We start from the raw sequence: 142,760 nt of genomic DNA on the forward strand, positions 1-142,760 counted from the left end.
TCTATGTGTGTGTTAGCTTCTGATCTAGGGACCCCTGCCCTCCTTTATATAGTTCAGGAGAGGCGGGAGTCCTAGTCGGTTACAAAGTAGAGATCCTAGTAGGATTACGTGTAACTAGTCCTAATAGGATTACATGTAGGAAATCCTAGTAGGACTAGGTCTTCTTTTCTCTTCTCCGTGGGGAACCTTATGGGTCCCGCATCGACAAACTGGTAGGACTGCGAGACACCCACGCCCCAGCGGCTGCAACCTCTTTGCTCACCAGTTCAATCAGAATTAGTTCCCAGGATGTTCCTAGCTTCCTATGACTCAGACCATGAGAAGAGTTGGAAAGCGCTAAAATGACTTGCCATAAGCAAAGGATGTAATTTTGTTCACCTTTTGCACGAATTCACCACTTACAAGGCGATGTCATTACAAAAAAGGAACAATATACTCTGAAGACTGTTTACTCGGGGGCTTCCCCACAACGTTATTTCATTACAGTCTCGGCTCAGCTCTACCACAGGTGCTACTACGGTCGCCGCGCCACGCTCTCCATCGGCGACATCGGGGGCGTGTACACGGGCCAGTTCGTCCACTGTGGCCGCCGTGCCGCGCTCTCCATCGGTGACGACCGGGGCGTGTACACGGGCCAGCTCGTCTACTGTGGACGCCGTGCCACGCTCTCCATCGGTGACATCTTCGCTGGATCCTCGAAGGCGCCACCATCTGCGACGCCTCCGCCGGAGCGTCCGGCGACTACGCCATCGTCGTCAGCCACAACCCCGGCAGCAACGTCACCGCCATGGCGTCTGGGGACTACGCCATCATCTCCAGCCATAACCCTAACAACGGCATATGGGTAGGAAACGCCTCCCGCCAAGGGAGGAGCGCGGCAAACGACGACGCAGTCAACGACGTACGACGCCCACCAACGCCTTTTTTCCTTCAGCAGCAGCGACTCCTCAGCAAGGGCCGCGCGCACCATCTCATCTACATTGGATAACCTCCGGCTCGACATCACGCACCAGACTCACGAGCAAGTTTGTAAGTTCTCTATCTCCCTCTGGCATTACTCTTCCTCACTCAGGAACCACCGCGATGCACAGACGTGTTTGGAGGAAAGGAAGAAGAAGGAGAGATAGCGGCTTGGAGGCAGAAGGGGAGGTGGGATGAGAACTCCTCTCCCCCTCCCTATTTAAAGAGGAAGTGCTGTAACTAAGGCAAGGCGAAAGGACCACGAATGACCCGGCGACGGGACCTTTCAGATCTCCTGGGTCGACCGTTCGGCCCAGAAGACACGACGAACGGACGACCAAAGAAAGATAAGCCTCTCAGCTTTCTCACTTTATGCGTTAAAATTTGTTCGCAAGATTCCGACCCCATCAAATAGCAGGGACGCGAGCATCACTCGGGGGCTGTCGAGGATGACTACCAATCTAGACATCCTCTCCACCCGACCCCTCCGTACGCTTGAAACTAAGGGCGCGACATACAGGCACAAAGCTTTGAGTAAAACTGGACGAACTAGCAAACCCCACGCCCCGATAGCTACAATGTTTCTATTCACCAGAAAAATCATGCTCAAACGCCTCTCGCGTCTCTAGTTTCGACGTCCGCCTTTCTCAAGGAAGGGATCGGAGGGGTCCGCCTACAGCTGTCAGGTCGCCCAAGTTAATTGAACAGCTCGGATCGTCACCGAGACACGAAACAAAGAATGGCAATTCTTACGTAGGTTTTTCCAACCTCGTCACAAACATCACCTGGTAGGAGCTTTTCCGCCACTCATACCACCAAGGTAACGTCACCACCTTTATTTTCAATTAAATCTTGCATTTAAAACATTTCATATGCAAAAAATTGCATCCCAATGATTCGTGTCGCACCACGAAACGACTGTCGCCTTATCCGATATAGGCAACCACAGGCTGAGGTTCGAAGGTCGGCCCGCGAAGGGCTCAAGGCCGCCTCACGCCGAACAGAGCCAGGGAGAGATAACCGAGACGAGCCCCAGCGGCCCTGCCCGACCCCGCTCAGAAGCGGACCGGGACGTCTCGACCTTCTTTCGTTCGATTCTAACCTCGAGCCAAACCCACAGAATCTCCATCGAGGAGAGGCCATCGGGCCCCCTGAGCTTATCGAACGACTCAGGCATCTGCCGGGAGGCGGGTTAAGAAGTTGTGGAGTGCCACCAGAGGGCTCTGCCGACCCCATCAGCAAATGATGGACCCGGATTCCGCACGAACGTACCCGTTAGCGAGCTCGTTGAGCGCGGTACTCAAGCCGTCGAGGCAAGTGTCGTTTACTCAGCCCCTCCGATTGCGAAAACCGAGGACGGGGTAACACGCAAATAACGGCCGACCCCTATCAGACCCTGACAAGGCTCGGGGGCTCGGGCCAAATAATGCAGGGACAAAAACCTCACCTTGCCAAGCCCATAGAGTTCCCAGTTGGGATCTCAATTGGAAGACAGGGCGGGGATTATTGCGATGGCATCCATTATCTCCAGTAACACCCGACCCCAGCAGGTGCGGGGATCGGACCTTACTCGGGGGCTGTTAAGGTACGGCCACCTCTTTTCCTTCTTTCGGAACAATCTCCTCGCATTATAATCAGCGGCATAATTCAGGGGAACATATTGGTAAGACCGTAAAAAATGAAATCGCAAAAATCAAACAAAACGAAATTAAGACGCAAAAGCACGAAAGGCGTCCAGACTCGAAAAGTACCGACACTTGTTCACATATTACATATAAGCTGTTCTCAAAATTGTTCGATTAATTACTCCCGCGAAGGGAGAACCATTTCTTTCAGACTGTCTGCCAGGTTCTTCGCAAGGGGAGCGACCATCAGCTCCATTTCCTCCAGCTCTTCATCCTCGTAGGTGGACGGAAAGCCTTCGCTCATCACTTTCAGGTTTATTTCCTTCTCATAGTGGGCGTGGGCGACGGTGAAGGCCTGGGTAATCCCGGCGTGAAAGGCACTCTCCTCAAGCTGGCCCACCCGAGCCGTGATACCCCCGACGCGAGCCGCGAGCGGGCTGGTCTCCACCGGCTCCGTCACATTCAGGGCGTTAAGGACCACCCCAACCGCAGCTTGTAGAAGATCGTGCTCATCGCTCTCAGCTTGAAGGGCTCTGCGCGTATAGGCAGCCTCTTTCTCCAGCTTGGTGGCGGCGTTCTCAGCACTCGACTTTCCTTTCACCGCGTCATCAAGCTCCGCCCGGAGAGAGCGGACCACCTCAACGTCCTCGTCCACCTTCTGCTGGAGGGCTGTGGCCCTACTCTCGGCCTTCCGCCAGAGATCCCGCTCCATCTCCAGCTCCTTCAGGACTTCGTCGGCCTTCTCATTGGCCGCGGCATTCCTCTGCAGCAGCTCGTCTCGCTCCTTTTGGAGCCTGACAATCTCCTCCCCGTCCAGCTTGGACCTCGCCGACAAATCCTCGAACATCCTGTGGGCCTCCTCCGCGTCCTGACGCGCCTGGGCCTCCCGCTCCTGGGCGGAAGCAAGCTAGGCGGCCATGTCTGCTCGCAGCCAGACCTCCTCGGAGAGGCGATCCCACTCCGCCTTCTGCTCGCGGAGGAATTGGGATTTATTCCGGCTACGAGCAACAAGAACCTGAAGAGAAAGAAGACTGGTATTAGAAATGCGAAAACACAAAAACATACGAAGAAAGAAGAAAGCCCAGAAAATACCTGAGTGGTAGGGATAACTATCTCACGGAGGGCTCCTCTGGCCTGATCCAGGGCATTCAGCATGGTCGAGATCCCGATGTCAAGACCCTCCCGCTCCATGCTCTCGGAATGATCATCGAGCGAGAAAAGAGCCGACGTCGGGTCCTGAGCGGCCATCCACTGGAGCGGCGGCTCCCCCCGCGCAGGGGAGCGGCTTCCTCCCGACAAAGGGGCCGGTGGCGGCTCCCTCCTGACCCTGTGCGGCACCACCGCCGCACTCGAGGACCCTCCGGCTGGACCCTCCTCCGTCTGGGCCGCTTCGAGCGTCACGGGTGGATCCACTTGGGCCCCTGGTGGCGCGGATTGCACTACGCCCTCGGGCGCCACCACGACCGCGCCCGGCTGATCCTGGCTTAGCGCGGTCACGACCACCTCCACCGGCGGTATGCGGCCCTCGGCCGGCTGTTCCACGTCCGCCACGGAGGAGGCCGCTCGCTCAGTAACCTCCGCGGGCGTGGGAGCCACCATGGGCGCCGTCGGGTCGGCCAACGCGGCCCCGACGTCGGCACCACTCCCACCCGAAACAGGGGTGACTCCAGGCGACGCCGTCTGTCCCACTTGAAGGGCGAGACTCTTCTTGGGCACCAGCCCCAGGGGGTGACCCGTCCGCAAGAACCTGTGCAAAGGTAATAACCATTAAGTCAAAATAAAAATGGAAAAAGGATGAAAACAGAGGAATCAACAGCTTACGTTGACGTCCTCGGCTGGTGGAAGCGTTTCGGGGATGGATCCCCAGACCCCTGCCCTGACTCATCTGGGCGGGACCGTTTCATGCCTGCCCCCTGCTCCGGGGCAGGGGGGTTCATCTCGTCGGGCGCGGCACCGGAGTCGCTCCTCTCCATCGTCTCGTCGGGCGCGGCACCGGAGCCGTCCCCCTCCATCGTCTCACGGGGTGCAGCACCGGAGCTGCTCCCCTCCATCGTCGCCTCGGGGATGGCGGCGACAGGCCCGCCCTCTCCCATCCACCGGTCCTCGGCCGGCACACCATGCGAAGCAGCGGACTCGCCGGCCTCCACTGACCTCATCGATCCACTTCCCTCCGCGTGGAAAGGGAAGGGCCCCTGCACGGATGGGTGGCCACTCGTCAGCGTGTCCTCGTCCTCCAGGACACCCCAATCCACGTCGACGGCTACCTCGTCGTCGTCATCACCATCATCGTCATCCTCACTACTCACGTCCTCTCCCCGATCCCGTGCCTCCTGCTTCAGTCGTTTCGCCTTCTTCATCTCCTCCTTTGCCTTCTTGTCCCGCTCGGCCGCGAGCCGATTCGCCGCCGCCACAACCTTGTCCTTCGGCAGCGGGGCTGGGCTATCCTTGAAGACTAGCCCCCTCGGCTAGCCCCAACATTACAGAAGCAAGTGTTAAAAGAGGGAGATTCAGGAGAAAGAAAAGAATGCGGGAGAAGAGGGCTTACGAATTCAAAGAACCCAGGCTCCGGCCGCATTGGAGGATGCCCGGGCACCGGATACACGATGTCGAGGGTCCTGCCGGTGGAATCCTTCGTCGGCTCCATCGCCTCCTTGATACGCTGCGCCACTTCCGAATAAGGGAGCGCCTCGTCAACGAGCACCGTCCCCTCGAACGATATCCCGGGCATCATCCGATGCAGGGGAAGCACACGCGCCATCAGTGGTGCCACCCTCCTCGCGTGGTAGGCGCCGATAATTCCTGACCCCTTTACACCCCGACCCTTCAGGGCATGGAGGGCGGAGAGAAGGTCGGAGATATGTTTCTTGTCTTTAGTCGGGACGCCCCAGCCCCACGACTCCGGAACATCCACAATAAGACGTCCGGTGTACTTCGGTAGGATGGCACTCGCATCATCCTTAACATAAAACCACTGCGAATGCCATCCCTTGTTGGATGTAGCCAGACGCATGTACGGGTAACCCTGCGACCGGGTATGGCGCAGGTGAATGCTGGCACACCCCATCGGCGCATTCACTTCTTTCCCCCCAATCTTCCTCTTCGACAGACTAATGCTAAAGAAATACCGCCACAGATCAAAATGGGGATCGATCCCCAGGAAACCCTCGCACAGGGCAACAAACGCCGCCATATGCTGAACCCCATTGGGAGTGAGATGCTGCAGCTCTACCTCATAGTAATCTAATAGCCCCCGAAGGAATCTATGCGCGGGTACCCCGAATCCCCGCTCATGGAAGAGGGCAAAAGAGACGACATACCCTTCAGGCGGTACCGGCTCACCCTCGTCGCCAGGAAGCAACCACTCCTGGACGGCGGACAGCGGGCGGAGAAGGCCACGGCGGACGAGGCCCTCCAGACGCCGGGAGGTGATGCTTGATCTGCCCCACAACTCCATTGAAGCAGTAGGGGGGAAGGGCAGGCGCGAGCTTAACGGCGGCTGGAGCATGAACGCAGGCCGGTCGACGGAAGCGATGCGGGCGCAAGAGGCTGGAAAGATTGGCGGCGGATGTTTCAGAACGTAAAGGAAGGGGAGCGAAATACGGGATCCTGGGGGCGAACCCCGTGGTTTTATAGGGGGCGACGGATGCGAGAAGGGCAACCGTCTGCCTCGATCTCTGGGCCTGCCACGCGCGCCACTGCGTCATGTCGCGGGACACGCGCCCGCAGTCCCTATCCTCTCACCCCGAAAATATCAGCGGACGGTTCGCCTTCCCCAAGTGAATTCGGACTCTCTACCCACCGGGGAAGCGCCAGCCACAAAGGCCTTTTTCTTTTCTCTTTGGACCACCTAGGGCCCAGACACTCACCGACCGGCCCAGCTAAAAAGGAAACCACGAACGATCCGCCATCAAGGGCAGAAGCACCAGTTATGACAGCTCCGATTCAATCCCCAGCGAACGGGACGACACGACCCACTCGGAAAAACACCCAGTCGATGAAAAACTAAGTCCTTCGGCCTTACCCGCGAAGGGGCCGGTACAACCCCCCGGGCGACTCTACTCGAGTCACCCGGGGGCTCGGGGGCTACACCCATCGGGTGCGCTCGCGCGCACCCTCCAGCAAATTAGCTTCAACGAAATCAAAAACACCCTCCAGGCGGTTCTACCCGAATCACCTGGAGTCTCGGGGGCTACTGTCGGGGACCTAATACTAGGGTACCCCAGAAGGTGGAACCGATGACCACCGAACGTGAAAAACTTCTAGATGCATAAGGGCTCCATGTCATCCCTCGCTCGAGTGACAGGAGTTTGGTTCCGCCTCGCCCGACACCTTCGAGACGGGCTCAGTCTCGCCCGAGGGCCGAGGGATAAAACTCCGCCTCGCCCGACGCCTTGAGGGCAGGCTCGGTCTCGCCCGAGGGCTGAGGGATGAATTCCGCCTCGCCCGACCCCGGAGGGGTGGGGTCAGCCTCACCCGACGCCTTTGTAGGATAACCCTGCCTCGCCCCAAAAGCTCAAAGCTAATCTCCGTCTCGCCCGACGCCTATAGGGCGGGCTCGGTCTCGCCCGAGGGCCGAGGGATAAACTCCGCCTCGCCCGACGCCTTGAGGGCGGGCTCGATCTCGCCCAAGGGCTGAGGGATGAATTCCGCCTCACCCGACCCCGGAGGGGCGGGGTCAGCCTCACCCGACGGCCCAGAACGAGTTTCGCCCTGATCGATATCTATCCCTCATAATGATGGGTACAGGACGAGACAAGACGTTCGGGTCAACCATGGCTCGAACGACCATACCCTGTGCCCTGGCAGAAAAAGGACTGCCAGGGAACGACAGGACTGATGCTTTAGACCCTTCCGGGCGCCGCAGAGCCCAAAAGGTATTACAGGTGCGTGCACCTCACCCTGTAGAGTTGTAGGCGCCGCCTTCAGCTCTGGGACACGGAACCCAACGAAGATATACGATAACCACTACGCTCCAAGGACGGATTTGCTATCTCCACGGACGACGGGTATTCCGTCACCACGCTGTGGACCCGAGGGAGCGGCGCCCGCTTCCCGACCCCTCAGGTCCCCCCAGTCGGAAGGCCTTGGCCACGGTGCCACACCGGACCCCGACCCCGAACTCTCCCAACAAGGAATCATGGGAACCAGAAGGCGCACGGAGCGAGGCTGGGAGAGGCTCATAAGTCAAAACCACCGTACTACTGCCCATACCCTACGCAGGGCAGCGTTCTGTGACTAACCTGACATCCTACAGAGACATCAACAATATTGTAAGCATTTATCTTCCTTCGCACTCATCAGAATGGAGGACCTGATCGGATAGACGTAAGTCACAAGACTAAGTAGAATGCGCATCCTGAAGTCCTCACCTTTGTAAAGCCATCCCCTTCATCTATAAAAGGGGATGCGCACCCTCCATCAAACGGACGGGGAAAAAATAGGACCGAACAATATAACGCACTCATACACACGAGCAGCCACAAAGCTCTCGACCACCTTTCAATCATTCGATCAGAGACTTGGGACCAGTCCCTCTCTCGGCAGTTTGTATCCCTTACTACAGACCGTTCACGGTGCTAATAACACAAGCAGCAACAAACTGGACGTAGGGACGTTCCGCCCGAACCAGTATAAATCTTGTGTCCTTTAGCGCACCATCCGAGCCTAACGCGCATTACTATAAATTTACTTGCCGGTGCTTGTACGAAACACCGACAGTTCTCGTCGGCCTCGTCGACTAACTCGCTATGGCTCTCATCGGTCCTCGTCGACAACTCTCATCATTGTCGGCGTGGTTCGTGTGTCTTGTAGTCGCACGTTCCACGCATGCAAGATCCAATCTACATGCAAGGCTAACTGGCGTCGGGCATGCACGTACCATCAAGACACACAAGAAAGCAACACGTGCCTGTTAACATCCACATGACGTGCACGTATAAAGCTCATGTCCGCAACAACTCAAGCTCTCCAAACAACTCGAGTGCCACATCCAGAGTTCCAAGTGTCGGCTCCAACTCCTTCACGCCGAATCAGATTACGCCCCTACAACAAGTAAATCAACTCGCCGAGTCCAACACTACCGGTGCCGACTTGATCGACTTCAACTCACCAAGTCTGACTAATCTCCAATTTGTTTTTGTCGAGTCCGATTCTATTTCTACCCGGCAATTAGTCGGGTCAATCAAGGATATATACCAGAGGACAGTTCAAGACATTCAAGCTACGTATTTATACTGTGCACATATACTCGTAGGACTTGGTGCGTGTACTGGAGCTAGTGTGCGTGTGTACTCGTGCGCCTACAGCCAACAAGCTTATAGCAAGCAAGCTAACAAGAAAGCAAGCTCATGTGGTGCCCAAACTGAAGAAGCAAGCAAGACCAAGATATATTGAGCTTCAATTTACAATCAGCCAACTGCTAGAGTCCAGGTGCCAACTCCGACTGACTCCATGCACAATCAAACAAGGACATGTCAACAGCAGACAGCAAATCAATTTCCAAACAGAGAACAAATCTCCCCATATACAGTAGCCACACATGACTTGCTAGCGGCTTCGAGGCAACTCATCCCTCTACCATTTCAAGTCCAACCCAGAAACAAGTCCTACTCCTACTCGAACAAGCAACAGAAGTTCGTACAAGTCCAGAGCCAATTCTATCCAAGACAAGTACCGAATCAGTGCAGAATAGAGGAATATTAGGTTACGACGTCGTACCAAAAGAACTCGACTACATCAAGCACGGAAGTAGTCCAAGCCTGAAGCGAGCGATCCGTCCGATGACTCTGATCCAGAAACAAATTGTACTACTACAACTTCGTATACGAATATATCACGGACATGCAAGAAGCTAACAAAGGAAGCAAGCAAGCAAAGCCAAAGGTGTTTGTGCATTGATTTATACATACGACATGCTCATACGAGAGAAGGTCAAGAAATACAAGCTATACGGTCAATAAAGAGAAGACCACCTACAGCAGGCCGACAAGTCACGGGCAAGCAACCAAATTCTGGGAACCCGGCAACACATTCCGAGTTGTTTCGAGTACTCGACATGACAGTCACTCGTCTGGTTAAACTCATCAGCAAACAACCCGGACGAGCTGTCCGACGACTTCATCATGCTATTCGACTACATCAAGCAAGTTGTCGACCCATGAGGGTAGCTAAAAGCTAACACCCGAAACAAAAAGCAAAATGGCTGAAAACATGCCTGAGCATCCCGGCCGAGAGCAAAATAGCTGAAAAGATGCTTGAGCCCGCCGATGAGGGTAGCTAAAAGCTAACACCCGAAATAAAAAGCAAAATGGCTGAAAACATGCCTGAGCATCCCGGCCGAGAGCAAAATAGCTGAAAAGATGCTTGAGCCCGCCGATGAGGGTAGCTAAAAGCTAACACCCAAAATAAAAAGCAAAATGGCTAAAAACATGCCTGAGCATCTCGGCCGAGAGCAAAATAGCTGAAAAGACGCTTGAGCCCGCCGATGAGGGTAGCTAAAAGCTAACACCCGAAACAAAAAGCGAAATGGCTGAAAACATGCCTGAGCATCCCGGCCGAGAGCAAAATAGCTGAAAAGACGCTTGAGCCCGCCGATGAGGGTAGCTAAAAGCTAACACCCGAAACAAAAAGCAAAATGGCTGAAAACATGCCTGAGCATCCCGCCCGAGAGCAAAATAGCTGAAAAGATGCTTAAGCCCACCGATGAGGGTAGCTAAAAGCTAACACCTAAAACTAGTCGACTGAAATTAAGCTTAAAAAGACCCTCCAGCTCTTCGTTCCGAAAAGTAAGAGGCTCGAGGGCTACATCCAGATAGGAATACTTTTTCCTCAGAAAAGCACAAGCGCCACTCAAGAAAGCACTCGGATGCCGAAGTTTGTCAAGGCAACATTCTATGCCGAGTCGTTTTACATAGCGCAGACAAAAGGTTATCAACACAAAGATCTACATCTAACAAGTCATAGCGCAGACAAAGCACTTGACGGATCACAAAAGATGAAGAAAAGAAAAGTACTCGATAAATCGAGGGATTTCGTCAGGATAATGCACAGAGTTGTTTACAGGGCAGAGTACAACCACGACATGCACATATGACGTCCGGGAAGCAATAGCGAGCAAAAGATTAAGATATATGCATATATACACTGAATACACATGCACATACGGATCTGCATGCATGCAAATGAGGAAGCCATCAATTTACTGGACACATAAATCATGATGGGATACGAACGATCCAACAAGGTGCAAGCACACATCAAGTCATATACAGACTGTCATCACATCTACAACTCTGAAATATCAAAGCCAAATCAGAACCAAGCCACGAGCAGCAAGCCGTCCGAGACCAAAGATAGCAACCTGTCCGTTCGAGTGTCCGACTACTTCGAACACATGAGATGTCCAACCGTACATCAAGCCAGATAACAAGCGAGCCAAGACTGACTACTCGGCCGAGGAGTCCGAATACTCGGATACGATTTAAGCAAGAAGAACACGCGATCTACATAACAACTCGGATACGGAAGCCAAGCCAAAAAGAGGAAGGCACACAAGAAAACCCAAAGCTGTAGGCTAGACAAAAGTACACCGAGTCTGCACGAACGCAAAAAGTTAAGAAGAACTCGGATACGAAGACCTCAGCATGAATGGTACAAAATCAAGATCAACTCGGATACGGAGGACTGACCATGAAGCAAGACGAACGACCAAAGAAGCAGGTAAGGCCAAGGCATTTGTGCACTATTTATGTATGTGCATGCACGTACATATCAAGGCTCATACATGATGCGTACATTCCTGTCGACAAGCTATTCTAGCTGGCCAACAAGCAAGCCATCCGACTGGAAGCAAGCAGGCCACTACAACAACCCGCTGACTCTGCCGCGATGCTCAATGACTACCTCGACTACTACTCAGAACCAACAAACTAGTCGGTGATGAGTTCCGGATGCTCGACGTGTCTACAACCAACTGCTCGGACGTGGTATCCAACTACTCGTCCGAAATACCCAGCAACTCGGCTGCGGCGATCAACAACGTGGCCACGAACCAAGGGAGCTACATCTATACCATGAGATCGGGAAAAACACGCTCTTGAGAGCTATTTTACTCAGACAAGTCCAGAAACAACCTGGTTTGATCAAAAAAGAACGCCGATGAGGTACGGCAAGAACCAAGACAAGCTCAGAAAGAACCCAGATTGATCAAAAAAGAACCCCAACAAGGTACGGCAAGTACCAAGACAAATCCAGAAAGAACCCGGATCGATCATAAAACAACCCCGAAGAGGTGCTGCAAGTACCAAGACAAATTCAGGAAGAACCCGGATTGATCAGAAAACAACCCGGATAAGGTACATACAAGTTCGGAAAGAACCTAGACGAAGTGCAAACAACCTGGAAGAGGTACATCAAGAACCAGAGAAGTCTAGAAAATGACCTGGATGAATAAAAACAACTCGGAAGAGCATCATGACTTAGTCAAATCAGAAAACAACCCGGGTAAGGTACATACAAGTTTAGAAAGAACCTGGACAAAGTGCAAAACAACCTGGAAGAGGTACATCAAGAACCAGAGAAGTCTAGAAATGACCTGGATGAATAAAAACAACTCGGAAGAGCATCACGGCTTAGTCAAACACTAAGCCCGGGGGCTCAGCATTCGCTTCAACTACGCTCGGGGGCTCGGATTCAAGGATGAAAGTCCAAGAATACAGGTACTCAAGACTACGACAACACATCAAGACCCTTCATCCGATTTCTATTCTAAAGAAAAAGTACTCAGAGAAGGCTCGGGGGCTGTGGGATACATAACCCCCAAAATTTTTTGAAGACAAGAATCTGGACCCTCCAACTTTTGCAAGCAAAAGAAAGAGGCTCGGGGGCTACACTCACTGAGTGCACTTTTATCCAAAAGTGCACATCAGCCGAAGAAAAGACAAAGAAGACCGTCTCAAGGTTTCACTTCAAGAAGAACCTGGAGCGGATTTACAACAACTCAACGAAGACCAAGAAGAACAAGAAGGCTTCTGAAGCTCATCCATGAGATGCTCGGGGGCTTATCGATACGGGACCCATGGGGTTTCCCACGGAGAGAAGAAGACCTAGTCCAACTAGGATTCCCTACATGTAATCCTACTAGAACTAGTCGCACATAATCCTACTAGGATCTCTACTTTGTAACCGACTAGGACTCCCGCCTCTCCTGGACTATATAAAGGAGGGCAGGGGTCCCTAGATCGGCAGCTACACACATAACCGCAACATACCTCGCAACACAACAAATAGCGCAAGGCGCAATATACTATCCACACCAAACTGGACGTAGGGCGCCGTGACTTTCCGGCGTGCCGAACCAGTATAAATCGTTGTCTCCCTGCGTTTACCATCAAGTTTCTGGAAACGCCGATACCCCTCCGAACAAATCACCGTCCCGGGTACCCCGTGACGGGTTGCCGGTGGTAAAACATCGACAGCAGCATTGCCCTCCAAATACATGGAAGCAACACTGACCCAGAGAGAGGGATCAACGGCGTTCATATGGAAATATTTCTCGCAATTGGAACGCCAGAGACGAGGATTGTCACTGTTGAATTTGTTGAAGGGGAGTTTGGGAAGACGACCGGCATGATGATGAGGAAGATTGTGTGGGGATGGAGCTTGGAACAGTGGGGATGGAAAAGGCGGACGAGGTGGAATTGTGAGCGAAGGGGGGAACGATAATGAAGGGGAATAGGAGGACGCTGCAGGGCGGAGGAATTAGGCAGAGGAGGAGGATCTGGAGGCTTACCCATGACCGGGACATTCGTCCAGGTCATGACTGACCCAAACCCAACGTCCCGGTGAGACGATGCAGTGTCGTGCCCACTGGGCGATTCGATGGGCGCACCGGCGAGCGCACGGGCGGACGTCGAGGAAGAAGGAAGTGCAACGCTGGGCCAGCGTCGAACACCTTGCGGTCAGGAGCCCGGGAGAGCTTCTTCACCTCGAGCTTCAGATCATCCACGAGGGCCTCGATCTCCGGGCGCCAGGTACCGAGATCCGTGGTGGCGACCTCGAGAGCCGTAACGCGGTCGGAGCTGTCGGGGAGGAGTTTACCACCACGAATAGCTTCCAGATCGGCGACCCTCTTGCCGATGTCGAAGGCGAGGTCGGAGCACGTGGACTCAAGGGCGTCGAAGCGCTTGTCGACGGCGGCGGCGCGGTCCGCGCGGGCGCGGTCGAGATCGGCGAACCGGCCCTTCCACTGCTCGTCGTGGGCGTCGAATCGGCGATTGAATTCCTCTTTGGACTTCTGGATCTCGTCGAGGATGACCTTGAGTTGGGGATCCATGGCGCCTAGGGTACGACGGAATCTGGTGAAGTGGGTGTGGTGGTTTTGGTGAGGTTCCAGCGCGTCTAGGGTGCGGAGCGAACTGGGAGATGGGGCAGGAGCGATGGAGGCGAAATCTGATACCAATTGTTAGCAGTGGAATCTCTGGCTCGAAAGGAAGAACCGAATTCGACTGGAAATGTGATATACTGAATTTAACTGCAGGAATCACAGAAAATGTTTAACAGAGGAGTACTTGAACAGAATATACTTGTTACATTCCAGCCTGATCTCCCTCGGCCTCACCTACTCTAGTCTTATACTATCTTGTCTAAACACTCCATTCTGGGCCAGACAGCCTGACGTTGGGCCGGCGCTCGCTGACGGGCCGGGCCTGCTCATCCGTGGTTGGTTCCTCGTTATGTATCACCGGAACCATAGGATCAGTGCTGACACGAGCCAAAGCTTCCTGCAGGTTCTTAGGGTCCGCGGTGAGCACCCGGGGCATGAAGCTGTTGGGGATATCAGAAACACTTATACCACATTTCTGAAGGAGCGCCAAGTTGGGTTTGCACACCTTCTCAATGCTTTGGCTGAGGAGAGCGGCGTTAATTCTGAGCGCCTGCATGAGCTCGTCGAGGGAGCCAAAGACCGAGATCCAAAACTCAAGATTGAGGCGAAGCGAGCCGTGGCGGAAGTGGTTCATGCCAACGATGAGGAGGCGAATGTTCTCTGGACGTGACAGCCCGAGGTCGGTGAGCTCGGCGACGCGGGAGGTCAGGGTTCTCTCCACGTCGGAGCAGAGGACTTTGGGGTCTCTGGTGACGGCGGCGGTGACCTCGGCGCTGGAGAGGAAGGCGACGACCGCGTCGGGCCTCGAGGCGTCCTTCAGATGGGAGACACTCTTCGACGCCTCCAGGGCCTGGGCTCGGGTGAGGCCGCAGGTGGCGACGAGGTAGTCCTCGACGGCGAACGGGGTTGCAGCGACGCATTTGGTGGCGGAGAGGAGGCGGTGGGGATAGAAGAGAGGGGAGATGTGGGGGCAAGGGCCGCGGGTTCGTGTCCGGGTGAGGAGGGAGATCATGCGCTTCCGGAGGTGGATCATGGCGCTCCGGCGCGGCGTGCCGGCGTGAGGGTTACCGGTGTCCTCTCTTCCACTGTGTCATGTCAAAGGCCGAAGGTGGCTTTCAGTCGAGCCGCATAGAATAGGCCCAAATCTGCATGTGCTCAGAGCCGACAAGATTAGCAAAGCCCAGGCCCAGCACATATACCTTCGGTCTCCTCTCTTCCACTGTGTCCCAAAAGCTTGAAACCCTCCCGGCGGCGGCGGCGTGTACCGCCAGCGGAAGCTCCCGGCGCTCTCATCCGGTGAAAGAAAAGAGGGAAAAGAGACAGGAGCCGGCTCAAATGGACAGCGGAAGCGATTCCGACGGCGCCCCAGAGGAGCTCACCGCCGTCCAGGTACGTCTAGTCCTCTCCCCTCGAGGACCCGAGAGTTACGATTTGCTTGTGTATTCCGCTCAAGCAGACGATGGATATATGCGCAGATATTCCCGTAAGAGGATTATACAGCTCTGTGCCGTCGATTTGGTTGGTCGAGTACTTTTTTTTGGTTGGATTAGGGTTGTTAGCTAGCCTTGCCGGTCATCCTGTTTGTTCTTCACACTTCAAGCTCCATGTTGATATATGTAGAAAATACTGAGTGCTGTGCCTTGTTATTGTCTTTTAGGGTGTTGAGAAGCACGAAGAGATCAGTAAAGTTGAGAAGGACAGTGCTATCAGGTGTGTTTCTTATGCTTACTTTACAGCTGATGACTGGATGGACCTTCTGCTGCCCAATGTGCTACTTTGATCTGTTCTTGTTTCTGTAGACTGTACGCGAGTAGATGCCACTTGATGCTTGCTATGGAGACTAGTTCTGCTTGTCTTCGTGGACTATGCTAGATTCCTTAGTGGTTCTCTTGGTTTCAGTAGATGCAAGTGCCATTACAAATTTTGTTTTGGACGGTAACCTAATGAAGTCGAGATGCTCAATAATCAGGGAAAAGTAACTCCTTGTACATATTTGTTAGTAATGTTTATGCCTAAATGTAGAGCTTTTAACGTTTACAGTTTCTTTGTTTTATATGTTTATATAGTTTTGTGTATTACTCATGGTGTGTTCCTTGGCCATCCAATCCAATGGTATAACTGTTATTGATTTGTGGGTAACCTTTTTGTGTAACTCATATGGATTACCTATCTGAATCTTGTTTTCTTGAGGTCATCAAGGTGCTATGACTTTTTTTATTATCTGTTTTTTGTATCGCGGAGATAATTATGCCATATGGGCATGTGGGATGTGTCCTTGCAGAGCAACATGGGAAGGAAAGGAGCGGAGGAAACGTTGGGCCCAACGAAGAGCATCCTCTAAACCAGATAAGAAGGCGCCCAAGGAAGTAGAAGATGAAGATACTAAACAAAGTGAGGAGAATGAGGAGACAAATACAATGCCTGGAATGCTCCCCACTAGTGTAATTGAAATTCTAGCAGCTCGTGAGAAGTATGTGCACTTCTCTTGCTCAATCAATTTTTATTAAAATCTTTGTTTTTGACTTCAACTTCATTGGTTACTTTGTCTTCATCTCGCACTCTCAGGCAAACTTTCGCATCAGATTCTGAGGAAGAAAATGTAAAGCAGAAGGTTCAGAAAAGGAAGAAGAGAATGAAAACTGATGGGTATGTTTAATGTTCCTGTCGTCAAATATAAAGTTTCTGAAATGATACTTATGCCAGTGGTCGATGTGTTTATCAGGCCTGAAACTATTCTGCTGAAAGATGTCCGGTCAACGCAACACGTGAAGAATGCCCTTGATTTCTTGGAGCAAAGGAGAAATCGGGTTCCAAGATCAAATGCAGTTTTGAAGAATGCCAGTAAGGCTTTGCGTCTCCTGTCTTCAAAAGGCAATTTTCTAAGTTAAGCATGTGGTAGAATAGCACATTTTCTGAATCTGTGTCTAGACCATCATCTCAACAGCAGATATGGTCAAGAGACTTTGGACCGATGTTGTTTGAATGGAATCAATCTGGCATGTGAGATGTGATGATTAATACACATGTGAATTTTAGTTATCTATTTTTATGGATTTGTGCTGCAAATTTCTAAAGAAAATTCTGAAAGATTTTCAAATTTCGATAGCAATGTAACACTTCTTTTATCAGACTATCAGACGGTTGTTGTATTGACTTATTGTATACTTTTGCTATTACCGTTCGTCTGGAAATGTTTTACTGGTGCATTTCTTTTGGCATGCTGATAGCACTTCTTCGGTTTTTATTTTATTTTTTAAAAAGGATAGTACTCCTAATTATTATATTCTTCCGCAACAGTACGTTTGTTGTGTTTGTAGAAGGACGTGTCAAAGAGGATTTCTTTAAAGACCTGTTTGGATGGATTAGGACAAACAACTAGTCTAAGTGGACTAGTGAACTAATAATTAGTCCATGACTAGTAAACTAATAATTAGTCTGCATGTTTGATACTTAGGGACTAAAAATTAGTCAACTAGTTGTTAGTTCTGTGGATCCAAACAGGGCCTAAAGTATTCGACAAAGGTTGTATGTGTTACGAAGGTATTGTGGTTGATCAGAACAATGTAGAGCTCCAACATTAAAAACGAAATATAGTAAAATAAATAAGATTAGTACAATAGATCAGAGGAATGATTCCGTATGAACTCAAGCATGAGGGTGTTCAAAAAATAAGGATGCATATGTAATATGTTGCCAGTCTAAGTTTATCTGATACAAAGGAGGTTACAACATAAGACGTGGCTCAACATTCTGTCACAAAAGGCTCTTTTTTATTTTTGAGATTCTGTCACAAAAAGGCTCTAGATATATAGATTTTGTAGTTTGGAGACCTAGGTAAGAATGATTTATGATAGTTTAGAAATCGTGGCGTAACTTACTCTCTTTTTTCTAGGGTGCGGGACGCGCTTACAGGGTGGTTCTTCCACAAAGATATAGACCACAGTACCACCCATCTTTAGTCTCGCTTTTTTTTTTTGCAAATTACACAAGTACAAACGCATGAATACACGTACACAAACCTTACCCTATGAGCATCTCCGAAAGACTGTGCCGGCACATCTCGAGATTGACAAAGACACCACAGGCGTCTCACTGTCGATGGAAATGCTGACTACCACTGAAAACATAACGTCGTTAAATCCTAGAATAAAGTCAGGAAAATGCGAGCACCCGTGTAAGTCAAGAATTTGAACCTGGGTAGACATGTTCCACCATAAGGAACCTAACCAACTGAGGTAGTCTCAGTTTGCATCTTTAGTCTATCGCTAATGCTATGGTGAGGGCGTCCGTCGGGGCGTGTCCGTCAACAAGGCAACAGGTTGCCCCTCCATCACTGCCTAGCGACCTTTTCTAAAAAAACCGCATTTGATAGCGTGCGGCTTTGCCGCGCCGTCCTCCGCCCTTGCCACCACGAGCCGTGGGGGCGCCCTCATTCCCCGCCGCGGCGCCTTCCTCCCAATAACGCGGTCTTCCTCCCAATCCACGCCACGCCAGCCGCAGGTGCTCGCCCTGCCATCGTGCTCACCAGGGGTGCTCGCGGCCTCGCGCAGGCGGTGCTTGCCCAGGCCACCGAGCAGGTGCTCGCCCTGGTGCGCGTAGTGCTCGCCACTCTCGCTAGCGCATCGACGAGCTCCATGCACCTCCACCGACCTCTGTGCTGGCGTCGAGCTCTACAACGACGAGCTCCATTCGTCCAAGCAACAAGGCGACATTAGCACTGAAAAGCATGTTGCAAGCGTATGTTTCAAGTGTTTCAGAGTATGTTGCAAGTATTTCGTAAGGATGTTGCAAAAGTAGATTGGGATGTTGCATATGTTGCAATGGTTGTACACGTATGGGCAAACATTTGTTCCCAATGTTGTAAGTGTGTTTTCTCTAGATGTTGCATATGTTTCACACATATGTTGCAAGTGTGTTTATCTGGATGTTGCGTATGTGTTGCAATGTTTTTCAAGCGTTTCGTGTGTTTTTGCAAGCGCCAGTTTTAAGCGTTTCATCTGTTTTCAGATATATGTTGCAAGTGTTGTATCTGAATGTTTCAAAAGCAGATCGAGTATTGTATCTTCCTCCACGTCTTCTGTTGCCTCGCCTTGGTGTCTCCTCCTCGCTTTCTGCTACCTTACATCCTTCTCAGACTATGGAAGGGTGCGGCGGGGACGCACCGCGGGATGGTGGCGCAGACGTGAGCGCACGCTCTTCTCTTCTGTTACGCAAAAGGTAGCGCTTCAGTCCCTTCAGTTTCTCTGAGATAAGACAGTTCCCGTCAGTTTTTCGATTACGCGGGATGCTGAGATAAGACAGTTCTATTGATGGGCCGTGATGCCAGCCCACGGTTCAGTGTCTGAGTTGCGTCTGGACGCGCTGCTAGCGCCAGACGTCCGGCGCTAGTGCATACGTCAATCTATAGGATATTTTTTGTGTTTCATGAAGGACAATTTTTTCATATCAAAACGATGGGAGCAGCTAAACTACGGCCGGCCGTAATATAGCTTATCGCACGGCCTTTCCTTTTTTGGTAAAAAGTGCAATTATTTTATTCTTTTTTCGGCAAGGATGCTAATTAGCGTTTGTTTATGGTGGGATGTGACCAGGGCCAGATACCGACCACACATTTGCACATCTATACGTTCACAAAAAGAGGTAAATAAGGCCTAGACGTATGCTCTTTTAGGTACTATATATATATATATATATATATATATATATATATATATATATATATATATATATATATATATATATATATATATATACACACACACACACACACACGTTCACAAAAGGGCAATGTTTTCAGAAAAAAGAACACATCTCAGAAAAGAATATATTTGCATCTGCAGTTTTTTTTAAAAAAAAGCACAACACTATACATTTAGTCCCACACATTTGCACATCTTCTCTATACTGGCCCCGGATCTTGCTTCTCTCTACATGGCCTGCATTCCTGCATGTTAAAAAAACATAACATGTGTCATAATTTTGTTGCTGGAAGGAGCTAAAAAAAAGGATGCTTATGTTCATGGAGCCTCTATTGGTGATGAGCAGGTTCCTGTAGTGGATTCAATTTTCCTAGGCAATGTAAGTGTTATTCATTAGGCAACAATGTCTTCCTATTAGGCAATTTTGGTATTCGAAAAAAGCAAGTATAATGTTTGTGTTCATTTGCAACCCACAGCCCCACCCCAACCTCCAACCTCCAACCCCGGTTTATTTGCAAAAATACATATCAAACAGAGACAGGGTGATGATGTCAATAACTAGTTTTTGTACAAAAGGCAGACTAATTCAATGGTTGAACAGAAAGGATCATCATAATAGTAGAACTACCTCCAGATTAGCAACAAAAGACTAAATTGCCTATTTAGGAGCACATTGTTGTCTAACAAATGACTTAAGTTGCCTGACAAAATGACACTTAAATTGTCTAAGAAAATGATTGTGTTTTTCTTTTGCGTGTGTGTGATCATACCTCGTTGCCGCCATTTGGACGATGGCGCACACACTCCATGAAACCTCTGCCCTCTAGGCATTGTATGAAGAACTATCCATGTAAAATGCATGCACAGAAAAAGCTATTGTCATTGCATTTGTACATAGCAGAAAGCAAAAAACATTACAGTTAAAATGCCTACAATATGACAATTGAACAAGGACAACTAGCTCGATAATGTACGGCATCCAGTATTTCCATGTATGCTTAGAAATCAGAAACTCACACGAAGAAAATATGGTAATCAGCCTGCTCGTCTGCAATTATTTGGCTGTGGCCGCAGCTTATTGCAGCTATACCTACAGTATAGTCTAGTTTACTTTTGCAGCCAAAATAGCGGCAGCCGGTTGCAAGAAGCTGCATTTTCTTAGGCAATTTAAGTGTCATTCATTAGGCAACAATATCTTCTTAAATAGGCAATTTTTGTATTTTGAATAAGCAAGTATAGTGTTCAAACAGCAACAAAGTATTTTAGTCTTGAACAGTAATACCTGAACAGTATTTTCTCCTCTCCCCCAAGCATACACCTAGAGTGACCAAAACAGCAACAAAAAGCATTTTAGTCCCTAAAAAAGTTGGTGCAGGTTAAGAGAATAAAAAACAAAATCTGTGTTCAAAGTAGAAAATGATGAGTACCAAAAAAGAAGATTTTACAATGCATCGAGATTGGATCAGGTCGTTTTGTGCAACTCATGGGACCTGCTCAGCTGTGCTTTTGAAGTAGCTACAGCAGTTGCTACTGCTTATTTTCTACTACAAAGAATAGTAAATGTAGGCAGGCTTGCAGCAGCAGCAGCCACAACGCTTGCTGCAGCAGGCAGTTCCGATAAGTCTGACATATACATAGCAGAGGCACCTAAGTGCATATCTGCTTTCCCCAGTACAGCATATATGTTTCTCACATGATCCATCTTTCTAAAATAAACAACCACAATCCCTCAGTATCCTCTATGTAAGGAAAACCATCAGTATTTGATTAGGAGGCTCCATATTTCCAGATAGACTAACCATGTGTAATCATGTCAGTAAAAGGTCATCCTGAATCCATTCATACTACTTAGTGGAGGTTCATAAATCACATCTGAAACTACTAAGCTTAGTAGTTGTTTTATCCATTTTATAGGTAGCATCAGAAGGTATCTCGAATCACTTAACAGGAATCCTTGATACTAGCCAACCCCTAAGATGACTACCTTCTACCTGATCGAGTTCAGGCAGCAGATTACCAAATGACAGCATGGATATGATGCAATTTGCTAAACCTACAGAGCACAATATGGATCAAGGCAGGATTAGCAGCAGGCATCTAAGCATGAGCATGAAGCACTGAAAAAGCAACTAAAAGTTGATCCACTCGGGCAAGGCGATGGTGGAAAGGACTAGAACACAGCGACATCCGCTCGGGCAGTTAGCTAGTGAATAAAAATTATTGAATCTTAGCTGAGAGCAAGGAATGATCACAAAGCACATCAATTTTGGTCCACTGAACTACTGCTGGTAAACTAAAAACTGTTGAGAGAAACATTACCTAAACTCCTGAACTGTTGTTGGACAGCTAATGTTTCTGCAGAACTGCTGCTGCTGCTACAAAATTACCAAGCACTCAAAAAAAGCTAGTAGGTCAGGCAAAGGATAAATAAATCAATACAAACACCAAGTAGCTACAAAGAAGCTAGGGAGAACATGGCAAGCCGCTGCTCAAATCTGAAGAAAACATAGCTAAGCTATGCAGTGCCAAAATGCTGCTTATGCTGCCCAATGGTGGCCTAGCTAAGGTTGCAGTTGCTATGACCTGCAGATAAGAACTGGAGTAACCAATCAACAGAGAAAGCAGGGATCCAAGAAAAGCACACCAAGCTGCATTTTCTTAGGCAATGCTGTAGTGGATTACATTTTCTTAGGCAATTTAAGTGTCATTCGTCAGGCAATAATGTCTTCCCAAATAGGCAATTTATGTATTCTGAAAAAGCAAGTATAGTGTCTGTATTCATTTGCAACCCACAGCCCCAGCCCCACCCCTCGGTTTATTTGCAAAAAAATAAAAATGCATAGCTCTATTTTCATTTTTATGCATCACACCTATTTTGTGTAACGGGCAAAAATACAGATCAAGGTCAACAGAATATGAGAGTAAACAGAATATGTGAGGACTCTGGAATATGTGATAAACAGAATATGTGAGTAACTAGAATATGTGAGTGACCATGGCTTCACTGGGAAATTCTATTGGCAATCCAGGAATATGTAATATAATGTACAAAATGAATGTAGAAGTCAGATGGCAATTTCTAAATTAGGTGCACATGAAACAGAATTGTGAGGACTCTAGAACAATTCACAAAGATTATCCATTTCAGACTCAAAATAACAGTCAGCAATACCTAGTTCAATTTGCATTATGCAAACACTGGCTGTCAGAATACAGAAGTAGAAACCACAACTCTAATGTAACTGCTAGGTAAAGAAACTAACAAATCTCAAGATAATACTATAACAGACATATTGTTGAAGTAAATATCTAAGGGTACATAAACCATAGGTATGACCTAGATATTCCCTCATAAAAATATCAACAGATTTCCAGATAGATGTACACAAGGGAATTGATGGCCACTATTTTACCTGGGGCGGTCACCCGGTGGGATAGAGTTGAAGGGACGAGACGGGGGCTTGGAGGACTTCTTGAGGGTATTAGGCACAACCTCTGATGGCAGGTTGAGGAAGCTGCGGAGGTGCTCAATGCCATTGTTGGTGAGGTACCAGTAGTAGTACTGCCAGAAGAAGGTCTCATTCCTTTGACTTGAAGCTCTGCATGAGCTTAATCACCTCCAAGTTGGGCACATCAAGCTTCGGGTGCTTGGACAGGTTGTTGTCCTTCTTGGCATACAGGACCCCCTCTGCAACATAAGTACAACAGTTTTTCATATACCCTCAAACTAAACTTGGGGTCGTACATAATCCGAATATCGCTAATGCTTATAATGTCTAAATTGGTAGACGATAATAAAAAACAACTAACATCAGAACTATTTAATCGCATTTGCATCACATGGCATCCGGTTTGAGTCACTCCCTCTACAGGAAACACAAAATATACCAAACAAGCATTTCGGAATTGGGTTGCAATCAAGAGCTCCCATTTTACTCATTTACCTTCTACTGGGTGCAACAACCCTGCTGCTGAGAATTGAGAACTCATCGGTTGGGGGAAAACCCGCAGGCAGCAGGCATCTAATGAACTAATCGCGAATGGGAATGGCAACCAGTATAACATACTGGGCGCGCCTAGGGGACCGAAAAGGGAGAAGGAGCTCACCATGGAAGAGGTACTTGCAGATCTCGCGGCGGTTCTTCTTGGAGATGATCTGCGACAGAGGGGTGCAAAATCGCGTTAGAAGACGCGGGTGGAGCAGACGCATTGGTAAACCAACAGACGTAGATCTGTTGAGAGGCGCTTACCATGGTCAACGAAGGACTCGCGGCGGCACTGGAAACGACGACGACGGCGACGGCTGGGGTGAGCCGAAGCTGAGCACCACGCGCCGGCCGCTGCCAGTGCCCGGAGCCGAAGTTGGCAGGGTGGCTCGATCTGCACAGACGAGCCAGGAGTGGGTGGAGTTACGGCCGTCCCGGGACGCCGGGAGGCGCGGCGGATTGGGGACCGGAGAGAAGACCTAGAAAGAGAATGAGGAGGAGAGAGAGGGGAGGTGGAGAAATGAACAGGCGTGCGTCCCTTTTCTCTTCCCAGTGGGGTTCACCCCGGCGTTCACAAGTGTTGAGACGTGCTAGCTCTATGGTTCGATTCTGCTGTGCGCACGCCCGGCCAACCTAAAGTCTTTACCCAAAACGATTGTTCATGATTCACTTTCATTTCTTTAATCACTTCTGTCGAAAGTTGATGTGTCTGGCATTTCGGAGATGATTGATGCTTACAAAGCGAGCGTGTGTGTGTTCTTTATTCCTGACTCGACACCAGACATCAGAGCTCGAGCTTGGCATGGCCGTCGAGCTCCTGCCATACTTTCTACTGCTTCCCCTGCTAGCCATACCACTCGTCTTCCTCGCGCTGTGCCGCGGAAGGGATGCCCAGCGGCGCTTCCCACCAGGGCCGTGGGCGCTGCCGGTCATCGGCCACCTGCACCACCTCGCTGGCGCGCCACCGCACCGAGCCCTGCGCGACCTGGCGTGACGCAACGGCCCGCTAATGCTGCTGCGCTTCTGCGAGCTCCCCGTCGTGGTCGCCTCGTCCCCGGACGCGGCGCGCGAGATCCTGAAGACGCACGACGTCAACTTAGTGTCACGGCCCGTCGGGCCTATGCTGCAGCTCGTGTTCCGGCTGGGCGCCTAGGGCGTCATCTTCGCGCCCTACGGCGAGGGGTGGTGGCAGCTGCGCAGCCCAGGATCTGCGCCGTCGAGCTCCTCAGCGCTCGCCGCGTGCACTCCTTCCGCCCCATCCGAGAGCACGAGGCCCGCCGGCTCCTCAGCTCCGTCGCGACCGCGGGGAAGCCGGTGAACCTCACCGAGCGGCTTAAGGCGTTCACCGCTGACACCACGGTGCGCGCCATCATCGGTGGCCGGAGCCAGCACCGCGACGCGTTGCTGCGGCTCCTGGAGGAGGCGCTCAAGGTCATCCCGGGGCTGAGCTTGCCGGACTTCTTCCCGTCGTCACGGCTCGCGATACTCGTTAGCCGCGTCCCCGGCAAGATCGAGCGCCGCCGCAGCGCCATGATCGCCATCCTCGGCGATATCATCCAAGAGCACCAGGACAGGAGATCAGCCGGAACCCGGAGGCGTCGACGAAGACGAGGACTTGCTTGACGTGCTGCTGAGGCTCCAGAAGGACATGGATTCTCAGGACCCTCTCACCACTGACAACATCAAAGCCGTCATCTCTGTAAGTACAGCTACCCGAGGACTCTCGCCGGATCGTCACGGATTGCATTCGTCCCTCGTTCAAAGGCATTTGCTTTCGCAGGATCTGTTGAATGCGGGCAGCGAGACGTCGGCAACGACGCTGCTGTGGGCGATGGTCGAGATGATGCGGACCCGTCGGTTTTGCGGAAGGCGCAGGACGAGGTCCGGAGGGCACTGTGAAATTTTTGTATTTTTTTTCCTTTTGAAAACATTTTTTATAAAAAGACCTACGCCAAAACGTTTGCTGAAAATAGACCATTTTTAGGCGTCTTAGAACATGACGCCGATGTATGAGGGTCGGCGTCGACTGACACGACGCCGATGTCTTGCCACGTCACGGACGACCCCGGTCGACGGCGACACGGTGACGCGTGGGGTTCGAGACGTCGGCGTCGTGTCAGCCAACGCCACGGGCCGAACCTCGGCGCGGCGGGACTACGCGCCGAGCTATTGGCACCATCCGGCGCGCGGCCCAACAACGGTTCGTGGCCCAATAGCTCGGCGCGGGGTCACTTAACGCCGACCCACTGTATGTGCGCGGCCCGACTCAACGCCGAGGTCTGGTCCCTTGAAGCCGCGCCGCGGCCCCCTTCTTCCTCCTCTCTCCATTCTGAAACCGCCAGCTCTCCTCTCTGTTCTTCTCCCCCACGCCGCCACGAAACCCTAGCCCCCAAAATCGACCCTAGGAGCCAGGATCTCGTCTCCCGAAGCTTTCTTGAGGTAATGGTCCTTCCCCTCCTCTAATTTATCCGCGTAGATGTGCTTGCATTGTTGTTTATTGCATAGTGCCTCCTCTGCATCATTGCTGTTGTCGGCGTCCGACTTGTCCCTGTTACCACTTCCAGGGCCATACTCTAGGTCAAAGATGCGTCCCTGTAGATATGTGATGTACTGTTGATGGGGATAGATAGGAGGAGGGTCGACCCATCTAGTGAAGCCACAATTATCTGGACAGCTTGAATCCTGAAAACCCATCTACCAATAAGTACTACTACAAACCCAATGTAAATCTAAAAAAGAAGAGTTCAAAGGAAATACAAATCCTCGTGGGCATCTAAAGAAATGACGTCCTCCACCGTCACAGTCGTTGTACATCTGCACAACGCAATTCAAACCGTGGCGGCATTTTGGCCAATCTTCAATGCGCTTGTCGTATGATCTAAGAGGTCTCTCACGGGTGAAGTCACTCTTCCTCTCCAAAGAAAATTCCTCTATTGGTTCTTCAAAAGAATCAGGACCCAGAGAACCCTCCCACACAATCGGAGGTCACTTCCTCACCCCCTTTCCTCTCCCTCCGCCGAAACCCTTTCCACTCGAGGAACCTCCGCTCGACATTTGCTAAAACTAAACCAGAAAACAAGTTATGTGGATGTGGAGCAAGACATGGACCACTATATATAGAGATGAAGACAGGTTCACCATGAATGCTACTTGACAAAAAACTTGTGTGCGTACTCATTTATTGAATCTGCAAAGGCTAGATGCTTCATCTGAAAAGCCTACAACCATGACTGGTCATTTCATCTGAAAAGGCAACACCTGTGTTTTGTCACTTCATCTAAATGCAGTACATCACTCTGATATTAATTCATTGCGTATATGGATACAACAGTAAACGAATCTAGACTTTTCAGTGAGTTTTCAAATAGACTTTTCATTGAGGGCAACAGTACCTTGGCAAAACGCCTTGGTCATAAAAAATTGAAATGTAATGACCAACAAATAACTAAAATACATACTAACCCTAATGACCAACAAATAACTAACCCCAATGACACCTACAATAAACAAAGAACCCTAATGACCAAAATAACTAGAAACCAAACTAACCTAACATATTCATCACATAAAACAGTTAAACAACAATGCACTCAATCATCCTAAGCCATACATTTTGCAAATGCAAACACAAATATACCAAAATACCATACACCCATGATTCCACATGATTAGAGACAATGCAAGCACATCTACGCGGATAGATTGGAGGAGGGGAGGGCCATTACCTCGACGAAGCTTCGGGAGACGAGATCCGTGCACCTAGGGTCGCATTTGGGGGTTAGAGTTTCATGGGGGCCGTGGGGGATTTGGGAGACAGAGAGCCAGCGGTCTTCAGAATGGAGGGAGGAAGAAGAAGGGGGCCGCGGCGCGGCTTCAATGGAACAGACCTCGGCGTTGAGTCGGGCCACGCCGAGCCTGGTGGGTCGGCGTTAAGTGACCCCGCGCCGAGCTATTGGGCCACGAACCGTTGTTGGGTCGCCTGGGCCGCGCGCGGGATGGTGCCAATAGCTCGGCGCGTAGTCCCGCCGCGCCGAGGTTCGGCCCGTGGCGTTGGCTGACACGACGCCGACGTCTCGGACCCCACGCGCCACCGTGTCGCCGTCGACCGGGGTCGTCCATGACGTGGCAAGACCTCGGCGTCGTGTCAGTCGATGCCGACCCTCATACCTCGGCGTCATGTTCTAAGACACCTAAAAATGGTCTATTTTCAGCAAACGTTTTGGCGTAGGTCTTTTTGTAAAAAATGTTTTCAAAAGGGACCAAAATACAAAAATTTCACGAGGGCACTCGCCGGCCATGACGCTATTAGCATAAAACCACGTCATGTACGTGCATGGCTTGTGTGTCAGGTTGAGTCATCCATGGCGCACGTGTTCGAGCTCGCGTTGGAGTCCATTGGCCAGGTTGAGTCCGTCGTGTGTGCGACGTGTCGATGACGAACCGACCCTTCTGTGTTGAGTGCGCAAGTCAAGATTAGGGGAGGCAATGTTGAAAATAATCGTGACTTGATTTAGTTTGTGTCATTCAAGTCACGTTCTATTATTAGAGTACGTGTTAGTCACGTATTTGTGAGGCTACATGTAGTTGAACGAGATGTGTTCTCGTAGAAGAACAATTGGCATCAGATCCATGGTTAGGGAGAGCAGAGCAAGCTGAAGATGTCGACATCGAAGAAGGACGGAGACTCGAGCCCCAGCAGCCTTGACGATGGCGCACCATGTACGGTCGTGGCGGAGCGCATCATCGGCGACACGGTAGAAGTCCCAAAGCCGTCGATGATGGGAGGTGTAGCGTCGCGTCGAGTGCGAGCAAGAGTCGACACAGCTCCGGAGACAAGTGCTTCGGCTGTGGTGAGCTGCCACTTCTCGAGGGAATGCCCAAAGCCAACGAAGGAGGAGGCATTGTTTGGCAATGCCATCGATGAACTGATGCTCCTGTGTGGCGGGATGCACAGTGATGCCATGGTTTAGGGGGAGATTGTTAGCATAAACCACGTCATGTACGTGCATGACGCGTGTGTGTGTCAGGTTGAGTCGTCAATGGCGTGCGTGTTCGAACTCGCGTTGGAGTCCATTGGCCAGGTTAAGTCCGTCATGTGTGTGACGTGTCGATGACGAGGGTCGTGTGTGTGACGTGTCGATGACGAGCCAACCCTTCTGTGATGAAGCATTGAGTGCGCAAGTCAAGATTTTTGTTACTTTTTCTGAGGACGTTGACATCTATTTGGAAATAATCATGACTTGATTTAGTTTGTGTCATGTGAGTCACATTCTATTATTAGAGTACGTGTGAGTCACGTATTTGTAAGGCAATATGCAGTTGAACGAGATGCGTTGTCGTGAAAAAACTAGATAGGCATTAGTTTGTTAGGGGACGTGGCTGTCAACTTGGAGACCGGACCGTGGAGCGTGAGTCGTGTGGTGCATGCATGAGGTGTGGCCTGTGCAGGCGTGTCGATGTGCACGCGCACGAATGAGTTCCGACCAGCAGGTTGTTGCTCGATAGTGCGACGCTGGGCTTTAAAGCCAGCTTGTAAGGGTTGGATAAATTGTTTTAAATAATAGAAGCCAAGATACAGGCGTTTTCCACCGGCATATCTATCTTGTTTACTGTTCATCTTCTACCTCTGTTCGGCGAGAGTTAGAGTGACTCGGCTCCAACAGACACGGTGACCGAGGACAGCTGGGGCACCCTACACTACCTTCGGCTCGTCATCAAGGAGGCACTTCGAGCATTGTTGCTGCCGCGGGAGTGCCGCAGCCCGTGTCAAGTGCTCGGCTACGACGTGCCCCGTGGTGCCATGGTACTAGTGAACGCATGGGCGATAGGCAGGGATCCAACACACTAGGAATCGACCAAGGATTTTGTTCTAGATCGGGGTGTCATCCTCGTCTACGGTGGCCACGGGCGGAACTCCGATAGGCTCGTCTCCTCTCCTCCCTCCTTCTCCTCCGTTTATGGCTCGGGCGTGGGCTGTTTGGGGTGCCACCAGTGGCGGCAAGGCATTGGAAGGGCGCTAGGGCACCAGGCTAGCCCTTCTATAGGTGGGGCGTCCATGGCGCGGCGGTGGATGGCGGGGAGAGGTAGGAGGGGTACATGTAGGGTGGATAGGGGCTCTAGGTTAGGGTCCAGGGCTCGGTGGGTGAACGCGAACGCCCTAGCGCATCCAAATTTGAACACCGGTGGTCAAGGGAAGGATGGGGTGGTGTCATGGTGCAGGCCACAGTGGCGATGTCAATGCAGCGCGGGTGCGAGCTAGGGAAGGGCACGGAAGCCGCGGATCGCAGAAGTGGCGTGCATCCACGCGCGTGTGGCCAATGGCTCGAGCACGGATGGCTGTGGCAAGCGGGCAGCTAGGATTCCTCCACGGCGTAGTTGCTCTGCCTTGGCGCAAAAGAGGGAGGGGGTGGAGAATGACAGGGGTCCATGGGGCCCGCTGTCAGCGACACCATGAGAGAGGGGGAGTGAGGCGTGGGCGCGGTGCTGGGCTGAGTGGGCCGTGGCCTGGCTGTGCGTGGGCGAGGGCACGGGCGAGGGCATGGGTGAGGCGTTGGGCTATGGCGGAGGGGGTAGCTGGGCCGCTCAGCTGGCTGGGCTGCTTCTGATTTTTCTTTTTTCCTAATTCTTCTCTTCTCTTTTCTATTTCTAAACCCAATTTCTATTTTCTAATGTCCACCCTATGTCCTTATACTTGTATACATGTATCCCAAGCATGTATACCACCCTAGGTAGGTCCAATAGGTTCACATGGGTCCAAGCTTGGCTAGGTTAAAGGTGCACACACAAACACAAGTTTTATTTATTTTAATGTTGATCAAATTTTATTAGCAAACATAAAACCCAAAAGAAGCAACTCAAGGTTTATTTAAAATGCATATGCTCACACATGCCACTATTCGGGGTCTACTTGTGCAACTATAGGGGTTTTTCTTGCATGATCACTCACCAATCATGGGTTTGTTAGGAAATTTTTTGAAAGTTGGCATTTTTTGTTCTTTGGATTTTTCAGGGATGTTACATTAATCGACCTCCATAATCAACAAGTTAAGGAACCTTCGTCATCGACTCCCAACAACATCAACGTACCTTCTCCAACATTCTGGAGAAGGTAACTTCATCATCGACCTCCGCAATCAACAAGTTAAGGAACCTTCGTCATCGACATAGACGACATCAACATCACCTTCTGCAATAGTCTAAAGAAGATATGTTCGTCATCGACCTAGGCGACATCAACATAACCTTCTCCAACAATCTGGAGAAGGAACCTTCGTCATCAACCTCAGTGACATCAACATAACTTTCTCCAATAGTCTGGAGAAGGTACCATCATCATCGATGTAGGGTCAAGATGGCAGACTAGAGGGGGTGAATAGTCCTTTCTAAAAATAATTGTGCCGGCTAACCGAAACAAATGTAGAATTAAATCTATCGGTCTAGCTAAGAATACACCCCTCAATCTAAGTTCTCAAGCACCTTAAAAAGATCCTAATAAGGCAACAAAAGTATCGGGCTAGCTAGAGCTGACCTAAACAATTCTAGTAGCAAAGTCACACAAACCTATGCAACTAGTACTTTGGCAACCGAGGGAGCTCCTACACAAACTAGTAAGCAAAAGCATAAAGCTCCTAAGCTCACCAGCAATGCTTAATAACAAGGCTACACAAGCCAAATTAGATAACACAAATTACCTAGCTACACAAACTAAGTAATATGACTAACAAGGCTACTCAAGCCAATTAGTCACGCAAGGGAGCTACTTCTATGCTACACAAGCAAGAAGGTAACTAGCAAGCTACACAAGCAAACTAATTACAAGAGCAACTACACAAGCACAATATATGAAATGTAAAAACATGCTTGTGTAAATGGGAATGCAAACCAATGGAAAGACAAAGATGACACGATGATTTTTATCCTGAGGTTTCACTTGGTTGCCACCAAGCTAGTCCCCGTTGAGACAAGCTCTAAAGTTACCGCCGGTCCTCTTGCTAGTGGTGACCTGTAAGTCACACTCTCCCACATGGAGTGCTTACACAAGCTCTAGCACTTTGACATGGCTAGACCACTTGTCACTCTTCGTGTCTCGCTCAACTAGAGTTGCTCTTCGTGGCTCCCGCGGGGTAAGCACAATTCCCCCTCACAATCACTTCTCCGGAGCACCACATAATCTTCTTTGTGTGCTTCAACGGAGATCACCACCAAGCCATCTTGGAGGTGGCAACCTCCAAGAGTAACAAGCACCATTGGCTTGCACCTTGATCACCTACTGGCACTAGATGCAATGTCACAATGCAACGCACTAGAATCACTCACTCGCAATAGATTTGCACTTCTTGCAAGCACAAGTGAGTTAGAGGCTTCTCAAACCAAGCACACACAAGGGCAACACATTCCCAAGGTGCTCAACCTCAGCCAAGCTCGAGCTCCACCTCTATTTATAGCCCCCAAGCCAAATAGAGCTGTTGGAGCCAAGTAGCGCATTTCTGCGTGGTCACCGGACAGCAACGTGCGGGCGCCGGACAAGGGGTGGCGGTGCCCCAACGGTTGAATTTCAAAGGGTATTTCAAACTAGCTGTTGGACATGTGGGCACCAGACATAGGGGTACGGTGCACCACCCTAGGGGTGGCGATGCACCCACGGCACCCAAAACATGTTTTTGCCCCTCTCTAGAAAAATATGGCGGTGCCAGGCACCAAACAGTCCGGTGACCATGGTGGTGCCCCTTCATATCAAAAACAAAAACCACCACATCAATCTTGTAGAGCATTTCATTAGCTTTCCAAAAAGTCCTAGATCATTGAAATCAAAGTTCGGAGCTAAGAGCTATGCCTAAAATACAAAAGGGTAGTGCTGCTGATTTGGGCACGTTGCATGGGGTGGCGGGACCACCACCCTAGGAGGGGCTGTGCACACCGGAAAAGGGCAGTGCCACCCCTCAGGCTGGGCTGCACATTGGCTACAAGTTCGGGTGTGTTTTTTGACCCTCGAACAACCCAAACTTGCTCTTTTCTTCTCCAGGTTGATCCAAATCAACTCCAACACCTTCTCCTTTGCAAATATGCTAACACCACCAAGTGTCCACCATCTTGTGCATGTGTGTTAGCTTTTCACAAACATTTTATCAAAGGATTAGCACTCCTTTCACCACGCCACTTGATCCAAGCAATGATGCAAAGTTAGATCACTCAAGTGACACTAGATGAATGATAAATAAGTTTGCCCCTCTTGATAGTATGGCCATCTATCCTAAACCCGGTCATAAACTTCTCTACACACCTATGACCGGTGAAATGAATTTTCCCTATAGGTTATACCTTTGCCTTGCGCATTGCATTCCATCTCCTCCAATGCTGATGCAACACATGCACCAGCCTTAATTAACAAATGATATGATCCACTTCATATCATCACGTGACCTTATTGGTTCATCGATCTTGACTTCACTTGCTTTTCACCGTTGCCCTCATTCGTTGGTGCCAAGTCTTGCTCAAGCTTCACCGCCACGTGGTCCATCGCTTCAAAGCCTCCGACTTGTCATTCACTATTGCAACCGGTCCATTAAGCCAAGCCTTGTCTTGATCTTCTCCACCTAGTCACATGAATCCATGTCATGTCTCATATGCAATGAGCTCCTTCATCACATGTGTGAGCATTTCAACATATCCAAGCCATGTTCACCTCCATGGCATGTGTTGCTCATACAAGTATACCCGTGGACTAATCACTTGTGTATCTCACATAAACACATATTAGTCCACCTAGGTTGTCACTCAATTACCAAAATCAAACTAGGGACCTTTCAATCTCCCCCTTTTTGGTAATTATTGACAACTCTACAAAGATATAGAAAATAAGCTCAAATGGATTTAAGTTGCTTGCCCAAGCAATTTTACCATGTGTAAATAATTTTGGACAAGTACTACAAGCCCAAATTGGTAGCATTAGCTCCCCCTAATATGTGCTAGTGTGTTTGGTTTAAAGCTTGCACATATGCATAGATTGGAATTGTGGAAGGATAATTACTACTAAATGATGCTAAGGTGTAAAGATTAAACCTTTATAGTGTGATACCAATCGGAGCGCATATTTAACACCATCCTTAGCACCATGGTTAGCTAGATACATAAAAACACTAGTCAAGCAAGGTTCTAGTGCCACTTGTAAAACATATATATCTAGCTACCATCCTATGCATGCTAGTAATCAAATCATCATTCAAGTTCTATGACTAGCATACACCACACAAGCATGTATATCAAATTTTAAAACTTATGCCAATGCAAGCAAGCACATGACTATGCACATATCAAATGCAAACAACTAAGTTCATGAGCTTGCTCCCCCTACTTGTGTGCTTCTCTTGTCTAATAATTTTGATCCTTCTCCATTCTTCAATCTTGCATGTCCAAATCCAACTTCCCCCAATATTATTTCATATCTTTGTACTACTTCTCCCCCTTTGTCATCAATTTCCATAAAAGGTGTGCATCTCTTGATACAAAGGGTAGTGCTAGGGATAGATGGTTGACACTTGAATCTTGCATTTTTTATGAACACCACCTAATGTTGGAATGACACCAATTGAATAACTCTTGAGATACCACATGTAGTTATAGGGCATCTCCCCCTATGTCAAAGCATGGGTTATACCACTTGATAAGCTTGAGCTCTTGTAGGTGAGGGAGCTTTCTTCACTTGATGATCACTTAAAGTTGAGGATCACTTGAAGTCTTGTAGGATATCACTTGTGATCTTGATCTAGACACCATTTGTGAATACCACTTGAAGAAACATTTGAGTCTAGATACCACTTGAAACAAATAGACTAGATATCCATTTGCATTGTTGTCTTTTTCTTGAACACTTGTCACTATCATGAGCTTATGTTGTTGACTTGAACTAGATTGGTTTGCCTAATCTTTCAAGTCTGGTTTGAACCCTCTCTAAGCTTCTTCACACACACTAAGCGGTTATCTTATCAAGGTTGTACTTGTCACTTGTTGGCAATTCAAAATAAATCAAGTACTTGGGTTCACTAGCTCATGAACAAACTCTTATACTACCACTATATCAATTAACCATTCAAGCAATAGTGGTAGGCTATGAATTTTAAATTTTCATTTGTTATGCATGATCCTAATAGGCATGTACTATATGCACTAACCGCATACTAGTGATTGATGAAAATGATCATGCACATTACAATGATACCTTCGTTATGTTGGAGAAGAGGATAGTCACATAGATTCTAATTCATTTCTCTAATAGCAATGTGAAGTCCAATTATAAGCTTGGTGAAGACCAATCATCAATATGAAATCCATTCTTCACCCATATGAAATGAAAATCACTTATGATCAAGTGCACTTCTTGTTGTGGTTGGCTTGCTTCATCATTTATTATTGCTTGCTTGAGAGCACCAAATGTGAGAATACCACTTGAACTATCATGACTTGCTCTCTTTTGGGTGTTGTTTGCTTTCTAGATCAACCCTTTTGATTGCTTCAACTAAGCATCTCAAATGTTTCTTAGATCACCACTTCCATTTTAGCCTTCCAAGCCCCACATGCTCGGTTTACCTACAAAAGGTGACAAGTCCCTACACTAGGGAGAAATGACCTCTCTCCAAAGAACCATTCTTAATACTCACTTGAAATAACTTAATTGATTAATCCGAGTGATGGACTTAATTTGATGAGTAACATTAAATTCTTCTTTAAGTTATTTTCTTTCTACTTATTTAAGTCCTTTTCTTTCTACCAAATTGATCTTTAATTGTCACTAGAACTTAAACTTCATCTTCTTCTTGAGCTTGATCTTAATCTTCAAATTTTATTACCAAATGTGTGCCAAGTATACTCCACAATCAAATGACCTTGTACTTTTTGCTTGTCATGCTTATAGATCAATTCAAAACCAAACTTAGGTCCCTCAACCACTTATAAACATGATTCCAACTTGAGGACCTTTCAATCAAAGTGACTCTTAGCTTGACCAATCCAATAATTGTCACTTTTCTAACAGATTATGTACCCTTCAAAGATAAATCCATAACTCCCAAAGTACATATACCACGAATTTTGGTGGAGATGTGCTTCACTAAGTCTTCTAGCAGTTGTAAAATTTTGAGCTTCATTTGACTTCTAGATTGCTACCAGATTTCACATTTTTCCACACTACTACATGCTTAAAACTAATGCACTAAGATTGACAATATCCACTCCAAAACCAAAGCATCTCTTATCCGGTTCTCATAAAATTTGTACAGCAACTAATACCATAAGTCTAGAGCATGCATACCAAATTTCAAGCCAATCCAAATAGATTTGGTCATTCAAACATGGCTAAGATCACAGCTCGCTCAGATTTTGCAATTTTGAACAGATTTCAACACATTGAGCTATTCTTCAACAAATGTGAATCAAACTTGAAATCAACCTGTTTGAATACTTTCACAAGACATAAATCCATTCAATCCACTTACTAAAATTCATCTCATGAATTTATTCATTCAAACCAACTCAAATTTGATTACTAAGCAATTGATCCATTCAAACATTTCATATCAAGGAACATATGCATATTTATCCAATTCAATCAACTCATATGCACCCTAATGAATAAGATCAACTAGAAATATACCTTGGTTAGCTCATGATCATCCATAGCAAGCTTTAACTCAAATATTTGCTAGCCACCAAATATATCCAATAAATCACCACAACTTAAATTATAGCACTTGTATGTTGTAGCACTTTGGACTTCACTCACTTTTGACTTGGTATTGGGATAAGATTAGCAATAGGCTTCAATACTTAACTCAAAATATGATGAACAATAAGAATTCTATTGAATCAAGTCTCCAATGCCATGGTACCTACACACATTCATCCACTTTTTGATGGTGCCTAAACTAGTTTGGGTCCTCTCAAGTTAGGTGCAATATACTTAGGCAAAGCCTTAGCATGGGTAGCAGGATGTTTTGCAATAGAAACCACAGAGGTACCATTACCATCCTTCCTAAGTATAGAATCATCATTAGGCTTAGGAGTGTTACCTAGGGTACATGAATTAGCCATGTGTCCCCTCTTCCGGCATGAGTAGCAATTCTCTTGGATTGAACCCTTTCTTCCTTACTCATGTATTGCTTCTCATTGCCTTGGCTTTTGAGAATTTCTTGAGCCTTCTTCTCAAGCTTGGTAGGACACTTCGAGGTAAAGTATCCCATATCTCCACACTCGAAGCACTTGATGTGAGCATAGACTTTCTTGTCTTCTTGATTCTTGCTCATCATCTTGGCATCTTGAATAAGCATTGGATGCCTTGCTCTTCCCACCCTTCTTGTCTTCTTCTTCTTTATCCCCGAATTACCACCATCTTCATGGTTGAACTTGTCATGCACTTGGGGCTTCTTTTTTTACTCAACTAGTGGCTTTGGTTGAGGCTTCACTTGTTGCTTCACCAATTGCTTGGTTGGGCATATAGAGGTAAGATGACCCCATGTGCGGCACTTGAAGCATTTGACATGCTTTAGCCTCTGTTCTTCTTTCTTCAACTTGAGCTTCTCTATGTTGGGGCATGAATCATGAAGATGTCCCACTTCATGGCATCGGTAGCACATGAAATGAGATAGCTTTTCTCGAGCTTGCTTCTTCATCTTTCTTTCTCTTTTTCTCTCCCCTTTAGTCACGCTCGTGTTGAAACCAAGGCCACACTTGTCATCATAGCTTCTTTGAGTCTTTAACATGTGCTCAAAGGTGACTTTTGAGTTGTAGCACCTCTCTAACTTGTTGCTCAATTTCTTCACTTCTCTTTTAAGCTCATTGTTCTCCTTCAAAATGTTAGTCTCACAAGACATAGAAGTAGAACAAGCATCTAAATGTGAAGAACATGGCATGGCTAATAAATCATCACAAGAGGTGGATACATGCTTCTTTCCTACATCACAAGGGTTAGCAACATTATGTGATTGATCATTTGACCCCTGTGATGAGCTCTCACTAGTTTTAATTTCTTGGAAATCTTATTAGTGAGAAAAGCATGGTCTTGTACCAAGTTATATGAGCAACACTAGATTCCTCATGAGCCAATTTTAGCTCCTCATATGAACAAAAACTAACATAAAGTAGATGCTTTTGTTGTTCACATGTTTTTCTTTATAAATGAGTTTTCATTTTTTTCAATTTCTTTGTCTTAGCCATCTCATTTTTTAAAGCTTTGATCATGCTACCAAATTTATCTAGAAGCTCCTCATATGAATCAAGATCAATCACATTAGCATTAGATACCTTGGTGTCGACAGAATATCGTCAGCAGTCCATCGAGGGGTATCTCGTGATGGTAGATTGATCGGTAGAGGAGCGTGTAATCAAGAACAAGAAGGCAACAGAGACACACTAGTTATATAGGTTCAGGCCGTCAGTATGACGTAATACCTTACTCCTATGGTCTGTTGGTTTGTATTAGCTATCGTATGATTTGTTGTGATTTTGTAGGGGGTCCCTGCCCGCCTTATATAGTCCGGGGGGCAAGGTTACAAGTCAGTTACATCTGAGAGATAACCGGAAAGTAATAACAGATTACAAGAAACATGAGATCGTACATATCCTATCAGATCACATAACATCTTTCGGATATCCTCCCCATGCCTTGCGGGAGGCGCCAAGCAGAATTGTGCCCCGCAAGGCTCCTTCTTGTGGGCTGGACCGCCCCTGGAGGCGTAGCCCATGTGGCCTACCATGGGTATCCGGGGTCATACCCCCACAGCTAGTCCCCGAGCGCCTTGTACTCGTTGAGCAACGCCGTCTTGAACTTTTCCGAGCAGGTGCGAACAAAAACCGAGCTGTCCAAATCATGGTCCGACCACCATAATGAATCGCCGAGCAGTTGTGAGCAGCTGCCGAGCAGCGTGCACCATCACCGACTAGTGTGTTTTGAGCACGGCTTGACATAAGGGTGTAAGGAGCTCAATTTCAGAATTGAAAATTCCTGCACGGTAAAATGAAGTGTGCCCACTTAGAGTCCGACCACGTGGTTAAAGATACCTTGGTTTAACTTTTAGAGGCTCGGAGTCTTTCAGAAGAAACAAACACATTCACCGCAAGGTGAAGTGTGCCCACTTAGTCCCTGAGCCTGACAGTAGGTGACGTAGTCACGTGGTGTCAGGCTTAGAAAATATTAAACCAGCTGAGCAGGTAACCGGTCCCCGAGCGTAGCCTCGAGATGAAAAACAAACACATTCACCGCAAGGTGAAGTGTGCCCACTTAGTCCCTGAGCCTGACAGTAGGTGATGTAGTCACGTGGTGCTAGGCTCAAAAAAAAGTAATCCACCCGAGCAAGTAGCCAGTCCCCGTGTGTCGGGCGTAGATATCGGATAAATCAAACCGTGGAGAAAAAATCAGAGTAATGGTTGTGCAGCATCGGGTACTGAGCCTCATTAAATTGCGGAGAAATTGGTGAATATTTGGCGGCGATAAATGAGCGACATGGGCTACTGTTATGTGATAGCCCAATTTGTGGCCCATTAAACCATGTTGGTGGAGTCGAAGTAGCGCTAATAGCGGGAACGGTTTCTCAAAAACCCTCAGACGCAATGAAAACTGGAGGAAGTGCTTTATAACCATGCCGCCACATACATCGCCTCCTACCTCACTCAATCTGCCTTTCTTCCTTCCTTCGCAATCCCTATGCTCCACATTTCGCACCATCGCGAGCACTCGCCTCCAATCCAGTTCCAATCCGGAGAGAATGGCGTCGAAAAAAGGAGTCGCAAAGCTGAGGAAGGTGGCCACTGGAGCCAGCCGCGACGAGGAGTGGGTGCCATCAAAGATGGGGGCGGCGGATCTCAATAGGATGGTGGCGACGGGCGTTCTCCTAGACCACCTCACTGCTGGATGGCGGCCGGCTAGTGGTGAGCCCTTCCCAACACCTCATACTGATGAGGTTGTAGTATTTGAAGATTATTTCTGGCGAGGATTAGGGTTTCCTGTCCACCCCTTTCTGAGGGATCTTATGGAGTTTTGGGCGATTAGCCTCTGTAATCGGCACCCCAACACCATTCTGCACGTGTCTATCTTTATCCATTTCTACGAGGCGTTTCTCGGTGTTCTTCCACACTTCAACCTCTTTAGGCACCTGTTCTATCTGAAGAAGAAGGGGGGCAGCGGTTCTAAGGTGGTCGGCGACGTGTACCTGCAACTCAGGGATGGGATGGCCAGCGAATACATCAGCGTACCGCTAAATACCTCCCTCAAAGGTTGGAACGCCAGATGGTTCTATATCAAACAAAGTCACCCAATGATTCAATGCGATGTCCACCACATCCCGGTTAATCATAGTAACTGGTCAGAGAGACCCAACAATGCTGACATGGAGTAGGTAATGGAACTTCTGGACTTGATTAAGGGCGTGGAGCTTAGGGGTGAACTGGTGGCAGCTAGCTTCATAGTGCGGTGCATCTAGCCCTGCAAAGAGAGGGCCCACCCGGCGTTCGACTATAAAGGTGACAACGACGGTACCCAGGAAAACACAGACCGTCTGACGAAGAAAGAAGTAATAGACCATGCCATGGACCTATTTACTTCCAATGTCTCATTCAGTTGGCCAAAAGGAATGAAGACTTTCAACTGTACCAATCCACCTCCTCAGGTAACCCTTTCACCTTGCATTGTTTAGGCATCAATTTCCGAGCAAAGGACTGACTTACTTATGTAAAGATCCATTCGGAGGATAGGGCAATATACTTTTCAAACGTGCCGAGAGCCGATTGGCCGAAAGGAGTAGACATTCGGCGGCCGCTATAGTCCAAAGAGGAGGAGCAGAGCACCTCGTCGGATAGTCCATCCCCAGCATCGGAGAAGATCCGTGGGAAAAGACCGGCAGTAGATGAGCCGGTCCAAAAAAGGAGAAAACCCGCAAGCTCTACTACACCAAAATCAGGCGGCGTCTCGCTTGGTGAAGACCAAACCGCTCAACCACAAAGAAACGCTGTGCTAGAGTGGTCGGATGATGACGAGGACCAGGCAGCGCATCCGCCGAGCATGAAAGAGCCATCGACGAATGCTGAAGCTCCCGAGCAGCAAGCGAGGAGAAGCTATGTGCGGGCAACGACGGAAGTCCCAGCGGCGTAGACGACCAAAGTCCCCGAGCAGCAAGAGGGGATAACCGTAGAGCAGCACATAGAGGCGGCCCCGGGGCACCAAGCAGAGTGGCACCCTGTTGTAGAGGAGCAGGAGTCCTCCCATCAAGCGGACCAAGCAGCAGCGCCTAGGGGATCAGGCAGGCATCGCCGGTTCAAGAAATTTAATCGGAAGACCAAACCATAAGTATATTTGCCTTGGAGTAATAATATTGTTCTTTGAATTTTCTTGGTTACTGAAAAGCCAATATTACATAGGGCAACGCCGAGGCCCATACCCTTAGTAGAAAAAATGCCAACTGCCCCTATCCGAGAGTCCCCGAGTGCTCGGCCAACAGAGGACGGGCCATCTGCCACTGCCAGTGGTCCTGGCGACGATGAATTATTGGCGCACACAACAGACGCGTCGGCGACCGTGACCGAGGCTACGACTGAAAAGGTCGATACTTTGGAAGCGAAAACTGCAGCTATTGTTGATGCACCAAAGGCTGAGGATGCAACTCCGTCGACGGCCGAGGAGCAACCTTCACCACCCGCAGCGATGCCAGGAGTGGTCGGAGCAGCTGTCCAACCACGGATTCCCCCAGTGGTGCCTCAATCGATGGCGGAGGAGGATGAGGTTGTGGAGATCGAGCGTGCCGCACCCAAACCCCAGTCCGTCCGGATTCTCTGAAAACACGGGGAAAAGGTGGTAGTTGTCAAGGAAGAAGACACCACCAGGGAAATAAAGAGGTTAAAATCCGCCATTGCTGGTGTTATGACTCAAATTGAGGTGAGTACCGCACCTGAACCACTGATATATGTTGTTGGAAACCATGGCTTATCTCTAGCATTGTTCATCCACAGGGGATAGCTCGAACAGCCGAACAGCGGCATCAACTGATGAAGATGATGGAGCCCCTCGCCGAGGAAAACAAGAAACTCCGGGAGGCGTTAAATCTTTCGGAAAAGAATATTAAGAGGGCCCAGCGCGAGCGGGACCTTGCAGAGTCTAACTCACGGGACCTTGAACATCAGAAGGGGGTTCTGTCCAAACAATTAACGGCTGCATCCGAGCAGCTGAAGAAGAAGTCCGAGCAACTGGCGATTGTATCCGAGGAGCTAAAAAATATGTCCGAGCAATTGGGCAAGAAAACCAGAGAACTCAAAAATAAATCCGAGCAACTCGATCGGAAGTGCCAGCAGTTTGAGGATGTATCCAAGCAAAAATCTGGTATGCCTTATTACATAATGTACTTTGCAATAATTTGCCAATCCGCTGTTATGATAACTGTTGTGCTTGCAGAGCAAGACACAGAACTCAGCCAGCTTCGCCAGACCGTCGAGCAAATTCGACAAGAGAAAGCGGAAGAGTCGAAGCGAGCAGCCAAACTGGCCGAAGAACTGAAAGGTAGATACCCCCTGATCGGAAGTAATGTTGTAGTACTTTTCTGGTCTGACGAACCATTCTAATTTTTGTAGATTATCACCATAAAACCAAGGCACAGTTCGATGTGCTGGTGCAGGAAGCCAAAGTCCAGAAAGACAACTTCCATACTATAATCGCCATAATAGCACCAGTACTCGACTGCGTCGACATTGAACCGGCACCCCATCCTGATAGTAGGCAGCAAGGGCCAGACACCATCATTCAGAGATGCAAGGCAGCATGGGAGAATTTCAAAAATTTCAACCGTGACGTCGTTTTGACCGCTGCTACTCATGCCCTTGCAGTGGTTCGGTCCCACTATCCGTCTATCGACATCCAGTCGATAGGTGGTGGGTTCGTAGACGGGCTGAGCGACGCGCAAACCCAGCAACTGGAGGATGATGTTGAAGATGCAGCAAAAATGCTTGTCGGTGATATAGACCTGTTTGGCGAAACAGAAGCTGGTGGTGAATCTTAACAAACTGCTCGGATACTATCGCCTGTACTACTTACTTTATTTAGCGATGAAGAGTCATTTGTATTAATAACCCGATGCCATTATGCATAATATAAGCAGTGTTCGATCAGTTAGTTTGCACTAAACCTGATGCTTTAGCTAGCCCATAATTCGTAATGCAGAGCACGTAGCCCGTGTGCATGTTGGGAAAACAAGCGTTACCATAGGACCGTAGCCTACTGCCCGATACGCAGAGCATGGAGCCCATAGCACGTGTGGTGGGATGTTAGAGCCTTGGTTTCCTCCATAATTATCAAAGCAAAACACATGCTGCCCAGCGGCCAATTTGAGTAACTTGCTAAGAAAAATAGTTAAAGTGGCGTCCGAGCAGTTAGTCTATGCCTGAAATCTAGGCCTTGACTAGCCCATAGTCCATAACGTCGAGCGCAGAGACCCTGACATGTGTAGGATTAACAGGCATGACCAAGGAACCGCAGCCGACCAATCGTAACGCAGAGCACGGAGCCCCTTTGCGCGTGTAGGAAGTAATCGGAGACTGGGTCTTCTCCATAGAAAACAGAAAAGAAAAACGTGTGTTGCTCGACGATCGGCGAGCTATGTTACAAAATTTGGAGTGCAAAAATCGTCGTCATTTTTAGGAGGAAAAACTTATGTGATTCGGAGAAAACATAGTAGGCGATTTTTGGAGAAATCGTGTTCATCGATTTTTGGAGTTATCGTGTTTGGTGATTTTTGGAGTTAACGTGTTCGGCGTTTCGGAGGAATCGTGTTCGGCGATTCGGAGGAATCGTGTTCGGTGATTCGGAGGAATCATGTTTGGTGATTTGGAGTTAACGTGTTCGGCGATTTGGAGAAATCATGTTTGGTGATTTGGAGTTAATGTGTTTGGCAATTTGGAGAAATCGTGTTTGGTGATTTGGAGTTAACGTGTTCGGCGATTTGGAGAAATCATGTTTGGCGATTTGGAGTTAACGTGTTCGGCGATTTGGAGAAATCGTGCTCGGCGATTCAGTGGAATCGTGTTTGGCGATTTGGGCGTACTTGGCGAGCGTATTGGAGGTCGTCACGGAGTGGCGTATAGCCCGATAATGGTAAGTGAAGCTTATAATGGAGGAAAAAATGGAGGAAATTTATGGAGACCAGAACTTTATTAATCTGAAGGTAAAGAATACATATCTGTGTTGTTTCAGGGATAGAAACGTATAAGGTGCTCTATGTGCCAGGAGTTAGGAACATCGAGTCCATCTAAGTCACATAAGCGATAAGACCCTGGTCGAGTAATACCTTTGACGATGTAAGGTCCTTCCTAGGGGGAAGACAGCTTGTGAAGCCCTTCGGTTTTTTGTTTCCTATGTAAGACGAGGTCGCCGATCACGAATGAGCGACCTTTGACGTTGCGGTTGTAATACCTCCGCAGACCTTTGAGGTACTTGGCTGTGTGAACGCAAGTAATCAGACGTTCTTCCTCAGCCCGATCAACGTCTTCTGTTCAAACAGCTAAGGCTTGCTCTTCATCATAATTTTCTACTCTAGGTGCTCGGAAAGCAATATCCGCTAGGAGTATGGCTTCTGAGCCGTAGACCATAAAATATGGAGATACACTAGTACTGCGACTAGCTTGAGTGCGCAGTCCCCATACCACAGCTGGTAGTTCTTTGAGCCATCTGCTCGGATGCTTTTCTTCTTTCTGATAGAGCCTTTTTTTGAGGGCATCGAGGATCATACCATTAGCCCGCTCGGTCTGGCCATTAGCTCTAGGATGAGCAACGGAAACGTATTTAACAGAGATGCACCGGTCTTCGCAGAAGTCCCAAAAATGATGGCCGGTAAAAGTCGTCCCGAGGTCGGTGATGATGCTGTTCGGGAGACCGAATCTATATATGATGTCTTCAAAGAGCTCGGCTACTTTCTTTGTAGTAGCTGAGACGAGTGGTTTGTACTCAATCCACTTGGAGAACTTATCGATGGCGACGTACACATACCGGAAACCTCCTGGCGCTTGTTTGAAAGGCCCGATCATATCCAGTCCCTAGCATGCGAATGGCCAGGAAGCTGGAATGGTCTGTAGTTCTTATGCCGGTACATGTATTTGCTTGGCAAAAAACTAACAACCCTTACATCGTCGAACGAGATTTTCTGCATCGAAGATGGCCATGGGCCAGTAAAAACCTACTCGGAAAGCTTTGCCGACTAGTGTTCTCAAAGCCGCATGATTGCCACAGGAACCAAAGTGAATTTCGAAAAGTAGCTTCACACCGTCATCTTGGATGATGCACTTCTACAGTATCCCTTCCTTGTCACCTTTCCTCATCAGGCTACCGTCTACCAACATGTAATGCTTACTTCGGCGAATTAGTCGTTCGGTTTCGATTTTGTCGGCAGGTACTTCGTCGTTGGAGAGGTATTTGATGAACTATTCCCTCCAATCGGCGACCGATGAAGGTACCGCGAGTACCAACTGCTCGGCAGGGGGTACTTCTACAACTTCCTTATCTTCTTTAATGGATGGTGTCAGGAGGTCTTGAACGAAAACCCTCGGCAGAACCACAGCGCGAGAAGATCCCATCTTTGATAGCTGGTCAGCTGGTTGGTTTTGATCCCGTACCACATGGTGGTACTCGATGCCGTAGAATTTCCCTTCAAGCTTCCTGATTTCGGCACAGTATGCGTCCATTTTCTCACTAGAACAGGACCAATCTTTATTGAGCTGATTGATAACCAGCGTGGAATCCCCGTATACCATGAGGTGTTTGACGCCGAGCTCGATAGCTATACGGAGACCATGGAGACATGCTTCGTATTCCGCGGCATTGTTGGTGGTCGGAAAATGTATGCGAAGAACATATCGGAGTTTATCCTTTGTCGGTGTGATGAACAGAATGCCCACACCAGCACCATTGATATTAAGGGCATCGTCGAAGTACATCACCCAGTGCTCGGGGCAAGTGGCGGCAATGGGTTCTTGGATTTCAATCCACTCAGCGATGAAATTAGCAAGCGCCTGTGACTTGACGGTCGGTTTGCTTCTGAAGTCAATGGAGTAAGTGCCGAGCTCAACAACCCACTTGATGATACGACCATTGGCCTCTTTATTGTGGAGAATATCCCCCAGAGGGAACTCGGTGACCACGACAATCTTGTAGTATTCGAAGTAATGTCGGAGCTTGCGTGAGGTAATCAAAATTGCATATAACAGCTTTTGCACCTGAGGATAACGAGTTTTGGGCTCATTAAGTACCTCACTGATGAAATAGACCGGACGTTGTACCTTGTAGGCGTGTCCAGTTTCCTCACGTTCGATGACAATAGCCGTACTGACAACTCGAGAGGTGGCGACGATGTAAACCAGCAGAGTTTCATCTGGTCGTGGCGCTGTCATGATTGAAGGTTTTGTTAAAAACAACTTGAGCTGCTCGAAAGCTGTGTCTGCCTCCTCTGACCAAGAAAAAAGCTCGAAGGCCTTGAGGAGCTTGAAGAAAGGTAGCCCTTTTTCACCGAGGCGCAAGATAAATCGGCTTAACGCAGCCATGCAGCCTGTAAGCTTCTGTATATCCTTGACACACGTCGGTCGTTTCATGTTGGTGATGGAGGAGACCTTATCAGGGTTCAGTTCAATGCCCTGAGTGTTGACGATGTAGCCTAGCAGGATACCAGATGGAACTCCAAAGATGCACTTTGAAGGGTTCAGCTTCCATCGGTATTTGCTCAAGTTTGAGAAAGTTTCTTCAAGGTCGGCGATAAGATTGTCGATGGTTTTAGTCTTGACGACCACGTCGTCGATGTAGGCCTCGACGTTGCGGTCGATCTGTTGGTTGAGGCACGTCTGGATAGCCCTTTGGTAGGTCGCTCCAGCGTTCTTTAGTCCGAAGGACATAGTGGTGTAGCAGTATGCACCGAAAGGCGTAATGAAAGTCGTTTTGACCTGGTCTTCCTTCTTGAGGGAGATCTGATGGTAGCCGGAGTAATAGTCAAGCAAGGAGAGCAACTCGTAGCCGGCAGTGGAGTCTACAACCTCATCTATCCGAGGCAGGCCGAAGGGGTCTTTAGGGCAGTGTTTGTTAAGATTAGTATAATCAACACACATTCTCCATTCTTTATTCTTTTTCATAACAAGAACAGGATTAGCTAACCAATCTGGATGATACACTTCTTTTATAAACTCGGCAGCTAAGAGCCATTTTATTTCTACCCTAATGGCCTCCTTTTTGTCCGACGCGAATCGGCGAAGTTTTTGCTTGATTGGTTTAGCAGTCGGCGAGACATTCAAGGAGTGCTCGATCTTCTCCCGTGGTACCCCTGGCATGGCTGTAGGTTTCCAAGCGAACACATCGGCGTTGGCACGTAGGAAGGAGACGAGCGCACTTTCCTATTTGGGGTCAAGGTGAGCCCCAATTTTCACCATCTTGGAAGGGTCATCGAGGCCGAGGCCGATCTCCTTGACTTCCTTGGACTTGGCGGAGGCACGAGGAGGTTCTGGGATCTCCATGTCATCAGCAGATGGCATCTTAGCTTCGGCGACCACGCTAGCCATCTAGATGGAGAGGTCATTGGCTTCTGTGAGGGCGAGACTTTCTGTCTTGTAGGCATAGGCGATGGAGAGGTTGGCCCACAAAGACAGGACCCCTATGGGCAAAGGCATCTTTAACACCAAATACGCGTAGTGTAGAACGGCCATGAACTTGGCCAGAGCCGGTTGCCCCAGTATGGCATGATAGACGGTGTCGAAGTCGGCGACGTAGAAGTTGATATGCTCCACTCAGTAGTTGGTTACCGTGCCGAACTGTACTGGTAGGGTAATTTCCCCAAGCGGTCTAGATGCCCTGCCAGGTACCACGCCCCAGAAGGAGGAGTCTAAAGGCATGAGATCTGTTGGCCTGAGGCCGAGCTCCCTTAGGGCCTCGGTGAAGAGTAGATTCAAAGCGCTCCCACCATCAACGAGGACTTTTCTGAAGAGCACCTTCTGGATAGTCGTGTTAAGGACAAGGGGAAAATGCCCTGTGTAGGGTATGTCCGCCCACTGGTCGGCCTTGCTGAAGGTGATGGAGGCTTTGGACCATGGGTGATAGCTGGGGTTGGCGGTAGTTTCCTCTAAAACCACGGTGAGCACTCATCGGGCGGCGAGCTTCCGTTCCCTTCTGCTCTCGTTGGAGGCGAAACCCCCGAAGATGGTGGCGACCACCTTGTCATGGTCCTAGAAGGCATTATTATTATCCCTAGGAGGTCGGCGTCCTCCGTTCCCGCCATTGTCGTCGTTGTACTTTTTCTCCTGGAACTCCTTAGCCAAACCAAGGTAGTCCTTCATCTTGTGTTTGGCGTTCTTATGCAGGGGGCACAGTCCATCAAGGATCTTCTTGTACTGCTCATTGTAGTTACGCTTTGCGTGTGGCTCATTGACGTTGGCAACAAAGTGATCTAGTCGGCGGCGACAATTCTGACCAGGTTTGAATCCATCTGGCCGATCTCGTCCGCTGTCCCGATGGAAACTGCGGTCATCGTAGCGGCGATCGTTGTGTTGTCGGTCGTTGTTGCGGTCATCGTGGCGGTGATCGTTGTGCTGTCGGTCGTTGTTGCGGTCGTCATGGCGGCAAGGCGGGCGATTAGTGCCCGTATCTTCATTAAAATGCACCTCCACTTCCTCGGCGTCGGCGTACTGGTTGGCAGTTGTGATCATCTCGCCGATGCCGGTAGGTGGCTTCCTGTTGAACTTAGAACGGAGTTCTCGGTGATGAAGTCCTCGGACAAAGACGGTGATGACTTCGGCTTCCGTGATGTTGGGAATAGAATTCCTCATCTCGAAGAAGCGTCTGATGTAGCTGCGGAGTAGTTCGGACGGCTTTTGGGTGATGCAGTTGAGATCGTGCTTGGTGCTCGGCTGCTTGCATGTGGCCATGTAGTTGTCGGTGAAGACTCTCTTTAGATCTTCCCAAGATCTGATGGAGTCCAGGGCAAAGCTTGTGAACCAGCTCATGGCGGCTGGCATGAGCATGATGGGGAGATAATTTGCCATGACATTGGTGTCTCCTCCGGCGGCGTGGACGGCGGTGGCGTAAGCCTGCAGCCACTGAGTTGGGTTCATCCTCCCTTCATAGGGCTCGACTCTAGTAATTTTGAAACCACGGGGCCACTGGAATGTTTGGAGCACCCTAGTGAACGTTGGGGCTCTTCCGAGCTGTTGGGGCCTATATCGGCAGTATTGCCAGCGATGATTGGCTCCAGAGCTGAGTCCGGGTTACCGTACTCTTGCTCATACTCCTGGCGGCATTGTACTTCATCTTCATGGCGCCCGAAACATCGTTGATCGATACGCCGTCGTGCATCCTGAAGGTTACTAAGGTGCACTCGGGCGTCCTGTTCGACCTCTTGGTCATGCTGGCGATGATGCTCGGCGTGGTGGCCTCCAACTCCCCCCTAGGGAGGTAGTGACTGGTCGGCGAAATGGCTTTGACTGGGGCGACGATTAGATCTAGGATCGGCTGATCGGCGAATCATGCTTGTGGAGCATGAAGGTCTCTGAACTTCTCGGATCTCATTAACTTGACAGTGTGCCGCTTTAAGCATAGCGGCGACCTTGGCGAGCTCGGGCGTCTGCGGGAGGTGTGCAAGTTTGTTGGCGGCCACCGCCAGATTGGCGCTCGAAGTTTTGAAAACATCGTGGCCATCAACACGGAGGAATTCTTCATTGAGGTTGTGATGGAGGGGCCTTCCTTGTGAATGGAACTGGTTATCACGAGCGGCCTCGACCATCGCAATGGCGCATTTGCTATCACGGTGTTGCGTGCAGTTGGCGTTCCTATTTTCACGGGCGGCGCGTTCCTCATCTGTTTCGCCGTTTCGAGGGGGGCTGTCAATACTGACATTGAAGATTGCGCCACCCCAGAAAGGTAGGAGAGGGGGTTGCTTGGTGAAGGTCTCGGCGAGGGGCTCCGTGGAGCCTTGAGACTCGGTGTCTGGATTTTCCTCTAGGATAGTTTGGAGGGATGTTCCGGGACCCCAGCTGGCGTGCAGCATGTTGACGGTTGGTGGGAGCTGGTCGGCAACCTTGTTAGGGCGGCAGTCCCCGAAGTCTGCCGAGCACTGGTCACCGACAGATTGGGATCGGTAGGTGGTCGGTGCTAAACAAGGGTGTCTAGAGCCGACTCAGCAATGGAGAGGCAATCGGTGAGTTTTAGGCTGACCCGATCGATAGACTTGATCAGATCGTTATTGTTAACATGCCTCCTCCGGTAGTGAGGAAGCGAGCGGCGGGTAGCTGATGAAGTCGACCCCGGAAGTGGTTCCGAGATTGGATCTGTAGTCGCAGGTGCGAAGGTGGTCGGCGCAGAACGGATCTGCACCGGCTCAAGAAGCTCTCCAACTCCGTCGGCGTTGATGACCCATGTGATGGATCCGACCGTGAAGATCTGGCTGGGCTGCGGGAGGGACAAAGAGCCTACGGAAAAAGCCATCTTGTTCGACAAGGAAATAGCACGCACACCTCTACCTAGCGCGCCAACTGTTGATAGAATATCGTCGGCAGTCCACCGAGGGGTATCCCACGATGGTAGATTGATCGGCAGAGGAGCATGTAATCAAGAACAAGAAGGCAACAGAGACACACGAGTTATATAGGTTTAGGCCATCAGTATGACGTAATACCTTACTCCTATGGTCTGTTGGTTTGTATTAGCTATCGTATGATTTGCCGTGATTTTGTAGGGGGTCCTTGCCCGCCTTATATAGTCCGGGGGCAAGGTTACAAGTCGGTTAGATCTGAGAGATAACCGGAAAGTAATAATAGATTACAAGAAACATGGGATCGTACATATCCTATCAGATCACATAACATCTTCCGGATATCCTCCCCATGCCTTGCGGGAGGCGCCGAGCAGAATCGTGCCCCGCAAGGCTCCTTCTCGTGGGCTGGACCGCCCCTAGAGGCGTAGCCCATGTGACTTGCCATGGGTATCCGGGGTCATACCCCCCACACTTGGTGTCACCTTGTGACATGAAGCAATGTGGTGATGTCGAAGAGCTTGTAGAGACATCACTTTCATAGCCATCATCATCATTATCAAGTGTACATGGAGTAGAATCATCAATTACATTACTTGAGCCATCATCATCAACCTTGTCAAGTGAACTTGAGGTAGTATCATCATCATCACTTGACCATGAGGTGAAGCAATCTTCCACAATCACCAAATTGTGGCTATGCTCAACATCCTCATGTGTCTCCTCTTTGGGCTCATCATTATCAACATTGGAGACCCTCACATACATCAAATTGAGGTACAACCAAATATCATGGGTGGTCTTCATGTACATTATCTCCACAATATCTTATCACTCAAAGATTGATAAAAAATATTAGTAGCTTGGCAATCGAGATGTAAGCATTTCTTTTGCGCTTGAGTTGCATTCATTTCATCCAACGCATGAGAAAAGCCCACATCTACGATCCACCACATTTGAGGGGAAATAAACTTAAAATTGCATGTCATCCAATTATTCTACCATGCAAAGTGTGTGCCATCAAAAGTGTATGGACACTCAACATCTAGCCCATAAGCCACCATCCTCTCGGGTCAGTGAAGACCACAAATGAGAGACCAAGCTCCGATACCACTTGTAGGGTCGAGATGGCTGACTAGAGGGGGATGAATAGTCATTTCTAAAAATAATTGCACCGGCTAACCAAAATAAATGCAGAATTAAATCTATCGGTTTAGCCAATAATACAACCCTCCATCTAAGTTCTCAAGCACCTTAAAAAGATCCTCATAAATTTAACAAAGGTGTCGGGCTAGCTAGAGCTCACCTAAATAATTCTAGTAGCAAGGTCACACAAACCTATGCAACTAGTACTTTGGCAACCGGGGGAGCTCCTACACAAACTAGTAAGCAAAAGCACAAAGCTCCTAAGATCACCAGCAATGCTCAATAACAAGGCTACACAAGCCAAATTAGAGGGCGCAAATTACTTAGCTACACAAACAAAGTAATGTGACTAACAAGCTACTCAAACCAATTAGTCACGCAAGGGAGCTACTTCTATGCTACACAAGAAAGAAGGTAACTAGCAAGTTACACAAGCAAACTAATTACAAGAGCAACTACACAAGCATAATATATGAAATGTAAAAACATGCTTGTGTAAATGGGAATGCAAACCAATGGGAAGACAAAGATGACACGATGATTTTTATCCAGAGGTTTCACTTGGTTGCCACCAAGCTAGTCCCCGTTGAGACAAGCTCCAAGGTTACCGCCAGTCCTCTTGCTAGTGGTGAGCCACAAGTCACACTCTCCCATGTGGAGTGCTTACCACAAGCTCTAGCACTTTGACATGGCCAGACCACTTGTCACTCTTCATGTCTCGCTCAACAAGAGTTGCTCTTCGTGGCTCCTGCGGGGTGAGCACAATACCCCTCACAATCATATCTCCAGAGCACCGCACAATCTTCTTTGTGTGCTTCAACAAAGACCACCACCAAGTCATCTAGGAGGTGGCAACCTCCAAGAGTAACAAGCACCACTGGCTTGCAACTCGATCATTTAGTGCCACTCAATGCAATCTCATAATGCAAATGTCACGACCTGGTCCTGACACCCTTGTGAGCATTAGCATCATGAGCATCCTTGCATTTGAAATCAAATAGTTAGGAACTGAATTCTGCATTCAAACTGCTCACTATTGGATTGATGGAGAGTCCGCCAACACCACCGGACTATTCGCCAGTCCATTAGCACGTGCTGACAAGTTCAAACTCTATCAGTCAGTAACCCAACACCACCGGAGAGTCTGCCATCATGACAGACTGTCCAATAGAATCATCCCATGCAGAAATGTGAGGTGTCACTTTGAGAGTCACTTGGTCCCACACATCACCACAACTATCCAATTCGTGGAGTCACCAAGGTAGAGCATTCACCAGCCCACTCACTCACTCTCACACTCCCACTCTCTCTAGTTCATCTCTCTCTACTCTCTCCCACACTCGAGCAAGGAAGAGGAGAAGGAAAGGAGGAGAAAAGAGAAGGGATTGGAGCTTAGAGGCAGCAAGAGATGGCCATGGAGATCACCTAGAGGCCATTGTCCACAAGCAGTAGGGGTTAGAAGGGAGAGGAGCCCTCTCACCCTTGCCATAAGGAGCTAGGAGGAGGAGGAGGCAAGAAGAAGAGGATTTTTAGTCACCAAGGAGGAGATCCAGTTGCTCCATCACCTTGGAGAGCTTGGTATCTTGTTTTTGCAGCCCTTGATAAGGATCTAACCAAGCTAAACCTAGGATTGCATCTTTTGGAGCCAAAACCTAGGAAATATCGATTTGTGGCCTAGAGTTAGATTGCACCCAATGTAGCTAGAACCAACTAGCTAGATATGCTCCATAGAACCATAGTAGCCTACCCTGAAGATGGTTTACACATGCAAGCACCCTAGGTGAAGATTTAGATTTCGAGTTGCTATGAAGTGTTCATTGTTAGTATTGATGGAGGGTCTGACATCATTAACGGAGTGTCCATCAGTACTAAATATCTCTCTATTCACCTACACAGAACATGTCTGTAACCCACCGGTGTGTCCGTCACTGTACCAGAGTGTCTGATGAGTTTATACACCTGAGACAGAGGAGTGTCTAGAGAACTTAGATCATAGTTTTTGGGTATAGCGGAGCGTCCGTCGATATTACAGAGTGTCCGCTAATATTTAATCTAGAAACCCAAGAGCAGCCAGTTCGTACCTGATGATCTGTCACTCACACAGAGTATCTGATGGAGCCTGAACACTTAGCAACCCACAGCACCCTACAGACTTGATCTGACGGATGGTCCATCACAGTTGATAGAGCCTTCTGATAGGATCATATTTTACATAGAGAGGTTCCCGAGAGCACAAACTTTGTACTAGAGGGTCCAACCCTAGTTTGGATAGTCCGATGGTCCTAGAGAGCCAATTTCCCACTAAGTCCCAATAACCACTGGACCGTCCGACATCCACGCCGCATTATCCGATAGTTACCAGTCAGCAGACCACTAGTGTATAACTACACACTCACTCTTGTGTCACTAAAGCCTAATCAACTAAGAACCCTCACATAGCGTGAGCATGTACTCTATGCAATTCACTCATCAAGCATCATGCATGTATAGGTGACGCGATTCCTAAAGAACCCTTTTAGGTGGAGCCTTAGGAGGAAGAAGCCATCGAGCCTAGCAACGACCTCCAAGGCAGGCCCTATGCATCCCTATGCTTACAAGTGCATAATGAACTATGGTTATCTATTGCACCGCTAAGTTACTATATGACTAGTGAACCGGGAGGGATTCACCTATGCCAAGCCTTATCCATATATTGCCACACCAATCAACCATGAATGTCTTGTTTAATAATCATGCTTAGTATGCTTAGATCTTAGAAGTCGGGCTAATGATGGGTTTCTCATTACCCGCACGATGATAGGTTGATAATCTACTAAGCAACACCTTGGGAAGGGATCAAAACTTGTTCTACTTAGGTATGGTATTATTGGTATTTCTTAACGCATACAAAAATAATCCACAAGCACACGAAATTACCGTTGCAGCATTTCACCCGGGAGTATTCAGGGTATCGTATTTCCATGAGGAATGGAGGTGTAAGAGTCTCTTAATCTAGTTCACCTAATGATAATAAGAAGGATAGCTTGGGTAGCGAGGTTTTCTAAGGATGGAGATCCTAAGCTAAGATAGCTTTGCCACTATATACTTACTTCGGGCACCGGAGCGCACCTAGTCTGCTAGGTGATACCGGCTTGTAGCCTATGTCGAACTCGAATGTGGGGGAGTACAAAGGATGGACATGGCTGTCACCACTTGTCGTCTACCCCTCAACCATAGGGAACAAGGCAAATGAAGGTAGGCTCTAGCCTAGACACCATGTCTACGCTATCGACTACTACTCTAGCATTGATCAGGGTTATCCGTCTCTATCAGGAATGAACAACGAACCCGCAAGTAAATAATGAACAAGACTAACTTAAAGTAGAACCCACCACCAAAGATAAACATGAACCTTATACTCCAAGTAGTATCCGAAACGTAGAGGTACAAATGGAGAGAAGCTGATGATTCCCGGTATTCCTTCTGCTAAGTGTACAAGGGGCCCCAAGTACACAAGAGGAGGTAGCCGACAACTCCGGTACTTCTCCATTCACTCACTCCCTACACTAGGACTAGCTAGAGAGCTAAGATATGAATGGAGCTCTTCTCTCTTCTTGCTACATTGTGTCTCACTTGTGTTGTGTGTCTTATTGTGTTGTTGTAGAGGGGGGTTGCCCCTCTATTTCTACATGAAGGAGAGGTGGTGATTCTATCTATCTTTGGCGTGGAGGCATAGGATGCACCGCCTTAGCATGAATCCATGCCATAGCCAGAGGAAGTTGTGGCTGAGGTGCACCAGGAAGGGGACGGCCGCCCCTAGGGAGTGGCCGATCCATGACCGAGTTGCTCACCACCGCCTTTGTGAGGCAGGCCTTGGGCTGGAGATGGATCAGTGCCCCAAGGTGTTTTTCCCATTTTGAGTTGATTTGGTGGGTGTCTCCCTTATTCTTTTGCGCAAATCAGCATCGGAAAGCACCTTTTGGTGATTTATTCCATGTATTTGTGTTTGTGACCTGCAAAATAATGTTCTCCAAATACATGTGGAACTTGGTTAATAGTAAATGCATATGTGATTAAGATTGCTAATTTTTCCTCTTTTGTGACTTAGTTGGCGGTCGGATTTGGTCGTTAAGGACTGCCAACAGGTATGAACATGGGTCAGCAAGGGGTATGGTCATGGCAAGAGGGGGATTCTTAGATGACATAGCTTGCCTAATGGTTAAGGACCATGTATCTGTGGTAGTGAGTAGGAACATAAAATTGTACAGACCACTTGTCGCCAATGGGGGTGACAAGCTTAGTAACTAATCGCGACCGTCTTATCCGTGAAACTGGCAAGGGGGATGGTGTCGATCGAGAATGTTTGGGACATTGACTGAGCATCCAGTCGAACCATTTGTCGGGCATCTTGGCTGGGTTAGGGAAAGGTGGAAGCACCAAGATATCCCTTCTGTACTGATGGATCTTATGGGCGATATCCCTTGTTTCAAGTAGGGTTAACTTGTACCCCTCTGCAGAGTATAAAAGATTGAAAGCTATAAGTTCTACTTCTAGATATGGACTAGTGTTGGGATTGGAATTCAGGACTCATGGAAGATCGAATTCCCTTTTGCTAATGCTTAACTTGATTACCTATGTTATGCTTAATTCTGCTACATCATAGATCACCTTTGCTTTCTGTATAAATGCTTTTATGCAAAGATACACATTCCTTGCTACTACCCAAATGCATAATCCTTGTTTACTATATTCGGTAAGTCCTACGGAGTACACTCGAGTACTCACCCTGTGTGATCTTAAGTTTTGCATGTACCATATCTCCTATGCATGGATTCTTCTATGCACCCGGACCCTCACCGGATCAGGAGTGGTGAAGGATCTTGTGTCCCGTAGATACAGGGATGTGGCACACCCATGTATCCATTATCATGAACTATGTTATGTTGAAAGACTTCCACTAGACTTCGATGTAGACTGTGATGTGTGACAGTGTGATGAACTAAGTGTGTGAACCAAGACTTGTAAACTTTAATGCTTGAACTTGTAATGTGATCTATGCACTGTTGTGATGTATTATCTCTCTCAAATTGATCCTAGATGAGGCATAGCCCGAGTACATCTTATGGGGGGTGTACTAGGATGACCTAGTAAGGGATGTGTCCAACTTAATAATCCCTAGTGGATTATCATGTTGGGTACTCACTTAAGAGGGCGTTGATCTTGACAGTGGCACACGCCGGGCTTGGGGTATCGGAGCATAGTTTGAGACGATCGAGAGTCATTACAGCTTTGCCTTAGATTGGGGATCGTAAGCAACTAAAATCTTGCTTCACTAAATGAGAAAAATTTTGGAATAAAACCTAACTTGAGTGCTAAGGTTGCCACTTATTATGGTTACTTAATTCTTGCCTATCTTAGAGCTAATCCTATCCTTTTCTACACGATTTGAGTTTTACAAATCAAATGTTCTAACTTTCCTTATTCTACATCACTAGATGGAGTTGGGACGTCTGGTGATGGCCACCCATGGGGAGAACATTGAAGGTTTTCTGGCCTTGCTCAATGAGGTGACGTGGGAGGCACTCGTTACCCTAAGTGAGCTGTTGTTCCAACACTTCCTAGAAAAGATGTAGATGAATGGAGTTTTTATGTTCTCTATGCAAACTACACCCAGTACTTTGTATGAGAAGAGGATGATGAAGTTAGTAATGTGTCAGTCACATATGATTCATTGTTTGGAAGCTGAGCTTTGGACTACTCGCTCAAGGTTTGTCAACTTGTAGCGTCGAGTGGAGCCATATGTGAGGATGACTGTAGTGCCATCTACCATTATCTATTATCCTAAAGGGGATGATGCCATGGTGTATGAAGTGACTGAGTATCCTTACCGCTATCCAAAAGCTCAAGGAGTTAGGGTCCCTCAAAGCTTAATGCGACCCTCAAGGATATCTGTAGGATTGCTAGTCAGGCGTATGTCCCACACCACTAGTACACTAGTGAATTTGCTTGGAGACACCCGAGTGCATCTTCTTCATGCTGAAGCCCTAGGATGTGATGGTGACCTGGCAATGCACCTGCTCCCGACCAACCGCTTTCCAATAGATTTCCAAAGGCTGCCGTGCGACTCGCTTGTTCCATCAATGAACCTATCACCTTCCGAAGACCTGAGCGGCGCTTGATCCATGTGATGATACATTATCATGAGCTTGACTCACCCCATCTTCAAAACTTTTATGTAATGTTAGCTTGTTGTAATGTTGTGAGACCTGAGAGTGCACTTTTGTAAGAACTAAAAACAATGTGTGCTTCGATCGCTTGTTCCTAGTGCACGTAGAAGCATATGCAGTGCACTCATGTCATATGTCCTTGTGATTTGTGTGTAAGTCAAGACATGGATGGTAATCTTAAGATGGTGTTTAATAATGGCCTATGTCACTCCTTGTCATGATGCATTATGTGTGGAATATGATGATCTATTTAAGCATGTTGATGTTCTGTTCCTCCATGAATGCATGATTCCTACCTAACCCTTTTTTTGTCTCATCTTGTCTGAAACATATCTAACGATGTATCTTGGGCAGGATGGTTGACACCCGAGGTTTCGCATCTAGGGCAGCAGCTGGAGGTGGAGACAACCGGCACAATCCACCACCACCACTGCTAGGAGGACTAGTACCATCATGGGTGGACATACTTCAGAGGGACAAAGCCCATCATCAGGCAACTCACCAAGTGATGGGAAGGATGGCCTAGCTCGTGGAGAACATGCAAGCCAATCAGCATAGAGCCCAACTGCCACTGCTTTGTGGGTATCATGGTTTTGTGCAAACCAACCCACCCAACTTCTCTAGAGCTAGAGATCCAATGGGAGCTGACCATTGGCTGAAGACCATGGAGCAGAAGTTCACTCTTATCCAGTGTGATAATAATGAGAAGGTCCACTTTGCCACGCACCAGCTTTAGGAGGCCACTAGCAATTGGTGGCATGACTACCGAGCTTGTTTGCAGCCGAATGTATAGCTTACTTGGCAATAGTTCAAGGATGCATTCTGTGGGTTCTTCATACTCAAGGGAGCCATGCTCATCAAGGCTATTGAGTTTCACAACTTGGTGCAAGGAAGGGTGTCGGTAGTGGAGCACACTCATAAGTTCAATGAGCTAGCCCAATATGCTCCCAATGAGGTTGGTACCAACAAGGCTAAGAAAGTGAGGTATGAGCACAGTCTTAACCCAGTGATACAAGACAAGCTATGCAACATATCGACCCCAACTTTCAATGAGATGGTGAATGCTGCTATCAAGGCAAAGACCAAGAACACGGTGGACATTGACAGCCACAAAAGAGGACCGTACAACACCGGCTATGGATAGGGTTCGTCCACTAGGCAGAAGACTAGCTAAGCCCCACCAAGAATTCAAGGCTACTCAGCGCCTCATCTGGTGTGGATACAACCGCATCCATCTTAGCCACATCAGCAGTAGCAGCCAGTCAGGCAAGCACCCATAGCACCTGGAGCATGTTTTGAGTGTGGTGGCTTTGGCCACTTTGCTCGTGAATGCCTAGTCAAGCAGCAGCCACAAGCCACACCTCGAGCCGTAGCTCCCAAGCGCACTGGTAATGTGCCCAAGAAGAATGAGTAGCTACACTTCGTGACCGCAGAAGAAGCTCAAGTGAATGATGAAGTGATCATTGGTATGTTACCCATTTACTCCATTTCATCTAGACTGTTGTTTGATTCTAGAGCATCTCATTCATTCATTCATTCATGAGGGTTTTGCTCGGGATAATAAGCTTCCAACTATGGAATTTGTGAGGGGATTTCAGATTAGTGCCCCTAGGGTCAAGCATGAGTCTAACCAAATAGTTAGCCAAGCTCAGATTGAAATAGCAGGTTTGGAGTTCTTAGCCAACCTAATTGTCCTCAAGCTGGGGAATGAAGTGGATGGTTAAGCATCAGTGTGTCATTAGATGTGTACCTAGATATGTAGAAATTCACCACCCTTTAGGAAAGTCAGTTACCCTTTACTCTTCTCAGAGTCAGCAAGTTGCTTTGAATAGTTTGAGAACCAAGCCCAATGTGTCGAAAGGTGTTGAGCTAGTACCAGTTGTGTGCGAGTTTCCCAATGTGTTTCTAAAAGAGTTAATAGGAATGCCCCCAAAGAGTGAGGTAGAAGTCCTAATCCAACTAGAACCTAGAACCACGCCTATGTCTAAACCTCCATACAAAATGGCACCCCCTGAGTTGGAAGAGATGAAGAAACAATTGACAAGTTTGTTGGAGAAGGGTTACATTAGACCTAGTTCTTCTCCGTGGGGACGTCCAGCCTTCTTTGTAACCAAGAAAGACCACAACCTAAGAATGGTGATAGACTACTGACCACTCAATGTGAGAACCATTAAGAACAAGTACCCACTCCTAAGGATTGATATTTTGTTTGACCAACTCAATGGAGTCAAATTCTTCTCCAAGATCGATTTGAGGTTGGGGTATCATTAAATTCAAATCCGAGAAGGAGATATACCTAAGACTGTGTTTTCTATGTGGTATGGTTCCTATGAGTATACAGTCATGTCCTTTGGATTGACTAATACTCTAGCATACTTCATGTATCTCATGAATTCCATCTTCTTCGAAGAGTTGGATGTGTTTGTGATTATCTTCATCGATGATATCCTAGTATATTCAAAGACTGAAGAGGATCATGTGAAACACTTGAGAGTCGTGTTGCGAAATTTGAGAGAGCATAAATTATATGCTAAGTTTAGCAAGTGTGAATTTTAGCTCACTGAGGTTTCCTTTTTGGGACATATCTTATCTCATAACGAAATCTCCGTGGACCTATGTAAAATCAAGGATGTAGTGGAATGGGTTACTCCCACTACGGTGAAGGAAGTTCAAGGCTTTCTTGGATTGGTAGGATATTACCGTCGATTTGTGCCAGACTTCTCTAGGATTACAAAGCCATTGACTGAACTCACTAAGAAAGATGAACCGTATGTTTGGACAAAAAAAAAGAAAAGAGGCTTTCCAAACTCTAAAGCAAAAGTTAGTTATAGCTCCCGTGCTAGTCCAACCCGACATCACTAAACCTTTCAAAGTATATTGTGATGCATACAATGTTGGATTGGGTTGTGTGCTTATGCAGGAAGGACATGTCATAGCTTATGCGTCTAGACAATTGAAGCCTTTAGAAATGAACTATCCTACTCATGATCTTGAATTAGCAGCGGTAGTTCACGCGCTGAAGATTTGGAGATACTACTTGTTTGGTCAGCCATGCACCATTTATACTGACCATAAGAGCTTGAGATACTTTCTCACCTAGTTGAAGCTCAATATGAGACAAAGGAGGTGGTTGGAGTTAATCAAGGATTACAATGTGAATATCCAATACCACCTAGGAAAGGCAAATGTAGTAGCTGATGCCTTAAGTAGAAAGGCTAATTGTGGTTGTAGCCTGATGGAGAGAAATGTGGATTCGCTATGTCAGGATATGCAGAAGATGAGTGTATCCCAAGTAGCTAAAGGTTCCTTGTCCATGTTGCAAGTGACTTCTCACTTGTTGTGGGACATTAAGGCGGGACAACAACTTGATGAAGATCTTGTTACCATTAAAGAGAGAATAGGTGATCCAAAGTATAAGAGTTTCCGGTTGGATCACTCAAATACTTTGTGGTTTGGAAAAAGACCTGTAGTACCTAACCAAGAGAATCTGAAGAAGCAGATCCTAAACGAAGCTCATGAGTCACTTTTCTCTATCCACCCTGGAAGCAACAAGATGTTTAGACATTAAGGAAAAGGTTTTGGTGGAAAGGTTTGAAATAGGATATTGCAAGGTTTGTAGCCGAGTGTGATGTTTGTTGTAGAGTAAAGGCTGAGCATCTTAAAGTAGCCGGAACTCTCCAACCTTTGCCCATACCAGCTTGGAAGTGGGAAGACATCATCATGGATTTTATCACTGGCTTACCAAGAACATCAAGTGGATATGATTCCATTTGGGTAATTGTTGACTGACTCACAAAGTCAGTGCACTTTCTACCAGTCAAGGTCACTTATCCAATTTCCAAGTATGCAGAATTGTATTTCGCTCAGATTGTTTGTTTGCATGGAGTTCCCAAAACAATAGTGTGAGATAGAGGTCCGCAATTAACGTCTCAATTTTGGGATGAGTTGCATAAGGCAATTCGAACCACATTGTTGTTTAGTATAGCATATCACCCATAGACCGAAGGCCAAATGGAGAGAGTTAACAGAATTTTGGGGGATATGTTGAGAGCCTATGCTCTAATATATAGCTCTAGTTGGGACACTTGTCTACCGTTTGCCCAATTTGCCTATAATAATAGTCATCAAGCCAGCATCAACATGAGTCCATACGAAGCCCTATATGGCAGAGATTGTAGAGCACCACTCAATTGGTCTGAAGTTGGAGAAAGAAGAATATATAGAAATAAGAAGGTTAATGAAGCCGAAGAAAAGGCTAAGCAAGTGAAGATCGCTTTAGAAGCCGCACGAGATAGGTACAAAGCTTACGCCGATGACCATAGGAGGCATGTGGAATATAAAGTTGGAGAATATGTGTATTTGAAGGTCACCTTTTAAGGGCACCCAAAGGTTTCAAGAGAAAGGAAAACTTACCCCAAGGTATATTGGCCCATTTTTTGATCTATGATAAGAGGGGGAAGGTTGCTTATGCACTAGCCATGCCCGATTTGCTTTTGGGAGTATACAACGTCTTCCATGTATCTTAACTGAAAAGATGTTTGAAGGCACCTGAGGAAGAGGTCAATTTGCAAGATATTGATATCAACAAGGATTTGAGCTATAAAGAATATCCAATTGCTATTCTTGACTTTTCGGAGAGAAAGACTAGAACAAAAACCATCAAGATGGTAAAGTGCAATGGAGTCGTCATTCAACCGAAGAAACCACTTGGGAGGTTGAGGACAAGATGAGGATGGAATATCCACACTTATTTGAGCTGAGGTACTAGTTTTGAAAGAGTTTTAGTTTGGAGGATGAGTCTCGAGTTCTTAGTGTTGTTAGAAGGGAATTAAAACCTATTTTTCTTGAATTTTCTCCCTTGATTGCATAAAACCTACTTTTGGAGAATCTCGGGACGTGATGCTTCTAAGTGGGAGAGTTGTCATGACCTGTTCCCTGACATCCTTGTGAGCATCAGCATCATGAGCATCCTTGCATTTGAAATCAAATAGTTAGGAACTAAATTCTACATTCAAACTGCTCATTGTTGGATTGACAAAGAGTCCGCCAACACCACCGAACTATCCGTCAGTACATTAGCACGCGCTGACAAGTTCAGACTCTATCAATCAGTAACCCAACACCACCAAAGAGTCTGCTGTCATGACGGACTATCCGATAGGATCGTCCCATGCAGAAATGTGAGGTGTCACTTTGAGAGTCACTTGGTCCCACACATCACCATAGCTGTCCAATTCATGGAGTCACCAAGGCAGAGCATTCACTAGCCCACTCACTCACTCTCACACTCCCACTCTCTCTAGTTCATCTCTCTCTACTCTCTCCCACACTTGTCGGGGACCAATACTAGGGTACCCGAAGAGGAGGAGCTAATGGTTATCAGCATTGATTCATCCGAGCAGTCAAGAGCATGACTACAGCTCCAACCAACCCCTAGGTGCATGGGGTCGGCCTTGCCTGACCCTAGAGTCGTAGGCTCTACCTTGCCCAACCCTAAGGCCACGAGCTCTGCCTCGCCCGACCCCAAGGTCATGAGCTCTGCCTCGCTCAACCCTGAGGCCATGGGCTCCGCCTCGCCTGACCCTAAGGCCACAGGCTCTGTCTCGCCCAACCCTTGGGTTTGCGCTCCGCCTTGCCCGACCCTTTGAGTGTGGGCTCCGTCTCACCTGACCCTTTGGGTGCAGGCTCTGTCGTGCCCGACGGGGTCCCATACTGCCACTAACCACTCCAGGTCTAGGCGTATGGGCCTGGGTCAAAACTCTGACACCAACGAAGAGACCAGCATGCCACGACGTAATTCATGGCCATGATGGGCCATACCTGAGGATTCACATCAAGAACAGCGTCGGGCGTGCCGGTGCTATTCTGCCTAACCCTCATATGGACGCTGATAGGTGCGTCAGTTCACCATGATGTCCGCTCGGATGGAATGGAGCGCCATGACCGATAGATGACACCTACCCATGGTGCTCCAGTGATGGACAGGGCCACGATGTGGAGCCATCCCTGTTGACATCCACAAGGTCAGGGGGACCCATGTGAAGGAGAAGAAGGACCCAATGATCTTGGGAGCCTTCCTCTCTCTCTCGTTCTTCTCTTTTCCCTCCGCTGTAACCCGTGCTTTCCCTTGGCCTATAAAAAGGAAAGCAGGGCACCCCATGAAGGAGACCGATCAATCGAGATCCGTATGAGATCATAACATGAGATAAACACACAAGAACATGACACGAACACATGGCTGAGCAGCGATCAAGGTCTCAGCACCTATTGACTCCTTCCACCAGAGACTTGGGATCATTTCCCTCTCTCACCCGTTTGTAACCCCTACTACAAACTTTCAGTGCTAGTAACACGAGCAGCAACAACGAACTGGACGTAGGGACTTTCTGCCCGAACCAGTTTAAACCTCATGTCCTCTAAGCACACCATCCGAGCCAGACGCGCAATACTAGAAATTTACTCATTGGTGGTAACTCAAAACACCGACAACACTCGAGCAAGTAAGAGGAGAAGGAAAGGAGGAGAAAGGAGAAGGGATTGGAGCTTGGAGGCAGCAAAAGATGGCCATGGAGATCACCTAGAGACCGTTGTCCATAAGAGGTAGGGGTTAGAAGGGGGAGGAGCTCTCTCACCCTTGCCATAAGGAGCTAGGAGGAGGAGGCAAGAAGAAGAGGATTTTGAGTCACCAAGGAGGAGATCTAGCTGCTCCATCACCTTGGAGAGCTTGATATCTTGTTTTTGCAGCCCTTGGTAAGGATCTAACCAAGCTAAACCTAGGGTTGCATCTTTTGGAGCCAAAACCTAGGAAATATTGATTTGTGGACTAGAGTTAGATTGCACCCAATGTAGCTAGAACCAACCAGCTAGATATGCTCCATAGAACCCTAGTAGCCTACCCTGAAGATGGTTTACACACGCAAGCACACTAGGTGAAGAATTGGATTTTGAGTTGCTATGAAGTGTTCACTATCAGTATTGACGGAGGCTCCGACATCATCGGCGGAGTGTCCGTCAGTACTGAATATCTCTCTATTCACCTACATAGAACATGTCTATAACCCACCAGAGTGTTCATCACTACATCAGAGCGTCTGATGAGTTATACACCCGAGACAGAGGAGTGTCCAAAGAACCTAGATCATAGTTTTTGGGTATAGCGGAGCGTTCATCGATATTCTAGAGTGTCCGCTGATATTTAATCCAGCAACCCAAGAGCAGCCAGTTTTGTACTAGATGATCCATCACTCATAGGGAGTATTCGATGGAGCCTGAACACTTAGCAGCCCATAGCACCCTACAGACTGGATCTGACGGATGGTCCGGCATAGTTGACGGAGCCTTCCGATAGGATCATATTTTACATAGAGAGGTTCCTAAGAGCACAGACTTTGTACCAGAGGGTCTGACCCTAGTTCGGAGAGTCCGATGGTCCCAGAGAGCCAATTTCCCACTAAGTCCCAATAACCACCGGACCGTCCGACATCCATGCTAGACTATCCGATAGTTACCAGTCAGCAGACCACTAGTGTATAACTATCAGTGTTTTGTACAAACACCAACTAGTAAATTTATATTTGTTACGCGTTAGGCTCGGATGGTGTACTAAAGGGCACAAGGTTTATACTAGTTCGGGCAGAATGTTCCTACGTCTAGTTTGCTGTTGCTCGTGTTATTAGTACCGAAAAAGGTTCATAGTAGGGGGTACAAATGGTCGAGAGAGGGACAGGTCCCAAGTCTCTGATGGAAAGGTCAAAAGGACACCAAGAGCTCAGTTGCTGCTTGGTGGTGTATTGTGTGTGGAATCGATCTATCCCTTTAGTGGGGTGCTCTACCCTCCCTTTTATAGACCAAGGGGGAGCAGGGATTACAGATGAAAGAGGAAAAAACCAGAGGGTTGAGAAGGTCCTTCGAAGGAGCCAGGTCTTCCTTTCCCCTTATGCCTGCCCTGCTGACATGGCAAACCGTGTTAGGGATAGCATGTTCGTTGATCCTTATAGGGCCATGCCCTGGCCTCATTTAGCAAGTGGGTACGTTCCATCCTACACCGATGGACGGTGCGGTGTGCTAGGGAGCCGAGCTGTGACCCTATGGGGAGTAGACAGGGAAGTGACCATACGTCTGTCACTACAGATGATGTGAGTTCCCTTCTGGATTGTAGTGGTTGTCATATGCTTATGTTAGGATCCACGTCCGAGGGCTGACGGCAGCGCCCACAACACTGTAAGACAAAAGTCAGCGCCTACAACACTGTTCGGGCTCTGTCGGGCCGGAAAGGGCTTAAAGCGTCCGTCCCATCATATCCTGACGGTACCTTCCTATAGGCGTGCAGGGCATGGTCCTCGGTACTATGGTTGACTCGAATGTCCTGTCGTACCCTATGCTCATCATTATGAAGGAGTAGGGTGCAGTCGTCGAGCAAGGCGGAGCTAGCCACAGGACGTCGGGCGAGGCGGAGCCAGCCCTCAATCATCGGGCGAGGCATTGTCCAACCCTCGGGGGTCGGGCAAGGTGGAGCTAGCCCTCGAACATTGGGCGGGGCGGAGACCTGCCCTCGAACATTGGGCGAGGCAAAGCCTGCCCTCAGGCATCGGGCTAGGCGGAGCTAGCCCGGAATGTTGGGCAAGGCAGAGCTAGCCCGAAACATCAGGTGAGGTGGAGCCTAGCTCGGAACATCGGGCGGGGCAGAGCTTGCCCTCAGATGTTGGGTGAGGCGGAGCTTGCCCCAAGGCGTCGAGCAAGGCAGAGCTTGCCCTCAGACATCGGGCAAGGCGGAGCCAATCTTCAGTCATTCGGGCAAGAAGTGTAGCTGTGTTCTTGTCTGTCTGGAAGCATCAACGTTTGATGGTTATTAGCTTCACCCCATTGGCAGCCATGCCGACTTCATTAGGCGCTCTTTTGGCACAAACCAATGACGCGGTGAAAGAAGTCTCCCTATATTATTTAAGCCACACCTTACAGGGGGTAGAGTGCAATTACCTAGATATAGAAAAAATATGCCTGGCACTTGTATTTACAGCACAAAAGCTTCGCCATTACATGCTAGAACATACAGTATATCTTGTCTCGAGAGCTGATCCACTCCAACATATTTTAAATAAAATGACATTATCTGGTATATTGGCTAAGTGGGCGATGTTCCTTTCACAATTTGATATTGTGTTCGTGCCTCAAAAAGCCATTAAAGGTCAAGCTTTGGCTAATTGTCTAGCCACACATCCCATACATGATGACTTTCCCATTGATGATGATCTACCAGATGAGGTAGTCTTCACCACTGCGGTGTCCAATCCAACATGGCAAATGTATTTTGATGGTGCTTGCCAGAAATCAGGAGCAGGCGCAGGGGTCGTGTTTGTCACACTGGACGAAGCAATACTTCCATATTCCTTCACATTAACTTCAGCGGTTTCAAATAATGCTGCTGAATATGAGGCTCTAATTATCAGGCTTGAAATGGCTCACAATATGGGTTTAAACACACTCTCTGTATATGGAGACTCCCAATTAATAATTAACCAATTGTTGGGAATATATACGGTAAAAAAGCAAGGGCTTTTGCCATATTTTTGGAAGGCAAAAGAACTAATGGCTATGTATGCTGATTTGAAAATTTAGCATGTTGTAAGAAGTCAAAATGAGAAAGCATATGCATTGGCAAGCTTAGCTGCTAGCATGTCACTAAATCCGTATCAAACTATGAATGTTCACGTAGAGGAACAAAGAGTCCTCCCCATACTTACTGGGGAAGAGGATGCACCATCTACTTCAGTCATGACTATAGATACGTACGAAATTGAGATGGGTGATTGGAGAACACCTTTTCTCGGTTATCTCCTTCATGGATATTTGCCCCTAGATCCAGGCAAAAGGTCTAGGATTCGAAAGAGGTCACTGAATTATACTTATATAAATGGCACGCTCTATCAGCGTTCATGCAATGGCATTTTACTTCGCTGCCTTGCGAGTAATGAGGTAATTGAAGCTTTGAATCAACTACATTCCGGAGTGTGTGGCGCACACCAATCTGGGCCCAAGCTACACTACCAACTAAGACATTTAGGTTATTATTGGCCTACAATGTTTGATGATTCTATGAAATTTGCAAAGAAATGCCATGAATGCCAAATACATGGTAATTTCATACATTAGCCCCATAAACCATTACATCCGACTAATATGTCTTGGCCCTTTGAAATGTGGGGAATGGATGTAGTTGGGCCAATAAATCCCCTGTCTTCAAAGGGACACAAATTCATTCTTGCCGCAATTGATTACTTCTCTAAGTGGGCAGAAGCTGTAGCACTAAAAGAAGTCAAAGCGAAAAATGTTGAAAACTTTATAAGAATGAATCTTATATATCAATTTGGGGTTCCAGCCCGAATGATATCTAATAATGGCACGTCTTTTAAAAATAGACAAATAGAGAAGTTGTGTGCTAAATTCAAAATTAAGCATCACTTCTCCACAGGTTATAATCCAGCCGTTAATGGTCAAGCAGAAGCATTCAATAAAGTGCTATGCGAGTTGCTTAAAAAGATGGTCTCACAAAATAAGAGACACTGGCATGAAAAGTTACTCGAATACTTGTGGGCATATAGGACCACGACTCGGACGCCAACGAAAATGACTCCTTACTCACTTGTGTATGGAGGAGAGGCGGTCCTGCCACTGGAGGTGCAAATTGCCTCCTTAAGAGTTGCTATCCAAGAAGAACTCAATGAAGATGAATCGGCGAAATCACGCCTAAGGGAACTAGACAACCTCGAAGAAAAATGTCTTCGTGCATTGCAAAACTTGGAGGCATACCAAGCTAGAATGTCTCGAGCTTTTGACAAGCACGTAAGGAGGAGGTCGTTCAAAGAAGGGGATTTGGTTCTAGCAGTCATTCGGTCTATGAATATTACTCATCGAATGCAAAGCAAATTCGAGCCTAAATGGGAAGGTCCTTATATTGTGAAGGATGTCTACTCTAGTGGCGCTTATAGAATCATATCTTCGGATGGCGAGTATTGTCCACCGCTAGTAAATGGAAAATTTCTAAAGCGTTACTACGCATAGGGAAATATGCATATTACGCTCTATTGCTACAAGAGCCTAAACTATTAGCACAAAAAAATGCTCCTTCATGAGCCTAAACTGCAAAGAAAACATGTGCTCCATCGCTTCATGAGCTTAAACTGTAGCGTCAAGAAAAAAATCACAATGCTCCATCGCTTCATGAGCTTAAACTATAGCATCAAGAATAAAAAATCGCAATGCTCCATCGCTTCGTGAGCTTAAACTGTAGCGTAAAAAAACCAATGTTCCATCGCTTCATGAGCTTAAATTGTAGCATCAAGAATAAAAAAATCACAAGGCTCCATTCCTTCACGAGTTTAAACTGAAACAAACAAAATGAAGCTCCACTGCTACATGAGCCTAAACTATTAGCACACAAAAAAAAAGAAAAAACGTGCTCCTTCATGAGCCTAAACTATAAGCAAGAAAAAAGAAGAAGAAATGTTCCACAGCTTCATGAGCATGAACTGAAGCTAAAAAGAAAATATATAAAAAAGATGTTCCATTGCGACATGAGCCTAAACTGTTGGCATGAAAATAAACAAATACCCCCAATGCATCTTCAATGCATCATGAGTTTAAACTGAATGGAACAAAAAAAATACAAAGTTTTTAAATTTAAACTGTGACCATGGAACGAACATTTAAAATGTTATGTCCTCCAAGAGTCTGATATAAAGATCAATATAACGTGAGACTATACGTCATTGCTTGATAAATGTCATTTATATGTGCAAATCTCCGTGTGAATCAAGTGCCCCAAAATATATTTTCAAAAAGAAAAAAAGCGAGATCATAAATAAAAAAATCTCAAGTTTCGAGCTCTGGATCCGTCAACATATAGGAAGTAGTTTTCGCATCCGGACCTCGAGGGGATATCTATTGACACCAATTTTGGTATACCCAAAATATGTGAAAACATTTATACCATATTAAATAAAATAGTATAGATGATCAAATTTCATATGAATATGATATAGACAAATAAGGAATAATATAACATCGCTAAAGAGGAAAAGAAGATCGAGCAAAAAGAAAAAGGAGACACACATGTACATATATGCATGAGCGTGTTCACGCCTTGACAAATAAACAAAAGCACGACAATCACATGTCCCATAAATACACCCGGTCGTAAATACATACACGCATATACGTACACATGGGTCAATCAAAACATGGTCATGCAAGTACATGTGTGGTACATACACAGCAAGCGTATAGCACGTACGTGCACGCCGGCCAAGAAATAAGCTATTTCCTGTTCTCCTTAATCACTTCAGTTAAAGAATAAACAAATGGTCCAAATGCCAGTTGCCAGGTGAGGAGGCAGCTCCTAAGCGCACTTTACACATTCAAATAGAGTCAAGCGCTGGTCAGGTCTCCTATTCGCCGCCGCGAGACCGGGTCATATTCAACTTCCACGCTCGCACGATCAGCGCGCTCAGCAATTCAAACAAAGGCGCCCGTGCCGCATAATCAAATAAAAAAGAGTGCCAAATTGCTGAGGAACGGCTACTCGCTTTGCTCTATAAATAGCAGGCCACGTCGATCGTTCAAGACCCCTCGGCTCCCCGATCGTAGTGCCGCCAGGCTGCCTCTCCATAGCCCCTAAAACAAACTGCTGCCAGGCACCGCAGCACCGCTCCAAGCGCCGCTCTACCGCACTGAAGGCCACCAAAGCATCGCCATCAGGATGCTGGTGAACCGTGAGAGTCCCTGCAAGCCTTGCCGGCAAAAGTTGCTGCTTCGTTGAGTTCAAGAAGAAGGTGAGAGGCCGCATGTCACTTCTCTGATTCCTATCCCACTCTGTTGTTGGTCTTAGGCTACTACATCGACAAACTTCACTGGCAACTCGTCATGCCCCAGTATACGGCTGGCCTATGTCATTGCGGATGAGCTGTGCACGTAGGTCTTACCCCGATTAAAGGTAAAAGGGCCCGTCGAGGCCAACGCTTTGCACCTGAGTTTCATCTCTGGTGACGGTCGGCCAGCAGCGCCATGACCCCACCTTGCATATGGGTTTTATGCCCCGGTGAAGATGAATGGTCGGCCAATAGTGCCACGACCGCGCTTTGCGCATGGGCGATATGCCCCGGTGAAGGTGTAAAAAGGTAGCAAATATGCCTCGGTGAAATGCGGGTTTGGATGCATTTTGGCTCCATCCCATGGTTAAAATTGGGTCGGACGCGCTTTGGCTCCACCCCGGTTATGTTCATGGTGAAAATTTGGTTGGACGCGATCTTGGCTCCAACCCGGTTAAAGGTTCATGGTACAAAATTGGTGGAGGCGTTTTGGCTCCACCCGGTTCATGGTAAATTTAATATGGACGCGAATCGGCTCCATATCTAAACAAAACTATATGTGTTTTGGCCACGACCACGTCGGCCCGTTCTTATCATGCATCAAAGAAAATAAAGAACTCACATGCTTCTACCAAGAAACATTCATATGTGCAAATGAAATTATATAAAAAACAAGACATTGACAACGTACTGCATATTCAGTCCGTTAGCTAGGCATGCATATCATGTAATGTGCCATTAGTTCTGGCCAGCATCCGCTGTTTACACAAACCTTGCATGCCACACAGTCAACAAGGATCTTGTGTCCACATAATCAAGTCATAAATAAACAAAAGAAAAGGTTGTGCATGTTATGCTTCGTTAGCTAGCACCTCCCTTGCACAAACCCAAAACTTGTCTTGCATGCCTCGCTTTGCATTTACAGCGACATAATCAAATTAAAGTACAAGCGTCGAACAAACCAAGATGCTAAGTTAGGGTTGCATCAAAACTGTCACATCTGCCACACCATGCAAATAGAAGCAAAGGCTAGTGTAAAGATTGCATGCATCTTGCATCTTAGCATGTGTTTGGTTTGGAGACCAAGTGGGTTGGATTGGGATGAACCCAGTTTTCTAGGATGGGATGAACCCATCTCATGTTTGGTTTGAGGGTTGGAGCCGTTCCAGTTTTCTGTTTGGTACGAGGGATGAAATGGGTTGGGATGGATGGTACTGTTAACTCCGTTAGTAGCTATCTGTGTGGGACCTAGCTATCAGTGACTCCTCCCTTTTCTTCCACCTCCTGTCGCACCGCCCTGCCCGGCTGCCCCGGCGCGCCCTGCACCGCGCAGCCCTGCCCCGCCATGGCAGCCACCTCCCCGAGCCAGAGCTCGCCCGCCATGGCCGCCACCTCTTCGAGCTCCGAGCTCGCTCGCCCTGCTGCCACCTCCCCGAGCCCGCGCTCGCCTGCCCTAGCCGCCCCCGTCACCCGCTGCTCATCCAGATTCGGTGGCCAGAGGAGCTGCCCCGCGCCGCGCCACCATGGACGGAGCTCGTCGTGCCGCCATGGCTGGGGTCGAAGCTCGCCCCGCGTTGCGCCGCCGTGCCTACCGAGGGCCAAGGGCCAGGGGCTTGTCCCGCGTCGGAGGTCGGGGGCCGGGGGCTAGAGGTCGCACGGAGCTGCGCCATGGTCGAAGCATCCGGACATCGCTGGGCGCCGGAGGTCGCCCATGCTGGCGATGGAGAAGCCTCCGAGCAACCCACGTCTGCGGTTGCCAACGGAGATGCAACAACGTCCATCTGGGTCGAGATGATTCCTCCGATTTGGTGGTACCCATCGAATCCGCATCCAGAGGGAATATACCTTGTGCGGGATGAACCCAACCCACTGATTCTGGAACCAAACAGCAGATCATCTGGGACGGACCCGGGATATCCCAGTTGAACCCGCAAACCAAACACACCCTTAATTACATTGCATTGACCCAAAACAGGTAGATTTCAATAAATAAGAAACTAAAGAAAAATAGTTTCTTCGTGCCAAATACCATGTCATGACCGCTAGTGCTAATTAGCCTGCCGCGGCGCCTTGGTAAAATAAAATAACCAAACGTTACAAACACATGAACTTAGCCCAAACTAAATAGGCTTTGTCATGTTCATCATAATTTCCACGTGTCATCTATGCCCGGCATAGGCTCTCCAGGCCAGGTGCCGAGCATCATGAGTAAATTAAATGTTGCATCTTAGCTGATTGCACCCATAAAGGTCATGTTTAGCTAAGTCATTAAAATATATCAAATTAATAGCATCGTGCCATACCATGAGTATGCATGCTAACCTTGATAAAATAAATTAATTGCACGCACCTCGGCTGAGTCGATGATGCAAACATTTCTTTCTAGGCCATGGCAAAATAAATACTTTGGCTTAGCTCAAATGAAAGAACGGGCATCTCAAACATGCTAAATCATGATCTTAAATGATCCAAAAAGACTGTCAAATTTAGTCTCCAAAGTAAATTACGTGCATACATACATGATATTATGCACCAAAGAAATGTCCGACATACAAACAAATCATTTCCTCCTGGTCGTATATGCATATGTGGCATGATCAAGATGCCCCATGCTGAGTTAGCTAAATTTAGAGCCATATCATGATCTGAACAAATAATAAGATATTCACAAATGTTTTGCATAGATTAAATACATGCATATCATGGTCGCTAGAAAGCTAAGCAAACTAGCGACCAATCGTATAAGGAGTATATGTTAGTTCCTCAACAAATGAAATTGGCATGCTTAAAATAAATGACAATCGTCAAGTTCAAGTGTATGCCAAGCATACAAATTCATCCATCTGCAGCTACAAGACTGAAGACTTTGTTTTCTTTTGTAGTTTGTAATAGGAAGCCGTATGATGTAACCTTATTTTTCATGTACTCATGTTGGAACTCTTAATCAGGGGTGTTCTCTACGGAGATGTAATTAACATAATTTTTATGCAAATATAAAAATTATGAAAGTATGGACTTGCAATACCTGTTCTTTTTCTTTTGTCCCAATTAAATTTAACCAAAACCAAATTTGTCTCTACTGATGTGGAGGCGGGTCATAACTGCCCGTTTCCCCGCCATCAACCTCGGCGACATCAACTGCACCCTCGCCAACACTTCGACAAGGGGCTCTCCATCGACCCTGACAGTGCCAACACTTTGGCAAGGGGCTCGCTATCGACCTCGGTGACATCGACCGCACCTTCAACACACTTCGGCAAGGGGCTCACCATCGACCTCGGCGGCATCAACCGCACCCTCGCCAACACTTTGGCAAGGGACTCGCCACCCGACCTCGGCGGTACCAACACTTTGGCAAGGGGCTCGCCATCGACCTCGGTGATATTGACCTCACCCTCACCAACACTTCATCAGTGCCTCGACCTCACATTTGGGTTGAAGATCCGCACCCGCCTTCGGCACCATCGGCACCATCGCCTCACTTGTCTGCTTTGATGTCACCTTCGGCTCTGCTAGGCTACCTTCGGACCAAGGGCCCACCATTATCATCAACATCAACTACTTTCAATGATGACTTCAACTTCGCCCTGCCGTCACCCTCGGCTAAAGTGAAGAACCTCCCCCAAAGTTCATCGTCAACATCGTCGACAACTAGGCATGAAGCCCCCTCCAGCTCATAAGCATCAGCCAAGAGGGGCCAAGGGGGTGCATTGGGGGACCAATTCAACCCAGAGGACATGTCTTGCTCGCTGCTCATGAGCCAGAGGAGGCAAGCCCCATCGGATTTGACAACTACTCCATCCATGTCCACCTCGACAAATGCATCATCATCGACCTTCGGTGGCAACTCCCGCGTCTATCTACGTTCAATGACCGCTACCGCTAGAACGACTGCTTGCGCTACTATGACTACTTCGGCTACAGAGAGCCACTCCGGCAAGGTGGAGACCCCGATGGTAGCTGAGTCAAACAGGAGCTAATAAGTCATCGACCTCCGCAATCGACAAGTCATCATCGTCATGTCATGGCCTTTGACCCTCGCCACCGAAGCACTTGCTGCTCTAAGGATACCCATCGAAGCCTAGGATTGACTAGGGAATTGTACTCTTGGGCCTTTTTCCTATTATTGTAGCGACTAGGCTTTGTTGTACCACCAAAACCTAGTGGCTAAGGGGCTACTACAGGGGTAGGGGTGGCTGTGCCAACCCCCCTCCATGTAAAAAGGCCTAGTGGCTAGTAGATCTAAGGAGCTTCATGTAAAGTCGTGAACTATAAGGGGTGGGAAGGAAGATGCATCCTCCCACCTCCCATATAAATAGAACCCAAGGACAAGGGGGAAGGCTCTCTCTTCCCATTCTATTCTCCTCTGTAGGACAAGCACCCCACTTTCGTTTCACCCCGGTGAAGGTACCTTTGTCCGTCTGAGTGAAGGGCTACAACCCAACATATAGTAAACGTGTGTCGAGTGTCAACTAGGATCCAATCACAACCACCATTAAGCATAGCAACACATAGAATAGATAAATAGATTAAACAACCGTTAAGCATGGCAAACATAGAATGGATAATAAATAGCATGGCAATGAAGGGCTACAACCCAACATATAGTAAACGGGTGTCGAGTGTCAACTAGGATCCAATCACAACCACCATTAAGCATAACAAAAATAGAATAAGTAAATAGATTAAACAACCGTTAAGCATGCCAAACATAGAATGGATAATAAATCATATGACAAACACAGTATGGATAAATAGATAAAACAACCATTGAGCATGGCAAAAACAGTATGGTTAAACAGATAAAACAACCGTTAAGCTATGGATAAACAGATAAAACATTTGAGCATTTGTTCATGTCATGAGGTTTGGCCTGACGACTGATGAGGCTTAGCCAATGCATTGGATTCTGGGTGACGGAAGATGCAAAGCAGTAGGAAAGAAGGTACACATGGTTATAAATGGCTGGGGCACTTCTTATCCCAACGAGAGATCTCTTATGGAAGCAGTTGCTAAGCAAACTGTTGTCGTAGCTGTTGACCATTTCCCGGATGCATTTAAATACAAGAGTGGATTGATTGAAATCGACCAATGGCCTCCAGCTGAAGAACCCAAGTATCGTGCCACCCATGTGGTCCTTGTGGTGGGTTGCGGTACTGATTTCCTTGGGAGGAAGTATTTTAAAATAAAAAATAGCTGGGGTAAACATGGGGTGACAAAGGCTTTGCCTATCTAAGGCGTGGGGTAGTGACTCCAGGGGTGTTGGTGGAATTACCCGATATTCAGGCTTCTATCCCCTTATCTATGATATGGACTAGAGTAACAAAGCTTATATACCTACTGCCTTATAGCCTAGAATATTTATTTAGTTTCAACAGTGTCCACTTATTTTGTCACCCAGAAGTATGTGGCATGAATTGTAAGTTATTTTGTTGCCATGCAATTTCTGGCATGAAACTATTGAAAAGTCTGAATGTGATCTTCCTTATGATGACATCTATTTTGCAGTCCAGTATGTGGCATAAATTGTAAGTTATTTTGTTGCCATGTAATGTCTGGCATGAAATTGTTGCAAAGTTTGAATGTTTTATGTGCTGTTCCTTGTGATGAGTCAGTGGTGGCTTCGTTCTCCTCTGATCATGCGTACGTGAAAGCTCCAGACTAACCTCGTTCGTCTTCTTTCAGTCAACAATTCGGTTTGGTTGGCCATCCATCGGCAGTTTGAGACAATCATTCGTTTGGAATCACTTGTTTGGACTAATCACTTCTTTTAAATTGTTTTGTCAGTTTGAGAAGAGCAAGAGTAGTCCAGACACTTTCTGGAGCCATCATTGGCTTGCTCGTGCCATTGTGCGTAGACAAGCATGCCGCGTAGTAGCAGGCACAGTCAACACCTAACCGCCACGCACGCGTTCAATAAACGGACGGAAGGAGGAGCACTGTTTGTCATTTGTGCCGTCGTTAAGAGGAGACCTTGCTTTGAGATTCCAAAGTACAGGTGGCAACCGGTGGTGGCTAGGTCGAAAGAGACTGCTTGGAATGCATGGCTACGAAGCCGGTCAGCCGGTGGTTGTGGTCTCGTTCCATTGATGCGGCCGTGCGCCGACCCGATGTGAGCTCGGCTGCTCGGGGCCCTGGCCCCTGTGGCTGCGGCATGGCGCGTGCCAAACCTCGGTAGCCGCCAGGCTTTAATTTTCCGAAACGGTAGTACCGTCCACCGCGGCGTGCAGAAATCGCACAGCTAGCATTCAAGAACGCTACCAAATCCCAGGCACAAAGCAGAGAGAACATCGCAAAAGTGCAACAAACAATGTTTTCTGATCGTCCAATTAATCATGATTAATCATCCTTATCGTTACTTAGCATTTGATTAGGCCCCCCGATTCGATCAGAGCGATCAGAAACCTGATCGTCCGATTAATCGTCGATTACTCGCGATTAATCGTCGATTACTCACGATTAATCGTCCGATTAGGTCTCTTTGTCGATCAGCACTAAATATGTAGATGGGCTATATTTATTTGGGCTAGGCCCATTAGGGTTTCTCTTATATACCTCACCCCACTCTTTCTCTCCTCAGTCCTCAGTACTCCTCACTCCCGTTGTTTGTGCAGCTGAGCTCCATCTCTTCCTTGCTGCGTGCATCTCACTCCCTCCTCCCTCCCTTCTAGTTCCAATCCAAGCAGCCTATCCGTGGATCTTCCCTGCTGCTTGCTACTTCCTCCTCCCTTCTGCTGCAGGGTCGCCTATTCTCTTTCCCACATGCATGTAGGCTATAGGTCTAGGGAGCACAAAGATGAGCTCCTCCTCTGAAGGTGAGTCATTAAATCAGCTTTGTTCTGTCATTTCTATCATCTCCTTTCCTCTGCACTATGCTCAAATCTTGATGCTTTGTTTCTTTGGCTCTTTGCTGAACTTACGTAGATGAAAATTGAAGGCGGCAGCTTGCAGTGGAAGTCATCATGCCTGGGCCTAATCCTGAAGGAGGTGTTGGTGCAAGCTCATCAGTTGCATCAGGTGGTGCTGGTTCAGCATCCTCAGCTGCTCTAGATGTTTCAGCCCTTGTAGAAAAGGCTATAGCAGCACTGCCTCCAGAACTTGCTCAACAGGCTAAAGATCCCAAGAGGAAGGCTCGATCTTAAGACCCAAGATGAAAGTATGGGTGGTGGCCAGATCCTACGAAGAAGGAATTTATTTAGTGCATTTTCTGTAAGAAGGTAGTGCCTACAGGAATCGGTCGGTTCAAGATGCACCTTGCTGGGGGTTATGGGGATGCAGTGAAGTGCCCAAAACCACCTCCAATAGTCTAGCGAGAGATGACTATTTACTTGAAGAAGAATACAAGGACTACAATTGTGGCACTTCCTGGAGATGGTGAACAAGAACAAGAAGCAAATGAAGAGGATGAAGTTACTGAAGTTGAACTAGCGAAAGTACCAAGTTTTAGGTCAAGACTCAAGCGAGCACAATCAGAAGCAAAGAAGAAAATAGCTCAAGCTGTCATTACTTCCTTTGTGGTTGCGGGTCATACTAAAGCAACAACTCAAAAGAACACCAACACCAAGTCAGTTAGTACCATGCTTCGTAGGACACCAGAAGAAGTAGTTGCAGAAAGACATAAATCCAAGACTTCTCAGCCCACTATAGAGCAGTGCACAAAGAAAGATAAAGAGGCTAAACAAATTGTTGATGAACATGTTGCTGATTTCTTCTATGAAAATGGCATACCATTCAATGTCATTAATTCAAGAAGTTGGGAGATAATGCTTGAGTCCATTGGACAGTATGGATCTGGGTACCACTCACCAACCATGCATGACATTAGGGAACCATTGCTTGAAAGGGTTGTCAACAGGACAACGGAACTAAGAAAGAAGCATGAGGAGAGTTAGAAAGAATATGGTTGTCCGATGGTTGGACGGATACAAGCCACCGCCATATAATCAATTTTCTTGCCAACAGTCCAGCAGGGACCTTCTTCCTAGGTTCAGTGGATGCTTCAAGCGAGATAGCAAATGCACAAATGCTAGCTGATTTGTTGGAGCAGCAAGTTGACAAGATTGGGAAGGAATATGTGGTGCAGGTTGTCACAGACAATGGGGCCAACTTTAAGGTAGCGGGAAGGATTCTAATGGAGAGGATCCCACATTTGTTTTGGACACCTTGTGCTGCCCATTGTCTGAATTTGTTGCTGCAAGACATTGGTGAGATAAAGGAATTCAACACTGCCATCAATTGGGGCAAGAAAGTGTGTAGATTTCTATACAAGCATGGGAGGATACTTGATCTAATGAGATAGAAGATAGGTGGAGATCTTGTGAGACCAGCTGTGACTCGATTTGCTACTTCTTACCTAACATTGGCAAGTATGTACAAGCACAAGAATGGCTTGAGGGCTTTAGTTGTTAGTGAAGAATAGCAGGCTAACAGTATGCCTAACAATAGTGAAGGCAAACAAGTTGAGGATATTGTCCTTTCTATGCCTTTTTGGAATAGAGTGGAGTGTTGCTTGAGAGCTTCACAGCCCCTTCTCGTCGCTCTAAGGATTGAAGATGGGGATGAGACACCAACAGCTCCTGAGATCATGGCAGCCATGGATCATGCAAAGACCACCATCAAAGATTCTTTAAAAGCTAAAATCGACTTGCTTAAAGAAGTAATGAAGCGCTATGATAATAGGTGGGAAAACCAAATGCAGCAGAAGTTGTATGGGGCAGCCCTATTATCACTGTTCGCCTAAATGGCCATTTAGCCTGTCTAAACACCGTGTAAACGCTACACGGTGATGCGCCGTTTTCGTTTAATCACCCGTTTACCCCCATTTAATTGGCCGTTTAGCCTGTTTAATGGGCCGTTTTGCCCGAATAATGGCTAAACGGTAGGTGACCGGCTATTTACCGTTTAGCGTTTAGGAAAACACTGCCTATTCTTGAATCCAGGTAAGTTCTTTGCCTTAAGGGAGAAAGACAAGAGAAAAGCTGCAAGGCTAAGGATCATGTTCAATGAAATTTTATACAAAATGGTGGCGGATGACATTGAACAATCCAAGATTTCTCGTCAAGCTGATGATTATGAACAGTCTGAAGGTGAAGGCTTCTCAATGCCATTAGCAATAAGGGACAGAGACAAAAAGAACCCTAGTAAGTTTTGAATATTTTAAAACCTTCAATCCTTCTCAATATTTGTTTTGTTATGACTTGATTATTAGGTAATTGTGTTTCAGTTCGCTGGTGGAATTCCTATGGTGGCTACTCATTTGAGCTCCAAAGTCTAGCAAAGAAAATTATTAGTCTTTGCTGCTCCACATTAGGTTGTGAGCGTAATTGGAGTGTTTTTTCCATGTAAGTACCACTGCTAGTTCGAAGTAAAATCAATTATTTATTTACGATATTGCTTGCAAACCAATGTGTTGTTCATTATTTTTTATGCAGTTCCACACCAAAAAGAGGAATAGATTAGAGCACAAGAGGTTAAATAAATTGGTCTATGTCAGTTACAACAAAAAGATGTCAAACAGGTTTCAAAAAATCAGAGAGCTTGGTTGCAAAGGACAGAAGAACAACCCTCTCATGCTAGATGAATTTCAGTGGGATAATGAATGGGTGGATGCGAATTGTGAGGAATCGACTTGGGCTGCTGTTGATGAAGCTATTGGTGCATCTGAGAATCTATAGGGCCACAACTTGCCTAGGGCTGCTGCTAGGGATGAAAACGGATCGGATGCGGACGGATATCACCGATATTACATTTGTTTTCATATTTCTGTCCGAATTCGGATTCAAATACGGATAGTGTCAACTATGTCGGATAGGATACGATTGGATATCGACATCATAAATATGCGATTTGAGTATTCGGATACGGATACGGTATCGGATGTTGGATATCCGGACTCAGATACGGACAGATCTCAACCCCTCTAAACGGATTCGGTTTCGAATACGGTCGGAAAATATCCGTACCGTTTTCATCAGTTGCTCGTACAGCAGTCTCTGTCAGCCAGATGTATACCAGGAAGCGTCCAAGTACTGTTGTAGCTGCAGCAGCTGCTCTAGATAGCATTGATGATGAAGATGATGACCATGAAGCACAAGTTTAGCCAGATGCATCTAATGCTGAAGTAGGAATGGAGGTGGATGGAGACTTGGGTGGAGATGGAGGAGGAGGCTTCAATTTGGATGATGATTTGCTTATTTAGATTTAGATGGTTGTTGAATGCTGATTGAATGGCAGCTAGTGTTATCTTAAAAACTCTGAATGTTGTTTGCAGTGTTTAATTATTTAGTTTGTAGTATGTACTCGGTACTCGTACTATATTAAGTAAGCTGTGGACTATGCTACTTTTCTTAATTCCTACTTTTCTGGATCTGGATTGAGTATGAGCCTCTTTGGCAGGCTCCTGCAGGGGCTTCAGCTCTGGCTTCTGCAGGAGCTGTGCCAAACGTCTGTTTTAAAAAGGGCTCCGCATGGGGAGCCGATCAAGAGCAGGAGCCATTTTTTACCTGCGTAGGAGATGCCTCAAAAACGAGCTTCGCGCGGCTCCTTGTTGTGGGTTCACGTCGTCTAGTGCGAAGAAGCCGTTTTACCAAACGTTTTCCAAAACGGCTTCAGCTCCTCCAGAGGAGCCAGAGCCGGAGCCATTTTCAGATAAGCCAGAGCCCTGCCAAACAGGCCCTATATGCTGCTGTAATGCTGTCAATCTATCATACTATTCTTTTGCATCTACTTACTCAAGTTATTTATTATTCCTATAGAAAATCAGCAAACATATGAAGGTTAGGACAAGAATATAGAGTCAGATCTCATAGGTAAATAACCAACTAGAAATATGCTCGATGTCTACTATATAAATATATAGTATATGATATATTATATATACACCATACATATATGATATATACTTATACAATCATGCTATATGCTGGACGATTAATCGTCCTAATCAGTACCAAACCGATTAGGAAAGATAAGCCGGGCAGAAAACATTGGCAACAAAACCAAAATAGACTAATAAATATAAAACAACTAAAACGAACCATTGTGCACAGGGCGACCGTAGTTCCATAAGTATCGTATAGTAACACATCAACACTTCCAGACACAGCTCAGTACATGCAGACTGCTGTTGTAAGTTGGCGGCAAGTTTATTCGGTCGGATTTGTTCGTCGCCATCCTTATGATACATATGCTGCACAACCAGAGTAATGAGAACATTACACACAATCCCAACCAACGCCCTCAAGAACAGGAACATCTATCTTTGGAGACGCATGGCGGAGAGTCAAAATATATCAGCTCGATATTCTTCATGGCAGGAACTTCACATTCATGCCTCCTCCGCAGGGCCGTCCTCACCCTTTTGCCCCATCTTGGCCTTCTTTGCATCGTAGTCCTTCACAGCAGCTTTGATGGCATCCTCGGCAAGCATGCTGCAATGGAGCTTTACAAGTGGATGCGACAGGTGCTTTGCAATCTCACTGGAAAACAGAGCATCAGAGCCGGTTACAGTACTGTGGAAACTTGCTTCAAAGGATTCAATAGACCATAAAGATTGAGAGCTACATTGCAGCAGCAGCAGTGCAGGAGAAAATACAATACAAACAAAGAGGTAGCGCATCTTGACTTCTTGAGCATCCAACACATCATCATTCCTCTAATGTATGTAATCAGTGCATATATCCACTTATAAACTCAGAATACCAAATACAAACAGTACCAGAGGAACAGATCAAGTCTCTGAATAAAAGGCCAGAATACTATTCACTGACTTCAATAAGTTCATGAGACAATAGAAAGCAAAATACTATTCCCTGACTTCAATACGTTCACGAGATAATAGAAAGCAAAAGTAACACATCAGATGCTCTACCACCACTCCAACAAACTAGAGAACTAGACTTAACGAATTATTCATATCCACTGATGAAAGCTACTGAGTATATTCATTGGAACTTGATACCATTCACACTGAGTAGCGATAGCGAATGATAGTTCTTGATACAAACTCCCATGGTTCTTCACATTATTAAAACAGAACTATGTTTGGAAAAGAACCCATACACTATGAGTATATAAGGCTTGCTAAATTTTGATCAACTATGAACAACAACAAATTTTGATCCACTTATGAATTAGGAACTTTAGGCATAGCCAACTGCTGGAATTGAAGATGATGAGGGAAAGCTTACGTGTTCTTGATAGTCAAAACTTCGTCCATTTGCTTTCCCTTCACCCATTCAGTAGCTGTGAAGGACAAAAAAAAATAACATTGTACATTAATATGGATATCAGACATAATGCAAAGTTCAAAAAGGCGACGTAAGGCGAGCGCCTATGCGCGCCTAATCGCTGGGCGACGGGGTTCCGCCTGGCCTATGGGGGTAGGCGGATTCCTAGGCGGGCGCAGCGCCTAGGCTGCATAAGGCGGCGCTGCGGCGCGATTGGGCGACGCGGAGGCGGGCTGGGCGGTGCCTCGGCGGACGGCACTGGCGAGCCGCGCGAAAATTTCGCCCCCGCGGAAGCGTGCGCGCGCGATTGCGCGAAGCTGGCATCGGGCGTGCGGGCGCGGGAAAAGAAAGCGAGGAGCGCGCGCAGATGGAATCTGGCGTCAGAGTACAAGAGGTAAAAGAAGCCGTCGCACCCACAGCTCCTCTCCGCCGGTCGCGCTCCTCCCCGCCGCCTCCCGCCGGTCGCGCTCATCCCTGCCGGTCTGCTGCTCGAGCTTTCTGAACTCCTAACTCCACAGCTCTCTGGACAGCCTGCAGGCAGGCAACAAGCTCGGCATGTACAGGTTCTAAAACTTTGTCAAGTCTGCCATAACCTGCTCCAGTGACAGCTCCGTCGCCATCTCGGATGACAAAGCCCCAGCCTCCAGAGAGGTTATGGTCTCTGAATGCTCCATCGCAATTGATTTTGACAAAGCCTTCTGGAGGTTTGCTCCAACCCGGTATTGCCGGACGAGGAACAGGTGTCGTTCTGATCTTCTCAAAAACTGAGCACTCTTCAGCATACGTTGTTACCATTTGTGCTAGCTGGGTGCTGTTTTGTGGTCTCTCCCCTTCACGTACTGCACATCTCTCACACCACCAGAGGTACATCAAGATGACCACCGAGCGCTGGACTTCCTCCTTGAGTTTGATAATCTCCTCCACCACTGCTTTGGCTGAGTCAAGCGCTGCTAGGAGGATTCTGATGTGCTTAAGCTGTAACTCATTCCAAATCTGCCGTACCTTCTTGCATTTGAAAAAAAGATGGGCACCATCCTCATCTAGTCTCCCACATTGGACGCACACTGTGTCCAATCTCATGCCTCGGCGTCTCAGGTTAACCCGCAAAGCGAGGCTGTTATGGCCTAGACGCCAGAGGAAATGCAGCATTTTCTTGGGGCATTTGATCTTCCACAAATTCTTCCAGCATTTATCGGCATCTAATCCTTCTGACGACGAGGAGCATTGTCCCCTATTCCTCTGTCCTCTCCTTTCCGCAATCTCTACTTTATAAGCTGATTTCACGGAGAACAGACCATTACAATGGTTGGAAAAGTATCATGGTACTCGAAAGTCCTCTAGGTACTTCCATTTTTTATTTTCTAAGTAATTAATTAAGAAATATATTATAGAGGGTATTTTAGTAATTGACGTTGTGCCCTTAAGTAAACCGCGGTCGTAGCGCACGAGGCCCCGAAGGCCGTCTCATTGGCGACGCGCGACCCAGTGGAGGGCACAGTCGGCGGCAAGCGTGCCACGGCGGATCGACTACGCGGCAGCCAGGCTCAGGACGGCGAGCGCGCGGCCGTTCTCAGGACCACTGTGAGACCCCGCTAAATTGGCCAAGTTAGGCCAGCTTGATGGGCTGGGCCGAATGGCCGAGTACTGTAGCTCGGGTTGCTGGTAATATAACTGCGGAAAACACTGTAGCTACAGGACATTAGCCCCATATAGGAACATGAGGAGGAGCTGGACCAATTTAAAAACAAGGCCTGAAGAGTGTGTTAACTCTGGTTCGAACTTTTTGTACGAAGCGAGAACGAAAACACAAACGAGTTAATAAATTTATTTAAAGTGTAGAATGGGCCTTAGTCGTTTTTCGGGTCGGTTACAACCACGCTTTCTACTCTTCACCTCTCCCATCGCACTAGCTTCCTGACGAGAACTTCATGCAGATCGGAGGCTTCACCTCGGCAAGAGAAAGCGACGAGGACGGGAAGATCCATATCCGTCTCCGCAGATGAAACCGGAAGCGACGGCGGGCACCAGCAAGCAGCAGCTCCGCCTCCACGCTGCTCATCTTGTGTCAGGCGAATACGAGGCTCCCCACGCACATGTCGACGGCGAAGTTGGCGCCCACGAGGAACGGCACGACCATCGCGGTCGGGAGGGGCACGTACCTCCTGTACTTGTGCAGCATGAAGTCCCTTGCGACGTTGGTGGCCACCGCGAACGCGAAGCAGCCGATTGACAGCTCCAGGCAGTGCGTCGGCAGCGCCGAGACGCCCTGGACGCCGAGGATGGCCATGTTCCTGAATATCAGCGCGTAGGGAGCCTTCCAATATCCGTCCGGGTTTCCGATGTCAAACGCTCTGAAGAAGAGCGTGAAGGTGAGCGGCGAGATGATGCAGCCCATGCCCATGGCTGTGCTGATCACCTGCCATTCTCAGGACCACGCTCAACTCAAGTTCCTGTTCGAGCTCGAGATGCCAGACGGCCTGCTCCCCGACACGGCTAAGCTGCCACCGCCGTCGCCAGAGCCAGAGGTGAAGCGGGAGCGGCTCGTCGAGGTGCTCGGAGCGAGCCTGAGCAGTGCCGTGCGCCGTGCTAATGGTCTTGATCAATGACGTCATGATAGCATCATATACGCTCTTTTTCCCTTTGAAAATTAAAGAAGAAATGTCTAAAAATACAAGTACACGTGTCTCATCCACCAGCTATATATCCCATTTTTTCCCACGACCGATTTACCCTTATTTAAAAATAAAATATAGAATGAAAAATATATATAGCCCCACATATTTTGGTACTGATTCCACCTATTTTTTTTACTATCCCTCACCTATATTTGGTACATTTATGTACTTTCAGTTGGGTACCTCATATTTTTTCACCGTCCGATCTTAGTCAATGGATATGATCCATGTTTTTTCTAACCAATGTAAAATTTCTCTTGTTGTTATAGTGCCATGCTATCATATCCTCCATCCCCTCATGAACCGAAAGGCTTAAGATAAGATCCGCATCCTCCTTCCAGAAGTAGTCACGGACCAGGGCTTCGTCCCATGGATCAAAGAGTTCGTCAACACGTGTGAGCAAATTCGCCCATCGCGGGGTGAATGGCCGACGTGAGGGGGCCCTTGGGAGCCAGGGATCTTCCGGAACCATCACCGATGCGCCATATTAGTCCCTTTTTCAACACATCAATACGATAGAGAATACGCCGCCATGAGTAGGACATATTTCTCTTCGCTTTAGCCTGCAAGACATTCCCAGTTGGGAAATATTTCGCCTTTAGCAACTGTGCACACAAAGACTCGGGTTCATCAGCAAGCAGCCAAGCACCACCCTTGTTTGGTTAGCATTGCTAGATTAAAGACATGGATGTCTCGGAACCCAAGCCCCCCTTCTCCTTTTGCCATTGTCAATTTCTCCCCGCTTAACCAGTGCATCGTGTGTTCATTATCTTGTTGGCTCCACTGTCGCACCCGGTTTTTCAAAGAATACCAAGCGCTAACTATACGTATGCCCAGGATGTCCACACGACACATATAGTGACAAATATGGAGAATATCAAGAACAATGCTTTATTACATATCGAAACATAGTTACAACAAGACTTACATTTATTACAAAATCATAACGGAAACTATTCTATATCTTCTCTTTGGGTCTCCAAACTCCACAGGGATGGTTGACTGGGGGTACACTCGCCTAGTACTCTTGGACTTCATAAGAAACTCTTCACTTGATCCACCATCTGGTACCCATCCGAGATTTTTGTTGATTATATGTAAAGCAAGTGTGAGCGCACCATACTCAACAAGTATAACATGAGGGGATGCAAGGCTCAAAAGGCTAGACACGGCTAAACTGCGGTGAACACTTTTAGTTGATCATATTTTATTATTTAAAACCTGAGTAACTAAATTATGCTTAAGCTCTCAAGGTGAAAGTATAATAATTATAATCATCGAGATTAATCACACCCAAACCATCCATAGAACCATCTATATCTAAAAGGATCCAGGCCGCTAGTGTCCGTGAGCACGGCTGATATACCAGTTTTACACTCTGCAGAGGTTGTACACTTTTCACCATAAGTCGTGATTCCCATATGCCATCACCTCTTCCAAGAGTGTGGCAGGATACACTACGAGACCGTTCACAGGTCCGACTAACAAGTAGCAACCCGCTAAGGTTTTTCTATCAAAAAGTAAGATCCCTCCTCCAAAGGATGACTAGCAAAAAGACCAAGAAACCAAAGGGCACCCCCTTGGTAGGCCGAGATCAAACCAATCGGAGCCCCTCTGTGCCTTTCGGTAAGCTGCCACAAACTAGTAGAATTCTGATACCGAGTCAAGCCAGAGCCATGTGGCTTGTGGTTGTATTGTATGTCCTGGGTTGCCGCTTTAAAATTCAGTCCTTACGGAGGGCAGACTAGAGCACACAAAATAGCCCAATGCTCTAGCCCCCTGATATCCATGTTGTTAAAAAGCATCATTTTAACATTGATTCCATAATCCATTAATTAAGATTAGTATTATAACAGTTTAGTGATTGCAGGCTAAGCAAAACTACCCATATGCATAACCCAAGGGTAACAAGGAATACATGATAACAAAGATTCTAGGTAAAGTGCTTAAGGGTTCATCATATTAGACACATGCATATGAAAATGTGATTAAATATTATTGGGTAACAAGGGAACTCATGTTATACTTGTCTTCCAAAACACTTGCCGACGGTTTCACTTCTCAAATCTGCTCCTCGTGTAGCTCCACTTCTAACGTCAGCAAATAACCGATACAAGCATCACAAGAACCTAAAAGCAGTACACCAAGCATTAAAATAAACATACTATGAAGTTGACCAACGTATACTACTCGTCGCTGTGAACTCGTGAGCGCAAGAACCTACTAAAATGGAGCTCTGATTCAATAGTTATGAGCTTTTGAAGTTTTATTCAAATTTACATTATTTTTGAAATAAAATTGATTTCTGTAAAAGCTCGATGAACTGTGACATAATATAGTTCATGGAATAGATTGCTAAAGATGTACGGTCATAGATGGAAATGGAATTATGGTTAGCTATTATGGACTAGCAAAGAAATTTTACAAAGCATATAGAATGAATAAATTTGATATGATGAAAGATACGGCTCAGATTACAAAAGAGATATTAAAAGGAATATTGATATTAAATTTTGAAGAAAAAGATGGTGTATATGACATCAGCTTGACGTAGTATAACCATATAGTATATGTATCATGTGTAAAGGTGGGTTTGTATAGTAGATAGAATCACGTGACCATCATGGGATATTCTGCAGATTGCCAAACGACGACGGACATGCAAATGAGTGCTGAACAGATCGACGATGATGTGAGAGATGCTTCTCACCTCGCTGATGGCTGAAGACGTGAAGTGATGGAGGTGAACTGAATGGAAACGTAGATGCTAGCAAGCTTCTGAGTTCCGACCTGTGTGCAATTGTCGCTGATGAAGCGAGGTGACCTGCCATGAGGAATTTGATGCCATGGCTGTAGTTTCTTATTTGGACGAGAATGAATATGTAGATAAGCAGGATAGCGAAGGCGATCACCGATTCACCTCAGCTGGGTTCCTGACTTCTTGATGACGTAGAGAAGCCGGCGGCGGCTCGCCTCTTCAGCGAGGTGGGGAAATGACCGATTGGCCACCGATTGCTGTTGAGAAGCAGCGGAGAGGATGCAGTATGTCACTTCGAAGCCGAGGAAGGAATGCAGGAGACGTCCTCTCGCGGGAGATCGACATCAGCGGCCGGAGCTTGGAAGACAACGCGGGCAAGTGCGTTGGGTATGGGAGCTCACCGCGAAACTGGTGGAGTAGTTCGTGGCGTCCAGTTCGGAACGGAGAGAGAGGGAGCCGAGGAGAAACGGACTGCGGCGGACGTCGGAAGCTCCGGCGACCATGGATTCTGCACAAAAGGCCTCGGATTCCTGCAGATGAGTAGCATGGCGTGAGCAAGAAGTCCCTGCGAATTAAACGGAGGCGGAATCGAAGCAGGAGGCGGCTCAGACCGAGTAGATCAAAGGCGGCCGAGGAAGATGGACGCGGCGGCCAGAGCATCGGCCATGGCGGGTGTCGGCGATTGGTGCTGCTGAGGCAAGCGAGGAGGCACTGGATGGGCAGGGTGGATGCGGCGCACGCGCGAGGTGCTCGTGGATGGTTTTTATAGGGCGAACAAGGGAGAGGAAGGGGCTCGGACGGTGAACGAGCACGGCTTCAATGCCATCAATGGCGACCGGCAGTTTTTGCATGCAGAGATTGATGTGGCGTGATGAAGGGAGTGAAGAGGGGCGTTACTGCAGACCTTTGATGGCGATCTTGATGGCGTCCTTGACTGCGGGAGAGGGCGTCGCACCTGGACGGCTTCATGGCCTGGTTGGCTGGTTCATCCGTCGGCCATGGATGGGAAGGTAGGAGAGAGAGGATTGGGGCCGGCTGGAGGAGAGGGATGACACCTGGGCCTTGCTGGTCAGTGACTGAGGTGTAGGGAACGACCATAACAGCCATGGCCAGGCGTGAGCTCAGGGCTCGGCCTCTGCACCAGCAGTCTGCTCAAAGAGGAACGCAGGAGCTGAAGGTGGGAGATGACGTGTGGGGCCAAGTTGGAAGTGAGATGGTAGAGGAGCTCGCGTGGGCTGGGCTGCTGGGCTGCTGTGGACCAGATTTAATATAATAAAAACAAATATAAGAAGGTAGAGTTTTTGGTCAACTTGCTAGTTGAATACGTGACCTATGACATGACTATTTCTTTCTTGCATGGATTAAATCACGTGCAAAGAAATAGAGACTCAAGGGGAAAAAAGGAGAAAAGGCCAAAGAATTTCTTATAGAGAAAAAGAAAGGAAGATACTTAGATTTGATGATCTTATTAGATAAGAATAAAGATTGGGCAATGAAGGGATTGGATGCAAGACGAAATTTTAAGTTTTTTTTCAATAAATAAATGAGTGTTTTGAAACTTGATTTGACAAAAATAAATTTGAAATTTGTTTTGAAATTTTGTAAATAGAACAAAACTTATTCGAGGCTTAATCAAATTTTCTAACTCATTTTTACTCAAGTAAATTAATGCAACCAGCATGAATGCAACACCCATATGGAAAATTTAATTACGAAGAGTTTTGTAAAGCTATTTTTATTTAACAAAATAATAACAAACTATCTAAATCTTAGTTAATTTTAGGAAAAAAATATTAAATCATTTATTTTGTTTAGTGTTTTCTAAGTCACATCCCAAAATGGAAATTTTGGGACGATGTGACATCCACCAAAACTTGCAGATCATTGAACTAATTTGGTCACACAAGCTCTTAGTAAGATCAAAACAACTCATCGCAAAGGTTGGAATAGCCTGCGCTACAGCTTTGATCAGGATTTCCTTCCCCGCCTTAGATAGCATCTTCTCTTTCCATCCTTGAATACGCTGCCATACCCTCTCTTTCAGATATTTAAAAGTCCCCACTCTTGATAATCCTACATGAACTGGTAATCCCAGATATCTGTCATTCATTGTTTCTCTTCCAATCTGGAGGGCTGCCTTCACCTCTGTTCGGTCATCCTGGGCTGTGTTGGAACTGAAGAGCACCGCCGACTTCTCTTTGTTGATTGTTTGGCCCGAGACACTTTCATATACCTGTAAAATATGCTGCAGCTGCATTGCATCCGGTTGGGTTGCTCGTACTAAAATTAGTGAATCATCAGCAAAGAGCAAATGTGATATACTTAGGGAATTATTACAGATCTTGACACCTTTGATAAGACCAGCAGCTTCAGCATTATTTAGTAGAGCGCTAAACCCCTCGGCGCATAACAAAAACAGGTATGGTGAGAGAGGGTCCCCCTGCCGGAGACCTCGTTCAGGCTCGAAGGGCTGAGATAAACTTCCATTCTCCTTGACTCGATACGACACCGAGGACACGCACTTCATGATCAGCCCAATCCACTCCTGACAAAATCCCATCTTGATATCATTTTTTCCAAGAAGCTCCACTCCACACGGTCGTATGCCTTACTCATGTCCAGCTTAATGGCAGCCCATCCTTGTTTCCCTTTCTTCTTGTTCTTCATATAATGAGTGAGCTCATAAGCAATTAAAATGTTATCAGAGATTAGTCTACCTGGCACGAACGCACTCTGGTTGGGAGAGATAATTTCCGGCAGCAGCTTCTTCAAACAGTTAGACAGAATTTTGGAGATAATCTTGTATAACACATTGCAAAGACTTATCGGCCGAAGATTGGTTACCCTTTCGGGTTTCTGGACCTTCGGGATCAAGGATATGATTGTCTCATTCCATCTATCCTGCATCGAACCCCCCTGCAGAAAAATCATCGCCTCCTCTGTAATCTTTCCACCCACCACTTCCCAGAATTTCTTGTAAAAATTTGTCGTCATTCCATCAGGCCCTGGGGCTTTTAAATCTCCTATGGCATCCAGCGCCAATTTCACCTCGCTGGCCATGAAAGGAGCCATCAATTCTTCATTCATCAATGGTGTTACACAGGGCTGCACAGCATGAAGGAGTTGATGTGCGTCCCCGGTTGCATTGGATTTGAAAAGCTGCATGAAAAAGTTAGAAATAAAACCTTTCTTCTCTACTTCATTCTTCACCCAGCCCCCTTCACCATTACTTATCTTCCCTATTCTATTTCTACGCCTCCTCTCCGAGCAAGCAGCATGAAAGAACTGCGTGTTCCTATCTCCCTTCTCCAACCATTTTCTATGCGACATTTGTTTCCAGTACAAATCTATTTGCTCCTCTACCTTGTCCAACTGGAAACGGAGGGAAGCCTCCCTACTCACACCGCCATCATTCAAAGAACTCCTTCTGCAGGCCTCCAAATCTTTTTTTAATTTTTTTCCTTCTCTTCTCCCAGCCCCCTAAAACATTCGAGCTCCATTCGAACTTCTTTGCGTCATCAGCCTCCTGGACATCACCCTCCTGCACCCTCCTCTTTCCCAGAGTTTCTCCCGTCTCCTTTCCACTCTCTGCAGATGGCCGACTCATATCAAGACGCTTAAAGGAACCCTTTTTGTTTCCCTTTGCGCCTTTTTTATTTCCTGCAGCCCCCTTTGCATCAGCAGGTGCATCATCCCCTTTACCTGCTTCTTTCGACTCCAACAACTTCTTCTGTGCCGCTGGGTCATTATGACTCATTGGTTTCGGTGGAGCTTTGAGAGGACTCAGCATGTCTTCTTCCTTCTCTCCAGACTTCTCCCCCTCCTCCTTTCTCCACCTCGCTGCATCACTACCTGACCCCGAGGAGGCCCATCGGCCACTGCGATTATCGCGGCCGTCATGAGAGCCTCGACTGCCTGATCCTCCACCAATCCATCCCCCTCTCAAACGACCGGACTGCGAGCTTCTATCTTGAAAACCTTCCATCTTCTTCTTCTCCGGGATATATCTTAGGCATTTAGAAAATTGCTGGGTTTCACCTGCTTCCAGCCGAACTTCACACTGCTTATCAAAGTGACCAATACGCTCACATGTGTAGCAGAAATCGGGCAAGAATTCATAAGCAAACGAACACCACTTCTCCTTTTCCTCTCTACCCACCTTGACAGTGATACCCCGCATATTAGCTAAGACTATGTGGATATGATCAATAGTGACGTGAAAGCAATTACAATTTATGATAGTGAAATTGAGAAAAAAAATATTAGAGATACAAGTTTTAGCCAATGACATATAGAAAATTTTTCCAAAGCAAAACGAACAAGGCTTCACTTTAACAACCCGACTTGGGCCGAAATCACTTTACCCATTCTTCACCCTCGTAGCGCTTGGCGGGCTCACAAGCTCTCTTGGCCCGCATCATCGTCTCGAGGTGATAAGCAAAGAAAAAAAAATTCATTTTACCTCCTTGAACTATCATCAAAGTCTAGTTTTCCTATATGAACTTTAAAACCGGGTAAACCACCTCCCTCAACTTTTAAAACAGTTTAGTTTACCTCCCTGACCCGGTTATAGGTGGTTTTCAAAGGTGATTTTGTCTTTTTCTTTTTTATTTATTTTGGCTGAATTTTCGAAAAATCATAGTAAATCATAGAAAAATCATAAAATAGAAAATCTTATTTTGTTGGACTCCACATGAGTAGATCTACACAGTGAATATATAATATGGTATGCTTTAATGCAAAGTTTTTGCTGTAGCTTTAGATCTATGATTTTCTGTCGTGGTGAAATTTTTATGGTGGGATAATTATTATATGATTGAACTGTAATAAAAAGTTCATAAAGAAAATTTGAGTTTTTTAGGTAGTAGATTAGTGATACAAGTTTTAGCCAATGACATATAGAATTTTTTTTTCAAAGCAAAACGAACAAGGCTTGGCTTTAACAGCTCCTACTGGTCACCTATTACAGGCCGACTTGGGCCGAAATCACTTTGCTCATTCTTCTCCTTCGTAGCGCATGGTGGGCTTGGAAGCTCTCTTGGCCCATCGTCGTTGTCTCATCAGTACCGGTATTAGAAGCAGATGATGATGTGTTGACATTGTCAATCAATCAAAAAAATGTTGACAGCATCAGCCGACGCTGCCTTGCGCCCGTGCTGCTCCGACTCCGACCCACACCGGCCTCCTCTTCCAATAGTTGAGCTGCAGGAAGAGTGGAAAAAAAGGGAAGATTTTCCTCGTTTTATGTCGGATCATGGAGTACCGAAGTTTTACAACCCCCGCCCGATGTAACTGGTGCTCTGACGACTGACGAGAGATGGACGGACCACGAATGCATTCACGAGAAATGTGTGTTATCGGCATAGCCGTGCTAACCAACGATTCTAAAAGACACAACCCGTCGTAAGACTCAGCCCTCGGTGATTCCATCAATCACCTTGCCAATTCCACGGTCAGGTTTAGAGTTTGAGCACGCCAACTGCAACACAAAACAGACTTCAGAGTTTTCCAAAGTTTGGCAGCGTAATGCAGCAGCAGTACTAGTGTAGTGGTACTCTCAGGCGAGATTCAAGGTGCCATGAATGCACAGGAATGGTGTGATCCGGACATGACCGTGCGCTAACCAACTAGTACATCGCACGAAAGCACACGGCGTGGTTCAAGAATTGATCCGTTCGCGCTCCGACCACCAGCAGGAGCAGCAGCATCAATCTCCCAAACCACCATGGCCGCCGCCGACCTCACGCTGCTGCTTCTCGCACCTCTCCTCGCCATCCCGCTCTACTTCCTCTTGGCCGCCACCACCAGACGCAGGACGCCGCCACGCGGGAGCAAAACGCGACTCCCGCCGGGGCCGTGGGCGCTGCCGGTGATCGGGCACCTGCACCACCTGGCCCGGCCGGGGGGCGGCCGCCTCCCGCACCGCGTCATGCGCGACCTGGCGCGTCGCCACGGCCCGCTCATGCTGCTCCGGTTCGGCGAGGTCCCGGTGGTGGTGGCGTCCTCCGCCGCCGCGGCGCGCGAGGTGATGCGGACGCACGACGCGGCGTTCGCGTCGCGGCCCATCGGGCCCATGTCGCGGCTCTGGTTCCAGGGCGCCGAGGGCATCCTCTTCGCGCCCTACGGCGACGACTGGCGCCACCTCCGCAGGGTGTGCACCCAGGAGCTCCTCACCGCCCGCCGCGTCCACTCCTTCCGCCCCGTGCGCGAGGACGAGCTCCGCCGCCTGCTCGCCTCCGTCGCCGCCGCCTCGGCGTCGGGGACGGGGACCGTCGTCAACCTGACCGAGAAGATATCGACCTACATCGCCGACTCCACGGTGCGCGCCATCATCGGAAGCCGACGGCTCAAGGACCGCGACGCATACCTGCGGATGCTCAAGGGCCTCTTCGGCATCATGCCCGGGATGAGCCTGCCGGACCTCTTCCCGTCCTCGCGCCTCGCCATGCTCCTCAGCCGCGCCCCGGCCCGGATCCAGGCCTACCGCCGCAGCATGCGGCGGATCATGGACGGCATCATCCAGGAGCACCGGGACAGGGCAGCCGCCGCCGACGGCGACGACGAGGAGGACTTCGTCGACGTGCTCCTCAGACTTCAGAAGGAAGTGGACTCCCAGTTCCCGCTCACAACCGAGAACATCAAAACCGTCATGCTGGTGACAAATCCACCACTTCAAAGTTCAATCACTGCCACCATGAACATGAATTATGATGCCATTTGAGACCTCAAAGTTCGCTGCTTGCACGCACAGGACATATTTGGCGCGAGCACGGAGACGTCGACGACGACGCTGGACTGGGCGATGGCCGAGCTCCTGCGGAACCCGAGGGCCATGGAGAAGGCGCAGCACGAGGTCCGGCAGGCGCTCGCCGGCCACGACACGGTGACCGAGGACAGCCTAGCCGGCCTGCGCTACCTGCGGTTCGTCATCAAGGAGTCGCTGCGGCTGCACCCGCCGGCGACGATGCTGGTTCCACGCCAGTGCCAGAGCGCGTGCCAGGTGCTCGGGTTCGACGTGCCGGCGGGCATCACGGTGATCGTGAACGCGTGGGCGATCGGCAGGGACCCGGCGCACTGGGACGAACCCGACGAGTTCTTGCCGGAAAGGTTCGAGCAGAGCACCAGGGACTTCAGGGGCGCGGACTTCGAGTTCATACCGTTCGGTGCCGGGCGGCGGGTCTGCCCCGGCATGGCGTTCGGCCTGGCTCACATCGAGCTCGCGCTCGCGGCGTTGCTGTTCCACTTCGACTGGAGCTTGCCGGGAGGGCTAGCGGCCGAGGAGCTCGACATGACCGAGTCATTTGGGATTGCCACGCCACGGCGTTCCGACCTTTTGGTGATGGCAATCCCTAGTGTCCCACTGCCCACAACCTACGGATGCTAAGGGCCTCTTTGCCATCATGCCCGGGATGAGCCTGCCGGACGTCTTCCCGGGATGCAGAATCAGAATAATCGTTGAGGGCCGGTTTGGAACGTAGGAAATTCATAGAAATCACACAGGAATTTTATAGGAATCAGTTCAATTTCACAGAAAAAATGCAGTAATAGGAAAAAATTCCTGCATTCCAAACAGACCCTGAATTTGATTCTTCTGGTTAGAATTTGATACCCCTAGTTATGTGCAGCAATCCTCAAATCTTTCATATTGCGAGTATGATATAAGTTTGCACCGTATTAAGAATGACGTAGTCGAATGGCATAGAAAACTCTAAATAACAATGTTGAAGCAGCCACAGCAAGAGATTAGAATTTTAGCGAAAGCCGACTATAAATTCTATTAGCACAACTCCAAAGAATATAAGTGATTATAGCTCTCTCATAGTCCTACTTAATTCTTTAGGACCCACTTATTCTTGCCCTATATAAGAATCTAGTGTAGTAGAACTGTCAAGCCTAATCCTTGCACCTTACGCCTTGGATAACCTTTGTTTATATAGCCCCCTTCAAAGGCCTCATGTATGCAAGTAGGAGTCCTACTTCTAGTAGAATTCTAGAACAGTTCTAACAGCACACCTCTATGGAGTCCTACGACAATAAGTAAGATTTGAGTCGCCATACAATACTTTTCTATACAAATATGATTACCGTTCCAGAACAAAGAAAGTAGAAAATAGAAGATGTTGACGTTACGGTGGGGTGAGCTTTGATAAATCATTGTTGCGGGAGAAAAAAAGTTGAAGTTATGGTGGGGTGAGCTTTGATAAATCGTTGTTACGGGAGGAAAAAGATGAACATTGTTATGATCGTCTAGCTTCATCGACTATGATGAATTGATCGCAGCCATTTTCAGACAATGAGACAACTAGAGAGTAAACGTCCTCTCTCTTTGTTTCCTTCTTCCGTGTAGGGCAGCGCATTCTATCCCATCAGGCCACATTGCCACAATGCCCACGTAGCGTACCATCAATCAACAGCGAGCCATTCCGATAAGCATGTCAATCACCAACAAGCCACTCCGACAAGCAAGAACCAAACGACTTCAGTGTCATGTCAGCTACAAAAAGTAAAATAGACGAGTCACTATATGAATTTTGATATCTATTGACAGTGCCCTTAAAAAATGCAACATGCTAGTTAAAGTGGTTCACGTCTGATAAGTTTCTAACGAAAAATATTCACATTTATTGCTTCAAATCAATTTATTATGAAAACACCTTTTGTAATTAATCTAATGATATTTATTCATATCATAAATATTAATATTTTTTAGTTATAATGATCATACTTAAAATACTAAAACATAATATTGTGCTAGAGTTGTATTCTTTCCGGGACGGAGGGAGTAATTCCTTCGTCCAATAAAATAAAAATGAGAATGATATTTTTTACGAAACGGAGAGTACAAAAGAATTTTCTCATGTTACTGAATTGTCTATTAATTATTAGACATTATCTTTCAGTTTCCTCTTTTTCTATTTTCTACGTAAGATATATGAAAATCATATACAACACCTCTTTCTGGATGGCTGACATCGTGTCACTATAGGCGTCCTCATTTTCGACTCCAGTGGCCATCTCCACAATGCATTCTTCCACAACACTAATCCACTTGTTGTGTAGACTTTTACCGCACGGACGAAGTAAATTGTAAGCCGCAAGACTTTTTACCCTAAATGCTCCCTAGAGCTCGTAGGAGGTATAGAAGACGATTGAAGAGTGTGAAAAACTAAGGTGGCAGCACTTCAAAAATACCATGGTTTTATGAAGTATTTCCCTACCCTTGTTTTATGGAAATTTGATATAGCACAGGTTCATCCTACCGGTTGTGACACAAAATATAGGAGGGGATTGGTAGGAACAAAAAAATATCATTGAAATTTCGGCCAAAGTTGAAACTTTGTGAAATTTTGACTAGAATTTAAAATTGAACAATCTCATTTAGAAAAACCAAAATTATTGACATATGCATTCATTGGGAAGAATCGCTTAAATTTAGCTGAAATTTTCGAAGCCTGACATGGTATTTGAACCTACCATGGAAACGAGCATGGTGACTAACTCTTGGAATGACAATTTACTAGGTCGCATCATAACGAAATTGAGGGCTCATAGGAGAATTTTCCATTTACCCTTTCTCTTTTTTTTTCTACACCAGTAAAACCGAAATTCATTACCACAGCAACGAAATTACAAAGAGTATCAGTTCAGAAATAACCAAAAGTAAAAAAAAAAAACGACAACCATAAACGCATTCATGCAAGCGATCACAGAGGGATACACATGCATGAAACTATGCTATCACAGAATCCAAAACGATGCGCAGGATAACTATCCATATAGGGCGCTTGAGCATTACAGCTCGCACAGCCGAGAACTTGGGGACTGCTCAACCCTCATAAAGAACCAGCTGACGCTCCTCCTTTGTGCGTGACTGCCTGTCCTGCTTGTGAAAGAGGAGGGCCGCCGACTTCACCGCTTCTGCTCCCTGGAGAACCTGCGGCTTCAAATCCTCCTTCAGTAAACCTGCCCAATATGTCAGAAAGGAACAAATCATACAGATGATCTCAATAGGAAATTTCACTCTCTTATTTTCAAAACACACTGCGTTCCTAGTCCGCCAAATCTGTGTTGCAACAAATTTTGTCAAAACACACTGCTTATTTTGGTCCCTACTATCAACTGAATTTTTCTCATACACTTACACCGTCTTCTAACTATATTTACACTATCTTATTACTATATTTATAATGATGTCTTCAGTGTAATTTATTAGACCGAATGATGTAAGTTCGGAATAACACAAATATATACTAAATTTTTCAAAAAAAATTAAAATTATTTCTATGGATTCTAGACACAGAGAAATATATGTTAAATTATTCATAAATTCTTCACAAAATTTTGAAATTCCGTGCCACGCTGTCGCCACCGACGCCGACACCGAGGAAGGCGTAGCGTCCGGCCTTGGCTGGTACTCCGAGACATGGTACTGCCACATCTGTTTTTGCTGCTGCTACGTTGACATGAGTTGCTGCAGTTGCTTCATCATCATCGCCGACGAGGTCACAGCGGGGAGGCCGGCGCGCGGGCCGTACCCCGGGTTGCACACGAACCGTGGCATCTGCGAGTCCACCCAGAGATGAGAAACGCGATCGATCAGATCCAACGCTCGAAGGGCTAGGGCGACGTGACGCTGCAGGCATCCGGCAGATCAGAGCGGCAGCTCTCGGGCTGGAGTCAAGATCGAACGCTGGAAAATTCGATTGACAATGGCATGTAAATCATGCGGTTGACGTATACCCTTCCTTTCCATATGAGCATGTACATGTTCCAACGGTAGAAAAAAAAATGTTCCATAAAAAGAACGATATCCTAACAAGTTGCTCGGTGGTGCGACGTTATGCAATCTTGTTGACCTCTGACCATTTGAAATAATGGTATTTCCATGAATTACCAAAATCTTGTTGATCTTGATCATTGAAATTTCGAACTAAGTGGGAACTAAGCCAGTTAGTTAGATTTTTTAATTATGGTGCAACTTGTTTAACCAGGTCGTAAACGACGTGTCTGTATAAACGTTTCCGTTTGTAATGTTTATCAGAAAAAAAACTCTGAAATAAGGAAAATTCCCAAAGTGCCCACCAAGTCGCAAAAGTCACACAGTGGCAGTGCGAGTGCGACCAGCAACGCTTCAAAGTCAGGCAACCACAGCCACTATTCTTCTTGCGTTCCAATAATCCAATTCCAACCACTCCAGCAGCGGAGCAGTGTGGAAGCCCGCCATGGCCGCCGATCTGCCGCTCTACCAGCTGCTGGCGATCCTCCTCGGCATCCCGCTCATCCTCTTCGCCACCACCAGACGCCCCCGCGCGGGGGCCTTGCGGCTCCCGCCGGGCCCGTGGGCGCTGCCGGTCATCGGCCACCTGCACCACCTCGCGGGCGCGCTCCCGCACCGTGCGCTGCGGGACCTCGCGCGTCGCCACGGCCCACTCATGATGCTCCGACTCGGGGAGCTCTCCGTCGTGGTGGCCTCGTCCCCGGACGCCGCGCGCGAGGTCCTGAGGACCCACGACGCCGCGTTCGCGTCGCGGCCGACGGGCCCCATGCAGGAGCTGGCGTACCGGGGCGCCAGGGGCGTCGTCTTCGCGCCCTACGGCGAGGGGTGGCGCCAGCTCCGCAAGATCTGCGCGCTGGAGCTCCTCAGCGCCCGCCGCGTCCAGTCCTTCCGCCCCATCCGCGAGGGCGAGGTCGGCCGCCTCCTGCGCTCCGTCGCGGCGTCGTCTTCGTCGCCGGTGAACCTGAGCCAGGGGATCGCGGCGTACGTCGCGGACTCCACGGTGAGCGCCATCATCGGCAGCCGGTTCAAGCACCGCGATGCGTACCTCCGGATGCTGCAGGAGGGGCTCAAGATCGTGCCCGGGATGACCCTGCCGGACCTCTTCCCGTCCTCGCGCCTCGCGCTGCTCGTCAGCCGCGTGCCCGGCCGGATCGAGCGGCATCGCCGCGGCATGCAGCGGTTCATCGACACCATCATCACGGAGCACCGGGAGAACAGAGCATCCGCCAAGGAGGAGGAGGACGACGACGAAGACTTGCTCGATGTGCTACTGAGACTGCAAAAGGAAGTTGACTCCCGTGACCCACTGACGACAGAGAACATCAAGACCGTCATGCTTGTAAGCTCCTTCTCCTTAATTCCGATGAATTTGTAACCATATCTTGTTCTTACATAATTTTCTAACCAATTCCAGTATCACGTTTCTCGATTTCATTCGCACGCAGGACATGTTTGGCGCGGGCAGCGAGACGTCGGCGACGACGCTGCAGTGGGCGATGGCAGAGCTCATGAGGAACCCAAGAGTGATGCGGAAGGCCCAAGACGAGGTCCGGCGAGCACTGGCTGACCACGGCAAGGTGACAGAGGACAAGCTGACGAGCCTACGCTACCTCCCGCTCGTCATCAAGGAGACGCTCCGGCTGCACCCGGCGGCGCCGCTGCTGCTGCCGCGCGAGTGCGGGAGCCCATGCCAGGTGCTCGGGTTCGACATACCCGAAGGGACCATGGTGATCGTGAACGGGTGGGCGATCGGCAGGGACCCGGCGCACTGGGACGACCCCGACGAGTTCGTGCCCGAGAGATTCGACCGCAGCGAGAGAGACTTCAAAGGGACGGACTTCGAGTTCATACCGTTCGGCGCCGGGAGGCGGATGTGCCCTGGAATGGCGTTCGGGCTGGCGCACATCGAGCTGGCTCTCGCCGCGCTGCTCTTCCACTTCGACTGGGAGTTGCCGGGCGGGATGGCGGCTGAGCGGCTGGACATGACCGAAGCCTTCGGGATCACGACTGGGCTCAAGACTGACCTTGTGCTTGTCGCGGTGCCTCGCGTCCCGGTCTCCATTGTTGAGTAAAGAGACATAGTTTATTCTTTCCCTGGAGAATTTGCGTACCTATAGTCATCAAAGTTTAGTCTATCCAGACCGAGACGTGTTGTGAACAAAATACAGTATGGCAAGCCTGGAAAAATCGGGGAAAAAAAAACTAAAGCAAATCGTCGACCCATGACCACCGCCGCTACAAATCATTACAAGGACACTCATGGTGTCCAAGCCCCCCTCCCACCCTACCCCATCCGTCAGCCCCCGCAAACTAGTATATGGATACACAGTCAAGAAGCTTTCTCTCCTTCCCCAAATCACACTCTCCCGCCTCTGTCTCTGCCTCTATCGTTTCGGTGGCACCGTCGACAGTGGATCAGCCACCCTCGACCGCCGCCATCCCTAATTGCTACAAATCAGACACCTCTGCCAACCAATCCTCCCCAACCAGCCCCACCACCACCCCAGTAGTGGTGTCGTCACCGTCCGCTATTCTGCCCACGCACCATCACAACAGCCCACTTGCTTTAAACCCGATATAGGCATATTTGCCCTCCTAAACCCTAACCTCGAAACCTTGACCCCAACATCTTAGCCCTAATCCGAGCCGGAGGTTGCTGATATTGCAAGATCATTAGAGCGTCATCATTGTGGGTTCTGGCCCCATTTCTTACTTCAATCATTCTCTCTCCAATCGTCGTCCACCACCACCTGCCATTTCGCCCATGCACCACCACCACAGGCCACCCACCTTCCTTACCCTTAACTCAACATCTTAGCCCTAATCCAAATCTAAGGTTGCTAATGTTGTAGGATCGTCGGAGCGTTACCGCTATGGGTCTGGTCCCATTTCTTACTTTCGTTATTCCCTCTCATTAGTTCATTTCAGGGTTTTTTGATTCCAACATGTGTTTCTTTGCCAAATCAGGGGGCTCCCGAGCGAGAGGCCCCTCGGTTTAGATTTTGCCTATAACAATAAAACATTGAGAATTATACATAGAGGTAAACATACACATATAGGGGTAAAGAAAGTTTTGAAGCGATCAAACAAGAGTACTTTTGGAGTGCCAGTGGCGTTCGATGCAGGAACGGCAGGTCAAGCTGCCACCCTAGATAAACTCTCCATTGCCTTCCCAGTATTGTTAGATTAATTGTTGGATACACAATAAGCTTGTTTTAAAGATATAAATATTGCTAATATTTTTCTATAAATTCAATCAAAATTAAAAAGTCTGACTTGCACAAAAATCCTACATGATCTTTTTTAAAGATGACGGGAGTACTACACTAGTCCCTCTAGCCTCCTAGGACGGGTTGTGGCTTTCAGAATCGTTGGCCAGACATATTGGTGTTTAGCCTGTTAGCACGGTTATGTCCGGATGGCCAGACATATCTTGTCAGTCGTCACAACTCAGAGTACCCGATCTCTCTGCTGTCTGACCGGCCAACGAGGAGTTGAGCTGAGGTGGCGGCGTGGTATTCACCCTGTTCGCTTGTTGCTTTTAGTCAGGCTTATTCAACCAGTCAACAATGTTTTTCTCTCATAACGAACCAGCACCAGCCAATCCAAACCAGCCTAGAAACCAAACCAGCAAACATGCCGATGGTTTGTTTTGGTGCGCACCTCGTCGTAGCTTGTCGCGGTCGCTTTCGATTTGCGATCATGAAAATGAAACTCCTGTGATTGCGCGCATGCTGACATGAAACCCAGCTACTCCAGTGGGCAGTTGATGAGACGGTCTGACTTTTGGTTTCACATAGCCCATGTTTAGTTCCCCCAATTTCCAGAATTTGGCACTATGCAAAAAGAAGATTCCCCGTCACATCAAACTTGCGGTACATGCATGGAGTACTAAATGTTGATGAAATCAAAAACTAATTACATAGTTTGATTGTACTTTGCGAGACGAACATTTTGAGCCTAATTAGTCAACGTTTGGACAATTATTACCAAATACAAACGAAATACTACAGTAGCTACTTTTGCTACAGTAGATTTGGCGGCGCCAAATCAGGACGCAACTAAACGAGCCCATAGTACTACGTAAACTGCACGCCCCTTCTCACTACGAGTCGTGCACAAAAGACAAAGGTCCTCACTTGGCTACACACGTAAAGTGGTGCACGGTGTGGATTTTTTGATTTTTTTTTGTTGGTGTGTCCCACACCAATTCCCATCCATCGTGCAGCTAGTGCAGTTCACCAAGTTAGATCACACTACACCATTGGCCGTCTGATTAAAATCTGGCGCTCCATGGTCGCGCTCGCGCCACGGTAGCATTCAGTAGCCGCAGCAGCCCCAAGTTGGGTTGGATCTCCCGCAGGCCGCTACCGTGCGGTTGGCGGTTTGCGAATGCGACGGCGACGGGGCGGCGAACGAGAGTCCATAAATCCCGCGCGCGGTGGAATAGTCTGCCAACCGTCACTCTACGGCGCGAGCGCGCAGCAGCTAGCTACCGCCCGCCCCCAGTCCAGATTCCTTCGGTCCAGCCCGAGAGCTCAGCTCCGCTCCGCTCCCCACCACGATCATGGGCGCCGCCCTGCTGCTCGCGCTCCTCCTCGCGGCGGTGCCCCTCTCCGCGTCGGCGGCCGACGACGCGCACCAGCGCGACTCCGACGAGGGCACCTGCACGGTGGACGCCCCCGCCGCCGCCGGCGCGGGTGCGGAGCTGCGGCGGCTGGAGGAGCGCGGCCCCGGGCGCATCATCGACATCACGCACGCGTACGTGCCGGACCTGCCGGCGTTCGCGACGGGGGCGGTCACGGGGCCCGTGGTGCGCCTCAAGGAGTCCATGGCGGACGGGTCCGAGTACAACCTCTCGGAGCTGCGGATGGAGTGCCACGCGGGCACCCACGTCGACGCGCCGGGCCACATCAACCAGGCCCACTTCGCCGCCGGCCTCGACGTCGACACGCTCGACCTCGACGTCCTCAACGGTACGCGAACGCGACATCATCTCAGAAATCCCTGCTCTTTGGGGAGATTGGGCCGGCGTCAGTTCAGATGAACTTGGTGGGGAGGGGACTCCGACTGGGGAGGACGAGAACGAGATGAGGAATTCGTGATTCCCCGATTCTTTAGCCACCACTCACTGCTTGTCCGTTAGCGCGACAGCCGCCAGCAGGATAATTCTGAAACCCTCCTCACTGTCGCTGACAAGCCGGGTCCACCGGGCAGCCACACTTAACATCTCGCAGTCAAGACCTCCAACGAATTTTTGGCTACGATAGTTTACACTCAACATCTCGCAGTCAAGACCTCCAACGAATTTTTGGCTACGATAGTTTACAGAAACTCCCGTAAAAAGGTGCTATCGTCTGCGCAAGAACTAGGTGGCACACAGAGTAGAGCGCTAACTTTTGTGAACTTGTCGAAAGCGGCACTAGCATGCACATATATGATTGTCTTCGTTAGAACGATGCAACTGAAAAAGGCGTTGCGTAGAGTGGCTTCGGCAGCTGGCATCTACATGGTGCTCGAATTGGAGCCCAGCTGGGGCCTCATCAAATTTCTTATTTCTATCACGCCTCACCCCTTTGCTATTTCTAGCAAAAATGATTTCTAAACTCAAAGACTCGCCACAGGTCAGTGTCCGTCCTTTATCCCAATAATTAAGTAAGCCATGAACAAAAGCCAAATTGTTCCGTGGTCTGAAATGAAACGATAAGTGTTATCAAAAGCAGCAGAATGCAGCTGCTCGGTTTCCTGTTCGCAAGCTCGGACTGCGAGCTCGTTACCATGTATTCAGGCTTCAGCTCATAACCAGGGTTGGTTTCTTGTAGATGATGTTTTCACATTCAGAATCAGAAGGGATGCGAGAAAGGCTATCAGTTCTGAATTTTGCATGTTACACTTACACTTGATTATATATGGTTCAATTCACGTCGTAAATGCTTTGACTGACCATGATTGACTCATCTTCTCTGGACAGGACCTGCGTTGCTAGTTGATGTTCCGAGGGACACAAACATAACAGGTAGAACGCTTTCATTTTTCTTTCAGTGAACTAGATACTTTATTACCAAATTATCTGTTGAACCACCTTGTTCCCAACTGTTGCTCTTATAGGCGGATTTTGATCCATACCATCATTGATGTGCACGCACTTTTCATACATACTATCATGTGGCAAAGATTCATATAACATGGTTTGAGATGAGCATATATTCACTTTTGTGATGCTAAAACAGATGGTGCCAGTTTGTCTATCAAGGCTTGTGTGCTAGTGTGGCTCCAGAGGATAGGCCTATGTTTGCTGCCTAGGATTTACTGCTAGTAGTATATAGGTATGTTAAACCCCAATAACTCTATGCAGCTGAAGCGATGAAATTCCTAAATATCCCAAGAGGAGTTCGCCGAGTTTTATTCAGGACACTGAACACTGACAGGTGTGGCTTATGTGTTTATTTACACCATTCAAATAGCACTAGACAACCATTTTATGGACTGCACTGAACGTGTAAGGAAATGTCTTTTAGGAAGTTGATGTGGAGGAAGGGAGGTGACATGAGCTATGTTGGATTTACAGAGGATGGCGCACAGTGGTTAGTTGACAACACTGACATAAAGCTAATTGGTAAGAAATTATTTCCCTGGCTGCATACAAATTGAGGCAAACCTCGTTTTTCTTCCTATTTTTTGTCACTGACAAAGCTTTGTTTTCCTTACGTGTTGGTTGCTATCTATTCATAACATTTCGTTTTCATGAACCTGACACACACTTGCCAGGAATCCATAGTGTTGGGGACAAACTTTCAATTTGTTCTCAGATATTTCTTGGTGGGTCAGTTGAAACTTACAAAATACTGCTACTGTCAATTATGCAGGAGTTGATGCTCTATCAGTTGCAGCATTTGATTACTTGATCTCTGCCCATGTGGTCTTCTTCAAAACCCCGGTAAGATACATATAGTTTGCTGACCAAAACATTTCAGGCACACCCAGATAACTTTGGCTGCATTTAGCATACCTGTAGTCTCATTCTGTTATTCCCTTATTCTACCGCAGAAGATTCCCATGTCAATTGTCAAAGCGGCGTTACTGACTAGTGACTACATAACTCAAAAAAAAAAGTTTGCTTATCGCATAGCATGTAAACCATTGATTAATTTTCCCTTTATTATACCAGGATATAATCCCTGTTGAAGGCCTGAAACTAGACGACATTGAGGCGGGAATATACATGCTGCATTGTTTACCTCTCAGGCTGGTTGGAGCCGAGGGTGCACCGACCAGATGCATCCTCATCAAGTGATCATTCCCTGCTCTTGCTGGAGGTGACATTGTATCATGCCAGCTGAGCTGATGCTTCATCGTGGCCAACGCATTGGTTCGCAGTCCCCGTCTATATGAACGAAAATGTTGTGTACCCCATGTATATATGCTTGTGTGGACAATAAAGAAGCAGCAATACTTCCATCAAGAAAATTCCTTTTGGTAAGCCCGTAATGTAAGACATACCTACAGACTACAGTTGACTGTAAACTAGAGGCCTGAGAGGCTGAGACCTCGTGCTTCACGAATGACAAATGCAGAAATCAACATAAGTTCTGAAAAGAAGAAGAAGCAAGACTTCAGCGCCCAATTAAGCTTCTGAATTAGTATCATGCCTTTATTTTGGCAATTAGTTGTTGCTTGTTGCCTCACATCTGCCATGTGTTGAATTTAATTGGGCTTGGCTCGTTTATAATTAATTAAATCAAATAAATTGAGGATTTGTCCCAAAATAAATGCTAGTTGCAACAAGGGTTTGATCCCACTTAAGAAATTGATAGGAATTTAAATTGGTGCTATTGCGTTCTCCTGTTGTGATATAAACAAATGCAGAAATCAGTATAAGTTTTGAAAGAAGAGACGAGACTTCAGAACCCAATTGTATTAGCCTTCTGAATCGGCATCATGCATAGTATTTTGGCAATTGGTTGTTCATAGTTGCGATCATATCTGCCGTGTGCGACAATTTTCTCTTCGAAATGGAGAAAACCGGTACCTGTCGTTTCGCTGAGGAAGACGACGAACAGAAGGCTGGAACTCAAGCTACCTGACCTGACCTGTGCTGCAGATGCTGAAAGAAATCAAGAATCGCTTAATGCTGAAGGAAACCCCCAGGGACCAGGCCTCTCAAAAAGCCGTGGCGTCCAAACAGCTCAGTTGCCGTAACATTATTGCTCAGTTGGCGCTCATCTTCTTGTCTTCTGGTCTTCTGGACTGCGTCGCGCCGTCGCCTTCTGGTCGTCTGGACTGCGAGCTCGTGGCCATGTCTGCTTCTCCTCTGATGGCGATGCTCCTGCTCGCCTCAACAGTGGCGCCGCGCGTTCCTGTCGCGCGGGGGAGCGGCATGAGCGCCGCCCACCCGGCGTACGCCGACGCCACCGCCTACGGTCCCGCCGCGGCCTCTGCCGTGGAGGCGGGGCTTGAGGAGTACGGCGGCGGGCGCATCGTGGACATCACGCACGCGTACCGGCCGGAGCTGCCGTTCCCCGGGCGGGACGGGCTTGGCGCGGTCACCCGGCTCACGGAGTCCATGGCCAACGGCTCCGTCAACAACGTGTCGGAGCTACGCATGGTGGTGCACTCCGGGACCCATGTCGACGCGCCGGGCCACATGGTCCAGGAGCACTTCGAGGCCGGCCTCGGCGTCGACAAGCTCGACCTCGACGTCCTGAATGGTAGGCTGAGTGTGTTCCTCCGTTTCAAGATGGATTCTGGATTTCTGGTATCGCGAATGTTTCCCAGTTGAGTTGAGGAAACATCACTAGTCTGAACCTGGGATGGGTGCGTTTCTTGCAGTTGCAGGGCACATTGTCAGGTTCAGAATGGATGCAAAATTGACTGAATATATTGTACTAGTACCGTTTACACCATGTTTAGAATGCAGGGATTTTACATAAATTCTGTAGGACTTCTGTATGAGGATTAACCCATTCAAACCATTCCAAATTTCTGTCTTCTACTTCAACATTCTGCATGTAAAAATGGATTCAAACCCTTGATGTTCTCATGTATGATTTGACAGAGTTTGATTCTTCTTTCTGGACAGGGCCTGCGTTACTCATTGATGTTCCGAGGCACACAAATATAACAGGTATATCACGCGTACTAATGTTTTCTATGAACTAGCTCCTCTATCAACTTATCCGATGAATTACCACGTGAGTGCTATTTATCATTCTAATAAACATCCATACAAACTTCCTTGGAAACGTGTATTATTGTACAGAGATACCAATTTCTCTATCAAATGCATCATCATGTGCACGATCGTGCTGTGTTTGGTTCCAGTGAACAAACGACTAGCATTAGTTACACAAGTGTTAGTTTTCCTTTTAAGATGTAAATGTAGCATGAATAGTACCTAGTGTCTTAAATACCCACTTACTCCATGTAGCTCAAGCAATGGAGTCCCTAAATATCACGAAAGGAATTCGCCGAGTTCTTTTCAGAACACTAAACACTGACAGGTATGGCTCTTCTTCATCAGGATATAACATTGCAAAATTCAAATATCATTAGACAGCTGTTGTGTAGACTGCTGAACATGCAAGCAAATGTTTTCCAGGAAGCTAATGTGGACCAAGGAAATTGACACGAGTTTTGTTGGGTTCACAGAGGATGGTGCACAATGGTTAGTTGACAACACTGACATCAAGCTAGTTGGTAAGAAATTATAACCCTGACAGCATATGAAGACTAATACTGTACTGTCTGAATGAAGCTTGGTTTCTCTCGTGTGCTAGTTTCCATCTGTCCGTAACTTTTTTTTATCTCGATTCAGAGTTGCTGACTATCTAGGAACCTCGAATTGTGAATAATTGTTTCTTCTTTGACTTTTCGCTACTTGGTGAATCAATACATATAGTACTTAACTTACTGATATGGAAACTATGCAGGGATTGACTATCTATCAGTTGCGGCATTTGATCACTTGATATCAGCCCATTTGGTCTTTCTAAATAGACGAGTAAGATAATGCAGTTTCCCACCTTGTGTGTAGCATCATTGCACTATTCTACTGCAGAAAAATTACATGTCAAGGTTATTAATTAATGTAATAAAAAAGCATGCATTAAATTTGCAAGTTGACAAGTTTAGCTAAGTATTAGCTCTAGAATTCCATGCCAAGTAATCTTTTGGGGGGTTGTCCTTGCTTCGTTTTGCTTCGCCAAAGAACATTCCACTTCATGTATAGTGTAGGTGATAATCAGAATGGATTGGACATGTCATCTAACATCTTATATACATTTGAATCATGGAATATTTCATCTGTACCATCGACCTGTGTTCATGACACGTATCATTGGCTAGCTTGAATAATTGGTTGATTTGTTTACTTTGTTCTCTCAGGACATAATACCAATCGAAGGTCTCAAACTAGACCATGTAAAGACTGGAGTATATATGTTGCACTGCTTACCTCTCAGACTTATTGGATGTGATGGCTCACCCATTAGGTGCATCCTTATCAAGTGATCACTAGCTGGTACTACTGAACATTATATAAAGCTGGTACTGCCGAAGGCTGGCTCGTGTACTATCCACCTCTCTATGAAAGAAAATGATTCGTGCCATGTTGATATGCTCAAGAACAACATAGTTCATTGATACAATGTAAAAGGTATTACTGATAAGTCTGTGTTGTAAGAAATATATCTGCAGTAAAGAGAGGTAAAGCGAGTCTTCCAGTGATTCACCTAGTAATTGGATGTATCCTTGATTTGGACTGCTATTCCATTATGATAATCAGTAACACATGGCATGCATGGTAGCAATATCTATAGTCACAGTAAGCACAAGTATTTTGCTTATCGATGCAGATGTATCTGCTTTCTAGATACATTATTTTTACTTAATTTGGAACGGAGGGAATACAAGATAATATTTTGTGTTCGAGAGTGCCTGGTGATTTGAAATTTTACATGGATACTGTGTTGCATACCTAAGAAATCAGGTACTGCAAGTTTGTGGGCAAACCATTTTGCTACTATTCACATTCACCCAACCCAAATCCATCCCTCCTGGATCAATTATATTCATCTCCTATATCAAAATGCTTGTATTTGGCACCAGTTTGTAAACAACCCCCTGCCCCCAACACACACACTGACACACCAAAAGGTCAAATTTGGCTTAACATTTTTTTTTTTGGGTGGGGGGCTTGAAAAATCAAGAAGGCCACAAAATCAGATGATTTGTTTGTCACAACTCACAGCTATCTGTTCAGTCAGAAGGAATTAAACTATGTTTCTCATCAATAATATTGTACATTACTTACATGCATGAAGCCAATGAACACAAAAAATTGCGTGAGAAACTCAGAAACCTACATGCAATCAACCAAGCTGATCCGCGAAATATAAGAAATATCTAGAGGAAAAGATTGCAATACAGGAAGCTAACTATTGTTAAAAAGAATCAACCAATCCATCAGTTTTGTCATATATGCTGTACAATGGCCAGCTCTTTCATGGACATGCTCTCCATTGCACCATGCATAGCAAACATTATATTCAATATCCATCCAGCTGGAGATTCTGAGAGCAAAAGAACCAAAAGCCCATTTTCAAGGTAGTACCAGCAGGCTGTCAAACTTGGTAGTGTCTTTCTGATGGATCACGGATCAGTCATTTAGGTTAGCAATCAAAACTCAGAGGCTGAGGCTTCAGTACTTTATCACATTATGACGCAGCCACAGTTCATACATAACCATGTGGAATGCATCGTAGGAGACAGGAGGTGAATGCCACACGAAGTGTTTCTGCACCTGTATTGTAATTTAACTTGTTAGTGCGAAACTAAACTGTAATTTAGTTAGGAATCTAGTTATCTCAAACTGACATTTCAGAGAACTATGGCAAAAACAATTGGCAAAGCACACTTCTTACACAAATAAACTTCAGAGTAGCTAATTTGCTACTGACATATTACTGTTATTATGTAATATTATAGATCGTTTTCCTATTAGTCTAATTCAATATTTGAAATTTCAATGCTGCCAAGTGTAACTGGACCTACTTTTTTTTAGAACAGTGAATGCAAAGAACATAGTATAGTAAGAGTACAGGTGTTCAGAACAAACAAACCTGAACTAGAGATTTATGTAATGAAACAAACTCCTCCTGTGATATTGATTTCAAGATATTCTTCAGTTGATATACATCTCTCTCCCTAAGTACAACCGCAAACTTTCTCCAGTCAAGGGCATCATTGAAAGGCAGGTCATAGTAGTCTGACAGAATAACTAAAAGGGTAGAAGAATATGTATCAGAACAATGTAATCAGGAAGGAACTAAAATACTCTATTCCCATAAAAAGGAAATAGAAAGAACAATGAGATGCACCATCAAAGTTTACAAGTAGAAATACTAACCAGGAACACAACCATAGTGTATTGAGTCAGATATACGGGCACTATTAACTTGAGAACCACCAGGACAGATACAGAACTTGGTCCGGTAAAACTGCTTCTGATAAACTAGCTCTCCGATAGCTCTACTGATCCGATTGTTGCTGATAGCAAGCTCTGTGTCATTTTCCCAAACTCGTGCTAGGATAACTCTTATTTTGGAATTGCGATGGCCAGCCCAAAAGCCAAGAATTGTCCTGATTGAATTGCAAAACAATAATAAAATATAATTTGTAATAGGCTAACAGATAGAGTTTATGATGTAGTCCCTCCAGTTCTTTTTCTGAGATGTATTTTAGTTGGGACACAAGAAACGTTTAAAGCTAGGAGAATGATAGAAGAAAATGACCATGGCGCCCAGGGTATTGTTGCCTTGGGAATATAACAATGACTAGCTGTATGAATATTTAGTCATAAATGTGATGTGTGAAAGTAATAAAGATTAATGAGAGAAAAAGGAGAGAGGCCATAATTAAACAACATGCAAGCATTATATTTTAATAAGGTGGCAAAAACAAGTCCACAGCTGCAATCAACTTCTAATTTCCTATACCTAAGTGATTCTTAGCATTAGCTTGGAGCAATGGGCAGTGTGAAACCATGTACACTTCAAGGCATGAATGAGGAGACAACCGCACAAGTAAGTGTGTTCCATATAGAGTTTTCATTTGACATTTGAATATTTTTTCCCATTTTTTTGTGGCATTATAGCCTTAAGCACTAGAGTAAATGAACGGCCAAGAACACTAACACAATCTTGAAAATTCATTAGGATAAACATACCAGGAATTCTCCACAGTATTTGTACTGAACAATCACTAACCTGTTCTCAATATCATTTCCTCCTTCAGGTAGGGCAAACGGCTGTAGCACTTGAGGAAGGGCAATATCCTTATGCGGTATAAAGTCAACATTATAGCTTGGCGAACATACAACTCTAATAGAGTTTTTCACCATGAATGGAAGTCCTTCAAATGCTCTCACACCCACATCATGGCAGGTGACAAAAAAGTGGTCTGCTCCTAGTGTCCGGTTCCAGTAAGGATACTTGTTTATCAAACCTTCTACGTAGTCCTTAACTATCACCGTCATATTCTCATATGTAGTACCCTGCAATGCCAAAACAACACACGTACATAACTACCGTTACAAGGAAACAAGAGCAGAAATTAAAGATGAATATAATAAGCATATCAATCATACAGGGTTCCTTAAATTTGAAAATGAAAACTCACCAGGTATCCCAGAGGGAAAAACAAATGACTTGCAATTATAGTGAAACAACAAGTTAAGAACCAAGGATCTTACATCAAAGTGATAACCTACCAAATCAATCAGCAGCCATAGGCACACATTAATTAACATACTACAATAACCCATTACAAGTGCAAGCTCAACTAAAATGGAAATTCCACAGATTCTACTCCCCCTGTCAAACCATTAATCATGATTTGTCCAAACCTTAGTGGAAGCATCACAATGCAACCAATCAAGAAAGATGATTGTAACTACACTACGCATTATGCTAACCAAAAGATTCAGAATAACCTAACTCCTATGAGGCAATATTTGACATTAGCAAATGTTCAAGTGGTTTGGGGCACGCTAAGGACAGTTCAACATTAATCCAATGCGCCAATGACTAATACCATCAGTACTGGGTTACAGCGAGATGGATAGAGTCCAAGAGAGATAGGGAAGCCACCTTGCCGCGCATCTTGTGGGGCGAGATGGGGACGAAGAAGAGGTGCGCCTGGTCGGGGTCGTCGGTGCGGAAGCGGCTCTCTCGGATGTTCTGGAAGAAGTAGCCCTCGCTGGCGTACTTCCCCGTGAGCTTGCGAGGCGTCTGATAGAATGTCTTGGGGTCGCCGTCCGGGTAGATGTACACCTTGAAGCTCCGCTCCATCTCCGCGTACCCCGCCGCGAACGCCTCCGGAGAGTGGTACACCGACGAGGAGGACTGGAGCCGGAGGAGGGGACGGGACTTGGCGGCGGGGCGGAGGGAGCGGAGTGAGAGGAAGGAAATGGAGAATAGCGCGAGCGCGGCGAGGAGGAGGAGCGCGCGGGGCAGCGGTGAGGACGCGGCGGCGCCCGGGAGGCGACCGGCCATCGCCGGAAGTGGGCAGGAGTGAACTGGAGGACTCCCTGTGATGCGGGGGTGGATCGAAGGGAGTGGAGAAGTTGAGGGTTTTCTGCGAAAAGAGGCGAGTCGGTCCGGTCGTTGATTCGTTTTATATCAAAAAAAATAACCCAATTGTTCGGTTAGGGCAGCGTTAAGGCAGTTTTTTTTAATCCACAAGAAGAAACCACGCGTACTAGTTTTTATGACATGCACATAGTTTTGAGTTTTTTTTTGTTAAAATACTTTTATCTCCAATTACATGTTTTTCTTTATTATCTAGCTAGGTTCTCGTGTAGACATACTAGTTTATTATCTAAGAAATTATTTTCTTCTCTCTTTTTTAATCCCAATCCACATCACTATTTTTCTTAGTTGATTGACACTATAATTAATGAACATATGAATTATCTTAGTTTCTGGGTTAGGAGTGCTCTTATGTGGCTTACGCTACTGAAAAGGAGGAATACAAATATACTTTGTCACCATGCTCTCCATTCTTCCGTTGTTGGAAATGCAAGAATTTTAAAGGAAAATCTATAGAAAAAGCCTATCGATATTTTCGTTGGTAAATATAAAATTATGATTTTTTCCCAGTGGCAAAATCACAATCAAGAACCAATATATAGTATACAAGGACTTGATGATGGTGCATATATGACATTTTGATTTCCATTAGCTCGCTAGCATGGAATGCTTGTGCATCTTGAGCTAGCAAAACACAGAAGATCCTCCTCCCCAGAGAGAGAAGAAGAAGAAAAAGAATGTTCAGGTTCAATTGCTAGATTTGCATCCATTTGAAACGCTCAACCAGGTTGCCCACAACTCCACAAGATTGGTGCCCATCTAGCTTGCCTCCTTGATTTTTGAAACGGGCACTTGAACTGCACCCATGAAAAAAAAGGGAAAATACTTTATATGTAGCGTCTAATGTTATCCTCACTATAACTTCATATAAAACTTTTGAAAACAAAAGGCATGAAAACCACTCCATGATCTATGAATAGAAGTGCAAGAAGTCATAAAAAAGGAACCATATTTTGAGAGTTCATAGTTCATAGCCATGAGAAAAAAAAACATCCTCAAACTTGATATCATCGGAACATAATGAACATGAACACAACGAAAGTTATGAGACACAGATCAATTAAACTAATCATTTTGCACACTCATACTTGTCCACATTCAGATTGAGGTCATCATTATCTATTCCTCATCCTTCCCAGTGGCATCCATACTTATTTTTCCACACCCATTGGAGTATATTGGATAAGGATCAAGCTAATAGGAAAGAGATACTTGGAGTTGGAGTACAATATGATCACTATTGGAGACATGTGGCTATACCTATGTCCTACAATTTTTGTCCATACCATACCCATTTTGATGCAGATATGGATTTAGGGAGTAGCTATAAATAGCCACCAAGAGATAGGCCCCGTTTGCTTCGTTGAAAAAACAAGTCGAAACACTGTTCCGCCTGATTCGTTGCGAGAGAAAAACACCGTTCCGGCTTGAAAAAACAAGCTGAAAAGTACGGATTATAAGACAAAAAAGTTCAAAGTCAAGTAAAAGCTTAATACATCCTTAGGAAAAATAGAGCTTAATCTATATATATTGGGAGATTTGTTTTTGTAAATTCTGTATTTCAATACCAAATTGATTATAATAATCTTTACATTTTACATGGTTGACGAAAAGTACTAATACGGTGTTTTCAACCGTTTGACCGAAAGCACACACTATATATTTTCATCTATAAACGAATGAGGTAAAAATATGAGAAATGATGCAGAAAAAATCAATATATTCATAAGTGGCTTAAGTTTTTCTTAGTACTGTACAATTAGCGTAGAGCCGAAAAGAAAAATCTTGTAAAAAAGTGGATAAAAGAGAGATTTTGGGCCAAGCTGCCGCCCTTGCCCCATCCAAATCTCGAACGCCATTTGTCGGACAGAGAATCCAAGCAGAAACCATTCTCTTTTCCTTCTCGCACAGCAACCCTTTGATTTGTTTCAGTGAAAATTACAGCCAGTGCCACCGCCTTTCTTATCCTGGGCGTTGGACGGACGGGCCCGAGCGAGCGACTCGAGCGTCCCGCCGCCGCCGCCATGGTGGCGCTCGCCTCACTCTCGTCTCTCTGCCCCTGCGGCGTCGCCCGCCGCCGCGCTGCCTCCGCCTCCCCCTCCTCATCCGCCGCCGTTTCCATCTCGTGCTGCGCCGTCGCGACCCCGTCCTCCTCAGGGAAAGGTACGCACGGCTGCTGCCAGTACCTGTTCAATTTCAAAAGGCTAATTAGGATTCAGTTAAATGTTTATGACACTTACCATTTTACTTTGCAAAGCATCTCGGTTCCATTTCTTCAACAGGATATTTCCATCACTTCGACAGGATATTTTGGTTGTAATGTGATATAGGGATTCAAAAGTAACCTATGTAATGTGCAAATGCATTATTATTGTGCTCATAGATATTCACAGGACAAGGGAACTCTCTCCTGATGTGTGCAGGCCCCCAGGAATCTAGAACACCCCGAAGAAGGCTGAGGAAAACCGAGGGTGCCACCAAGAGCTTGGAAGATTCGATCAAGCGAAAGATGGAGCAGTTCTATGAAGGGGCCGATGGTCCTCCTCTGCGAGTGCTCCCTATTGGCGGTCTTGGGGAAATCGGCATGAATTGCATGCTCGTGGGGAATTATGACCGATATATCTTGATTGATGCTGGGGTTATGTTCCCAGAGTAAGTAATCGAGACGATATCTTTCTCCCGCTTACACTACAGTTCAGCCCTCATTATTTTTAATGCCTTTTCTTATATAATTATGTGTGTGTAACGGCTTAAGTTTTTTCCTTCCTGACGCCCACATGTGTGAAAAAATTGTCAACAAATTCGATAAATAATCATTTATATGGTATCATGCTGCTGGATACTGAATTAGCAATTAGCATTTTTTTCTGCAGTTCTGTGCTTAGGCTCAAGTAATGTTCCTGTATAATAGAAAGTCGTATGTATGAGCCTGGCTTCAGTAAATAAGTCTCTTGTAGTCTATGTCTATCACACTGCCCTGCCACATAACAACTCAGCATTTTCTACACATTATAGATGTATTCTGTATACATTTTCCTTAGCACGTATGCTGGTTTTTCACTGAATTAGAGTCTGTTTAAAAATGTGTCAGTTATGATGAGTTTGGTGTGCAAAAGATTATCCCAGACACTGCGTTCATCAAGAAATGGAGCCACAAAATTGAAGCAGTTATCATCACGCACGGCCATGAAGATCACATCGGTGCGTTGCCTTGGGTAAATAATTCTCCTGCTTCTTGAGTAAACCATTCGAATTCATCATGTTTGCTTGGCTATGATCTGCGACACACTTTAATACTTTAGTCACATGCAAACCAACAACCCTTTGTTGAGTCTCAGCTCCTTCTACAGTCTAATTGTCTAAACAGCGGAAAGGAGAATTTGTGGTACTTGTTTGAAAGTTAGATGTTTTGTGTACAGGCTAGTTAATTTGGTACCTGCTTGTTCCTTTGTTGAATTTTAGTGTAATTTACAGAAACATTGGATGGATATTCTTTTTTTGGTTTGAAATGTTGTAATACATAATTCATGATATATAGTGGTCCAGATCATTTTATGCTGATATTAATCTAGAACATGGACTACTGTAAAATTCTCTCTTTATTCCTAAATTGGTCTCTACGAAAAAAATATGTGGACCAGTGCCCCCACAAAAATTGTAGTTTAGACATAGTAAATTAGTAATACTATATAATTGTTATAAAAAAATGCTCTCATGCTATTATACGTTACAGAAGTTCTACTAATATACAAGTAGAAAAAAAGGCCAAATGTGATTATTAGATATTGTGCTAATATCCTGCATGGAATATATTTTTGAACAAAGGTAGTAGGAAACATCCAAATTCTTGTTTTAGTACAATGATAGGTAGTCTAGATTTCCCCTTTGTTTGTCATCAACGATCAACATTATAATACTAGTTGCCAGCTGAGTCATTTGTGATATGGCATAATGTGGCAGTGAATAATCCAGTATTCCTAGCAGCAAACTTCATTTTCCCCTAATAGCATGGGTTAAGAAACTCAGAATCAGATCGATGTCAGTTGAATCCAACAAAATGCGCCATCAATGCGATGCCACCTTTATATTGTTTGTAAACATGAATATTTTTTTCTTTCTCGATTCTGTAGGAGAGCTCCACGTCATTGTATTAAGGAGTAAAATGGTTCGAGTACAACGAACACATGCACAAAGAAAAAGGAACACCCTAGTTTCTCTTTGGACATAGGTGCCATGAACAGAAATGAGAATGGCCAACTGAAAGATCCAACCTACAGCCATAGAACCCTCAATCATTTGCTCCCGGTGGGCACCAAACCTTGGCATTGCCGGAGATTCTGACACAAAATGCAAACAGAAGTAATGTACTACAATGATTTGATAAGCAAGGTCTTCTAATTTATAGGAAATAGTCATTATCTTGTATAACCATGAAGGCACCAAACCTTGGCATTGCCATAGATGTCCCACACAAAATGCAAACAGAAGTAATGTGCCACAATGATTTGATTAGCAAGATCTTCTAATATGTAGGAAATAGTCATTGTCTTGTATAACCACGATATAAGAAAGAGGTTCCTTCACAATTACCTCTGCTTTAAGGGCAGAACAAGATTCAGTTATAAATTAATGGATAATGGATTATTTTGACTCAATACTCAAAAGAACTATAACTTCTAGTGCCAGCCAACTTCTGTGTGTTGAGCTACTGCCACACTGAGCATCATTGTTACAACGCTTAAATTCTGTCACGGCCAACAATTCTGAAATCCTGCACCTGCTTGTCATAGACCATGGTCCCGTTTCAACTAAGCAAGGCGAGGTGCTTCATAAGACGAATGGGACCATGCCAATGTATCCTTTGACAACAAATGAGTAGGGTTGGGGGAGTGTTGTATGACAGGTAGGGCTGCAATATCAGATGGATAACATGTGATGTAATTATTATTGTGAGAGCAATACCTAGTGTAGTTGAAGGTGTGTCTCTGCAAAATAAATCAGAAAAGTTGCAGTTCTCTAGAAAATAGGCCAAAGCAGACGTAGTTTCTGAATTTAGTCGTTGTGAATTATCTAAATTTGAGGGACATATCTGGCATCTGAAGTGATACTGTTTTGTTTATCTGACATCTCAGGTCCTGGGTTCGACTCCCTGTTGGAGCGAATTTCAGGCTGGGGTTAAAAAAGTCCCCTCGTCTGTCCCATGCCAAAGCACAGGTCTAAGGCCCGGTCTGGGTCGTGGTCGTTCTCACATGGGCTATGGTGCTGCTATGTATGGGTGGGGTAGGGGTTTGGGGGTTTTCTCAACCTGTGTGAGGTCTTCTTCATATGTCCGCTGATGTTTTTTGAATTCCCATCTCAATATGGAAGTACTTGACATGGTATCTGGATATTTATTTTTGCGGAGAATGTGATATCTGGATATTATGCAGATCCTTGTAATCTATTGCGGCAATTGCGCTGAATTTCTATCTGTATTTGGAATTATCATAAGCTCTTATTTCCCTTCAAACATTTTTACTGTTAATAGGTCATTCCAGCACTCGATTCAACAACACCGATTTTTGCATCATCTTTCACCATGGAGGTAACACTGAAAATTGTTTTGATGGCTAGTCACATCAATTGCCAGTTTTGCCCTGTTGAACGACCTGCATAAAATTTTTAGATCTTCAGAATTTTGAAATGCATTATTGATAATTGGGCAGCTAATAAAGAAGCGTTTGAAGGAGTTTGGGATCTTCCTCTCATCCAGGCTTAAGGTTTTAAGAATTAAAAAGAGATTTCAGGCTGGACCTTTTGAAGTCGAACCCATCCGTGTAACTCATTCAATTCCTGACTGTTGTGGCTTAGTGCTTCGCTGTGGTGATGGCATAATTTTCCATACTGGTGACTGGAAAGTAAGTTAGATCAGAATAAGTGTATTACTAGAATTTATGTAGAGACTTTTGACTATTTTACATAACTTTATTATTTTCTCTTGTAGATTGATGAATCACCCGTGGATGGAAAATTTTTGACCGACAAGCATTGGAGGAGCTCTCCAAAGAAGGTGTTACTCTTGTAAGTCAATCCAATATCTTGTGCATATGGATTACTTTTGTTTGTTGAATGAAGGTCTTTGATTTTGGTTGTTGTCTGGCTTCAAAGATGCATTCATGCAGCTATGAAGTATGAACATATTAAAAGATTAGGAATAGTTGTGCAATATCAATAGATTAATGAAGTGTTCACCTAGGTCTGACCTATACTAATATGATCAGCTCTTTGTTGATATGTTCCTGACATTGCTTCTTTCTTTTCCCTCCCGCCGCACCCCCCCCCCCCCCCCCCCCCTCCCTAATACAAGATGATGAGTGACTCAACAAATGTTCTATCCCCTGGAAGATCAATCAGCGAATCTGTTGTTGCTGGTTCATTGTTGCGCCATATTTCGGAAGCAAAAGGAAGAGTAATTACGACACAATTCGCCTCAAACATACATCGAATTGGGAGCATCAAAGCTGCTGCAGATTTAACTGGTCGAAAAATGGTAATCTTTTGAAATTTTGATTCGACAGAGTGTTACTTTACTATGTTCAATTTCGATGATGTTTTAACTAGTTTGTAGTTTCGGTGGGCTAGAACAGGTGTTTGTTGGAATGTCACTCAGGACATACCTTGAAGCTGCTTTCAAGGATGGAAAGGCACCACTGGATCCATCAACCTTGGTATGCTGCAACTTTATTAGATTAGTTAAATGTTCTTTGTGTTTATTGCTACTGTGATGTTATGAATGATGCAATATTTTGAATGGACTTCTTTCCTTTTGTGATACATGCAATTGATATGCTAGTATCGACATACGTTGACATCCTTTGTGAGAATAATTTGTTTCTGCGTCCTTTTATAGTCTATAGTTTTATTAGCTTCAGCTATCTACTTTACCTCACATGTTATCATATACCTTATAAGAAAATATATACAGAACTCATCGGAGTTCACTGAAGGTGTTTGAGTGCTATTTGCTTCAGTTTAACGTGGGTAGGTGGCGATTTAATAGTGGTGGAAATTGAAAAGGTAGTTCTGCTACCTTTGGGTACGCAGATCTTTTAGCCCATCACATTCAAATAGTTGAGTGCTAGTTGCATCAAGCCTGACACCTTGTAGAGTAACTTGATGCTTCCATTTGGGTCTGTGGATCTTTTAGCCAATATTATCAGACGGTTGACTTTGCAGCAGGTCTGGCAGCTTATAGAGTAATTGATTCTTGATTGTATTTATCCAGGTGCATAGCTTTCTATTTGCCTTAACATTCGTCAGCGAGTCAGTGTTTCCTTCTTTGTTAATGGCCAGCAGATCCTTCGATGTCCTGGCAAAAATGTATGCAAGCAATTTTTGTTTAAATATCCTGCTACTAGCAGGCACCATCTATGGGTTCCTGCTGGGAGGACTTGAGTTTATTTAATGTAAACATATAATGAAACAATTGCAATCTCAGTTGTCGTGTGCAAATGCTTAGGCATGTTAAATGATTATAAGTAATAGTCTGACTTGATGGTTGAGTTATTTTCAGATATCACGATAGTTTACCTTAAGTTGACGTCAACACATAGATATGCTACATGATTTCTCTGTTGGTGCAATCTTTTGACATTACATATTATGATTTTACAGAATGTAGTCTTCCTAATTGCATAGTTGAAACATCCTGCAGGTCAAGGCAGAGGACATGGATGCGTATGCCCCTAAAGATCTTCTGGTCGTCACTACGGGTTCACAAGTAAGACATACATGCTATAGGCCTAAATTTTTCAAATGCTCTCATCAGCCACCTTAAAACTCTTGCATCTCTGTATTCAAATTTGCCAGGGAGAGCCACGGGCAGCTCTGAATCTTGCATCTTATGGGGGAAGTCATGCTCTTAAACTATCAAAAGAGGATGTCCTCCTTTATTCAGCTAAGGTATTACTATTTATCCTTCACTTTATTTTCCTGATAGCTTTCACAATATTTGAGATTAGTCACATGGGAGGTGTCATACATGTTAGCTATCTAGGCCTGTTTTATATTGGTTATATATTCACATAAGTGGGTGCTCTTAATGCTGGCAGCTGTATTGAACAAGACTTGCTTATATTATGAAGAAAATTATTTTCATATTTGAAGGCTTGTACAAATTATTATTTACTTTTAGTCAAGATAATGCCTGGAAAATGATACCAAATGTACTAGAAGTGGAAAACATTGAGAAGTAATGTACCTTTTATGTATGATACTGAACATGCTAGTGAAAAAAAAAACATCTGGAAATAGTTCTGTATTTTTTCCTTAATCTTTATAATCATTCCAGAATGCGAATGCCACCTTACGCAAAAAAATGCTTTTCTTTTGGAAGTTAGCATTGCAATTTATTGTCCTGCATATACTTTTCTTTTCAGGTTATTCCTGGAAACGAGACACGGGTAATGAAGATGATGAATCGTCTCACTGATCTTGGCCCAAAAATTATCATGGGTAAAGATTCTGGCCTGCATACCTCTGGGCATGCCTACCGAGAGGAGCTGGTAAATTTTGTTCTCCTTGTTTTATGGTGTTGTGATGTTGCCTTAAGATGATAACAGGCCTTTGATTTATTATTTGCAGGAGGAAGTTCTTCGGATTGTTAAACCACAACATTTCTTGCCTGTTCATGGAGAACTCCTATTTCTCAAAGAACATGAATTACTTGGAAGATCAACTGGCATAAGGCACACAACTGTAAGTAATCTCAGTAACTTGGCGCTCTGGATTTGTATGCCAAGGGAGAGAATATGTGCATGGTTCTTAGTCTGCAGTGGCTATTGAATTTCAACAAACAGCAAGAAACGTAGGGCCTTTCTGCTACAATAGCAGTGGAGTATTTACAAAAGAAACTTGTTTGATCTGTATTTTTTTTTTCAAATTCCAAGAATTATTTGCATTGCCATAATACAGCAAAGCTCATATTTGTTAGCATTGGTAGGGTTCTTAGATTGCTACTATAATTGCAGGTAATAAAAAATGGTGAGATGCTTGGTGTGTCACATCTAAGAAACAGAAGAGTTTTGTCCAATGGGTTTGTTTCATTAGGGAAGGAGGATCTTCAGGTGAACCATTTATTTTGTACCATCGTTTTTTCTGTCTTTAACAGCTATGATGTCTAACATGACATATGATATTACAGCTGATGTATAGTGATGGTGATAAGGCTTTTGGTACATCCACTGATCTCTGCATTGATGAGAGACTAAGAATTGCATCTGATGGCATTATTTTTGTCAGGTAGTTTCCTGTACAGTTTTGGAGTATTTTCTAGGTTTATCTTTAGCAAAAATTTCTCCTCTCGTGTGAAATGAGAGTGATTTATGTCGAGCTTTGTAATAGTCAAAATGGTAAAACCATATATAGTGTTGTTCCGTGCACCTAAACATTTTACATGTTATTCCTTGCAGCATGGAGATCTTCCGACCTCAGAAGGAACATGGTTTAGCGCAGTCAGGTTTGAAAGGAAAATTTAAGATTACTACAAGATGTCTATGGCTTGATAATGGAAGATTGTTGGACGCACTCTACAAAGCTGCTCATGCTGCATTGTCAAGCTGTCCTGTGAATTGTCCACTTAGTCACATGGAGAGGATGGTAGCTGAAATCTTGAGGAAAATGGTACGGAAGTATAGTGGGAAGAGGCCTGATGTCATTGCGGTTGCTACGGAGAACACCATGGCAGGTTTCTCAGAACACCTCGATGCTAAATCATCTGGAAATTTTGGACCTTCCTCAGCTACTAGCCATCTGAGCAGGAGTCCAGCTACAAGTCTTGAAGGCAGTTATAAAACACGCCCAGACAACCCAGAGGTGGATGCTGAAGGTACTCTTAACAAATTGTCTTATGAATTACTCTAAATCTGTAGTATCTTCGAATAAGGTGTTGCATAGCATGTCTTGAAACTTTAGACTGATCTGCAGGTCAGGTATAGTCCCACACTCAAACTGGCATCAAGTGTCTCATTTTGTATTGACTTGTTACTTTTTCATTAATTCATAAGGCTGTGCATTTGTTCTATGCTTTTTCATTGTCTGATACTGTGTTAACCCTGTCACTACTTTGTCACACAGAAACCCTTCCTGAGGCCGTGAGAACAACACCTGATGATGCAACCACAAGCTCCAATGGTGAAGCATTCTTCTCTTCAGATTTACATCAGCCTAAAACACTGGAGCACTTTTGGGAGTCATTCAAATCCCCTACAGCTGTTAAAATTGCACGGATTGTCAATGGGGGGAACAAACAAAATCTGGGCAAGATTGGCATAATGGGTAAGGACTCACCAATCCAGTCAGCTCCTGCTCCAGTTAAATCTTCAAAAAAGAACAAGTGGAAACCTGAGGAAATTAAGAGCTTAATACAGATGCGTGGCGAAATGAATGAGAAATTTCAGAGCGTGAAAGGAAGAATGGTTCTATGGGAGGAGATTTCTGATACCATGTTGAACCAAGGAATAAGTCGTACACCGGCACAGTGCAAATCTCTATGGACATCGTTAGTTAAGAAATATGAGGTTAGGGATAATTTCTGTTTCTTCTGAGTCCTAAAAAATCACTGGAGCAAGTATAGAAGGTTGTTTTGCTCAAGCAAGATAGCTGACATGTATTTCAGATTGTGTTGCAATTTCTGACAGTAGTAATTCTCTGACGTTGGCAGGAAAGCAAGAAGGATACGAAAAGCATGAAGACATGGCCGTATTTCTCGGCCATGGATAGGATTCTATCGCAGCAAGGGGAAATGGCAACCAAAGGATAGAAAAGACTCTAGGTTAGTGGTAGAAATTTAGAACATTGATATGTTGTAGCAGAGCCCAGTCAATATAGTCTAGGGATCGGATTCCCCTGTTTTGAGTAAGATAGACGGTAGCACGAGATCGAGAATTCGAGATGCCTCGACTAGCTGGGAATTGGGGGCTTCAGGGCCTTGTCAAGCACAGGCTGGCTAACAACAGTTACTGTACCGTGGACTCCATGAGTGAAGGTACGATTGAGCTGCACGAGCCACACTGTTTGGTTCGTGTACAAACGGCATGTCATGTACGTGTACTTTTCTTCACAGTACCTGACTAGTGCATGAGATGTTTTGAGGAGCTAGTGTTCATGTACATCAATGGTGGATATATATAGCTAAGCTAGCCAGGCGAGAATATTGTCGTGAGACACTTGGCCTTGCGGAGAACGTTAGATCGATCATCACTGCACACCTGACGTGTCGTCGTCAAGAGTATATGCGCCTTTCTCCTGCATGGTTTGCCGCGGTCGAGGCACTGAACCTTGATGTACTCGTGTGCCACATGATTATTATTGTTCGTGTTGTTGTCCAACAGAAGAAAATTGAGACGCGAGACTCGTGTTGCTGTGGTGTCACCAGCGGTGGAGCCTGATCTAAAACAAAGGAGACGCGAGGCTCGTGGAGCGTCTGTACAAACGGACCTCGACTACTTGCCCACGCCGTCCCTGCCCTCGTCGCCCTGGAGCCATCTTCGTCCGCACCGCTCACGCCCCCGCCGCCGCCGCGCACAGCGAGCTCGACGCGCTAGGCGCTCACTAGCTCGCTCCCGGACTTGTGTCTCCCGTTGCGGCCGTGCTCCATCCGCATGCCCCTGCCCCTGCCTAGGTCCATGCCGCCGGTGAGCTCCACATCGGCGACCTCCGCGCCACTCCGCGGCTTCGAGCTCCATGTCTGCATCGAGCTCCGCGTCAACGAGCCTGTCCAAGCAGATGCTACGCTGAAAGCATTATTGCAATAGTATGTTTCAAGTGTTTCTGTATGTTGCAAGTGTTGTATATCAATGTCGCAAAAGTTGATCGAAATATTGCACATGTTGTAATGGCTATACACGTATATTTCAAGTGTATGTTCTAAATATTTCATTCGTTTATAGGCAAATAACATAAGTATATTAGCCAAAACAAGGACAATGATCGATGTGTTATGGCTTGGGTAAGTTAAGTATGCTACCTATAACTTTACAGCATGTAGTAACTCATTTCGGTGTTCATTGGCACACGTGATCACCAGTTTTTGTGCTTCTTTGGCTAACGAGTTGTTTGTCACTAAAGTTTGGATTGTTTTAATAGGCTTTATTTTCAGTTTAATTTTGTGTCTGTTGTCTTATTTACTAGTGTTATTTGTTATTTTGTAGGTTAACATTCATTTTTATCCACTGAAGTTTTGTATTTCACCCATCTAAGATACAATTGTAACCTTGTTCATTCGGTCTGTTGGAAAACAATATAAGAACTAAGGATTTTTATTTGATGATGGATGGAAAGTTGTTGGATGGCAATTTTATGATGAACACTATAATATCGTTGGACAAACAGATTATCCACGTCTGTCCGAGATTAAGAGAAGTGTAAGTTTTTGTTACTCTAAACAATAAATATGTTTCTAAAATTATATGATTTGTCTTATCTGTTGCGGACTTAGTATATGTTCGGGACCCCAACCATTATGTTCAGGGCTACCATCATAACATTCTTAAACATGTATATCAAGAGTATTACATTTGGTAACGCTGCCAACAAAAATGAGAGAGTAAAGCAGAGAAGGAGAGACTAAGTGAGGGGCAAGTGAGTCCCCTCTCCTCCTTTTATAGGGGAGGTTTTCATTATTTCACCGGTGGAGCTTGTTTTTTATAAAAAAACAATAGAGGCTACAAATGGGCCCTAAATATTATTTTGTAAGCCCCTAGGCTAAATGTTGCTAGTGTTTTGTCTACATATTGTAAAAATAGGTCTATATGTTGCATATACATGCATGTTGTAAGCATATGTTTCAAGTGTTTTTAGGTGTTTCATACATATGCTTACAAGTGTTTCATCCGGATGTTGCATATGTTTGCAATGGTTTTTAAATATTTTCATGTGTTTTTGCAAGTGTTTCAAACACTTGGTTCAAGTGTTTCATCTATTTTCTTTTCTATGTTGCAACTGCTACATCTGGATGTTTTAAAAGTGAAACGAGTGTTACACATAGGATGCGCGCGGGAAGTAGCCAGCGGCGCGGACGACGTTCGGGGCGGCGTGGGCGACGTCGGGGCAGCGCGGGACCACTACTGATACACTCCCTCGCGAGCCTGACACGCTAGGCGCTCGTTCGCTCCCTGTGCGGGCAGCGTTCGGGCGCTAGCAAGTGCGAGGGGCAAAATACAAGAGACGTGATTGGATAATGGATGAATGGATGCCTAGGCTTGGTGCTAAATAAGTTGTAGCCTAGCTTAATGGGTCCATCACATCCCCATCCCACTGATCCCTTCGTCCAGACAGCTCATAGTAGGGGGCAGTTTTTTTTTATCCTTTTTTATTCAATATTTTAATAATAATTGCTCCTAAAAAATTTTGCGGATCTGACCTTTTTGGTCCCACCAGTGCCGCTGGCGTGACCAAATAACGTTGTCGCGCCACATTGGCGGGCAACATCTACAACGTTAGACGACGTTTCCAACGTGGAAAACCTTGTCAACTTAGATCTCATTGTAGATCTTAACACAATACTATCACATCAGAGGGAGTGGCGTGACAAAGTTTTCCACGTCGAAAACTTCGTCTAACATGACAGATGTTGCCGCGCCAATGCATGTGACGCGATAACGTTGTTTGGTCGCGCTAGCGGCACTGGGCGACCAAAAGGGTCAGATCTACAAAAAAAATTAAAGCGATTATTATTAAAATATTGAATAAAAAAGATTTAAAATAAAAAAAATCCTGGGGGCAGCAGTCCAGCTTCGCCTCCAAGAAGCTCCGCCAGACCAAAGATTTTTTCTTTTTCCATAAAAAAAATGGTCCACATTACTTTCCATGGTCTATGCATGTCTAGAAAAAAAAATCATGTACTTCTTAAATAAAGGAAAAGAAAACTTTTTCTTTCTAATTTTGATTGTCCAAAACAGAACTTTTTTTCTCTTTCGATAAATGATCATTGCCTTATGTTTGGCTTGAGACGCAATCATCGTGGGTCGAACTAAGATTTTAATTGAACTGATTTATAGGATAACAACAAGGTAATTTCTATCAGAAAACCTCTTAATAATATTTGTTTTTTCTCCATGTATAAGTTAATAAGTTTTAATTTCAAATTTTGTGAAGTGTTAACGGACATCATAAGTTATTTCAGAAAACTACATTATGAAATTTTCATCATTAGGCTTCATTTTTTGGATTTCTAGTGTTAATTTATTATTAGATACCCTAACCTGTCAAAACATTGATTAAAAAAATGATGCATTTTTAACATAAATTATGGTGTTATCTATCACCTCACAAAATTTGAAATTTAAAATCAACTTTTTTTTTTGCGAGGAAATTAAAAATCAACTTCAACATAAGGAAACAAAAAAAATCTTATTAAGAGGTAAATATTATGACATTCTAAATTTACATTTGCTCTTTAGCATGGAATGCTTCTGCATCTTGAGCTAGCAAAACCAAAAGATCCTCCTTCGAAAGAGAGGAGAAAAGAATGTTTTCATGGATCAACGCAATTAATCGAAAAATGATTCATACATGTACAGGCCTATGTAAATTGTTTGTAAATGAACTATATAAAGGTAGATCTGGTCAGCGTGCGTGACCAGTTGCCTATCCACCACGTTCAGCTGCTGGATTTGCGTCGGCGGAAGTAGAAGAACAAAGCTGTGCATGCCGCGGCTGCATACGGGAACATGGTCCAGATACCCTGGTTGCAGAACAAAACAAAAAACAAGCATGATCTGATCAGCAAGCGGAGCAGGGAGAAAGGAGTTGGGAAGGAGCGTGAGAGACGCCGAGAGGTACCACAGCAGCTGCGACACTGGCGAGGGCGACCACAGGCCGCTCTCGGAGGACAAACCCAACTGCTAACTGCAGCAAAGCACCACTTGTTTTGTCACAGAACAGAGCTGACAGGTTCTTGCTAATGTTACTAGCTAAACCCACGACTTAGAAGTTACAGAGAAAGAATGAAAAAACAAAGGTCGGTTTACCTGAATAGGGAGAGTAAATAGACAACCGAAACAAACTCCTGCAAAGAAAAAGTCTGCTGATATACCCTGTTTATAACAGCCAAAGCAAGTCATTGACAGAGATTTGTGAGCAATAAAGTATTTGGTAAGTCACAGAGTCAAGCAAATTGACTAACCAATGCTCCAGCAAGAAATGCTGTAGGATTCCGAACACCAATTGAAAATCGTTCAACTGCAGTAAACAACATTGACATTAATAACTTTAGTTTTAAGTACTGAATTTTTTCTTATTGCAAATACTGGACAGACTTAATCATCTAATTTTCCTTCGAAGCTGCACACAAAGCTCTATGGAGTTCCACTTCCTTTCACTCCGAGATACACATGCTTGAGAAAAAAAAACACTGAGGGTTCAGATGTATACCAAAGCCAATTAGGTTCCCATACTTCTGAACTGCTCGTGATATGCTTAGTGCTTTCTCCTTACCAATTCCAATCTAAAAAGGGGGACTGCAATTAGAGTCGTTATTATGCCAAGAATACTGTGTCATAATTTTGCAAATATGAAGATGTATACTTCTTTATTTTCTTTCTTGGCAAATAACTTATCCGTAAATAAGATAAAGTGAGATAAATCCCTACTTTACACCTTGCTGCTTATGTCTTCTGATGCTCTAGTTTGCCTGAAGAGTTTCCCTAGATAGAATGGGATCATGTCACTAATACAAACACCCCTGCATGTATGAGTGAGTTAACATAATAGAACACAGTAGTATTCGCTAACAAAAGCCAGTGTAGTCTACAGACCAAGGACAGAAGATGCACACACCAGTAAATCCATAGCACTGTGGAGACTATATAAGATGCATTCACCGAGAATGACGTAACAAGAGATTGCCAAGTTCCATCCAAACAAAGTGTTCGTGCTAAAGAAATTCCAGCCTACATCAGGAGGGGAAAAAGACTTTGCTTCTCAACACAAACAAATGGTAGATGAATACACATATATAAAGTTGTTGTATTTAAAGTCTGACTGCATGTGGAAAATAAAGTTAGGAACTTAGTTGAGCATGGTCACGTTGAAGGTACCGGTATAAAGGACAGACCCAAACATTTAAAGCTTCTTCACTGATAAACAGTCCAAATCCAGCAGCCATGAGCAACCAAAAGTAGACCACCTGAAGAAATTTTTATACATGATCTGATATATTAGAGAAATGGTACAAAAATGAAATAGGACTAGATTCATGGCTACCGAGTTAAACATAACTTTTTATTTGTTTTTAGAACTTGACCTGTGTAGTTCATGAATTTTCTGCAATCCTCAGTTAGAATAATACCATAGATAGACTCATAGACATGAGATTTTTTTTCTTGAGAAACTTGTCCTTAGTGGCTCTGCACTCATTTAGCAATGCTATCCTTAATATTTGGTGGTAGAAGCTATTGGCCTAGTTTTGTCAAATATAACTTGATGACGTGTGGTTGAGATACCTCCGCAAAAGAGAAATGTACTAGAAATTCTACAGGAAACAACAGCTCTGCTGAGACATATTCTAATTTAAATATACTAGAGTACACCACAGACCACACCTCTTAAATGCTAACTTGCTAAGCAATCTAGTCAACAAGAACAGGGAATGAAAAACGTCATTAATCCATGGATAGTTGGGTACACTTGTTTGCCTTTTTTTTTTTAACGAACAGGCACGAGTCGGTGCTCATTTCATCGATAGAGAAGGAACACACTTGTTTGCCTTAACTAACTAGCCAATTTGCAATTGGCTGGCAATCACCAAACTCAATATTAAAGAACAGGATCAAAGAAAACGTTGTGGAAATCATTCCATAGTCAGACAATTCGTAGGTCCCTAAACTTGTCAGAGGGGAAATGGGTAATATGACGTTTGTTTAAAGCATTGACCTGACATTACTGTGTGGAAGATATGCATGGATAAGCAAATGTAGCTCTATATTTTAGTGTTTAATCCACAATCTAACGGATGAACCAGGGTAACTGATTACAGTCAGCAGAGAAACAAATAATCTGTATCTCACAAGCCACAAAGATAATACACATAGCCAAATTGACATACCCTGGTGTGTATTCTGGAATTATGACTTTCTTTCCAAATAGAGAAAACGTATATCCGATGGTGGCAGCTGCTGCATCAGACTGCGTGGAAGCATCAACTATCTGTGGCAGACTGAAAGAAGGGCCTGACGAAGGCTCTTTCATGACCAGTGAAATCACAGTGGCCGTGGCTGCAATACCGATAGCAACTGCCACTTTTGCAAGGAGTGAAGAAGCACCTGGGGTGCTAGATTCTACTTCCACTGTATCAATAACCTCATTCAGATCTTCGCCATCGGAAGAAGGCCCTGCTCCAGACACTGATGCTTTTGCAGTCCGGGGCACCAAGCAGGATAAGTTGCACAAACTGTTTCTGTTCACAAGAATATAAAGTTATATCTCAAGTAATAACACATTGCATCTACCATCTAGTAGTAAACTTCCCCCCAAGCGCCATTCTGCCACAGAGGCCTAGATTCCTCAACTGTACAGGAAGTTTTCAGAAATCCAGAGGAAATTTCAGAAGAGATTACGAGTGGGTGTTATTGTTAGCGAGTAGTAGTCGCAAAATCATGTCAAGAGCACCGTCCAATGAGTATCCCGTGATCCAAATAAGCACGGGAAAGGAAAATCTCGGCCATCTAGACACCCAGGCGAAAATCTGCACAACCCCATTGCCCCCAAACCCTCGTTCCCACCGGAAGAGGCTCCAGAACCACCTAACCTCCTAATGCGACCGCGTGCTGCTCCGGCGGGGAAGGCGGCGCGGCGGCGGGGCCGGGGGCGAGGAGTCTGCGGCGTTGGAGGGGAGCCGAAGCGCGTGGCGACGGTCGCCATGGGAGGCGGTGGTGGTGGTGTGTGTATCGGCGGCGGCGTGTACGCTTGTGTGGCGCCAAGCAGGCTGCTGACTGCTCCACTTCCACTTGGTGTGGGTGCAGAGAGGCTGATGGGCCCCGTAGGAAACGGGAATATGCTCATGTTACAGAAGCTTCTCAATTTTGGTTTTTACTTTACTCAGTCAGGGAACTCCAAAAATCTTCTGAAATTTCACCCTTCTAAAACAGAAAATGCAACAGAATTTTATTTTCAAGCTAAGAACAAAAGAAAATTGAGACGTGATGCGTTGCTGTGGTGCCACTGGTCGCCCTGTTACTCTCTTCCAACGCTGTCATCTTCGCCCCGTTCGCTCGGCTTATAAGCCGTACTTTTACAGCTAACGAGCAGTATTTTTCTCTCACAACAAATCAGCCAATAGTACTTTCAGTCATGGCTTATCACTTATCAGCTAAGCGAACAGGACACTTGTTAGTTTAGCTATAAATGTCAAAGTCGTGAACCACACGGAACCAATGATTTTTCTTTTTCTAAAAAAGGAAAAAATTCGAAATTACTTTTCTAAAGTTTGTCTATTTTCAGATAGCTCTCTAAACATTTGGTTTGATTTCATTTGGTTGAATTTACGTTTTAACAAGATTTTTTTCCACGTATAAGTAAATTTTAATTTCAAATTTTGTGAGCTATTAACGAATATCGTAAGTTATTTTAGAAAACTGCATTATAAGTTGTTCATCATTAGGATTCATACCCTTTTTTGTGTTTTTAGTGTTAATTTATTACTAGATATATCCTAACCTGTCAAAATATTAAAAAAATTATGATGTATTTTTTAACATAAGTGTTATTAATTACCTCATAAATTTTGAAATTAAAAACCAACTGAAACGTAGGGAAACAGAAAAACAAATATTATTAAGAGATAAATTGGACAAATTGAAATACTTGAGAAAGTAAACTGAACCAAATGTTAGTTTGGGGCTATCTAAACATAGACTAAACTAGTAATAATTTGGACTTTTCCAACAAACAGCCTGTTCGCTTGCTCCTATCTGGCTTATAAGCCATGGCTTATAAGCCATGGCTTATCAGCCAACGAACAGTATTTTTCTCTCACACCAAACCAGCCAACAGTACTTTCAGCCATGGCTTATAAGCCAAATCAGCCCAAACGAACAGGGCGAAAAAAGAAAATACTGTCAGTAGTATCCAAACATGAATTCGTGCAGGGTAAATTTTTTCTGATCTGTATTTATGTGCAGGTTAATGATATCTATTTAAGGAACATTATGTTACAGCACATTTGAGGATGTAAGAGGGTAACACAGAGAGCAAGAAGGAAAACATGTGGGAGTACAATGGAAGCCACCAAGAAAGGATCAGTGCAGAAAGGTCAGGGACAAGAGGGCCACGATGCCGGCCCACAATGAGGCCATTCCCCGCGTTGGAGCTGAACGCCGAGGAGGTGTTGTCAGCCGCCCCTGGCGCCGGCGCGTCAGCGGCGATCACAGCTTTAACCGGAGGCAGTGGCGGGTCCACGACGTCAGTAGGTTGGAGCAACGGTGACGGCGCTCCCGCCGGAGCCAACATCCCGGGGGCTGCCAGGTTGACCAGAGCGCCAGGTTGTGCAGGCAGGATCGAGAAGCTCAGGTTCAGCTTCATGTCACTGCATGGACTCCCTGCAGTTCATACATAGTAATGGTTGAAAGCTTTTTGTCTGAAAACAAAAGACATACGTATTTGGTAATAGCTGCATCATCTGAGATTTTTCGTGAGAAATGTCCAGTGTTTCATAGCTGGCTGTCAGGCTATATCAGATACTCACTGAAGTAGGAAGATGCAGTGGCAGGGTAGTCCGTGACGATCCCATCGGCCACCACCGAAAAAGCGTAGGTAGCGACCTCGATCGTCGGGTCAGCGAAGAAGTCGAAGCCAAGGTTCATGAACTCGTTCTTGAGCACGCCGACAAACACGGTGAGGTTGGCGGCCTGTAGGCTGCCGACCGTGTCGGTGAAGTGCGTCATGAAGTAGCCGGTGATCTGCGCCACCGAGTTCCGGTGGATCCTCACCGTGTCCGCGAACCTCTTTATGTCCTCCACCGACGGCTTGGAGGCGCCGCTGATCTTGGCCTCGATGTTGAGCACCCTCCTGAACGTCGTGAACTTCTTGAACGCCGCGAGCACCGAGGAGTCGTCGGACTGGATGAACACCTGCTGCTTGGTCTCCTTGTCGTAGCCCGCCTTGGTCAGCGCGCTAGACACCGCCTCCACCATGCCGATCCCTCTCTTGGCGAGGTATGAAGCATGCTGCATGTGTGCATCGGCCACAAGAATGCTTGATCGATATTTTTTTGTGTGTGAAACAGACAGGACCGAAAGAAACAACCCCCTAACGTAGGACGAACTGAATGCTTATTTCTTACCTCTATTTCGATCAGTATACCGGTGATGTTGCTGGCCTTGGCCAAGTCTAAGAATTGGGGCAAAGTCATCAACTTGCCGGCATTCTTCGCTAGAGGATTTCTTTGCAGGCCTGCCTGAGCAAACGGAGAGATGAGGGCGGCTGCTCAGATCAAGAGGGGGGGAATGGTTGTCAGTGCATGAGCAAATATGACATGACATTGTAGGGGAAAAATTAAAACTATGAACAAGCAAACAGATGTTCTTCACATACGCTTCAAGGTTGCGATCTCACTCCATGACAGATCGAACGAGAAAATGCCAGACTTATTCTGGATCTCATGGACAGTGGAGGCTTTGGACGCGAAAGCGGTGGCCGCCGTCGTGGAGCTGGAGATATCAGCAGAGTGCATGCAGAAGGCCGTTCCATCTTTTGACATCTGAACCGTGCAATCGATGATGTCAGCGGCATCTTTGATCGCCTCCTGGTAGGCAAGATCTGTGCTGCCAGCGAACATGCCGCTCGCGCCGTTGTGGGTGATGATCAGCGGCCTGCTTTTTCCAGGAGGTGGTAGAGGATTGCCCTTGGAATGAGCCATGCAAGCTGAAAAAAAGCAAAAACCCTTGAGACTTTAAAAGGAGGAAAACTGGAAAAGATGGTAAGCTGCTACGGAGTAGCACATAATGTGCAGGTTTCTATCATGATGGACAACAGTTTTAGCTCCTTCCAGTTTCAACATTGAATAGTTCTTACCAACAGCTCCTGATGCGGTGACCGGGAAGTCCGTGAGCACACCGTCGACAGAGAAGTCTGGATTGTCTATGAACTGCAGGTACTCTGCAGTGGGATCATAGCTGTAGTTGTAACTCAAGACGATATCATTGGCAAATCCGGATGCATACACTTCCAGTCCGAGGGCATGAGCATCTTTGACCAAACTGGTGGACGATGGCGCCAAGTACTGATCCTTTTCCACTGGCCAGATGTATGTCTTGGGCACAAGAATCCCAGCTGCGAATTCCTTGATGGCTTTTAGATCTTTCAGAAGTTCCCCATATGTTTTCTTGGTTGAAGGCTCCTCAATGTTTTCATTGAGCAACCGGAAGATGAGCTTTGTCTTGGCTTTCTTGAGCTTCCCACCCAAGCTTTTCAAGAATTCAACCTCCGGTGAGGAGATGTAAGAGAGAGTATCTTTTGGTAGTTCTAATATATAATCTTCGCTACTTAATTTGTGCTCCAAAAAGAATGAATTGTACTGCAGAAGTGAACAAGTCGCGTTACAAGTTAGATGCATAACATGTTGAAATAAGAAGAGGGAAGGCTCGTGAATTGACTGGAATCACATTTACCTGTACATTAAGCCATATTTGAGGGGGGTGGAGTTCAACAACTTCATCAAGCGTGTACATACGCTGGGAGCCATCAAATGTGCTTGGGCGCGAAAAGATGTTCTGGATCACTGAGGGATTACCAAAGCAAAGCATGTCAAGCCAGTACAATTCTGACAGGAAGAAACTAATACTTCAAAATGGTTAGTTCCATCTTAATCCCCCCTCTTTTTTTTTGGCAAAACGTCATCCATATGGAGCAGAAGTAATCAGAGGGTTCTTTTCTGCTTACATGTGATATTCTGCGCCAGCTGGTCTGCAGTGAAATCTAGAGAGAACCAGCCATGGACATCTTCTCCGTGCAGCTTGTATGTCCTTTCCATCTTGGGGAAGATCTCAGAGACAGTCGTCGAGTTATCAAGGGTCAACCCTGTTTTGCAGAAGCCTATGCGGTCGCTTGACAATTGTAGATCACATAACAGAACGACATCAGGCAAGGAGGCAGTCAAGGCAAACTGGTAGGCAAACTGGCTCGAGTCAGGAAACAAGCCAGAGAATCCTCCTCGACCTATGACTTGAGGGGGACCACCTGTAAGATGATAGCAATAGCATTAGCAGCTAAGCGACGTGGCACTGCAATTGTAGAAACAGAACACTTGAAACTTGATAAGTGACAGAGTAGACATTGCAGTAGAAAAATCAGCAAATCTCTGTGGCAAATGCTGATTGATTGAATCCTGATAAGTAAACAACAAGAAAAAAAGAAATATACCGCTCAGAGTCTGCCATTTTGGCCCTGCTGGAGGTTTCGAAGCAGCATTGGCTCCATGAAGCAGTAAGAGGATCAAAAACATGTGAGGATAGCTTGCTCCCATTTGGTCAGGAGGAGCACCCTACATTACAGCGCAATTTTGTGAGCTCCTGAAAAACGCAGTAACAAGTAATCTGCTACTCTCTCTTTTGAGAGGAAAGAGAGTCATCAGGTACTTCAGGAATCCAGACAATAACTGGAAACAAAGAACATGCATTCATAAACAAAAAATGTAAGCAGTGGAAAAGAATTAAAAAAAAGATCGGAGAAGTCTACTAACGTTCAATGAACATGATTAATTGGTTAAGGGGAGCGGCGACCTTGCACCACACATGAAATTTCAGACAAATCCAAGCAAAAGTTGAAACGCAAAGATTTCAGGAAACATACCTCACATGAAACTCCAAGAAGAAAATTGAGAGAAGCTGTTCTCCGGCCCCACCGAGGCTAAGGTCCGCAGGCACCCTATATCAGATTGTGGAGAGGAGACAAAGGAGGAGGTTTCCAGACAAAGAAAAACCTCCTAAAATTAGATGGCTCCTGAATGATGGCCACCATTCAGCAGCAGGCTTAATTTAGAGCTCCAACTCACAAAAATAACTTGTTACATATGCTCCTTTTCCCAAAGGGGAAAATGAGAGGCGTGATACTTCACGTACTGCATCCATCTGCCTGTTTTCATTGGGGGACAATTTTTGACGCTTGAAGCACAACTAGTCATTGCTTTTACTGTGTAACCGATCACACATGTCCTTGTAACAGCAGCCTTCTTAAATGGTTGTTGAACACATCAGGCATTAAGAACAGCTCAGCTCCCACATTTTTTAAGACTTTTTTGTAACAGCCCTCTTATGAAAGAAAGCATATGGCAGTTTTTCCTGTCTGTAAATTTCACAAATTTCTACAAAATGCTGCAAAGCATAGTGATTAAAAAAATAAGTTCAACAGCATAGTATTGATCACCTAAGCCAATAATCACACACGAAATATTAACACGGTGAACTTATTGGAATTTATAGCATACATCCATATATTACAACTGAACATACACTTGAAACAGAGTCCTAATTTTACACTCAGGTCCCAATTGCATTTGCCCTATTTCCTGGCAGCATTTAAGATCTTCAAGTTAGACACCGTTGAGAGTAATCACAATTTTGCGAGGGCTGGCATGGTCACGGTGTTCGCACAGCCATATGCCCTGAAACAGAACCCAAATAAGATTTGGCAATTTGAATACATGCAGTTTGTTATACTATTCAGATGGCTCCTAAAGCTCACACCCGTTTGCCAGGTGTTACCTAATCATGGTATTACCAATGCAAATTGAGATACATGAACTAAGCTTGAATATCAGATATTCAATTGTGAGAAGGGATATATATTTCCCTCACCTGCCAAGTGCCCATATTGAGACGTCCATCAGTTATAGGAATCCTGCATAGAGCAAGATGCAAACAGTTAAAAACTTCTACACAGTAGAAGAATAACATAATGGAGGGAGGAAATAGGGAGTGAGGAACCGAACCACGTACGTTAGGGCACAACCGAACATAGAAGATTTAATATGTGCTGGCATGTCATCAGGTCCTGTAATTAGAACAGAACTCTCACTGTATTATCACAAAGAAAGCGGTACAGTTTTCATAACCAATGACCCATATGAGTAGTTTATGAATACACTACCCAAAAGTTCAGTGAATTTTTGCAAAAATTAACACCATTGAGACTTAACTAACCTTCCATAGTGTGTTTCCAAGGAGCATTGTGGCCCTGAAAATGATGACATAAGGAAGCAGCATTTTAATTGTACCATTTAAAAGAGAAGAGAAAAATCTAGGCCACTGACCTCTGGAACAATTCTGTTAAGAAAAGTCTCAGTGTCAGCCTGCACATCAGAGTCATAGTTCTCGTTGATGGTCAGCGATGCGCTTGTGTGCTGCACTGCAAAACGAAAATAATTCATTAACACTAAAATGCAAGGAACAGTTCTTATCTACATGCTTGTCAGCTCATGAATATGCATTTCAATGGTGACAAAAAAAAGGCCACGACTTTTACTCCAAATTAGGCAAACTGCTTGTGCAGTTGCACGGCTACATTGAATTATTTCTTTTTCAGAACATGTTGAATCAATATTGAACTTCTGTGCTAGTACTAGCAATACCACAGATTCAATGAATGCTTCGGACATATATATAACATAGTTTTTTCTTTAACAGAATGGCAGGGGAGCCCCCTGCCTAATTTTTTCATTGATAAAAGGGTATATACATTTTACAAGGCCTTAGGCCCAAAGAGAAAAAAGAAAACAGAAAAAACTATTGGAAGCGGGCCTGGTGCAAGCGGTAGAGTTTTACCGCCTGTGACCAGAAGGTCCCGGGTTCGAGTCGCGGTCTCCTCGCATTGCACAGGCGAGGGTAAGGCTTGCCACTGACACCCTTCCCCAGACCCCGCACAGAGCAGAGCTCTCCGCACTGGGTACGCCCCTTTTTTAAAAAAAAAATATTGGAAATTCTCTACCCAAATAATAAGATCACCCTTTACACTTGGCTCCTCCCGAAAAGTAGCTTTCCAGCGATCTAGGGAGACACTTCCATTGTCAAATATGATGCTATTTCTATGCTTCCAGATTGACCAACAGGCTACTATCATGATTTCTTTAAAGATGGCTCTTCCAAAGGCATCCATGGCGTCAATGATCATGTCCAGTGACTGGAGGGACAAATTCCAGTGGATGTTTAGCAAATTGCAGCAAAGAAGGCTAAAAGGGCATTCAAAAGAGAGATGGAAGAGAGTTTCTTCACTGGAGGTATTGCACAGAACACAATTGTAGTCATCTAGATGCCTGTTCTTTCTTCTGAGAAAATTTCTTGTGTTCAGAGAAGCCAAAAGAAGAATTTCTATTTACTTCGAGCACTTGATCTCCAAAACCAAGAAGAAGCCATGGCACAGTTTCAGCTTACTACACAGAATTTCCATCCACTAAATGGCATCAACACGTGGCTTAAACATAATCAACAGTTCATAAGCCACACTAAGATCCCTGAAGTTCTGCTGGTTTGACCGAATAAGCCGAGTGATTTTTTACTAAAAGACGCCTCGAGGCTGCCAAATTTTGATACAGCGAGTGAAGTTCAGTTCAGTTCAGTAAATTTCCATCAATTCTATATTTCTATCCCTCACCCACCCTGTCAGATTTACATAAAACTATCTGTAATACTACAACTTAATAGCAACTTACGGCATGTAGGCATGTAAGCAAGAACGATCCAACATGGAAATGTCTAGAAACGCATGATAATAAGTAGGTATATGTGTCAACATACGGAAGAAGTGCGCCAGACCGCACTTGAACCCGGCCAGGTCGCCCTCGATCTCCCTCAGAATCTGCAGCAGCACCCGGAGGAACATAAGATAAGGGGATCTCAGTACCAAGGCCACGAAGTGCGAGTACGAGAAGCCGCGGGTGAGACTTGAGAGAGAGCGGATGGGACCTTGGGGGTGATGAGGTGGCAGCCCCGCCGATGTGTGGGGATAACGACGGTCTTCTGGGCCCACTTCGCGGCCATGGAGCGGGGCGCGATGAGGCAGGAGGCGGCGCTGGGACCAGGAGGACGGGACCGGGCTTCGCCCGTGCTGCGGCAGTGTTGGTTGTTGCCTGGTTGCCTGGTTGGGGGCGCTCGCGGCGGCACGGGAAGACGCGGCAAGAGCTTGAGGTGGCGACCGCCGAGGTGGGGGCGGCGTGGGCTTGTGGCTGCGAAGGAGCACTCCGATACGGATTCGCGGCCGTCAGATGGAAGGATGAACGGGCGCGTGGATCGCCTACTAAAGATAATATATACGAGTTATATGATTATTTTGGCTATCATATTCATCAAACCAAAATATTTTTTTTGCGATTAAAACCAAAATAAATTATTTGCTAATTCTATATAATATTATTAATTTATTGTGTTTATACAGCTGAGAGCATCTTCAAGAGCTCATCTGGTTTTTATATAAGGACATCTTTGTTTATTCGTTTTAACAAGAAGTTATTGAAAGTAGGATAAGAGCAATTCCAAGAAACTCTCTGGATCTTTTCTAATCATTAGGAATAGACATTTTAGTGAAAAAATGCCTTCCAGCAGCTTTTTTAATTGTTATTTGAACATAGCTATCTTTTATTTCGGATTTCTCGCTAGTCAAAGATAAAAAACGAGAATGGCTCCCAGAGTGCACACCAGGTATATAAAAAGTATTGGAGAGCATAAAGATATAGAAAACAATTTTATGCAAATGGCTCTCCAGATGATGATTTAGAGAGTGAGTTTTAAAAAGACTCGTGGAGATGCTCTAAAGTTTCTTCAATAAGTGTTATGAAGCATTTGAATAGCAGTGCAAATTCTAGCATGAGACTGGTTTTGACAAATGGGCTCGTTCGACTGGTTGAAAAACCAGTCGGATTTCACTGTGTGCGGATGAAAAATATTGTTCACTCTCTCACAAATTCCTCCAGATTCCTCCAAATTCCTCCCAGCGAACAGGGCCAAACAAAATTTCATGGACTGAGGAACTAACTGACGAGCCTGTTAGATGGAAAAAATCTCTCTATGTCCTAAGATCAGTCTAAGTGGATGTTCTACAAGAGTTTTATAGTCATTAAATAAACTGACATACCATAGTATAATTGAAGACACAGATGATAAAAAATTTATGGGATAAAATGAGTTTTAATGAGGATAAAACTTGTCTACTACCTCTGTCCCAAAAAAAATGTCGTAAGAGAGTTCGTGATGATCAAACATTCATAAATTCGACTAGATTTGTAAAAAGTATTAGCAACATTTATATCTTAAAATAAATATGTATTCAACGATTAATCTAATGATACTAATTATATACCATAAATATTAATATTTTCTTGTATGTATTAGGTCACGGTTAAAAATATTTGACTTCTGTAGAAGTGAGACTGATACTTTTGTGGGACAGAGAGTACAATGTTTTCAACACACAGGAGTTTTAGAAATTGTGACATAAAACTCCCATTAAGACTAGCTCAATGTTGATATCTTGGAAAGAGTGTACACCCATTTTTATGCAAAATGAAACACATCTGCATATTTTTTTATGCAAATGAAACACATCTGCGTATTTTTTTATGCAAAATGAAACACATCTGTGTATTTTCTTACTACTCCACCATCTTTGTCTACATGCACACACTAGTACAGAAATCTTAATGGAGGCAGGCAAAAATAATTAATGGAGGCGGGCATTGCAACCACCTTCGATTAAAGGCCACGGTTAATCTATGATTAACGGAGGCGGTTGCTTTGCCTGTCTCCGTAAATCAAAATAAAATAATAAAAAAGCCGAGCCCAACGCTAGCCCATACGAGCCTGACGTCGAGCCCGGCCTCGCCGCCGTTGTCCTGGATCCGCCACCACCAGAGCACCTGGAGGAGCGCAGGTGCACCTAGAGGAGCGCCGGATCTGGTGGAGGCCCTACATCCGCACCTAGAGGCGCCCACCACATCCCTCCATCGGATCCACCACGGATCAAGGCCGCCGCCTGCGCCCCTCCACCAGATCGAGCCCACGCGCGCTGCCACCACCGAGCCCGTTGAAAGCCCTAGCTTAATTTTGGATAATTGATGAAACATATGCACTAACCTTTGTCATGAGTTGTGAGATGAGCTAGGTTGGTGCAATCCAAGTGAGGAGCATGGTGGCACTCAAGAGATGGTGATGATCACATGAAATGATGAGATGACCACATGTGATGATGATCAAGTGCTCAACTTGGAAAAGAAGAAAGAGAAAAACAAAACCCTATGGAGATCAAGGCAAAGGTATAAATAGGGATTTTGTTTCGGTGATCAAGACACTATAGAGAGTGTGATTACATTTAGGAGTAGATGGCCGTACTATTAAGAAGGATTCTTAACTAGACAATTCGGTCATGTAGTGCCACTAGGTGTTGGACTTCATGCATTGTATTTAGGCCTAGTGCACGTTGGAGAGCAAGTGAAAACATTTATCGAAAATGTTTTGAGAAATGCTAACTTGGCTCTAACATGTTTTGAGAAAACACTTTGAGAGTTAGCGTTGCTTGCGGGGAGTAGTTCAAGTTGATGTCGATCTAATCGGCACAAAAGTTTGCAACTCGGTGAGCTAGTGGAGGTGCCTGGGTAGCACCGCCACCCCCCTGTCTGGTGGAACCGCCACCCCTAGGGCAGTGCCCACCTAGGCTCGACAGAGAAGGGCCGAGAGTGGCCGGTTTGGGGTGGTCACCGGACATGCCGATGTACACCGCCTCGGGTGCGGCGGTGCACCGCCTGGTCACTACCACTAGGGTGTCCGGTGCCATAGCCGTTTTCCTCTAGAGACGGGCGCAAGCGAGGGAGGTCAGCGCCATGGTGATGGCGGTGCACCGCCCTATTTTTCTAGAGAGGGTCGATTTCAGGAACATGGCTGGGATGGTCACCGCTACCCCTAGGGCGATGCCACCAGCCATGCCATGTCCAGTGACCAACGCCTAGTTTTCTAGCCATTGGAAAGTGACCGTTGGGGCATCGCCACCCCAGGGGCGGTGTGCCACCGCCGTGTCTTGTGCCCCCTCACAGACAGCTCCAAGGGGTACAATGGCTCTATTTGCTTGTGTGGCTATAAATAGAGGGTGTGGCCGGCCTTGGCCAGCCTCTTAGCACCTCTTACACTTGTGCACACCCTTTGGAAGCTGAGCAACACACTCCACTCACTTGTTCACTTGATTTCATCATCTTAAGTGAGATTGGAGAGCCACTAGTGCATTGCATTGAGTTGCATCATCTTGTGGCACTGGTTGGGTGATTTGGGCTGGTTGTG

The 142,760-nt window shown here is 46.2% G+C and overlaps 9 protein-coding genes and 3 pseudogenes across 10 annotated transcripts in view; 8 read left to right on the plus strand and 4 right to left on the minus strand.

Annotated features, from left to right (window-relative positions):
* The window catches only part of LOC136468665 (chitinase-like protein PB1E7.04c), a 44,087-nt gene extending 42,883 nt beyond the window's left edge, over positions 1–1,204 (plus strand). Inside the window, exons 8-10 of the mRNA XM_066467156.1 lie at positions 509–648; positions 702–844; positions 1,073–1,204. Of these exons, the coding sequence (XP_066323253.1) occupies positions 509–648; positions 702–844; positions 1,073–1,204 (415 nt within the window). The remainder of the gene's footprint in view (positions 1–508; positions 649–701; positions 845–1,072) is intronic.
* Positions 1,205–14,976: 13,772 nt separating this feature from the next.
* On the plus strand, positions 14,977–17,123 carry LOC136475923 (uncharacterized). The gene is made up of 5 exons (XM_066473586.1): positions 14,977–15,357; positions 15,626–15,678; positions 16,250–16,438; positions 16,534–16,614; positions 16,691–17,123. Exons 1-5 carry the CDS (start codon positions 15,118–15,120, stop codon positions 16,854–16,856), a joined length of 729 nt encoding a protein of 242 aa, XP_066329683.1. The 5' UTR covers positions 14,977–15,117; the 3' UTR covers positions 16,857–17,123.
* Positions 17,124–19,752: 2,629 nt separating this feature from the next.
* LOC136475924 (small ribosomal subunit protein eS10z-like) lies at positions 19,753–24,252 on the minus strand (annotated as a pseudogene).
* Positions 24,253–24,647: 395 nt separating this feature from the next.
* On the plus strand, positions 24,648–77,529 carry LOC136468666 (premnaspirodiene oxygenase-like; annotated as a pseudogene).
* A 16,088-nt stretch (positions 77,530–93,617) lies between these two features.
* On the plus strand, positions 93,618–95,687 carry LOC136475915 (desmethyl-deoxy-podophyllotoxin synthase-like). Its single transcript, XM_066473578.1, has 2 exons — positions 93,618–94,702; positions 94,799–95,687. The coding sequence occupies exons 1-2, from the start codon at positions 93,773–93,775 to the stop codon at positions 95,429–95,431; spliced, it is 1,563 nt and encodes a 520-aa protein (XP_066329675.1). The 5' UTR covers positions 93,618–93,772; the 3' UTR covers positions 95,432–95,687.
* Positions 95,688–99,230: 3,543 nt separating this feature from the next.
* On the plus strand, positions 99,231–100,914 carry LOC136475916 (desmethyl-deoxy-podophyllotoxin synthase-like). The gene is made up of 2 exons (XM_066473579.1): positions 99,231–100,163; positions 100,270–100,914. The coding sequence occupies exons 1-2, from the start codon at positions 99,270–99,272 to the stop codon at positions 100,894–100,896; spliced, it is 1,521 nt and encodes a 506-aa protein (XP_066329676.1). The 5' UTR covers positions 99,231–99,269; the 3' UTR covers positions 100,897–100,914.
* Positions 100,915–103,274: 2,360 nt separating this feature from the next.
* Positions 103,275–106,594, plus strand: LOC136475922 (cyclase-like protein 1). Its single transcript, XM_066473585.1, has 6 exons — positions 103,275–103,800; positions 104,796–104,840; positions 105,180–105,252; positions 105,343–105,440; positions 105,691–105,761; positions 105,993–106,594. Exons 1-6 carry the CDS (start codon positions 103,392–103,394, stop codon positions 106,116–106,118), a joined length of 822 nt encoding a protein of 273 aa, XP_066329682.1. The 5' UTR covers positions 103,275–103,391; the 3' UTR covers positions 106,119–106,594.
* Positions 106,595–106,745: 151 nt separating this feature from the next.
* On the plus strand, positions 106,746–109,675 carry LOC136475920 (cyclase-like protein 1). Of its 2 annotated transcripts, XM_066473583.1 has the most exons (6): positions 106,746–107,532; positions 107,904–107,948; positions 108,252–108,324; positions 108,423–108,520; positions 108,754–108,824; positions 109,208–109,671. In XM_066473583.1, exons 1-6 carry the CDS (start codon positions 106,926–106,928, stop codon positions 109,331–109,333), a joined length of 1,020 nt encoding a protein of 339 aa, XP_066329680.1. In that variant the 5' UTR covers positions 106,746–106,925; the 3' UTR covers positions 109,334–109,671. The 2 variants fall into 2 exon arrangements, with proteins under 2 accessions (XP_066329680.1, XP_066329681.1); XM_066473584.1 differs by lacking the exon at positions 108,754–108,824 and having other exon boundaries at positions 109,208–109,675.
* Positions 109,676–112,147: 2,472 nt separating this feature from the next.
* On the plus strand, positions 112,148–125,770 carry LOC136475913 (ribonuclease J-like; annotated as a pseudogene).
* Positions 125,771–127,849: 2,079 nt separating this feature from the next.
* Positions 127,850–131,643, minus strand: LOC136475929 (uncharacterized). Its single transcript, XM_066473590.1, has 10 exons — positions 131,258–131,643; positions 130,552–130,900; positions 129,566–129,637; positions 129,289–129,401; positions 129,109–129,193; positions 128,884–128,956; positions 128,636–128,691; positions 128,481–128,546; positions 128,293–128,358; positions 127,850–128,194 (listed from the first exon to the last, which is right to left on the minus strand). The coding sequence occupies exons 1-10, from the start codon at positions 131,509–131,511 to the stop codon at positions 128,111–128,113; spliced, it is 1,218 nt and encodes a 405-aa protein (XP_066329687.1). The 5' UTR covers positions 131,512–131,643; the 3' UTR covers positions 127,850–128,110.
* Positions 131,644–132,488: 845 nt separating this feature from the next.
* LOC136475927 (glycerophosphodiester phosphodiesterase GDPDL7-like) lies at positions 132,489–136,684 on the minus strand. Its single transcript, XM_066473588.1, has 9 exons — positions 136,297–136,684; positions 135,868–135,988; positions 135,388–135,684; positions 135,117–135,226; positions 134,521–135,022; positions 134,041–134,370; positions 133,790–133,929; positions 133,193–133,673; positions 132,489–133,046 (listed from the first exon to the last, which is right to left on the minus strand). Exons 2-9 carry the CDS (start codon positions 135,968–135,970, stop codon positions 132,655–132,657), a joined length of 2,355 nt encoding a protein of 784 aa, XP_066329685.1. The 5' UTR covers positions 135,971–135,988; positions 136,297–136,684; the 3' UTR covers positions 132,489–132,654.
* Positions 136,685–136,861: 177 nt separating this feature from the next.
* Positions 136,862–139,703, minus strand: LOC136475928 (uncharacterized). The gene is made up of 7 exons (XM_066473589.1): positions 139,404–139,703; positions 139,236–139,296; positions 137,756–137,850; positions 137,646–137,679; positions 137,442–137,496; positions 137,301–137,343; positions 136,862–137,107 (listed from the first exon to the last, which is right to left on the minus strand). Exons 1-7 carry the CDS (start codon positions 139,476–139,478, stop codon positions 137,036–137,038), a joined length of 435 nt encoding a protein of 144 aa, XP_066329686.1. The 5' UTR covers positions 139,479–139,703; the 3' UTR covers positions 136,862–137,035.
* Between the last annotated feature and the right edge of the window lie 3,057 nt (positions 139,704–142,760).

Source organism: Miscanthus floridulus, chromosome 8 (assembly GCF_019320115.1).
Source record: "Miscanthus floridulus cultivar M001 chromosome 8, ASM1932011v1, whole genome shotgun sequence".
Lineage (NCBI taxonomy): Eukaryota > Viridiplantae > Streptophyta > Magnoliopsida > Poales > Poaceae > Miscanthus > Miscanthus floridulus.

Bases quoted from the DNA above. Each gene is read 5' to 3' on its own strand.
- LOC136475923 (XM_066473586.1), top strand. From the start codon at position 15,118: ATGTGCTCAGAGCCGACAAGATTAGCAAAGCCCAGGCCCAGCACATAT. The intron at 15,679-16,249 runs GTGTGTTTCTTA...GTGTCCTTGCAG, and splicing joins GAGAAGGACAGTGCTATCAG to AGCAACATGGGAAGGAAAGG. The intron at 16,615-16,690 runs GTATGTTTAATG...TGTGTTTATCAG, and splicing joins AAGAGAATGAAAACTGATGG to GCCTGAAACTATTCTGCTGA.
- LOC136475915 (XM_066473578.1), top strand. From the start codon at position 93,773: ATGGCCGCCGCCGACCTCACGCTGCTGCTTCTCGCACCTCTCCTCGCC. The intron at 94,703-94,798 runs GTGACAAATCCA...TTGCACGCACAG, and splicing joins ACATCAAAACCGTCATGCTG to GACATATTTGGCGCGAGCAC.
- LOC136475916 (XM_066473579.1), top strand. From the start codon at position 99,270: ATGGCCGCCGATCTGCCGCTCTACCAGCTGCTGGCGATCCTCCTCGGC. The intron at 100,164-100,269 runs GTAAGCTCCTTC...ATTCGCACGCAG, and splicing joins ACATCAAGACCGTCATGCTT to GACATGTTTGGCGCGGGCAG.
- LOC136475922 (XM_066473585.1), top strand. From the start codon at position 103,392: ATGGGCGCCGCCCTGCTGCTCGCGCTCCTCCTCGCGGCGGTGCCCCTC. The intron at 103,801-104,795 runs GTACGCGAACGC...TTCTCTGGACAG, and splicing joins CGACCTCGACGTCCTCAACG to GACCTGCGTTGCTAGTTGAT. The intron at 105,253-105,342 runs GTGTGGCTTATG...AATGTCTTTTAG, and splicing joins AGGACACTGAACACTGACAG to GAAGTTGATGTGGAGGAAGG.
- LOC136475920 (XM_066473583.1), top strand. From the start codon at position 106,926: ATGCTGAAAGAAATCAAGAATCGCTTAATGCTGAAGGAAACCCCCAGG. The intron at 108,325-108,422 runs GTATGGCTCTTC...AATGTTTTCCAG, and splicing joins AGAACACTAAACACTGACAG to GAAGCTAATGTGGACCAAGG. The intron at 108,825-109,207 runs GTAAGATAATGC...TTGTTCTCTCAG, and splicing joins TGGTCTTTCTAAATAGACGA to GACATAATACCAATCGAAGG.
- LOC136475929 (XM_066473590.1), bottom strand. From the start codon at position 131,511: ATGAGCATATTCCCGTTTCCTACGGGGCCCATCAGCCTCTCTGCACCC. The intron at 130,901-131,257 runs GTTAGGTGGTTC...GAACAGAAACAG, and splicing joins GCACGCGGTCGCATTAGGAG to TTTGTGCAACTTATCCTGCT. The intron at 128,547-128,635 runs GTTAGTCAATTT...TGTTATAAACAG, and splicing joins CATTTCTTGCTGGAGCATTG to GGTATATCAGCAGACTTTTT.
- LOC136475927 (XM_066473588.1), bottom strand. From the start codon at position 135,970: ATGGGAGCAAGCTATCCTCACATGTTTTTGATCCTCTTACTGCTTCAT. The intron at 135,227-135,387 runs GTAAGCAGAAAA...GTAATCCCTCAG, and splicing joins GCTGGCGCAGAATATCACAT to TGATCCAGAACATCTTTTCG. The intron at 134,371-134,520 runs GTAAGAACTATT...GCTTTTTTTCAG, and splicing joins CACCGCATCAGGAGCTGTTG to CTTGCATGGCTCATTCCAAG.
- LOC136475928 (XM_066473589.1), bottom strand. From the start codon at position 139,478: ATGGCCGCGAAGTGGGCCCAGAAGACCGTCGTTATCCCCACACATCGG. The intron at 139,297-139,403 runs GTCCCATCCGCT...GTGCTGCTGCAG, and splicing joins GCCACCTCATCACCCCCAAG to ATTCTGAGGGAGATCGAGGG. The intron at 137,108-137,300 runs GTGAGGGAAATA...GTTCTGTTTCAG, and splicing joins TCAATATGGGCACTTGGCAG to GGCATATGGCTGTGCGAACA.